This window comes from Girardinichthys multiradiatus, chromosome 19 (genome assembly GCF_021462225.1).
Source record: "Girardinichthys multiradiatus isolate DD_20200921_A chromosome 19, DD_fGirMul_XY1, whole genome shotgun sequence".
Taxonomy (NCBI): Eukaryota; Metazoa; Chordata; class Actinopteri; order Cyprinodontiformes; family Goodeidae; genus Girardinichthys; species Girardinichthys multiradiatus.
The window spans coordinates 11,973,810-12,091,031 of record NC_061811.1 but is presented as its reverse complement, the minus strand read 5'-3'; the positions used below and the strand labels follow the sequence as shown (position 1 = coordinate 12,091,031).

The 117,222-nt window shown below is 40.1% G+C and overlaps 1 protein-coding gene across 1 annotated transcript; it reads left to right on the top strand.

Annotated features, from left to right (window-relative positions):
* Nucleotides 1-4,113: 4,113 nt before the first annotated feature.
* kif26ab (kinesin family member 26Ab) lies at nt 4,114-104,015 on the top strand. The gene is made up of 16 exons (XM_047345374.1): nt 4,114-4,380; nt 5,815-6,033; nt 47,919-48,371; nt 58,827-59,038; nt 82,889-83,072; nt 87,489-87,701; nt 89,715-89,808; nt 91,006-91,268; nt 92,025-92,208; nt 93,385-93,544; nt 93,806-93,968; nt 95,309-98,561; nt 100,030-100,223; nt 101,609-101,632; nt 101,855-102,005; nt 102,116-104,015. The coding sequence occupies exons 1-16, from the start codon at nt 4,246-4,248 to the stop codon at nt 102,298-102,300; spliced, it is 6,087 nt and encodes a 2,028-aa protein (XP_047201330.1). The 5' UTR covers nt 4,114-4,245; the 3' UTR covers nt 102,301-104,015.
* The last annotated feature ends 13,207 nt before the right edge of the window (nt 104,016-117,222 follow it).

Sequence of the window (117,222 nt, the reverse complement as noted above, 5' to 3'; positions counted from 1 at the left end):
ACTTTGACTAACAGTAGCTGCTGATTTTTCCTTCACCAGTGGGATCCACAGTTTGAATGATGATCGTCGAAAGAAGAAACATAAAGTTATTCTGATCAAGTGGTTCTCAACAGTTCAACAGTTCTTTGAGAAAATTGTGAAATGTTTAGGACCACTTGAGCAGTCGGACAAATGCTGCCAACTCAGACATCAATAAGGGCCTGACTCTGGACATTTTTGGGAACGACTGCCTCGCTGTTACCATATTTTTCTGCCTAAGTGATGTCTTCCCTGTCATTTTTGCCTGACTGTGTTACAGCAGCACCTGCAGTTCTTGAGCAGTGGGGACTTGTAAAAATTATTAGGGTTCAGTAATTTCATTCTGCTGGCACAAATGCAACATTTTAACGGCTCTGTTGCTGCGTAGTGCTAATTTTTTTCACTGATTTTCTATTCCTAGTTTCCAGAGATACTGATTAAAACAAGTCAATAAAGAACCATTTGCCTCTGATGAGTCTATGGGGGGGGGGGGGATCTGATTACCCAAAACTCTGGAAATAGTTTTTGTGGTTAAATGGCAAATTCACTAACTTGACAAAATGATGCTTTTTTCTATTTGACTGCAAAAAGATAAATGTCATTATTTTATCTGCATATATGTGATTTAACCACTTATTTAGAATCTGAGCGTTGGAAAGACATTCACTAAAGGTTAAATTTTAAAGACACGTTTGCTTTCAGGTGCAAAAACTCTGACACAAGAAAATCCAAATCCTTTTGTCCTGAGCAATAACCCACCTTATACTGCATAAATCATTTATGAAAGCACTGTGCACCATTTATCTCCCCCTCTTTTTAGACTTCCCTCTTCTCTCTCCCTTTTGATCTCCTCCATGCACCAACTATCAATATTTGCTAAACGTTTCCCTCAAAGCCTGAACGCGCACCAGGGGAGCTGCAGTGGAGAAGGGATAAGACACCGGGAGAGGCATTAATGAGAAGCCCTCAGCACTTTAAGTGTACGTGCGCAGGGACAGGGCAGCAGATGTAGCAGTGCAGGCAGTCCCAGGGGGGTCCACTGAATTTCATCAGCGGCCAGGAGGGGAGACCCTGGTCCGCCCAGACCTCCTGCAGCGAGAGGGAGAAGGGGGACGAACATTGTGATTTACAATGTTCGTCTTTATGGGTTACATCCATGAATACAATACCAACTGAAGTCTTCCAAAAATTGTTGTTTTTTTGTTTTTTTTACCAAAAGTGATAACTCCATTAAATATTAATTATTTACCTCCCCACTACTCTGTTTACCTGTGTTTCTGTTGCACGAATACTGACTTCTTGTTTGGTGAAAATCAGAAAACCTGCAAACTTGAGTCCTCCCATGATCTTGTAACTTTCTTGAATTAAAAGTTAGAATAAAACTCTCCATTAAAAAAACAAAACAAAAAAAACAAAACAAGAGAGCCTTACTTCATGATCCCCTTGAGTTAAAGCATCCAGTTCAGCGCAGCCATACGTGGTGTGTTACGGTACAAGAGCCACCAAAGGCGATACAGACCAATTCAGATAAAAAGAAGAGTACCAACAAGGCGGGATTCAGGAGGGACAATTTACTGCCCACCGTAGCCACTTAGAGTTTAATTTATAAAATTTTAATGAATATGAATTTAAAATATACGGAGACAGGTTTTAATTGGTTTATGCCAGTTGTCTTCTCCCCAACCCCCGCCTACAAACCTGTATTCGGGCTATCTGATAAAACAGCTGAAATTTGGCTGTGATTTTGGTTTTAGTGTAACCTGGCAGGATCCCCTGGCTCCCCTCCAGCATGGCGTCTTCTGGCAGGCAGCGGCATGCTTCTGCCGGCCACAGCCACGAAAGGAGCTCGCCTCTGCTGTCCCAGCGTCGCCCCGCAGATAAAACTCCGCCCCCTTCATTTGAATAGAAGGACACGAAATAAAAAGAGCTTAAAATGAAAAACGGGGTTAAAAAGTAAGAGTCACTGAAATAAGTAAAGTAGCTTTACAAAATAAAAGTGTCACAAAATAAAAGTGCATTATGAAATAAATAAACAAAGAAAAAAATCTCTAAGTAAATTAAATAAATCTTGAAATAGATGAAATAAAGTAAGATAAAAATTTCTTTTAACGGAATTATTTAGTTTTATTTCATGGGGATATTTATTTATTTCATGAAATATTTCTTAATAATTTATCAATAGCAGTATTTATTTATTTAATTTTGAATAAAACGGCTCTCCATAGGAATTCACATTGTTTTACTCTGTTAGGATTGGGTATATTACTTTGGTCGTGTTGTTTTATTTTTCTTTCATATTCAAGATTTAACTGACCATTTAAGGATTAAAGTTCTATGCTTTATGAGTGCCCCCTGGTGGTTAAATATTTACAACCGTTGGGGCTTGTATTTCACGGTGACAGAGGCAGCTAGAGATTAGGGTGATGGCACAAAGACCTTCCAGACTTAAAGACTTGGAGCTCATCACTAAAGACAAATAGCCAAAATACCAGAGGAAACATACAAAAAGCTGTCCAGAAATTATACCAAAGGGTTGATTGCTGCATTGTCAATAAAGATTTTTCCATTGATTATAGAGAAAGGTACAACTAATTATTGACTCATCTGTCGCATTTTTAAGGACATCTGCCCTTCAGTACTTTAATCGATGTAAATAGTGGCAGCACTCCATAACCTAAAAACATTATGAATGAAAATTGCCATATTTGGAAGAAATCAGAGGTATTATCTTGTGTGTCAATGATAAATATTTTTGTGCTTTTGTTGACCTCTGACAAGCTGCTGCTTTAAGCAGTGAGCCATGTTGTCAAAAATGTACCCTTATTGCTTGCTTAGCTTATTATGGTTCCTATCAATCAAATGGAAACCACCTAATGATCTCAGTCTCAATCCATAGGACAACTAGCTTCAGCCTACTTTGAAGAATCGAGGAAATTGATTTAATATTGATTAGCCATCATGGAATTTTGCTGAATTTCAAACTTATGATGATATTTTTCCCAGCATTCTTACACCTCAGTTGTTGGTACCTTAGGCAGTGTGGGCAGGTACTAAGTCCTGCTGGAAAGTGAAATCAGCATCTTCATAGAGCATGTCAGCAGGTGGGAGCATGGATATTAGAATTGAGAATACACAGTGGACCAAACCTAGCAGATGACATGGCACCAGCTGCTGCTATCCCATTATTTACCTTTAATTACCTCACGTTTTCCTTCTCCTCAACTTTCCATTGATATGGTTGGATACAGCACCCTGAGCAGCCAGGCTCTTCTTGTAATCGCCTTTTATGGCTTCACCTCCTTGTGGAGGGTGCCACATACTGTATGCTGGACAACTGTTAAGCAGCAGTGTTCCAGCCATAACATAAAATGTGTGTATTAAAAATTATGTTTAATTATGACTCTATAATATTCGAAAAACAAAGAATTTGGGGTTTTCATTGCACGCCATGTTAACAAAAATTTACAAAAATAAATATCTGAGATTTAGGGCTTTGTGTGTAATCAACTTGTAGTTTATAATAGAATGCGAGTTTCACTTTTTTAATTTAATTACTGGATTAAATTAACTTGTTTATGATAGTCTTATAATTCGCTTAACTGCACCTATATGTGAGCAAGTTTCCTGAGAATGATATTAAAACAAGCCTTAAAGTTTCTAGGACATGAAAATTTAACTTTGAAGGGTTGTTAACTTCAAGAAGACAGAAAAAGACATTGTGTTTCAGTTACACTTTGTGACTTTGTATGTGGGGTTACAGCCAGGATTGTAACTGTGTTTTATATTGATGATAGAGCATGAGGGGGATGATAGAGCAGGACAGCAGCCTGACAGGGGGGAGCTTATGGAGAGAGAGGGGGTGGCTGAGAGAGAGAGGGAGAGTTGGGTGATGAGATGGAGAGAGGCAGGAGATCAGTGCGCAGCAGATGCACAAGATGCTCCTTGTTCGCTCTCAGATCTGCAGCAGCATCAGGATGGCTTTCAAAGTAGCCTAATACAGTGGATACAATCCCAGTGGATTGTACTTTCCTTTCTCTTGGACTACAGACCACTGGAAACCCACTAGGTTGTTTTTTTGTTTACTCACAACGTGCTCAACGCAATTCCCTGGATGTTGGGATTAAAAAACCTCTCGGATCTTTACTGGCGAAATAAGACTCGTGAATCCCATGGATCTAAAGACCAAAAAGGAGTAACATCTGTTTTCGGGCAGTGCTTGGAGCCGGCATGGCTTTACCAAACTCACCGGGCTCTCCCGAAGCAGGGACGTCCAGCCCCAACGTCATAGACCTGGGGACTATCTTTGTTGACTCGGACATCATATTTGGGTTTACAAGTCACCTGCTGAAGAGAAAAACAAAGGTAAGAGCGGCTATCTGGGATGAATAAATACTTTATTAAATATTATGCGGGAAAACAGGATCCAGACAAATGATGCGGTAGGAGCGCTCCTCTCTGGGATTCAGGCGCATCTTGCCCCATCCCTTTGATTAATTACAGATTAATTTCAACTCCTCGTTTATTTGTTTTGCGAAATTCGAACTAAATTGTAACATCTTTAATTCATTTTCAGAAATATAACCAAAAATGTACATAAATCCTAACACATACATTACTTTGTGCAAGACTGTAAGACGATAATGTTGTATGAAATTGTAGATTCAGTTTTCTATTCAGAAGCTACAATGGTCTAAAGATCTTGAGATGGTCTCTTTTTAACCTTAAACCCATTAGAAATTAGAATCCATCCAATGTTTTCTGGATTTATTTGCAGATTAACCTGCCAAATAATCTTTAATATAACTCGACATGTGCAAAACTGAAGGCAGATAGAAATTAGAAATCCCTTTCAGAGGTGGCCACCGTGGCTGACATCACCCGCATGAAAAATTCAAAGTTTACTAATTAATTATTAAATCCATAGTGCGCCCCTTCATTCAGTCTGAGAAATGCTGTTTCGCCATTTTCCCAGACGATGGCGCCAGAGTCCCATTAAAGACTCACAGGGAAGCGGCTGTTAATACTCCTGGACTCAAAGTAGAGGTATTTTGTTGAAAAAGGGAAAACTAAATATTGCGTACTCATTTTAAAATGAAAGCATTTGTTTTTGGTAAATCACCCAAAGTGAATCTACTCACATTACGGACTAATTTTTAGATGATAAAGTCGCTTTTTAATGTTCCATATTTCATTTTAATGCACAGAACAACATTTAAGTGAGAATAATTATATGAGACATTTTAAATAATTAAACAATTAGAAGTTTTAAACTTACAACCTTCGAATACTGAGACCCCACCCCAGTCGAGAAAGTTTAGTCAGACCCTCCCATTTGAGTAGGGTACACCGCCTCCTCCATTGATCTGCTAAAACTCCTGCGCAGCTTGCAAACCTGTGGAGACACTTACTTGTTACCTTCGCTGTGCTGCTCATGCCTGGGTGCAATGTGACAGATGACAGCGAGTCTAATCCTCAGAGTAGCCCATGGCTCTACCTCGCGTTTTTCGGCTTGACTTTGAAAGATTCTCCTGAGGGTGTAAACCTTGGATCTGGGAGAATGAGAACTTTAGAGGGCATTCTGGCTTCTGATGGAGAGGACACCCACGGCCGCGTTTTCACTGTAAGTGTGTCAGAATTGGGGTGAAAAGTCTGTGTATGTTTTCATTCACATTTAACCCACATCTTTCTCTTATGCGCACTCAAGCAGTACTCTTGTTCTCAGCTCTGCCAATGCCACCTATGCGCACCTGACGCATGAACTGTCCAACTGATAAACTTTTATATTTTGTGCGGAAGGTGGAGGGATGTCCCAGTGGAGAGTCTGCGGTTAGCCTCAGGAAAAGGCTTCACTCAGCGGAGGAAGCGCGATGCAGCAGCCGACCTCCACCCGAGGGCGCCGGGTCAGTTTCTATCACCGAGTCGGAGGAGAAAGGAGCCTTTTGCCAACAGTGCCAGAAGAAGGTGTCCGAACTAAAGAAGCAGGCGCAGGCTCTTGCTGACCAGAACTCCTTAAAGGTTAGTTTAAGCTCCATCTGTCTAATATCTGTTCACATCTTCCTAATTTTACCAGCACTTCTGAGTGAATATCCCATGACCGCCCTTTATGGATTTCTCTCAGGCTGGTTAGCGTTAGGTGGGTCTGGGCTCACAATAGACTGATTGTTCGGGACCCACTTGAGTTTAAAAACAACAACCTATATGGCAAAACCAATTGGGCACCTTAAACTGTTAAACACAATTAGGATCCATATAGAGTAGCTGAGATCCCAGACTATACGGGCCCATATTATTAGGGAATGGGCTGAAAAATGATTTCCACATGGGATGGTTCACAGGTTACAAAATGGCCCCAGGTAAATTGCTTGTAAAGTTTTAATGGAAGACAACTCTGGACAAAAAAGTGTAGCTACACACGCACGACCCATATTAGCCATACATGGGTAACCCAAAGAGGTTATTTCTAGCTATCTTAAAATACACTGTCAACATGTGTATATCGGCCCCATGTGGATTTTGCTCATCCTGGAAGGGTCCTAAGTGGACCTGGCCTTGCAACGAACTCCATATGTGGGACCCACTTGGTTGAATAAATGAAACCTAAAGTAGAAAAAACTATTTGGCACTATATATCTATTTACTATATGGGTCACAATTTTTGTAACCTAAAATTATACTGTATCAGACATACAGTATGTAACTAGTGGACCGTCCCAACTGGGATATGCTGCACAATTTAAACAAATGGTTTAAATTGTGGATTGGGCTGGGATCCAGCAAGCAACTACAGGTCCTTCTCAAAATATTAGCATATTGTGATAAAGTTCATTGTTTTCCATAATGTCATGATGAAAATGTAACATTAATATATTTTAGATTCATTGCACACTAACTGAAATATTTCAGGTCTTTTATTGTCTTAATACAGATGATTTTGGCATACAGCTCATGAAAACCCAAAATTCCTATCTCACAAAATTAGCATATTTCATCCAACCAATAAAAGAAAAGTGTTTTTAATACAAAAAACATCAACCTTCAAATAATCATGTACAGTTATGCACTCAATACTTGGTCGGGAATCCTTTGGCAGAAATGACTGCTTCAATGCGGCGTGGCATGGAGGCAATCAACCTGTGGCACTGCTGAGGTCTTATGGAGGCCCAGGATGCTTCGATAGCGGCCTTTAGCTCATCCAGAGTGTTGGGTCTTGAGTCTCTCAACGTTCTCTTCACAATATCCCACAGATTCTCTATGGGGTTCAGGTCAGGAGAGTTGGCAGGCCAATTGAGCACAGTGATACCATGGTCAGTAAACCATTTACCAGTGGTTGTGGCACTGTGAGCAGGTGCCAGGTCTTGCTGAAAATTGAAATCTTCATCTCCATAAAGCTTTTCAACAGATGGAAGCATGAAGTGCTCCAAAATCTCCTGATAGCTAGCTGCATTGACCCTGCCCTTGATAAAACACAGTGGACCAACACCAGCAGCTGACACGGCACCCCAGACCATCACTGACTGTGGGTACTTGACACTGGACTTCTGGCATTTTGGCATTTCCTTCTCCCCAGTCTTCCTCCAGACTCTGGCACCTTGATTTCCAAATGACATGCAGAATTTGCTTTCATCCGAAAAAAGTACTTTGGACCACTGAGCAACAGTCCAGTGCTGCTTCTCTGTAGCCCAGGTCTGGGGAATGCGGCACCTGTAGCCCATTTCCTGCACACGCCTGTGCACGGTGGCTCTGGATGTTTCTACTCCAGACTCAGTCCACTGCTTCCGCAGGTCCCCCAAGGTCTGGAATCGGCCCTTCTCCACAATCTTCCTCAGGGTCCGGTCACCTCTTCTCGTTGTGCAGTGTTTTCTGCCACACTTTTTCCTTCCCACAGACTTCCCACTGAGGTGCCTTGATACATCACTCTGGGAACAGCCTATTCGTTCAGAAATTTCTTTCTGTGTCTTACCCTCTTGCTTGAGGGTGTCAATAGTGGCCTTCTGGACAGCAGTCAGGTCGGCAGTCTTACCCATGATTGGGGTTTTGAGTGATGAACCAGGCTGGGAGTTTTAAAGGCCTCAGGAATCATTTGCAGGTGTTTAGAGTTAACTCGTTGATTCAGATGATTAGGTTCATAGCTCGTTTAGAGACCCTTTTAAAGATATGCTAATTTTGTGAGATAGGAATTTTGGGTTTTCATGAGCTGTATGCCAAAATCATCCGTATTAAGACAATAAAATACCTAAAATATTTCAGTTAGTCTGCAATGAATCTAAAATATATGAATGTTAAATTTTCATCATGACATTATGGAAAATAATGAACTTTATCACAATATGCTAATATTTTGAGAAGGACCTGTATATTGATAGGAAATGGATGGAAAATAATTCCCCTCATGGGAGTGTCCACAGGTTACATAATAGCCCGAAGTTAACAGCAGGTTATGGAGCTGGATAAAACTGGGCAAAATACAAGAACCCACATGATAGATGCAGCCAAAACCTACATAGGGTAACTGGTTTTGCCAATATCAGTTGTATTTAGGTACCCTGAGGGGGTCCCAAAAAAAATCCCATTATGAGCCTAACAAAGTTAGACTGTGCAACATCCACATGGGGCGCACATATACATGTGGATTAGGTTATTCACTGTTGGGTTGAAGGACAATGAAGCTTTACCTGCTATTTTCTTACTGAAACAAGAAGACTCATCATCCTCTTATGATATTATTTGTTGCTTTGCTGGACTTCAAATGCTGGCCTTGGATGTGAAACTGGATGCTTTTGAGACATTTAAAGTGGCCCCTTTGTTTGGCCAAACAATGCTTATCTTTTTTTATGTCGCTGTTGGGTGTGTGTTTGTGTGTGTGTGTGTGTGTGTGTGTGTGTGTGTGGTGGGGGGTCCACAGGACTGAAACGAGTGAGCCAATGTGAAGGAAGTTTAGTCCCAGTCGGCTTTCGATGTCCATTGAAAGTGTTCCTGTGCTGCTGGTCCCACAATTCACATCACTGTTAAATATAGGCCTTGCCCCCACTGTTGTTGTAGCGGGGTGGGTGTGGCCTCTGGTCCGTGCCCCTTTGTTGTAATTTTTTGTTGTTATAGAGGGGAAATCTTAACGTGAGATCGAGTTACGGCTCTTTAGGGTTCACCTGTAATCCTTCGGCACCTGTGGTTCACCCAGGAGCAGGTGTTCAAAGGGACAAGGGGACATTTCTCAAGCACCTAGGCTCTGTATGTGTGGTCTGTCCATTATGAGAACTTCAGAGCCTATCATATCTATATTCAGGTATCAGGTATATCCACTTCATATATCCATAAAGGCTTCACTTGAATCTTGTCATCGGTCATTGGAACTCACCTCTTGTGTTTAATGACAGACCCTCCGGCAGCACTTTGTGGCTCCCCAGGTGCTCCGTAAGGAAGAAAGAGACGAAGACCTCCCCTTTACCCACTATTTGCTCTCGTTGACGGCTAAATTGGGCCTTAATTCCAGGGTGGCAAACAGTGATGGCTGGTACTTTTATTGTATTGTTGCTGTGGTATGGACTCCTCTAGGCTAAAGGATAAAAAACCCATTGTCTTTTTGAGGTTTGAGCTGCTCATCTGTTGGGCCTCATAGGATGCATGATTGGTTCCAAATTACTTCCTCCATGGAGGGTATAAGGTCAGCAGGGTTATTCAGGTAGCCTGCTGGTGTTTCTGGGATCCTGCAACCTGCATGAGTTTGGACAGTGTTGTCCTGGGAAAAATCGAAACTGGAGACTGTTTCCCGAAATCACACTTCCCCACCCTCCCAATCTGCCTACAGACCCACGTTTTTCTAAAGAGGAAGTCACTCAGTTCCCAGACATCCCCTCTCCTCCCCTCCCTTGGTTACTGTATTGTTTGAATACAGTAGTAGTAGCAAGTGGACACAAATTCAAGGAAGAGTGAATGTGCTTTTTAACATCAAGCCTGCTGGAGGGAAAGTTGGCTTTTCACACACTCTGAAACCTCCCAGACAGTTTTTTTTTGTATTTTCCTGTTTGGGTCTGGAGGAACGTGCTTACACTACGTCCCAGAAAAAAGCTGTGGAAGCAAGGGGCTCTCCCTTCATGTTTGTTAACAAATATTACAGTAGCCTGCAAAAGTATGCATATTAAAGATCATGTCTTGAATGTTGCTATATTAAATCCACAAACGTCAGTGTATTTTATGGGTACATTATATGACTGCCAACAGAAAGTGGGGTATAATTGTAAAGGTGTCCCCTTTACAACATGTTTGCTGTCTCCCATATAAGGGATTTGAAAATGTATGATCAGTCATGCAGTATATCCAATCTGATTTAGCTTGAGCTATTTTGCAAAGAAAAATCGGAAATAGATGACTTGCTGCTGCAAATGCAGCAAATCATGGTTGTTTAAAGCAGCTGTCCTCACCTCTTTAAGTGAGAGCCCCTTTTCTGGCACTAAAAAAACGAATTTTTGGTGTGCGCCAAAATCCCCATGCCCCCAGATTTCATGTTATTCAGACATCAAGTGGTAAAATAATGTGAGGAGAAAACATGCCCTTTAGTCAAAAGACAACCTTCCTACTTTATTTAATCAAGGGAATTCACCTATATCATTTGCATAACTAAAAACTTTGATGATGATTGACTTCAGTCATTAGTGGTAGACCGTCTCAGATCATTAATTTTAATAATTTTAAAGTGCTTATTGTGGCTAAACATGGCAGCTAAGGGATGATTTAGAGAAAGCTTAGTGCTTAAAACACCACTTTAAAGAAACCACTAAGCTTCTTACTGTAATCAGAGGATCTGTCAACAATCGTTGCAAACAGACAGGAGTTGGACTGGAACCTCCGCCCACAAAGTCTAACTACTGAGCGAAAATCTCTGACATGAAATAATCTTCTTTTATGTTTCTGTCTCCATGCCCATTGCATTTGAAATAATCCCAAAGGAGTTTCTAATAAAGTTTCTTTTATAAATATCAAGCGGAGCAGTATAGCGTTAGCTGTAATGACAAGACTTAAACAAAAACAAAAAAAGAAAGAATCTCTGAGCTTGATTAATATGAAGTTCATGGCCTCAGGCAAGGTTGGAGCAAATCAGAGCAGGTAGCACACATAACATATATATCTTTTTAGTTTGAAAAGAATCACTTTAATTGCATTTGCTGAGCTCTGTGAGAGATAACATTCAAAGAGAAAGAAAGTCGGAAAGATTTTTTTATGGAACATTTTTGACCAAAGGGAAAGGGTAACTCCTCGGACATCTAAGCTCTCAAATGTTCTCTTTAAAACATTAGCTGGCTTGTTTAATTTGGCCATCCACCTTCCCATCAGTTCTACTTGACATTCCTCTACAGTTAAAGATGGGAATACCCACAGCATGATACTGCCACCACCGTATTTCACAATAAGAATGGTCACTATGGGGTGATGCCAGTATTACCTTTCTACCATGCATAATGTTATAATAAGCTAAATAGTTCACCTTCTTCTTTGATTTTGCTAATAATTCAGTTTTTTTTTTTACCTGAGATGTAGGTCTGTGCAGCTTCTCCAGAGTTGCCACAGGCCTTTTGACTGGTCTATCACCTAAAATCTAAGTAAAATATTTTAAAGTCTGTGGTTCTAATGTGACAAAATGTGAAAAATATTAAGGGGTATGAATACATTTGTAACACACTTTGTAGAACAGACATGAGTAATATTACTCCTCATCCATTTCATGAACGTTTTCACCTTGTAGCACCTTAATTGTCTTATGTCATGTTTATATTGTTTTCAGAAACTTTAAAGCAAGATGATTCATTGCTTTTCTATTTTCTGATCCACGGCTGCATTGGAGTTTGCTGCACTGCAGAAACTGCAGATTGCCTAAATCAATACTGTTCTTACACTCCTTATTAAATATTGAGATTTATGAATGCGGAAGCAACACTGGACCTTGTGAGCTTTATTAGAATGCAGACTGATTAAAAGATAATGTCCTTCAGGTCTATGAGGCGTTGAAGCTGTTGGAGGCTAAGGTCAACTGGTGCCAAAGCTCACCTTTCCTGGGACCTTTGCACTGTGGAGTCAGAAACCTTGACCATTAAGTGGGCCACTACAGACATCTAATATGTCTATAACCAAGTGGGATCCTGTACATAGAGAGAAAGCACACTCTTGTTAATCATGTCTAGTATGTATGCACAAAGCGTCTTCGGCTCTTACAGCTGGTGTATATCAGTGTGACTACAAATGCGGGTGCACAAATTCATTTACACACTCAGACGTTTTGCAGGTTTTCTCTTGCTGAATTAATAAAGTATGTGAGGAATTATTCTCATAAATGACTCATTTGGATTCCTGTTGGATGTATTTCATTTTTCATCCTCATTTGATCCTCTGTCCATTCAAATGAGAGTCATATTGGTGTGTTTGTGTACTGCAGGTGTCTCAGATCAGAGTTTGCTTCCTGAAGCTGAAGAGAAGCTTATGTTTGATGCATTTAGATTGTATGAACAACTTTGTTCAAGCTGCATGCTTTCCCTTTTGCCCAAGGCAAAAGGCTCAGTTGTAATAGAATTTATTTTATGGACATGAATAAATGTGAATGTACAAGAAAGTACAATAAACATGAAAAACAGTTTGCTCGATCTACCTCCATGATGTTTTTCACACAGTCCAGGAGATTGTTGTTTCTCCCTTGTTTGTGCTCTCTGTCCTTGTTATCAATTCTTTTAAAATGTTTGGTTGATTAGCGTTTGGATGTGTGTGTGCTGGAACAGGTGGTCTTTGCCAGTTTAGCAGCAGGAGGGCAGGCGGCAGGATGGAGTGATTGGCGGACAGATGCAAGGAAAGACTTTGAAAAGCCCCTTCGGTTGTGAAACCTGAGATGATGTAGAGATGAAACAGTGCATGGCCATATTGTTCTGTTCACCTTTAAGCACCTGAGCCCTGGAGGCTCTATGTCATATCTGTGTGTGTGTGTGTGTGTGTGCTTGTGTGTGCTCAACAGGCTGTTTCACTGCAGAGAGCCTGGGAGGGCGATGAGAAACGATACAGGAGAAGATAGGAGAGGAGTTGTTCTCCTGCTTCATCCCTGCATGCAATGTGAATTCTGCTTTATGGCATGTGGCTATATTAAACTGTAGAGCAATAATCTGGAGTCAAGCGGTGCAGAGACCACAGACATCAGTCATGGTGCTACTGTGCAGCACTGTATGTTTGAGGAGCAGCAGCATGCAGTGGTTTAGTGCCAATTTACAGCTCTCAGTAGATGTTTATACATTATCTTTCAAGCAAATGGATATATTTCAGTGTCAAAGAACCATTTTTCTGTTTAAACCGCTATGTCACGTTGTCAAACCTTCTTTTCAAACACTGAAATCTGATTTCTAGATGTGATGAAAGATCCTAAAAAACTACTGGTTTCCAAATTATGTTTATCCCTTTTATTTGTTTGATCCCATACAGGGAAAATAAATGTCAGCTTTTGCCTTACATTTGTTTTTGTTTGTGACTCTGAGGTGCTCAGCTTTTTGACAGTAAAACAAAATGAGCATTTTATAAGAAATTTGAATTTAAACTCATGTTACCTTCTTTTCATGTCACAACAAATAAAGTATCATTCTTTACACACAAGAATAAATTAATATCTAAAATGCATCAAGGCATGGCAACAACAAAACAACTGCGGTAAAGGTCACCCAGAAACAAGAGTAATACAGATCTACTGTTAAACATTTACACTCTGCCGTCGATGAGCTGCCTATATATCTGGCCCTATGATTTGTTTTCCCTTTTTAGTTTTCAGAACTTCATGTTTTACAAATAAACACACTCTCTAACTTGAATAGGTGTCTAATTATATGGTCGTTCAGTAGAAAATGACTCATTTAATAATACGTGTTTAATCCCTTGCGGGCTTAATTTATTAACTAATATTAAGAAATTATTTGTGTTTTTGCTGTTAAACACTTGCTACATTAAAGAAGATATTAATTTAAATGTAGTACATACAATGTGTCACTCCTGATGCCCTGTGGGGGGTGCTCCAGGAGTATGGAATCGGTGGCCCTTCATTAGGGGCCATCCTGTCCCTGTACAAGCGGAGCAGGAGTTTGGTCCGCTATCCGGCACTAAGTCGGACCTGTTCCTGGTGCATGTTGGACTCCAGCAGGGCTGCCCTTTGTCACCGGTCCTGTTCATAACTTTTATGGACAGGATTTCTAGACGCAGCCAAGGGCCGGAGGGGGTCTGGTTTGGGGACCAGTGGATTTCGTTTCTTCTTTTTGCAGATGACGTGGTCCTGCTGGCCCCCTCTAGCCAAGACCTACAGCATGCACTGGGGCGGTTCACAGTCGAGTGTGAAGTGGCTGGGATGAAGATCAGCTCCTCCAAGTCAGAGGCCATGGTTCTCGACCGGAAAAGGGTGGCTTGTCCTCTTCAGGTTGGCGGGAGTTCCTGCCTCAAGTGGAGGAGTTCAAGTATCTCGGGGTCTTGTTCACGAGTGAGGGAAGAATGGAGCGGGAGATCGACAGACGGATCGGTGCAGCTGCTGCAATAATGGGGACGCTGTGCTGGTCTGTTGTGGTGAAGAGAGAGCTGAGCTGAAAAGCGAAGCTCTCGATTTACCGGTCGGTCTACGTTCCTACCCTCACCTGTGGCCATGAACATTGGGTCATGACCGAAAGAACGAGATCCCGGATACAAGCGGCTGAAATGAGCTTCATCCGTAGGGTGGCCAGGCACTCCCGTAGAGATAGGGTGAGGAGCTCGGCCATCCGGGGCCCGGAGTAGAGCCGCTGCTCCTCCACATCAAGAGGAGCCAGTTGAGGTGGCTCGGGCATCTATACCGGATGCCTCCTGGACGCCTTCCTCGGGAGGTGTTCCAGGCACGTCCCACCGGGAGGAGGCCCAGGGGACGGCCCAGGGCACGCTGGAGGGACTATGTCTCTTGGCCGGCCTGGGAACGCCTTGGGCTCCCCCCGGAGGAGATGGAGGAGGTGTCTGGGGGGAGGGACGTCTGGGCGTCTCTGCTGAGTCTGCTGCCCCCGCGACCTGGTCCCAGATAAGCGGAAGACGACGAGTACGAGTACGAGTACATGCAATAGATGGAAATTTAGGTTTATTCCAAATGAGCAAAATTAGGCAAAGCAGCATTATACTAATTAAACAAATGTTGTTTAATTGATGCTATTTCTGAAACAGCACTTTGAAACACAGCATGTGTTTCTGACCAATCATTGCTTTTACATCTTCACAGTATTTCCAATACAGCTAAATTCTGCAAAACCGCAACCAGATGTAGTTCAAACTTTTTGTACGTGAAAAGTTTTGTACGTGTGGAATATGCGTTAACAGTCTTTTCAGCAACATTAAGACCAGAAGTGGTTTGAGGTGCATTTTTTACCTATGGTCTAAAAGGCGCTTTTTAACGTTTTTTCCTGGAACTTGTTATCCACAAGTGTTTCTGATTTAGCCTGGCTATTTCCTGTGTGCGGTTCTACTCTGGGTTCAAAAGAGGGTCTGAAATGTAAATTACACCCCAACATGGTAAGCGGTAACCCCTCCCGCTGCCAGACTGTTCCACCTTCCTCTCCAACCACCGAATGTAGGAGAGAACAAGTAAGTAATAAAAATTTATTTATATAGTGCTTCTCACAGAGAAGATTATTAAAGTGGTAAAATGCATGTGCATATACGTGATAAATATATATAAAAAAATACTGTAAACAAGTACAGTAATTGGAAGAAAGTCATTTTCAGCAACCAAACTGTAGCCAGTGATTGTGTCACAGGGATTACACTTGAAAAATTATATAGAGTTACCACAGTCCATGAAAAAGTGTAAGTGTATCAAAGTTTAAAAGGGTATTTCCCTGATGCAGACTTTGTGTTTCACTTTTGAAGACAGGAGATGGGAGAGAGATCAGGATTACAAAGTGGTGTTCTGCAGGTGTAATGTGATTATTTCACAACATTTACACTGTGGAACTGAGTTTTATTATCTTTAAAGTCAGAGAAACGTTTTAACAATTACATAGCTTAATAATAATGAAACCCTGAGAGATGTGTCCCAAAAGAGCATTCATCACACAACACATGCAGCAGCAGCGCCTCAGTTCTGTGTCAACTTAAACTCTTTTAATCTAGGTTCCTGGAAAGTGTTCTTGCCATTGAAACATGCCTTAAGTGTTTTTGTAAACAAAAAGTAGCATGGATTTCAAATAAAAGCTCCTCAGATATGATCCTAATATTCACTCTACATTTCATTCATTGGTCTACAATGACAGTGTCATTGAGGTCTAGCTAACTCACTCACCAATAATCATGTTCAGGATTTGTTTTGACAACGACAATTATATATTGCCCCAGAGTTTAACCTAAAACACACATAGCATTATCATTTATTCCCACAAGACTCATAGTTTTTAGGTATTGTGACAAAAGGTCTTCAGTAAATGTACATCTCTGAGTCTTACCCTGGATGTTTTCATAGGAAGATGTTTCATGAAGCACTAGACTAAGATTAGCCCCCGCTTTCTTTGTTTTTGTTGATACCTGTTGATTGTTCGGTTAAAAAACAAGTTTTTTTAGTGGTTTTATATTTATTTGTGCTAATTTGCTTTTAACATTCTTATTAAGTAATGTTACAACAGCATTCCGCCTTGATTTCGGGGCTCTCCTGGCTGTTGGTTGAGCCACAGGTGGGTGAGCACGTTAAACAGACAGGTAAGGAGCAGCAGTGATAAATACAGTCTCTCTTTTCTGTGCTCGCTCTAATGGGTACTCTCATCCTTTGTTTGTTTGAAAACCCCAGATTGGTCAGATCAAATCCACTTCCAATGATTTTATATTTAAATGTCTCTGATTCCCTCCACATTTTGCCATGTAAACAGAAATTTTTGTCTGTTAATAAATTTGAACCTGTCATTTTTCTTCTATTTTCCCAAGCAATCCAGTGGAAACATACCTTTTAAATTCTGAGTGGAACAACCGTGTCAGTTGTTATGAGAGTACAGCGAGTTTCTCATTCACTTTGTGCTTCCTGACTTTCACAGCTAGCCCTGCTTTCGAAGCATTTTATCAGCCACATTTCTTAACCTCCAGGCCACTATGGAGTGACGGCCAAATCTTTGCCATGTCTGCAGCAGCTTCGTTCTACATCTTTCATTTGGTGAACTGAGAAAGTGAATCAACCTCAATTGTTGCTGGCTAGTCTACTACTTATTGCAATTGCAAGAGGTAAATTGCCAAGTTAGTGCTGGTAATGGGTTCAGGCTGTGCAGTTGCAGGAGGTTGATGGGTTTTGGTTTAAAAGAGTGAGGCCGATGCTCATCTCCATTCATCAGGAATCGGTCGGAGGAGGTGGAGGAATGTAACACCTGGAATCACTGCCACTCTTTCCGCCTACGCTGCACTTCAAGCTGCTCAGATGACTGCATCCACAGGATGAAACAGAAGCTGACACACAAACACACAAAAAGCCCTACAGTCACAGGCATGCACAGGTATACCAGGATGCATCAACTCTGGGGCCATCTGGTTGTTGCTGCTGTGACTTTGCTCTTGTAATGTCTACAGAGAGTCGTCCAGATGTTCTCACAGTTACCTGTCAAGTGAGCAAAGCTATTTAGAGCGGTTAAACGTGGCTATTCAGTCTGCTGCCTTCAGACATTGAAAAGGTTGCAGTGGCTTATTTCTGGGAAATCTTTGGGGAATAACCAGAATACTTCAGAGCAGTAGCTTTCAAGACAGATAGATAGATTGTTTGCATAGTAGGTAAGTAATTTCTAAAGTTTTGTCTTGTCCTATATCATTTCCCAATGTTGGATACCTATAGAGGGACCTTTGATCAATCCTTTTGCACAATCTCTCTGGATCATCGTCTATGCTCTCTTCTCCTTAAATGGCACAACAGGTTTTCCATAGTAGTATTATGGGGACTGAGATAACCATTGGAGAAGGTCAATTTTGAATCTGGTTAACCTTTTCTTTATTCATTTAGGTTTAAGTTTTGGATTATCATCTAGCTGAAAGACCCAGTGACAAACAATGTTCCCAAACCTGTCGAAAGAAAAACAGGCCCACTGCATCACAGATTTTCCAATGCAGTTAATAATGGGTGTGATGCTGTTTGATATATTCATCCTTAAAGCCAAACCCACCTTGGGTGTTTGATACTGAAACTTTTGATCTTAGTCTCACCAGACTAATGGAAACAGTTCCAGTTAAAGTACCAACAGAGTTTAGAAAACTCCACATGTTTACATTTGTGATGGTAGGACAGAAATGGCTTTTATCTGGCATCTTTACCAGACATCCAGTTGGCATGTAGATGTTGTCCAATTGTTCTTATAGATACTTGGTGAATACAAGATTCAACTCTGAGCAGTGAGATTTCTGTACCTCTTTTACCATTTGCTCAAGATAACGTGGGTCTTTATCCATCCTAGTGTACAGTGGTTAAATGAGATGGGCTTTCTTGTCTTATCATATTTATATACCAGGGAAACAGAATGTAATGGCTCAGTTATTAGAAGTTCCTAGAAGAAAATTTAAAGAGAAAGTGCTTCTTAACATTTATTTTTAATGGATTGTTCTACACACCTGTTCTGGCACCAGTGATATTGCTAAAGAGAATTATTTTTTACATTTTTCTAAATTTCTAAAGGTGAGATTATGGTACTACAATGAAAGGTTGAGTTATTTAAGGCTTTTTAATCAACAAATATGTCCGTGTCTCTCCAGGAGAGTGGAGAGCAAGAATAAAGGAGAGATTAACTGTTTTTTTAAAACAGTGTTATCACCTAAGACTTTAAAATTCCCCATCTTTAGCTGCCTTAGCAACCATACACATTTTGCAGAGTTTATTCATCAACAGATTGTTGCTCAGCAGAGTAACTGAAAGGTTCACTTTTATAAGTTATTCAGAAAGCAAAAATTCCCTGTTTGTTATTGTGGGATATTCTGAATGAACGTTAAGCATACTGTTTGCTGGTGTGATATCATCATGTTATATTATGGTGTCGACTATGAATGAACAGTCATTACGGACATGTCACCTCTGAATTTTGTGCACTTTTGCCTAATGCTGTAAGACAATGTCGTTGGTTAGTAGGTTGCACAGCCTGCCTTGTGTGTATCTGTTTTTGTGGGTCCATGATGGACCCAAAATCTGTTCCGAGTTCTTTTACGCATCTACAGCTTTGATATGCTTCACTCCCCCTGCAATCCTGAATAGACTAAAGGAAGTAGAGAAAATAAAGGAATAGTTGGGTGGATAGATGGGTGGATGTGGTTAGTGTTTCATTCTTTTTGCACATGAACTTAAATTGTTGTCTGTCTGATTGCAAAATTTAGTTGTGACCAGTTACTCAATACTCGAGTAGCCTTTTTACCAAATACTTCTTTACTTTTAAGTAAGACTGAAATATTTGTCTATTCTTCTTGGATAAATATTTTTCAGACATTTCTTTCAAAATAATAAAAGCCTAAAATGGTGTGTAATACAAATGTATTTTGCCCATCTGAGGCAATACTTTGTAGAACCACACTTCACTGTAATACCAGCTGCAAGTCTTTTTTGGTTTGTTCCTAAAAATACATCTAGAGAGTAGGTTATTCCTTGGAAAATAGCTCAAACACAGTCAGGTTGGATGGAAAACAGCTCTGAATATCAAGTTCCAAGTCCTGCTACAGATTCTTAATTGGATTAAAATTAGGATTTTGGCTGGGACACTAACGCATGAATATGTTTTGTTCTAATTCATTTCATTCCAGCTTTGACTGTGAAGGTTCTGCCAGAAGGTGAACATTCTCCTCAGTATAAAGTCTTTTCCAGCCTCTGGTTTCTGCCAGGATTTCCCAATTTTAGGCTGAATCAATCTTTCCTTTAGCCCTGTTAGGCTTCCCTGTCCCTAGTGAGAAACAGATTGTAATTTGTTATGCTAGACATAGAATTTGTGTTTAAACCTTCTAAAAATGATCACATGATTTTTACTGGTCCAATAAGTTTTTTGATCATGTATGTGCTTTTATTTTACTTTACTTTACTTTCTCATTTGTTACTCAGCCTGTATCTCTCTGCTTTTATTCCTGATCATTCTTACATAACTCTGAATCAATGCTTCATTGTTCTGCTGATAGTCTGCAGCACCTCTGTTCTCTTACTTTTGTTCCACTCCTAGTGTATTTGAAGAATGATTACTGTACATAACAACCCTCGTCTGAAAGATTTTGCTGCTGTTTGGTAAAGGATTACGAATTACAGAGCCAGACTGAAATGAGCATTGAAGCTGAAGTGCAGGCTGACAGGGCACTGTGTTACAGCTCTACAGAGCATGAGAACAAAGCAGCAGAGGCAGAAATGTCAGTGAACAAAGAACACAAATGAAGCAGGATCTGTAACTATTGGAAATGCATTAGTCTGACTTTGTGTATCTAAATATGTAACAGTAAATGTCTACATGTTTGTTTGCTTCTTGCTCTCTTGGATCTCCCAGCACAGAGCAACATACGTCACACTGAAGCGAGACGTGCACAATCTGGGAAGTTTGTAGTCCATTATTGAGTCTTATTTAGGGTATTGGAGAGCCATTGCCGTTGAGATAGATTTTCAACATGTTGCAAAGACACCAATGGGCTCTGAGCTGGAGGTAATCTCTTTCTGGCTCCATAAAATGTGCTCAATTGACAGCAGGCCTTGTGCTAGCAGACAAATCGCCTGGCTTATAGTGATGTTCTGAAAGAGAATGCCAACGCTGTGTATCCTTGCCAAGATGGATATGCAGACAGCAAACTCAGAGCTGTCTGGGCGTGGCTCCCATGTTCAGGGCAAACAGTGGTTTAGTTGAGTGTGATTCCTGAGTTGGAGGTGAATTAGCCTTGTTTGTTTTACCCATTTGACAGCCTCTAATTAATTAATTACATATCACGTGTCACCTTAGAAGGTTACCAGCATTTGGCAACATCTACTTTCAGAAATAACTTCGATATTAGAGATCTGGAAGCGTTGCAGGCACCAGGAGACCCTGGGAAAGACCAAGAACTTGATGGAAGGACTATACAGGATTTCAAATTTAGCCTGCAAATGCCATGGGATACTCCAGAATGATCTAGAGAGTGTTGCTGAAGAGAGGGTTGTCTTGACCAGTTACCTCTGCGATATCAGATAAGCTCAAGATCAGGGATGGATGCATGCATGCAGTTTAATATTTTTATTTATTTCTTAAAGAACCTTTTAGAGACCAGAAATGGTAAAACTATGATTGCAGTTTGCGGCCACTGTATAAGTGCACCAGTTTGCTTTCATGTCATATTTCTCCATTTATGTCTTGGTGGAAGCACACAAGCATCTCCCAGTGATTCTATTGGTGTAATAGCAGATGGATTCTGTGTTGTGATTGGTAAACAATTTGCCTTAACTCATCTCCCTGGACTTCCTACCTAAGCTTTGGGCTATTTTTTACCATCAGCCGCTTCAGCCGCTTCATTCTGATACATATATATAGTGCCCCATAAATCCTGGTGAGGTGTGAAAATGCCAGTCAAAGTTCACACTGCTCATGTTCATTTCATGCTTGAGTGTCCAGCTCAGTGTGTGTATTGATGATGTGCGGATGTGCGTGTAAGCACAAGAGGGAAAAGAAAGATGAAGCTTGCTCAGAGTCCCTCCATCCTTTACACTTTGCCACAGAAGTCATCCATCTCTCTGATCGTAACTGCTACCAATTTATGATTGCATTTTTACAGTCAGGTTTTTGTCCTCATTCTGACATAAAGACACATATCTGGTTTGTGGCCTGGTTAGTGGGGAAGGTGGCTGGATGTTGCTTTTATGTTCACAATGCTCTGATGGTTTCGCTGCATTTCACTTTTTAAGCCTTTAAGAGGATGAAAGGTAATTAAACTTTCATCTTTTTTATCAAAATACCCTGCATTCCATATATGCCCCAAATCATTATAATAAATAGCTTTTGTTGGGCCCATCCATGGGAGAAGCCTTAAGACTGAACGGCACACGGCGAACAAAAGAGACTGATACAGACTCTGAATTCAAGAATGCCTACTGTTAACCCACTTTCATGACAGCTCCTGAGAAGGATGAGTTTCACAGCTGGAAGCCTTGGTCACTTCTCATTGTGCGAACTTGTCTGTACCTGCGTACTTGTGAAACGTCATCAACGGTGGTTGTACTGTTACAATCCTAAGTACGCATCAAAGCAAGTACGTTAAAAGTGCCCGGATATGTTCTTGCTCCGCCCATTTTATCAAGGATGCATCCTTCTGCAGACTTGGGTAAGCTAGGAATCCCACAATGCACTGCGTCACCAGCAGTGGTAAATGGAGAAGGTAAGTGCAGAAATGTATCATTTTTATACCATTATTAATTTGTCACAAAAAGTAGTTTTAAGATGTGTTAAACCGAGAAAGTATCCACCACATTGAAAGACTGTTGTGGCTGCAGGCTCAGCGGCCCGTTGGAGTGTGTTTTCGCCACTAACCGCAGCCTGATCTCAGCATATCACTCAGTCATTTTCCTCTACGTGTTATTTGTTTGTGGTGGCTTAAAGGGGATTTAAACTAAGCATCAACTAAGCGGTTTCTCCTTATTGCCTGAAGTAGACAACATTGAAACTGCAACTCCGCACGCCTATCGCTTGCGCCAATCCAAGCAGACGCTTACCCAGCTAAACCGAGAGTCTACGGCACTCAAATCATAGGCTCTTTTGTATGTCCACCTGTTCATCAAAATTGTTCATCCAAGAGGTTATGTCTGGGCAGAGAAAAATAATTCAGGATAACACAATTTAAGCATTGTTCATTTCATTAAGTTTGCCTGGTTTGTGGTGCTTAACGGCTTGAGTGCTAACAGGCACCTAATGCAACAAATTTTCTTGTGTAAAGTTGATTGACTGGTAAAAAGTCACTTCACTCCAGCAACGTGAGTGTAATCTGTTTTATCTGTGTTTTCCCTTCATCTCCTCTCACTAACCTACATAAAATATTGTCCCTATAAATGTACTAAATTGTGTCTGTCATCTTCAATGCTAAAGCTGCTAATGCTAAGACGGTAGCCACAATTAGTTCTGCTGTGTTTACAACACAGCTCTCTCTGATTGCGTTCTGATGGGCTGTAGCATGGCACAAGCACTCATACACACATTAATATTTGTGTTAATGGTACCTAAAAGTATGCACATGTGGGACTTCAGCCATGTCCACACGGAGCCAAAGACAGTGTTCGCACTGAAACGTTTGACTGTAAAGATGAAATACCAGAGGAGAAGTGATAGGCGTTGCAATACTTTTGCCATATTTGTGAGTGGCGCTGTAACACTGCCACAGAGGTAAAGAATTTCACATTGCGCGTGTGCGTGAAAGCGTTGTTGGAAGAAGAACATGGTAACGCAGGATTGAAAAACTAAGCTTTTGTGTGGAACTTAGCACCTGTAGTTTTCAAACTGCAGTTCATGCTTGCAGTCGCTTTAGAAGACCAAAAGATGGTGGTGTAAAATTCGCAGTAAAGCTTCTTAAACACAACCGCAACTCTGAAGTCCGCCATTCTTATTGTTAGCTGGTTAGCGCATGCGTGTTTTTTTTTTTGTTTCTTAGTTAGTTTTAAAACTATTTTGGGCTCATTTCAATTCCTCAAAACCAACATTGGTTCTTAAACATCCATATTCACATCAAACTGTGATGTCACTGCATCATTTTATTGGTTATTTGTTTTAGTTTTATTCTTTTTTGTTCCCATTTTTCCTTATTCATTTCATTTTTACCTAGTAGTTTAGTTGAATGTTCATAGTCTGACTGAAGCATTTTAACTATAAGTTTTCTGTTAATAAATTCTTTGGAGAGAAGTTTGTTTATTCTGTATAGGTGTGCAAGGCTTGCTGTCTGGCTTTTAATTCCTGACAATCAGGATTTAATTTGATAAAAATTACTAACTTTCTTAAGAATTGCCTTTGGTACTTAGTTATTCATAGCCAAACCAAACATATCGTTGCTCAACACTTTAGATAACAAAACTGTTTGTTCACTGAGCATTTTTCTTTCAGCCTTAAATGGCCTCACATAATAATTTGTCTGCTGACATTTGAAAGGAAATGGCATAGCCCTGCATTTTACAAAATGGCAACCAAGTTGTTTTTATTTACATAAAATATATGTTGTTGGGTTTTTCTCAACAGGCGGAGTACTGAAAAGGTCATCTGCAGCTGTATAGATTTTCAAAATGGATTTTCTTTTGAAGAAATACTCTATAAAGATACAGTAGGTGTTTGCTTTTCTGAGATCGGCACCTGAGGTTTTTTGAAGCAGATTACTAAACTTTTGTACTTTTAGGAGTGGCTAATTGCACTTTTTGATGCTTTTTCCTGTTAAAATGTTTCTTTTAATTAAACCACACAGCTGAGCAGGGAGAGAGATTGCTTAGCTTGCAAAATGTCAGAAAAAATAAGTATAATTTTAATGTTTAAGTTTTAAGTTAAATATTTTGTGAACTCCTGGCTGCATCCAAATGTAACCACTATTTTTTTTACTTTGAAACCTATGCCCCTATGTGCTAAGGATGAAAAGATGAGAGGGATGAAAAAACAAGCTTGAGAAGAAAAACATTTTCCAGTACAAATATGCTAATTGTTCTCTCAAAAAGATATAAAACTTAATTAAGTTAATGAAGTCCTTAATTAATTAAGCAACACCTACATTATTATGATTACAGATTACTTGAAAAAGGTTTCTCAGTGATTTCATCTTGGACTTAGTCTTCCTTGCAATATTAGTGTTTATGTGGAAAATAATGTATTTAGATGGAATATAAACATTAGTTAACTGGTTGACAAAATGGCTTTACAGTGTAGCCAAACAAAAATTCTAATAAATAGGATTTGCAGTTTAATTATGTTTTTATTTTTGTGTCTTTCCATTATTCTTTCAAAGAAACAACAAAGGGTGTTTTTAAGACCCACTGAAAGCATTCTGTTATCATGTCCAATTGAAGCTGCTTTCTTCACTTAGCAGTTTGTTGTCTGGCCTGCTCACTTGTATCAGGACTTAATGATGTTCCTAAAAGCAGCCAAACATGGATAATTTAGATTAGATTTATATTTAAATAGCAGAGTTTTACTGCCTTGAAAAATGTTGACATCTTGGGCTTGCCATGACTCTCATCTGATGCTTGTTGGAGTAAACCTTCCATCTCCTTTCTTTTATGATCCAACTCCCATTAATAGATATGTCTTTTATGCTTCTTTTATGCTTTTGGTGTCGCCGTTCTGTTTTATGATGTCACTCACTTTGGTGGAGAGCTCTGGGCTGCTTTATGTCCTTCACGTGTGTTGAGCACTTAAACTTAAACCTTTCTATTTACGAGTCCCAAACTGCCTCTTTCCATCTCTCTGCATTTTCTGCTCACCTCAGCATCGCCTGTAAAAGATGAGGCATCCTGCTTGTTCAGGGAACGTCGCTGTGCAGACCCCTAGTGAAGGGAACAGTTCCCCTGATGAGAGTGACATCAAGCTTGCAGAGCATCCTGGAAAGATTGTGGTTGAAATATGGGAAGGTTTATCCAAAGAAATGCCTGTTTGTGCATTTTAGTTAGGAAAGTCAAGATCAAGATTTTTTGTGTACATTTTGACTTGTGTAAGATTAGGCATCTGTTGATGGCAGGTAAAACTCTGACACCACAATAAAGTTAAAAAACAGTGACTATAAACTATATAGTTATAGTGCTATAGTGCTGCATGGTGGCGCAATTGGTGGCACTTGCCTTGCAGCAAGAAGTTCCTGTGTTCGACTCTTGGCCGGGGGTCTTTCTGCATGGAGTTTGCATGTTCTCCCCCTGTGCATGTATGGATTCTCACCGGGTACTCCGGCTTCCTCCCACAGTCCAAAAACATGACTGTTAGGTAAACTGGTCTCCCTAAATTTCCCTTAGGTGTGAATGAGTGTGTGCGTGGTTGTCCTGTATGTCTCTGTGTTGCCCTACGATGGACTGGTGACCTGTCCAAGGTGTACCCTGCCTCTCGTCCTTAGACTGCTGGAGATAGGCACCAGCTCCCCTGTGACCCACTATGGAATAAGCGGTATAACATACCAAAAAAGCAAAAGAACGGTGAATTGTTGGTTTAAAACGTTTTAGTGGTTCCCACAAACCTGATTCAGAACTTGAGGAGACTGATCATCCCAAGCTGTTGCACCCAGACTGTGGAATGCATTGTCTACCTACGGAGTTTGGACTCTGTGGATACTTTTACTTTTTTATTCCAAGAAGCTTTTAGTTAGACTTGAGCTTTTATGACATGCTTTTATGATATGCATTTATGATTGTGTTGTGTTTTGTTTTCTGTATTGTACATTGCTGTGTATTTTGTTGTGTTCTTGTGAAGCACTCTGTGACATTTGTCTGTGAAAATGTTCAATATAAATAAACTTTTACTTTACTCACTGATTTTACATAAAGAAGGCAGCTTTTTATTTTTGGAGAAACAAGGCCACCCTGTGTCAGTGATGGCATGCTGCTTCAACATGAGGTTAGCTACAATGAGAGACCTCAATCTAGCTAACTCAAAAGAAAGATAACATGCCTTCACCAATGTTTTCCACCAAAGATATTAGCTGAATTTCTAGCCAAACACTAGTTTGGATACTATGTGTTTTGTTTCAACCTAATTATTCAGTCTATAATGTGTTTCTGTGTGATTCTCGATCATTGTGCGAGTACAAAAAAGTTATCCTGCTTCATACCCTAATGCCCCAATCACACTATTGTGTAATAAACACTGCCTTAGGTAAGTAATGCTATAGAATTGCTTTCCTGCACATCTAATTGTGTAGCAATTTGGTTATAAGCAAAGTAAAAAAAAATCTATAGCATGATCATCATGACTCTGACATACCATACCTACTGCACATATACATCACTATTATAGTATTTATACAAGTGCTACTCAAGTGCTACTGGGTCAATACTTTGCAGCATTGACCCAGTAACAGCATAATCTCATTCTACGCCAAGAATATGCTCTGTCTGCATTGATGAAGATTCAGCTTGCAGAATGCTTGGGGCTCCTCCAACTGACAGTATCCCAAACATTCAGATTAATTCAGTTTATACTTATCTGACAACTTGGGGGTGCTCATAGAGCATCAAACTTTCATCCCTAGATGGTCTGTTAATGCTTGAAGATAAAAAAAAATAGACCTTGAGGCCACAGCAAAAGTAACGTACCACTTCCTGTCACTGGGTTTTACACCCTTCATGCCAATATACTCGCACTATACAAAATGGCAGCACCTAAAAACCTACACATACTTCAAGACATGATGTGATTAATTTCTTGACCCACATAACAAGCATTGTTTATATACCAGCATACATGGAAAGATAGAAATCAGCGTGAATCGCAACTTTAGTGCTTCAATTTAATGCAATGACTGATCTTTTAACTGCTCTTGCTATTTGTGCAGGGATTTAGAAAGGTCTGGTTTCACTGGTAGAAAAATAAAGCAAAACACACTGGCAAGGAAAAAAATTATTAGTCAAATGAAATAATTTGCAGAGTCTATATCACCGTTTTGCAAACAGTGGACATATTTATAGGCAGTGGTTTTTAAAAATTGGTAGCCCATAATGTAAATTTGAGGATCAGTCAAAGCCTTTGTTATCAATCATTTAAAAATGCCTTGAGAGGTACCCAAGGCATTAATAATACTTTTACTAATACTTTTAGTGAAAATCTTATGTTTAATGGATTAAACATGTAAAGTTAACTTTCATTTCAAGCTGGTTTTAGTTAGGGTTTCATTCCTGCATGTTGATCGGTTTGTCATCAATAAGGTTTTGCATTTTAGGTCCACAGTTATTCTTTGCCACAGGCTTTAGGTCTTCTAAATACTTCTTGTCTTGGTGACTTTTAAATCAAAATGACAGATCGTAAATGTTATTTACCGCTCTGAATTTATGCATCAAACAAAAACATCACTGGAATGCCTTTGAACATGTCTGTACAACACGGAAATGTTGTCCCTCAACAGATTCCTGGTACAAAAGGAGTGGAAGTTCCTGGGGAGCACACCTGGCCTTGTGAATTTGGTGAATTCCTGCTAAGTTTTAGTGGTGATAACAAGATTGGATGCTGTCTTCAGTCCTTTGATATTTTACTCTGTTAAAGTAGTCAAAATAAGATTTAGAAGTGTTTTAGTATCAAAATCTGTAGAAATATATATATATATATTTAATTAAATGTTTATCTCACTAGCTGCAACACAAATAAAACCAAGAATGGATCTTCACCTCCGCACAATGTTTTGAAACTTTCAATTTAAACTGGAGAATACATTTACATGCAGCCTTTAACACATTCTCTTATATAATCTCTAATATATGGTCAAACACACTTGTGGTTGTTTTACATTCACTGTTTTTAAAGCTATTTTATATTTAAGCAATATGCAGACTATAGTAAGAGCCTTGGTCAAACAAAGCAGTGCTGATGTTTTTCTTCTGAAATGATCCACCTGATCAAGTTCCTAAATGCAATTCTTGTCATACATAGGTGCATCTTAATAAATAATGATATCAAAAAGGTTTAGTAATTTAATTCCAAAGGTAAATTCAGATCATTTACACATAGTTATATATCTATTTGTATTACTTGTGATGATTATGACTTACAATATGATAATATTATGCAAGAACAATAATAAACGGATATTTAATACTGAAATTTCAGTCTACTGGAAGTATGTCCTTGTGCTGTACATTATGTGCACTTCGTACTTGGTTGGGTCTCCTTTCGCATGAATTTCTGGATCATTTCAACATGGCATGGAAGCGATGACCCTGTGGCTTTGCCGAGGTGTTCAGAAGGGTTCTGAAGGGTTCTGACTGTTGAAGCCACACTTTTTCCTTCCAGTCAAACTTTCGTGAACATTCTGCTTCTTTAGCAATGAGTTTTTGTGGCTTTCCGTCCTTATGAAGGGTGTCAGTTACGGTCTGCTGAACAGCTGTCAACGCGGTAGTTTTCTCCATGATTGTATTAGCCATAACATTCTTGTTTTTTAATTGATCCTAGTTAATTGTAAAGTGCCATAATCAGCAAAATTAACTGAAATATTTTGTAATGACTGTATGTTATGAGTTTCACTATTTGAATTAAAATGCTAAACTTTTCAGTGATATTGCAATTCACTGCGATGCACCTGTATCTCACTAGGTATCTGCTCAAATGTGTCCAACATTTCCGCTGGCCTTGTGAACCACAGTCACACGGTCATTACCATGTCCATGTTGCCCCTCTCCTTCCCCTTTGGTCCATTGCTGACCCTTTGGTCCTCCTTCGTCCCACGCTGGGTGTTTATGTCTTGATCTCTTTGTGAGAGCAGAGTTGTTTTGGCTGCACAGTCCAGCAGAGGGGTGAATGCAGGGCACACTTGAACTCCCACAGATGCAGACACCATAGACCAAGTTTGAACTGAATTTGACCTGTCTGACATCACTTGATGTTCTTGCCTGTGCATCTATCTCTTTTGTGCATTTAGTATGCAAACATTTGCACAACTTAGAAACTAATTGCACATTTTGGACAGACGTTGGTTCCCACACTAGATTGCAATACAGAATGTAACTCTCATTCGAATTGTTAAGCTAAGGGTGTCGTAAAAGCACTAAAGTAGCATTTAAAATTCCCACTATGGTGCTATTTGGATGGAGAGCTCAAGGCTCCTGGAGCCGTGGAACAATGCTTAATTAGCTCATAAACAAAGGCTAGTGGGGGATCAAAAAGGGCAATCAAAGTTTCTTGTTCCTTTGAGTTTCTCACACCCTCTACAAAGCCGTCTCTAATAGCCCTGTCACTCTGCTTGTTGTGTCTCACTGTGGTCTGCTTCCTGACAACATAAAGGGCAAATATTTCAAAAAGAGCTTCGAACAGGAGACACAAGTCCTGAACCACCCCCCTCTCCAGCCTTCCTCCCTCTACGAGAAGTTTATCCTTTTCTTACCTTAGCTGTTTGATGTTTGGGTTCCCTCACCGACCACTGCAACTAAAATCTTTCCTGTCTCAGTCTTGTGTCTGGGAATTTGGTGGTCTGTTTTGGACTGTAGACCGTGCAAGGCTTTGGAAAGTTTGTCTGGACGACAGGTGTGCATCAGGTGTGTTTGCATGCACCTCCGTCGTGTTTTTGGAGCACTTCATTGTGTTTCTGTTCTTAATGCTTGGACACGAGCTTCTTTAAAGAAAACACACATCCTCTGCCACACGAGGACAGCATGGCAGCAGGTCGGAGGCAATCTCAGCTTGTTTGTGCGACTATGTTATCATCTCCTGTTTCCTGTCAAAACAGGAAAGGACAGGGGCGAAAATGGAAGAGTAGGAAAGTGCCGCCTTGATGTGCGCTGGCTGGAGGTCCGGCTCTGCCTGACAGCGACGCTCCCAGCTGGGAAAAACAGACCTGTTCTGGGTGTAACCCACAGTGGGATACTTCATGGTGTTATTTTTATCACTTTCACAAAGCGCAGCAGGGGGATGCTTTTCCCAGCTGTTGACACAAGTCTGGGTAATTTTGTCTCCAAAACAGTGTAGGAGATCTGAGAGACATCCCATCTGGCTGTGTCCCGTTGGCTGGCAACCTCACATGTCTCTGTTTAGGAAAGGAAATCCCTTTTGGCGTGATGTTAATCATGAAAGCGAGACACTCCTTTTCTCTGGATGATCTCTAGACCTCAATCACAATACCTTTTCCGTCAGGCTGGAGGTGTCAAATGATTTTATCCATCCATCACATATATTTGTTAGGTCTTTACCACAGGATGGTGCAGGCACAGAGCAGAGCTGCAGAAAGCTTAGTTTTATTGTGCAGCTTTGAAGACATTCTGTTCAGTAGAGAGCTATGACTGGGATTAAAATCTTACATTTTTGACAGTGAAATATCAGGTAAGAAAAACAAGTATTTAAAAAAGGACAAGACATGTGCGATGCACATTAGGCATTATGCCTAATAACTAACATTTTATACCGGTTCCTATGGTTTAAAATTATTCGATGGAGATGCCAGAGAAAGTGCAAGCACTGCCCATCCCCCACAGCTTGCTGCATACTGCTAATGTCCAATTATGCATATACAACAGATACATGTTCAAGGATCACATTGGAATAATTTGCTGCCACATAGTGGTATGTAGTGAATTGAATAATTCATAATTTAGCTAATTTAATAATACAAAATGTTACATTTATATCTCCTGTATGTTCTATATTCAAATTACCAATTTCTACAAAGTTTTGAATCTGTTGGAAATAATATTTTGTATATTTGTAAAAAGATTCAGTTAGTAAGGGGTAGATTAGTGACTTGCTGCCTAGGTACACAGCAGACAGCCCAAATAATTAACCAAGAACAGAAAGGTAAAAAGGAATACATTTCTGCACAATAAGCTTAACTTTTCTTTTTCTGTGAATTTTGTGGCACTAGTTGCCTTTATTCACAGCAATCAGGCAAGAAGCGGGAGAAAACATGCAGAAACAGTCTAAGGTCAGGAATTAAATTAAATTAGGCATTGCGAGAGCTCTTGTTGGCCAGAGTGATTACAGGTGGTTTTTATGGGTAGGAAGGATTTTCTGCAGTGGTTTGTGTTGCAGCAGATCTGAAGAAAGTCCTGATTCAAGCCTGTTTGCACCAGCTTGGACAGTAATACAGTGTTCACAAACAGTTCATATTTTGACTTTTACTATGTCACTCCTCCATTTTTCTGCTGATTTTCAGAAATGCTGCCACACAACCAATTTAAAATTGGTTGACATTTTCTCAATGCTTTTGTACCAGATACCACATTACAACTGCATAACAACTCAATAACTACTTCCTGTTTTACTTTAATGTTAGTCTCAAACATAGCTACAGACTGTCAGCCTTGAAGCACTCCACTTCAAATTTAGTAATCAAAATAGCAGATAGGACTGAAAATGCAACTTGATAAGGCACTGTGTGAACATCTAACTTCGGAGATAAATGATCAGCTATTAAAACCGAGTTTTACTCATGTGGAAGTTTCTCTATACCTTTTATGGCATTTAAAAAGTACTTATTCCTCAAGATGGCTGTTGTTACAATGATCAGGTTGAACAAAGCAGGTTTTTCATTTTTGTTCAAAGGCCTCATCTAAATGTAAGACATACAATGTATCAAAGGAACATTAATCTGAAACATTAGTTTGTTTAACACAAATTAAGTCAACCTTATAAACTTTGAAACAAAAGGGCAGCTGCGTTCCTGTGGAGGAGAGCAGAGAAAGGTTGATTTGAAGTGAGGCTTAAAACTAAGGAAATTGCCAAGTCTAGAGCCGGTTCATATAACTAATCAGAAATAAGGTAAATGTCCAACCTATCAATCCCAGAGGCCTGAATGACCACAACAGTATCTTGGATAAGAAAAAAATAGACAGTTCCCTGTGCATCATAAAGCGTGATCCCAACTGACATTTTTTTTATAGTTTGTTTTATTTGATTAACTGATCGTGAGACCAGACGGGTTAACACCAGCAGCGGCTCCTTCAGCATGTAGTTTCCAGAATGACAGCAGGGGGCCTGATCTTCTCTCTGTGACCCAGATTAAGACGTGTGTGCTCTCCAACTGAGGTCAACATAATCAACATGGAGGTCGGAGTTCAATTGTCTTTCTTGACGGAGCTTTAGGTGGGGTTCTCGATCTCCGACAGAAGGCCACACCAGCACTGACCCCTGTCAGTTGTGCAATTAGTTGCCCTTTAACCTCTTCACTCAGCAATCAAACCCCGAGAACAGTCAGGGTGTGCTTCTACATCCTCAGATCTGCTTCACATCTTACTCTGTGATGTTGTGTACTACTGTAACATGTCATTCAGTCTTACATGAAGTAATTAGTTATAAAATCAACAAAAAACTTACAAGAGCCAGGCAGATGAACCTATACATCCTAGCTTGAGGCATCAAGGTTTGCACCCTGATCTTAGTCTCATGTGTCTCTATCTTACATGGTTAACTGCTTAAACCTGAGTTTCATTCTCCTACATGCAGTTAAATGTATCATTCACGCTTATGCAGTCCAGCTGTACACAAAGCAGCATTCTCAGGTTTTTTATCAGGTTGTTTTCCCATCAAGCTCAATTCCTCAACCCCAATACCAAAGAAGTTGAGAGGTTGTGTAAAACGGAAATAAAAACAGAATACAATGATATGCAAATCCTGTTCAAACTATTTGCCATTGAATACACTACAAAGCCACGATGTTTAATGTTCAAACTGAAAAACCTTATTGTTTTTTGCAAATATTCACTCATATTTAATATGAGGCTTGCAACACGGTCCATCAAAGCTGGGACAGAGGCACGTTTACCACTGTGTTACATCACCTTTCTTTTTAGCAACACTCAATAAGCATTTAGGAACTGAGGACACTTAACTGTTGAAGCTTGTTTGGTGGAATTCTTTCCCATTCTTGCTTGATTTACAACTTCAGTTGCTCAACAGTCTAAGTCTTTTAATTACCCTGTTCACCTGTGGAACGTATTGCAAGTATCAAATTCAAAATAAGTTAATGTTGCCAAAAACCAACGAAATGTTATCAGTTTGAACATTAAACATCTTGTCTTTGTAGTACATTCAATTGCATATAGGTTGGACATGATTTGCAAATCATTGTATTCTGTTTTTATTTATGTTTACACAGTGTCCCAACTTCATTGGAATTGAGGTTATATATAGAAGCTAAATTCTTCTTCGCAAAATAGCTTAGACTAATTCAGATTGGATGGAGAGCATTAAGTATTGCCACAGATTTTCAATTGGATTTATGTCAGAACTTTGAATAGACCATGACTGTGATCCAAACCACTGCTGGTCTGATTGTATGTTTAGGGAAGTTATCCTGCTAGAAGTTGAATATTCACCTCAGTCTAAAGTTTTTTGTAGCGTTTAATAGGTTGCCGGACCAGTTTTCCTGTTTCCACACAAGAGACACATCCCCACAGCATAATGCAGCCTCTGCCATGTTTCACCACCACATGTTGTTTTGCTTTACATGCACATTGCCACACTTAGTGCTTTGCATGTCGACCAAAAAGTTCAAGTTTGATCACCTTCTTGCACATTCTTGCTGATCTGCATGGCTTGTGGCAAACTACAAACAGGACTTTATGTGGCTTTATATGACAATAGCGTTCTGCTTGCCTCTCTTCCATAAAGACCAGATTTGTGAACAGATTTTCCATCCTGAGCTGTGGATCCTTGCAGCTCGTCTAAACTTACAGCTAGGGGAAATTTAGAGTGACCCATTGGCATGCATGCTTTGGCACCCAGAATTTCTTTGCTGGAATAACTGCTGCACCATGCAACCCTTTGAATGGGTTAGTAGCTACAGTGTATTAAAATACAAGATAAATTAAATGTTAATCATATGTTTTGAATATAGGTTATTGAGTAGATACGTAACTACAGAAAGCAATGCCAAAACATGTAAATTTGCTTATTTAAGTATTAGGTGAAAATGTTGGAGTAGCTTTGTGTTGTAGTCCACAACTCTGTTTGCAGGATGCTATTGTTCCACAGTCACAAAGTGATAAAATGTGCATGTGGGTAAATTTTGATAAGCTAAGCATTTTCAAGGATGCTGAATGAAAATATTGCAGACTTCATAAGTGGATTAGCCTGTGCTATTCTCCGTAGAGACAGTTCAGCTTACTTCCTTATCTCACCGAGATTCACAAAATGTGTCTAGACTTCCCAATTAGCAGGAAAAAACTAGATACTGGTTAGTGCTTATCTTTCTGTGTTTTGTTTTATCTCTGTCTTTTACTCTTGCCAGCCGTCAGTGTCGTTTTTTTTTTTTTATAAACACACAACAGTTTTCCATTAATACAATCATTCCTGGCTGAAAGCCCTGGCCTGATGTTTTGTGTTTCTATTATTAGAGGTAATTGTGCTCTCTGACAAGTTATTGGCATGGTAATGACATCTTTTATGATAAATTAGTACCCCCACTCTGTGGTGCACCTACACTATAATGTTTTACCAGACTGATTCTGCAGCTCCATTGTTCTGAGACACAATGTGTGCCACTCCATGCAACAACGCTCTGCAGACTGGATGTGGATGAGGCAGAAAAGCTCACCCCAGCTCAGGATTTTATATATGAGGAGCTAAAATGAATCTTCAGCATACCTATAACCCATACGCATTTATGATGTTAACCAGTTTACCCGTCGCTCATATCTTTGCTGGCGCAGGAGCTGATAGGTGAAAATTGAGACATTCAGCAAATAAAAATAGTGCCACACTCAACAATAAACACTTACTGCGCTTCATTATGTGCTCCTCTCCCCACACACTGAACCTACAGAGTCACCATGACTCCGTGTGGAGAGAGATAGTGGGATGGAGACTGAAACTCAGACACCCTCAGCAACAGAAAATATGAATATTTATCCCCAGTGGCAGTGTTCCAGGATAATCACCATACTGTCTATTGGAGGGAGAAGTGGACAGAATTAATAATGTAGGACACTCAGCATATCATTTTGTCCCCACTTCCCCAACAATCTGATCAGATCCAGGAGTATGTATTTATTTATTACAACATAAACATAAACTCAGGTTCATATTAGATATGAGCCAGTTTGAATTTCTCAGTGTATGATAAGCTTGAGTAAAAATACCAGAGTTTCATGCTATTTACACACAAATGATATGAAAAATAAATAATTTTCCATTCATCAGATGTGCAAAAGACATATCATTAACATTAATGGTCACACTTGTGCATCCACATTTTATTTATATATAATAAGTTGGGAAAAATAGAAGAAAACTTAAAGGATTAGGGATCATAAAATCACCAGAGGTCATCCTGTTGCAGCTCACTTTTATTATTGTCATCATTATATTTCCTCATTGGAAATATAATGATGACTGTGAGAAACAATGTGAGGCTTTTTGGATTTATGCACCTTAAAAGTTTCAAAAGGACTGAATGACTTATTTTAGAATGTGTGTCTTATGTTTAAATGATGCAGAGTTTATACATTAAATTGCTTGTTTATTGCCCTCACATGTATACATCAGACTTCTTGGTCCTTGTATGTTTTAATTTTATGTCTATTGACATTAGCGTTGTGATTGTTCAAATAGTCAGAACCACTTCGTTTTTTCTGTGACTCGTCCATGACTTCATTCAAAGTTTTTGTGTTTTTTAAACCATAACTTGTAAAAAGGCTGGTTTATCTTGACACCGTAAAAATGCCAATGCCAAGTGCTGATGAATAATCCTGATCCATGTGTTCTCTTAAAGTCTTGCTTGTGAGTTAAAAATACTATTAAAATGTTGATGTAAATGTGATGTGATGTATTTCTTTTACATTTATTGGTCCAGAGGATGCATGTGCTGTATGTAATTACTTCTGTTTAAGCATGAGTAACTCCCTTTTTTCGTTTGATAATTAACTACTGAAAATGCACCCTCTGCAGTCAGTGCAGCCACACTTTAACCATGGGTAGAGATTAGTCGCCATAAGCTCTGGGCAGCAGTTTGTTTTTGTTTTTCCATCTAAATAAACTGCAGGGAACTGGGAGCGCGGCAATTCCCAGTGAAAATGTTTTCCTGCTAAGCAAACTGCCATGGAAAAGCAGGCAGTTGTCAGCACTTCTTACAGCATGAGAACAGTTTTGACTAACAAGGACAGTTGTGCTGGTGGAATGGTGGTAAGAGGATCATGTGGTACAGAGTGGGCACTTAGACAAAGAAAATCTCCAATCAAGCTCAAGCGGATGGTATGGAATACAAACTACAATGTGAAGTGTGGAAAGAATGAATAATAGCTTTTCTACCCCTAATATTGTGTTTTTAAATGTACATCTGAAAAAGGGACATAAATATGGACTTGTTATAATATTCTTCCACAGATGAACATGTTCTGTGGAGAAAAAGAGGGATCTCTGCACCATTTCAGTTAGAAATGCAGCAAGCTTGATAACAACGGCTGTTCCCTCTGTGCAAGCATTGTTTAATCTCTCCAATCAGCCGCATATTGAACTCAACCAATGATCAGTCACCACCAGACGTCTAATTGAGACATCTTTTTTTTTGCATTTGTCTCCCTTCCTGTGGGTGGGGATTCTGTCTTGAAACCTCCAACACTCTGACCCCAGTCAAAGCTGATGAAAGCTTGATGGATTTTGGGCTGAGGCACCCAGAGCTTGAGCCACCTGCGGCCTTCTTGCCTTCAATGAGAGCGTGAGAAGCAGAGAAAGATATTGGAAAGGTGGGGGAGAGGAATGAAGTCTGTCCAAACAGTCTGAAAGAAGCTTGTTTTCTTTGAGTGCGTAAGTGAATAGGAAAAGGTAATTAAATGGCCATTGGTGAGAGGCTACAGTGATGGATGGGTGTGGTAGACGAGACGGCCACACAAACATACACAGGTACATATTTTCTGCATTTACAGTGAGAAGTATTCATACCCCTTGAACCTTTTCCTAATATCATGTCATGTATTTTATTTTGGTTTTACGTGATAGACCAACACAGAGTGGTGCATAACTGTAATGTGGCAGAAAAATTATCCATCCATCTGGAAAATGACACATCTTTTATATATTTATTTAGTATAAAATTGTCATTATATGATGTGCATTTGTATTCTGTCTCCCTTTACTCTAAAACCCAAAGTAAAATCAAGGCGATCCATGTACCCTCAAAAGTTACAAAGTTGTGTATTCTACTAATCTAACCTTTATGAAAGAGGGACAAAAAGAAAGCCATCATTAAAAGCATAAGTCACACTTAAAGTTTGCCACAAGCCATTTTGGAGACACAAAATACATTTAGAAGAAAGATTTGGTCAGATGAGACCAAAATTGAACAGTGGCCCACCTGCAATATGCCATGTGTGGTGGAAACCTCTGAAAAGTGTAGCATGCATTTAAATTTAGGCCCCTTTATTTGCATACCCCTAAATAATATACAATGCAACTGACTGCCTTACAATGTCACCTAGTTAATGCATGGAAAACAACAGGTGTGGTAGAAAATCACTGAACAACAGGCTGAATATACCATCTGCATGGTGGCTAGAAGCATTATGATATGGGGATGCTTTTCTTCAGCAGACATTGAAGCTAGTTGCAGTTGATGAGAAGAAACTTTCTGAAGGCAATCGTGCACTACTTTGTGTTAATCTAACATAAAATTCCAATAAAATACATTAAAGATTGAGGTTGTGCAGTGACGCAGTGTGGAAAACTTCAACAGGAATGCGGACGAAGCACCGTGTGTGATTGCACATTGCAAACAACTATGCAAGTAGTCAGTGAGAGGTAGTAGAAGCAGTAACTGTTAAATGGGTCGACCATCTAGAGTGATCGCACATCTGCATTTTAAAATATCCACCCTTTACTTTGATTACTGCTTTGTTCTCTTGGCATTCTCTCCATGATCTTAATGAGGTGGTCACCTGAAATGGTTTTCCAAATAGTCTTGAAACAACTTCCTAGAGGTTCATTAAGAGACGGCCAAAGGTCAATACTTCAGTCATCACAGCAAAGCACAGTTACTTTAGGGAATCAAAAAAAAACTTTTTTAAAGTTCTTTTACAATTTGTTGTTGCTCCATTACTACATATGTGTTCATTCACAGTTTTGATTCCTTCAGTGAGAATCTATGTTCAATGTAAATAGTCATAAACATAAAGAAAACCATTAAATGAGAAAGTGGTTCTAAAACCTTTGACTCGTAGTCTATATATTTGATGGACAGCAATGTCTATGGTAATGTACATCATGGGAAGCTGCAGACTGCAATGTGGGTTACTCAAGATGTATCACGGTGAAGAGGATTCCCAAAATAGAGCAACCTGTCAGCCAGGACCTTACAAAAAAGGACAAGAAGGTCACAGATTTTCTTTTTTGCTAAATATTCTGTGTGCTCATTCGGGTAGCTGGTTTGCTCCAACCTTTGTCACAGTGTAATGTTGTGGGCAGGTGGTGCCTTCATGTGTCAAAAGTGTAACAGAGGGTAAAGCCTATTTGCATTTTGTCAGCAATTCAGTGACAGTTTAAAAGGAAGGAAAGACTAAAATACATTATTTGATCGAGTTTTAAGGTAAAATCCTCAGCAGCAAACAAAGTAAAATCAAGCAGGTGGCATTCTTGCTCACATCCACCTCAGATGAATGAAGTCATGGTTGCAGTTGTCCGCTCTGTCTCTCCAAAGCGTCAGGTAAGTAATGATAGTGTTCCTGTGTTTCCTGAGTTGCTTTGTTTTGGGGAAAGTCTTATTACAGGTTTGTTTAATCTTGTCAAGTCAGCAGACCGTGGGCAAACATCTGTTTGATGTGATTTGTTGAACCGTCCCTTTTTGTGTTCTACCAAAGGCGTTCCCATAGTTAAATAGCATGCTAGTGTGACATCCTGAGTCATTGTCTGTTTCTTCCTCCGAGCAGGCAGTGGTTAAATTTAATGGTCTGCGTCCCCAATCTGCTGTGGCTCTAAAAGCTCTACCTGATTTCTAATGAGAGCCACAGGCGAATCTGAGTGGAGTTGGTGGGCATGGGGAAGAGCTACGATGGAACAGGGGTCTGAGAGGGATTACACCTCTGGATGTGTTGCTTTTATCTTGGGAAAGTAATCTGCCTTAATTCCCTGTGTTCACCTGGGGCAAGGCTAGCAGCTGTGCTCATTTTTCTCCAACATGACTGTCAGAGTAAGCCAAGCTACCTGTGGGAAAACAAGTCAGCTTCATGCTCTTGCCCTCACCCTGGGTCCTGGATGTGGGGCTCCTGTGGTTTATTGGAGGGCCAATCTATTTAGGGTCTGTGCGTTTTAGGTCAACGTGTCTCAGGTCAAGTAAACAGATAATGTTCTTCCATTCAGCAGGAAGGGAAGGGAAAATCTGAAGCTGAAAGGGTACTATGCTTGGGAGTTTCTGTGTGGTCTTGATTTTACAAGACATGCAGTCAGTAGGAAGTACTTAGGAACTGTGATGTGTAAACAGGACTGGCACTAGTGAGAGAAAAAGATATAAAGCAACGTGGTGTTGTACTTACTCATTTTCAGGAATGTTTCCGTACCGGTAGAACAATAAAAAGGAATCCTGAGAGGAAGAGGAAGGGGGCTATGAGTGACTGAGCAATTAGATCTAAAATGGGAGCTAAAAAGGGTTCTTCTTCAACTGAATGAGTGCCTTCAATTAACATAGAATGAACCAAACAGCAGAGAATGCCTTATTTTCAACTCAGAACACATATAGGTCCTTGCTAAAGTATTCACACCCCTTAAACATTTTTACATTTTGTCATTTTATTGGCATTGAATGGATGGATGGAGATTATAGGACAGACCAGCGCAAGGTAGTGCAATTATGAAGTAGAAGGAAAAAACATACAGGTTTCACCCACAAAATACCAGAAATTTAATATTGGACTTGTATTGCAATAATATGGTTTGCCATTGTTGTTATTTTCCATAAATGATCTAAAGATCCCATAGCTGTTGATTTACAAATCCCAAGTAAATCCCAAGTAACTTAGAGAGTTGTTGATGTATGGGACAACACAAACATTGAAAAGAAGATGCTCTGGTCATAGGAGAACAAAATTAAATGTTTTAGCTTCCCTGCAAAACTCTGTATTGCAGTATGCTAACACTGAACAAACTATGGTAAAACATAGTGGTGGCAGCATCATGCTGTGAGAATGCTCTTCAGCAGGTACTGGGAAGCTGGTCAGAGTTTCAGGAATATGAATGGAGCTAAATACAGGAAGATCTTGGAAGAAAACCAATTAGAGGCTGTGAAAGACATGGACAGAGGTTCACCTTCCAGCAGGTCAGCAACCTCAGGCATCCAGCCTTAACCACAATGGCATGGTTTTGATCAAACATGTCCCTTTGTTAGAATAGCCAAGTCAAAATTCAGACCTAAATCCAAATGACAATCTGTTACAAGACTTGAAATTTAAAATTCACAGATTCTCTCCATCCACACTGGTGGAGCTTGATCAGTTTTACTGAAGAATGGGTAAACATTTCCATCTCTAGATGCGCAAAGTGCTTAGAGACATACCCCGAAGACTTGCAGATATTAAAAGCTGGTTCTACAAGGTATTTTGTCAGGGGGGCTGAATACAAATACATGTAACACTTTTCAGGTTTTCTAAACAAATCTTGAAATCCAAGTATCATTTTAATATTATTTTTTACTACTTTGTGTTGCTGTAACACCAAAAATCATTGTTTCAGTTATTACCTTGAGGTTTGTGGTTGTAATGTGACAAAATGTGACATGTATGAAGGGGTATGAATGCTTTTGGAGGGCACCATAAATCACAGAAACCCATTGACCAGATAAATCTCAAAATTTTCTAAAATTCCTTCCCACTGTCTGCAGATTGAAACAATTTTATTTCATTTCTCTTTCTTCCATTGCTGCAAAGGGTCACAGGGAGCTTTCATGCTAGGAAAATATCTGTCGAGCTCAACTGGAATAGATAATATGGTATCCCACAGTGTTTTACTTTCAATCGAGCGTGCCTAAAAGTGTCCCGGTATTCGAGGAGCCTCATGCATTTCAAATCGCTGTGACCTTCCCTTGATTTAGATCAGCTGGTTGTATCTGGCCAGGCGCTCCACATCAGTGCTACAGCAAACTCTGAATGTAGAAACAGTTTGATGGTGAGTCTTTGCCTTGCCTGTTTAGGGAAATGGTGCAGTGATGAGATGAGGTAAATGCGGTGTGATTTTAGTTCTGTTTGCCCACCAAGGACACACGGAAGAGAAATCACGCACATCTTTCTCCCTGTGCTCTCTTCCATAAGTGGTTACGGCCGAACTTGTTTCCATTAGCCTCCGGGCATGGCCTGTCTGTGATGACACTCTCCATCAACCCACAGAGACAGTCTGCTCGGTGGGTCGTTTCTCTTACTGCTGCCGCCACCCTGGTCTTCATCACAGTTAGTGTTAGGGACGAAGACAAACTCCAGTCTCCAAGGGCCGTGAAGGGTTCACTCCACTGGCTGGGTTTCTCTCTCCACAGTGCTCAGTGCAGCTCGTTTCCATAATAAGGCCTCAGCATCTGACTGCATTTGTCCCCAGAGTTTAATAAAGATCAGCACTGACAGGCAGTAAACCAACACAACCCTCCACAAGCCTCCAGGCAAGGGCCACAACCCAAGCCTGCCTCCTCTGGCCTCTCCCTACCCTCCTAAGCTGCAGTTTAACACTCTCCATGCTTAGAGACCACAAGTTGGAAAACCAAAACCAGTTCCCACATTAACAATGACCGGGGAGACCTGCAGTGGTTCCATGCCTTTCACGGAGAATGCTTTGAACCTTTGGACTGCCGAACTGTGCATTACATACTTCTCTGAAGCTATACTACCCTTCACACCCACTTGCACCTGTCAGTAATATATCAAACCGATAATAAAAGAAACAATATAGCTTCGGGGCTTGTGCACTCATGCATCATATGCTTCATGCTTCTACTTTACTCTTGTGCATAAGCTCTCAAGCATTTAGCTGGAGTAGGACAGAAACAACATATGAATAAAGTGTTTATGATTCTGGCTAAGGTAGAAGCATTTTATTATCCTACAAAAAGAACCTGAGAAAAACATTTTCTGATTTAATTAATTAAAGTTTAAGAGCCATCCATATCAACCTACATCTATGTGAAAAAGTAAACACCCCCTGTTAAACCATGAAAAATGTTTGAGTTTTAATAGCCACAACCCGGCCTGATTACTACAAGACCTTTAAAATCCGCAAACTATTTAAACAGAACCAGTCTGATAACATGAAATAGGCAACATCTCATGCCCAAATCCAAAGAAAGTCAAGAACAACTGAGAAATAAAGTTACTGACATCTATCAATCTGAAAAGGGTCTCTAAGCAATTTCATATGACTCCGGTGAAAAACAGTTAGCCGTTATCCACAAATGGGGAAAAAATGGAACCCTGGTGAACATTCCCAGGAGTGGCTGCTCTACCAAAATTACTCCAAGAGCACTTTGATGACTCATCCAAGAGGTCACAAATGACCCCAGAACAATATCTAAAACCCTGGACACCTAACTTTGCCTCATTTAAGTTCAGTATTCATGATTTAACAAGTAGAAAGAGACTGGGCAAAAATGAAATCTATGTGAGCTCTTCAAAACAGCTCACATAGATGTGAAAAATACTGCTGACCAAAAAGGAGAAAAAGCCAGTTTCAAATTTGCCAAAAAATGTCTTGATGACAAGACTTTTCTTAAAATCTTCTGTGGACTGACGACACATAACTTTTTGAAATTTGCTCAGCCTGTTACATTTGGCACAAAACTAACACAGAGTTGTTGAAATTGATTGAATTCTGTTTCAGAAAATCTGTAGGAAAATGATCCAAAGCACACCAGCAAGCCCAGCTTTGAATGGGTCACAACAAACAAACAAACAAACAAACAAACAAACAAACAAACAAACAAACAAACAAACAAACAAACAAACAAACAAACAAACAAACAAACACACAAACACACAAACAAACACACAAACAAACAAACAAACAAACAAACAATAATTAAGGTTTCAAAGTGGCTTAGTCAAAGTTTGAACTTAAATCACTTTAAATAGGCCTTTCATGCCCAAAACCCATCCACTGTGGCTGAATTAAAACAATTCAAGAAGGGTGGACCAAAATTCCTCCACAGCAATTTAAAAGACTGATCAACATAAACACTTGATGGGAGTTGTTGACACCAAGTGTCCACGGCCAGCAATTACCGTTATAGGTAGGTCCAAGTTGGTTTGGATACCATTTTTTTCTTTTGTCTGGAATTAATATTTGTTTGATCTGAAACATATAAGTGTGACAAAAAGGCAAAAACAGGAAGAATTTTTGAAGGGAGAAATACGTTTTCACAGCACTTTGGCACTTGAGATATTTCTATAACCAGACCAGCATTTCCTGGTCCCTAGTACTGCTGTGTGAAATATGTACCAATCTTGATGTCCTATATCACTTTTCTTCACCTCTTCTCCCCTGTGGCCTTCAGTTAAATCACATCATTCGACTCAACATCATCGTCATCCTCATAATCTGTGCCACCTATCCTGCCTTGCGGCCGTGACCCTTTTTTCACACCACTGGGCATAAAGCTTATGGACAGCTTTACTGGAGAAGGCCTGCTCTCTAACCTCCAGGAGCCAAACTGAATAACAGATGGGCTCAGATTTGTGTTTTTACTGCTCCCCTAAATCAATGCCTAACAAAGCATGAAGAGGAAGACGGGCATTAATTTTATCTACCAGTCCCCTGAGTGGGTAAAGGAGTGGAGGGTAAAGGGTGAAGGGGTGGTGCTTATTAGTTGTGACTTTCCTTTAATTTCCTGCATAAGGAAACCTGCACATGAAGCGAGGCCAAACTGCAAAAATAGCTCCCAGTGGTGTTTTCTATGAGTCAGTATCACATTGCATTCTGTTTTGTAATAAATTGTTTCATCTTCTGTTAGTGGACCTGTCCTGTTTGTGTTTAGATACCCTGTCTGAGTTAAAAATACAGTGCTTTACATACACTTCATAGGTATGAATGTCAATTTATTTTGGGCTCTTGAAGATGCATTTGGTTTCCCGACACATGCAGCTTCTAAGCATAGTACGACAATTTAGGTGAGAGCTAAATGTTGGGCAGTTATACCCATTCAAAAGCCAACTCTGATGTGTGTTTGGGATTCTTGTCCTGTCGGAAAACCCAAATTTGTCCAAATTTCAACAATCGAACTGTTGATTTGAGGTTAAAAAAATCCGTTATTCCATCAACTTGGTATGAACACGGCGAAACAAATCCTCAGCATAATGGTACCACGACCATGCTTGACAGTTCCCACTGAGCAATGAAGCTGAGGCTGCATGAAGCTGTGACCTTAAGTTCACTTAAAAATTCCATGCAATCATTTAAAAACCACAAAGAAAATCTAGAAACCACACAAATGCCAGAAAGAACAAACACTGAACTAATTAGATCTTGTTTATTATTGCAATAATAATATCAATGTCTGGAAAAATATTGCATTTTTGGATTGTTTCTGGGTTGTTCTTGAACATTATAACCAGTTTTCTTTCCCCTGAAGGGGAGTTTAGCCTAGATAAAAGAAACTTAGATTTTCATATCAATAGTGATCCAAGCTGGTTCAGGGATGAAAAAGGAGGCTGGCATGAAACCTATCCTATAAAAATCCTTAAGGACTATGTTTAAAAGCTCGGTCAGTGGCTGGAAACTAAATAATTTTAATGATTAACTATATGGCCAGAATTGTGAGAAAAGCTTTCCTTTCTGATGGCTGCAAAGACTGCTCTGTTTCCCTGCTACTTGTTGTAGGAAATGTATATAAATAAATGTGTGGTTTTAAGTATATATTAATCTGTAGGTGTCTTTTTGGCATTGTGTGGGATAAAGAAATTCCTCAGTAAATTTAAACGTAAAAAGAACAGGCTTTAGAAGCCACAAATGAATATAATATTCATGGTCATAATGCATTTAAACTTCTAAGCAACGGTGTGGATTTAGGACCAACTTATTAAGCTCCTTTTCCTGTTTCAAGCTTAACTTTTAGCTTCTTACATTTAAATTCCTCAACAAGACTGTAATACTGAAGCATTAATGTCCGTTTGAGACTAGACTGCTCTTGCTAATCCCATGGACAGTTGCTAAGCCATTCATAGTGAGAATAAATGGAACATTTCTTTGTTGTTTTCACCCTGTCCACGATTGTTCACATGTAAAGTAGGCAACTTAGTAAATAATTAACTTGAGCCACTTAGTTAACATTAGGCCTGACTAGTCAGGACTTCATGCACGATTATTCTTTGCAGTGGCTACCCTTTAAAGATCAATTAAGCAGGAGCGAAAAGCATAGCTGATATGTGTCCATTATGTCTCATAAGGCTGGTGTTTGCAGGACTGTCTGCGTATTGAGCTGCCTTCACTCGGAGCTGATTTAGAGTCCCTCGGCAAGCCTCTTTGCTCCCTGCAACTGTTGTGTTAGCTGTATTAAGTGGCACTGCATTAGAGCAGTAGATTGTTGTTTTTCCCCACTGCTTCTCTCCTCCTGATCACCACAGAGCTTCTGCGGAGCAAAGGTCTCATAAACATTTATGTGTGGGCTGTGAGCTCCTCTCTTAGGCCATGACTTCTCAGGGCAGCAGCCTATAGTGCCACTTTATGCCTCTTAAGAGACCATTCATGTCTGATGGTGTGTATGTGTGCTTATTTCCCTAAAGTAGACTCAAAGTTATATTCCCTCCTTACCTATGTTTTGAATAATTCAATGATCACTCTGTATGTCTCCTGCTTACTTGTGGAGTTAGTTATTTTTAGTTATTTTGAGGCTTTTCATATGTTTTTATGCTGGGAGACCCATAATATGTAAATTATATAGCTTTGGGCACTGCAGTCCCCTCAGCTGTCATTTTCTTTTATCACTCCTTCAAGCAGAGATGGATACCCTGGGGAGCCTTCTTAGAGACAAAGGACCCCATCTCTGAAAGCAGTACTAAGTCTTCCTGACTTCTTCTTTGTAAAACTTCACAAAGTATTTGAAAGTATATTTTACTGTCTTCATGATGAATTTGGTCTTCCCTAAAACTTTCCATCCGATTTACCTTGTGCAGATTTCCAGTCTTCGGGTTTTGTAAAGCATGGACAAAAGTGATAACAAATTGTTTTTAGCATCTTACATCAGGCACGGTTAGCAAGGTTAGCATTTCTCAAACAGAAGTGTACAAGTTTATTACCTGAAGAATGCAGACCCCTCCTCTAAGATTTCAAAAATAACTTCCAACATTGTCATAAAAAATGACAGGTTGAAAGCTAAAAAGGATAAAACGGGGGAAACTTGGCTGCACTATGTTCAGCCTTCCTGTTACCTGCTGAAAGTCTCTGACTTAATTTTGAAAGACATGAGAATAGTTGAGATTAAGTCTTTTTCCCTTCAACTCTCACAAGAAAGAGTATCGTTGACTGTGACCTGGTAGGGCTTGGGTGTGGTGTGTTCACGGTACACTTTGACAAAGCATGCACCTTGTTGAATGTAACAGCCACTCTGCCATGACAGAGGTTGATGAATCAAAGGATAAAACAGAGCAACTTTGATGCACTCTGTTTAGCCTTCCTGTTATTTGCTGAAAGACTCTCTCTCACGGTCTGAGCTGAGCCACAGACCCGTCTCACCATAACTTCTTACATACCTGTGCTTTGTTTGACCTAATTTTTGAACCAACTGAATTGACTGAAAATAGATAACTTTGAGTCTTTTTTACCCAGTGACATCTGCTCCAAAAAGGGTTGTTGTACCTGAACAATGTAGCGCTTAGGTATTGCATGTTGACTGTGTATTTGCTCTTTTGTTCTAAGTTGACAAAATATGTAACTTAGTCTATTCCAAAGCTGCTGTCTCTTTTTCAATTTTATATCCTCTTAACTGCTGCTTAGGTGATTTCAGGCCATCTATTTGTGCCCTATTTGTTACTGTTATTTTTATTATTTACTGTTTTTTATGTGTATATTAAAAGCCATTAATATTATTCAGTTTATTCAGATTTACATGTGACAAGCACATTGAGTTTAGACCAAACACAATTTCATACAACTACATGCTTTGTATGGGGAAGAATGACAATAAAGCTGAATTAGTTGATTGGAAAAAAATTAGATTTTTGTGTAAACCGCCCTCTCGTGGGTCATCGCCAATCAAGCTGAAAATTGGCTGATTCCAGTCTCCAGATGATTTCGTTGTGCATTCCTAATCTTCAACAAACACTGTTACATGAACCCTGCTTTGTGAAACATATGAGCAGCTTTAAGTTGGATGCAGACCTTCTTCATCTGCTTTATTTGTAAATGTTTTTTTTGCTGCAGGACCCTGGATATGCAACCTTCCTGTTTGATCAGCTCCAAAAACCTGGGAATCATGAGCCTGACTGTTGCCAGGTGTGCTCCACGCCTCTTCACCAGCTGAGAAAGGAGGCTTTGCAGGCGCTCCACTCTCCTATCCTCCCCTTTAGCTCAGACATGTCAGCATTGCCCACTACATCCGTTCAGCAAAAGCCTTCCCCCAGTGTTCATGCCAAGCAGTCAGTGAAAGGCCAGCCTGTGGCCCGCTCTGTCCTGTCTTTGGGGGAACGGCACAAAGCACCAGGATGGGCCCAGAGCCCGTCTGCCTCTTCGGGGTCCAAGACCAGTGTGCAGGTGACAGTGGCAGGAGGGCAGCTTACTGGATCCCTGAGCACGGTCACCATCCAGGCACAGCAGTACCTCGATGGGATGTGGAGCATCTCTAGAGTCAATAACTTTCTGCCTCAGCCAAAGCAGGTACGTATCTTCAGATTCACCTTCAGGTAATGCGGAAAATAATAAAAGTAGTTTATATTTAAAGCATAGTTTATCTGCAGTTCATGATGTCTGATACAAAACACCTCAATACAGACTTTTGAAGAACACGCCACTTTAACATTAGCATACATTTGCATCCATTTTGAAATCTCCTAAATGGCTAGTTTTCATTTTCAAACCAACTACAACTGATAGTTTAACTGATGGAAAAAGATTAGTGAAATGAATAACTGGGGGTGAAAAGTTGATGTTATGGCCTTTGTATTCAGAGCACCTTAGTCAATTATAGTGAACCATCTTTCATTGCAAATAGTTAATTCTCTTTCCCTACAAAGGAACAACATCCCCACAACATGATGCTGCCCACACTATGATTCTTGGAGTTGATGAAGCCTTAAAGAGAGTCCATGACTCAGAGCTCTGCAGGAGTGCTGACCTCTCATTGCTTGGTTTTCAAGGAGCCTGACTGATCTGAGGTCAGAGGTCATCTCAGCAGTAAGCTACTGACCTCTTCCTCAAGGGCAAATTCCAATGACCACACCCTGACTGTAACTCTTCATTTGTCTGTTTCATTGGAGGATGCGATCCTCAGCAACTTATCTGCCTAGTGATAGGAAGGTGTGTTGGTTTACTGAAGAGCCAGTTCCTGTAAACATGGTGACATCTGTGGTCAGACTTAACTGACAAACAAAGATGACATTCTACAGCTGCCAGGCTGTCCACAGATTAAACAACATATGCTAAGGATGTCTCATGTTGTAGTTCAAACAGTGTTTTGAAAATGGGAACGTATCCACAGTTTGCAACGTTTCAACCACAAACCAACACAAAGTAAAGCACAACAGTGAAGTGGAAGAAAAATAAAACAAACTTTAGGTTTTTTTTACAAATAAAAACCTGAAAAGTGGTGTGCTGAAAAGAATGTAATGCAACCAATTGCCTTCATAGGTCACCTAATTTTTCTGTTGTTTCTCTGCTGTTCTGTGAAGGCCTCAGAGGTTCGGAGACCTCAGAGGTGTTTTAGAGAACATTGCTGAACAATGTAGACCAAGAAAAAGCAGACAGATCAGGGATAAAGTTGTAGAGAGCTTTTAAGCAGGGTTGGGTTATGAAACAATATTTAAAGGTTTGACGATTTCATGGAGTACTGTTGTATTCATTATACGAACATGGAAAGAGAATGGCACAAGAAAATCTACCAAAGCATGGCTGTCCTGTTAAACTGACAGACGGGGCAAGGAGAGCACTTATCAGAGAGGCAGCCAAAGTAAGTCCGGAAGAGCTGCAGATATCCACAGCACGTGCAGAAGAATCTGTTAGATTTAAAGAAGCCAAAAGAAGTCCCAGCTGCTACAAGCCATGTATGAGACTCAGTAAGCTTTTGGTAAAAGTGGCTCTAACTAACTCTGCCCGTTACTCTGAACACAACACACCTACTGTAAAGCATGGTAGTGGCAGCATCATGTTGTGGTGATGCTTTTCTTCAGCAGCGTCAAAGAATCTGGTCAGAGCTGATGGAAAGGTGGGTGGAGCTACAGGACGTTATGGGAAGAAAGGCTTTTACAGGCTGCCAAAAAGCTTGAGATTGGATTGGAAGTTCACCTACCAGCAGGACAACAACTCTATACATGCAGGTTGACTATAATAGAAAAGTTTAGATCAAAGCATGTGAAAAAAATGGGCCTGTCAAAGACCAAACTTGAATCCAATTTAAATTCTGTTCAATGACTTGAAAATTGATGTTCAGATATGCTATTTTTTTGTCTGATTGAGTTGGAGGTATTTATTTTTGGTTCACGGTTAAGGCTGGTAGAGACATACCCCAAAAGCCTTGCAGCTGTAAGTACAGCTGAAAAGCACTGGCTGAACACCAATGCTTGCCAGATTTCTATTTGTAAAATTTATTTGTAAAACAATCTGAAAAAACATTTTTTATTTTCCTTTCACTCCTATTATGTGCTAAATTGTGTTGATCTATCACATAAAACCCTAAATAAATCAAACTAAGTTTGTGGTTGTAACATGACATAATGTGAAAAGTAAGTTCAGGGGTGTAAATACAAGGCATCATAAGTTGTAAATCTCATCATCTCTGTTTTCAGTATAAATAAATGGAGTCTCTGGGGGTTCATTTCTTCTTTGTGCTTGAAAAGCTGAAGACAGATTTTCTTTTCCCACCAGTGATGTCAACAAGTGCCTGTAGAGATGGTTTATGGAAGACCATCAAAAGCTTTTAGCAGCTCGTACACAGTCTAGTTCAAACCAAATGGCCTGGCAAAGACAGGAGAGACTGACTTGTGTTCTCCATCTTTGTGTCTAAAAGCAATTAGCGGCTCTCGGAACCTGGGTGAGTTGTTTAAAGCCTCCAGGCGAGGCTGAGGCCTTCCTCGCACTGGGAGAAACGTCCCCTCAGGACGTCAGGCTACAAACGGTGCAGATTTTTTTTATCAAGTCGGTTTCTTTCATTAAAATCAGATCCTTCAGAATGACAAAAGCCCACACACTCTCTTGAGAACTGGAAGTTACATAGTGCTCAAAGGCACAAGATTCCCTCTTGTGTTCCTTGTGGAGAGAGTTTGCTGTGCTGCTCTGGCAGCAGAGGCAAACATATACTGTGTGTGTTTTATACAGATATTCTTCAGGGAATGTCAAACATAGGATCTGGAGTTCATTACAGAGCACCCAGACTGTCTCACGTGGGCTCTTTTTAACATGTTAAGTTTTGTTGTGTATGTTGAGATGAAACAGAAGGGTACATTTAATAACTGGAGGTTTGGTAGTTAAAGACCTCAAGTATTTCCTGTCTTGAATCTCTGCTGTAGGTTTTGTGTCTGGAGTTAGGATCTTCTCTCTCTCTCTGTTCCTGCATTAACTTTACCTTGGTATTGCTTTCATAACAGCTTTAGAACACCATCTTGATGTTGTAAAGTTAATTTGCCCTCTAAGTGTTCATGTTCTTAGTTTTCTATCTCTTTGTGTTGGCCTTGTGTAGTGTGACAGCCTGTCTGGAGTGAACCCCAAGATAAGCTTCAGTCCTCACAACCCTGAGGAGAGTAGGTCTAGTAACTTAAAGAGATGTGTGCAGTCTACATTGAAGCATGTAAAATTTACTACCCTAACCATGGTTTTGGTTAAAATCTGGTCAGAAGTTTACAAATGGAAATTAGAAAGATGCATTTTGCGTCTTCATAAATGAGAAATCATCAAAAAGTTCATTTGTGTCAGTTATTCCATTCAAAAAGTTGAAACTCATTATATAGGTTCATTACAAACGGTGAAATAATTCGTATGTTTAATACACCTTAAGAAAATATTAGTATATACATTTAAAAAAAATGTAACAACCATGTTGTGGCCTGCACAATCCTGGGGACCACTGTTGACTTTCCAGTTGCCCAACAGACATTCACTGACCCCCTTCTCAAAGAAGGAAAGTTACAAAAGGTCATTGCAAAGAAGTTGGCTATTGCATGAGTGTCATACCCAAAAATTAATGAAAGGTTGAGTGTAATGAAAACATGTGGTATACAAAAATGCTCAACCAACAGGGATAACCATAGATTACCAAACATTGTGAAGCAAAGCCCATTCCAGAGTTTGCAGAAAAAAATAGACGAGCTAAGGGGCGCTGTTAAAGCAACCCAGACTTTTCTAAAACGACTTTACCCCACAGGCCGATTACCTCCATGCCACTCTGAATTGATGCAATGATTAAGATAAACCGCAACTGGAAGTTGAGTGCATATACTGTACAGTACATGAGCATACATTTCAGTATGTTGACATTTATTTATTCAATATCCATTTTTCTCATGTAAAATTCTAACTTGCTGTTACACTGAATGTTGGGTCTTCATTATCTGTGAGCCATAACCATCAAAATGAGCTGAAATACAAGCTTGAAAATTATCACTATGTGTGTAAGTTTAACTGATGGAAAAAGATTAGTGAAATGAATAACTTAATTTTATTCTTATATTTTAATTTAGGTGTTATTTTAAATTTTTTCTTTGCTAGGTCAGAACAATTCAACATTTGTCATGGCAAAGCTGTCTTGCTCCAGCTTTGCCATGATGAGAGCTTTTAACAGTTACTATAATTTTAGGAAATTGTACTATGAACAGGACTGTTCAGACGGTTCAGCATTTCATCCTTTGCTTTAAAAATTCCAAAACCTCATGCAGACTAATCTACATGCACTCAACTTTTGAGGATTTCCGCTCTTCACTCAGTGCTTGGCTGCCTCCATAGCTAGCTCCGCTGCCACCAATTTTCCAGCCAGCAGATGATCTTGGCTGCTGCTGCCTTGGTGCAGCTGTGCTCAAATGGCAAAAAGCCACACATGGCAGCGATGACAAGAGAAGGAAGGAAAAAAGGTTGAAAAATCCCGCCTTTCTTTCTCCACTTGGGATGCGGTTGATAATTTGTATTGGCATATTCTGTCAAGGCAGCTAGAATAGTATTTTTTCCTCACCAAGAAAGGACCCGGTATTATTAGCAGTCAATTCTCAACTCAGCTGGATTTTGCTGGTTATGGAGGCCAGTTGAGAATGAAAACAAGATTAACACAAGGCCTATTTCACCTCAGCTGTAATCATCTGTTGACTGCAGGGATCGAAGTTCACAGTGGATTCCTGGTAGTCTGAGGGAACGATGGTGTGATAGAATGTTGACCTGCACCACTTACATTTGGACATCAGAGTGCCCCCTCCCCCAACCTTTTCTAATTTTTTTTTCAGTTCTTTACTTTTTCCATTATGTTCAGATCTTTCTTGCTTTCTCTCTTTTTCTCTTCCCTCCTCTGTCAGTTTTATTCCAGTGAAAGAACCAAGGATAAATGTTCGGAGGGTGAGAGGGTGGGGGGCTGGCTCATTACTGACTCTTGGTTCAAACAGCTGAGCGCACATGGCTCCACTGACACAGCCTAATTACCTGACCGAGGGATAGATTGTTTTTCTCAGCCACAATCAGGGTCAGCCTTGGTCCAAGGCTGCAGGGAGCAGCTCGGGTGCACAGCTTAAGTCTCCTGTATTAATACCAAAGGGAAAACCCTGTCAGGCACTGGGCTCAAGCTCAAATGTATATGTGTTGAGTCTGCATTTCATCCACTTGGAGCCCTCTCCACAGTTCCACCTGTGCCTGGCTGTCTGTGTGTCCTCCTTAAATTTGCTGCCACTCTATTTAAAAACAGACACTCCAGCGACTCAATCAGCAGCAGATGTGATGAGCTGCACACCAACTTCCTGTACGGCTGTGTGTGAAATGCTTTCCTCTTTCATGCCAGAGTGTAATGGGTCCACTTCCCTGGTATGTGCTGAATTCCTAACTTGTCACCAACTCCAGCTTTGGTGTGAGGGCTTTCTAGCGGCAGTCCAGGTATTTTCATTTGGTTCATTTGTTGTTGCATGCAGTGTTTTATATGCATATTTCAGGAGTCATAACTTCACCCACTGAAGCTTTATCCAACTTAGCCTCCATGATTATCTCTCATGGGAGAAAAAGCTGATGTATATATCTTTTAACAACGCTGGCATTCTGAACTCTAACAAGCTCAAAGGGTCACTATTTGACAATTGCTCAGCAAAGCTCTTAAGAGCAACACTACAGTACAAGGAGCAATAGACAAGTGTCACATTTGGATGTTATAACAAAAGTATGTCCTCAACATCTGATGTCAGCATTAATTGCGTTTAAATAGTACAGCTGTCAGTTATTGCTGATGAATAGCAGGTAGGTAGGCCACAAACTTTATAATAAGGATTTTGGAGGAAGTTATCTTTGTCAACAAGGAAGAATCCTGTTTAAACCGTGAGTTGGTAAATCTTAGTAGACCTGCAGCATTGGTTAATTCAAGGTTGTTGTTGAGCACCCAGCGTTCATGTGTCAAAATTAAAAATGTATTAAGGAAAAGCTGAAAAACTATTGTTGTACAGGTCCTTCTCAAAAAATTAGCATATTGTGATAAGGTTCATTATTTTCCATAATGTCATGATGAAAATTTAACATTCATATATTTTAAATTCATTGCACACTAACTGAAATATTTCAGGTCTTTTATTGTCTTAATACGGATGATTTTGGCATACAGCTCATGAAAACCCAAAATTCCTATCTCACAAAATTAGCATATCATTAAAAGGGTCTCTAAACGAGCTATGAACCTAATCATCTGAATCAACGAGTTAACTCTAAACACCTGCAAAAGATTCCTGAGGCCTTTAAAACTCCCAGCCTGGTTCATCACTCAAAACCCCAATCATGGGTAAGACTGCCGACCTGACTGCTGTCCAGAAGGCCACTATTGACACCCTCAAGCAAGAGGGTAAGACACAGAAAGAAATTTCTGAACGAATAGGCTGTTCCCAGAGTGCTGTATCAAGGCACCTCAGTGGGAAGTCTGTGGGAAGGAAAAAGTGTGGCAGAAAACGCTGCACAACGAGAAGAGGTGACCGGACCCTGAGGAAGATTGTGGAGAAGGGCCGATTCCAGACCTTGGGGGACCTGCGGAAGCAGTGGACTGAGTCTGGAGTAGAAACATCCAGAGCCACCGTCCACAGGCGTGTGCAGGAAATGGACTACAGGTGCCGCATTCCCCAGACCTGGGCTACAGAGAAGCAGCACTGGACTGTTGCTCAGTGGTCCAAAGTACTTTTTTCGGATGAAAGCAAATTCTGCATGTCATTCGGAAATCAAGGTGCCAGAGTCTGGAGGAAGACTGGGGAGAAGGAAATGCCAAAATGCCAGAAGTCCAGTGTCAAGTACCCACAGTCAGTGATGGTCTGGGGTGCCGTGTCAGCTGCTGGTGTTGGTCCACTGTGTTTTATCAAGAGCAGGGTCAATGCAGCTAGCTATCAGGAGATTTTGGAGCACTTCATGCTTCCATCTGCTGAAAAGCTTTATGGAGATGAAGATTTCATTTTTCAGCACGACCTGGCACCTGCTCACAGTGCCAAAACCACTGGTAAATGGTTTACTGACCATGGTATCACTGTGCTCAATTGGCCTGCCAACTCTCCTGACCTGAACCCCATAGAGAATCTGTGGGATATTGTGAAGAGAACGTTGAGAGACTCAAGACCCAACACTCTGGATGAGCTAAAGGCCGCTATCGAAGCATCCTGGGCCTCCATAAGACCTCAGCAGTGCCACAGGTTGATTGCCTCCATGCCGCGCCGCATTGAAGCAGTCATTTCTGCAAAAGGATTCCCGACCAAGTATTGAGTGCATAACTGTACATGATTATTTGAAGGTTGACGTTTTTTGTATTAAAAACACTTTTCTTTTATGGGTCGGATGAAATATGCTAATTTTGTGAGATAGGAATTTTGGGTTTTCATGAGCTGTATGCCAAAATCATCCGTATTAAGACAATAAAAGACCTGAAATATTTCAGTTAATGTGCAATGAATCTAAAATATATGAATGTTAAATTTTCATCATTACATTATAGAAAATAATGAACTTTATCACAATATGCTAATTTTTTGAGAAGGACCTGTAGTACTTCTTTGGTAGTATTGCAGGGCTCTGGTGGGTATTAACCTGTTGTATATATATTGACGCCAGCTTGCGGTCACAGAACCAGTGTTTGGCACACTTACACACTAAGGAACAGTTTGGACATGTATATTTTTTTATAAAGAAAATAAATAAAGAATTGCACGTTGCGGTTGTGCAAATGTGCTCATTTTGAATATCATACAGCGTGAGTAGTCAGCTAGTCTGATATGATACAAAAAAGGCATATTTGCACGACCGCAACCTGTCTTTTTGTCTGCTTTTCTTTATATATAAAAATGGCTGGTTGATAAGATTTGACAGGCCCAACAACTGTTCGAAAATGGGCAGAGATTTTCAGCATTTTTAATGTCGATCTCAATAACTTATCAAAAAACGTTACTAGTAAGAGAAATAAGATGATACTAAATTAAGTACATACGTATGATATGGTTTGTTTGCAGCTACAAAAGACTGGAAGTACAGGTCCTTCTCAAAAAATTAGCATATTGTGATAAAGTTCATTATTTTCCATAATGTCATGATGAAAATTTAACATTCATATATTTTAAATTCATTGCACACTAACTGAAATATTTCAGGTCTTTTATTGTCTTAATACGGATGATTTTGGCATACAGCTCATGAAAACCCAAAATTCCTATCTCACAAAATTAGCATATCATTAAAAGGGTCTCTAAATGAGCTATGAACCTAATCATCTGAATCAACGAGTTAACTCTAAACACCTGCAAAAGATTCCTGAGGCCTTTAAAACTCCCAGCCTGGTTCATCACTCAAATCCCCAATCATGGGTAAGACTGCCAACCTGACTGTTGTCCAGAAGGCCACTATTGACACCCTCAAGCAAGAGGGTAAGACACAGAAAGAAATTTCTGAACGAATAGGCTGTTCCCAGAGTGCTGTATCAAGGCACCTCAGTGGGAAGTCTGTGGGAAGGAAAAAGTGTGGCAGAAAACGCTGCACAACGAGAAGAGGTGACTGGACCCTGAGGAAGATTGTGGAGAAGGGCCGATTCCAGACCTTGGGGGACCTGCGGAAGCAGTGGACTGAGTCTGGAGTAGAAACATCCAGAGCCACCGTGCACAGGCGTGTGCAGGAAATGGACTACAGGTGCCGCATTCCCCAGACCTGGGCTACAGAGAAGCAGCACTGGACTGTTGCTCAGTCGTCCAAAGTACTTTTTTCGGATGAAAGCAAATTCTGCATGTCATTCGGAAATCAAGGTGCCAGAGTCTGGAGGAAGACTGGGGAGAAGGAAATGCCAAAATGCCAGAAGTCCAGTGTCAAGTACCCACAGTCAGTGATGGTCTGGGGTGCCGTGTCAGCTGCTGGTGTTGGTCCACTGTGTTTTATCAAGGGCAGGGTCAATGCAGCTAGCTATCAGGAGATTTTGGAGCACTTCATGCTTCCATCTGCTGAAAAGCTTTATGGAGATGAAGATTTAATTTTTCAGCACGACCTGGCACCTGCTCACAGTGCCAAAACCACTGGTAAATGGTTTACTGACCATGGTATCACTGTGCTCAATTGGCCTGCCAACTCTCCTGACCTGAACCCCATAGAGAATCTGTGGGATATTGTGAAGAGAACGTTGAGAGACTCAAGACCCAACACTCTGGATGAGCTAAAGGCCGCTATCGAAGCATCCTGGGCCTCCATAAGACCTCAGCAGTGCCACAGGCTGATTTCCTCCATGCCACGCTGCAATGAAGCAGTCATTTCTGCAAAAGGATTCCCGACCAAGTATTGAGTGCATAACTGTACATGATTATTTGAAGGTTGACGTTTTTTGTATTAAAAACACTTTTCTTTTATTGGTCGGATGAAATATGCTAATTTTGTGAGATAGGAATTTTGGGTTTTCATGAGCTGTATGCCAAAATCATCCGTATTAAGACAATAAAGGACCTGAAATATTTCAGTTAATGTGCAATGAATCTAAAATATATGAATATTGAATTTTCATCATTACATTATAGAAAATAATGAACTTTATCACAATATGCTAATATTTTGAGAAGGACCTGTAGGTTGAGATGAAAATGGGATATTAAATGATGAAGAGTTGAATTGACCCAAGGAAAGTATATAGAATTCAGCTGAAAACAAAACATGTTTTTGTGTATTTTTGGCTGCAGTCAAAGCCTCGCAGTGTTTGTGCCAGCCCAAAATAGAACAAGCAAATAAATGTTTAACTTAAAAAAAAAATTGTGAAACTTATTTGACTGCCCTAAACGTATGCTGTAAATGTCTCTTGGGTGTTTGCTTTAGGATATTTGCATCAAATATGTAAATGGACAGCTGTGGCATACCGAGCATTGTTGGCTTTACAGTGAGTGAACTATAGGTTCAGCATGGACAACCACTGCTTGAGGGCCAAATCAGGTGTGGCACACCTCAGCTTATTCCTGTTCTGTTACCTGCTTTCCGAGCAGGGTGCGCCATGTTCAGTATGCACAGCTCAGACACCACCTAGTTATTTAAGCTGCTCACAAATGACAGGTAGTTTTTTACCCGCTTTAAAACACCCTCTCAGGCATTCTGACTCAACCTGCTTGGGTGCCAAATTAGCCATGGAGGTATAGATATAATCAGGACTGCAGAGTGAGCTAAGTCACTAGTGATTTAATTGCTAATTAAATGCAGGTTATTGCTTAATTACAGTATGTTACATCCAGAGCAACCTTGTGAGTGTTGCCTGAATCAATGAATGGTGCAGCATCCCTGTTGTTCTGTAGGGAGCTCTCTGCTCTGGATACTGCTGACTGCCACTAACCCGTTCAGTTTACAGCAGCTGCCCATCCATCTGTGGCAAAGGAGGGCAGAGGTAGGAGCAAATGGAGTGGAATCGAGATGAGCAGGACCAGCATGAGTTCGGGTGGTGGTCTTATCTCTGTATTCATTTGTTAACAGGTTCATAGTTTGATGGGGGATACAGAAAGTGATGTAACAACCTTGGAGGCCGCCGTCACCACCATGACAAGCACCACTAGCAGCTGCAGCACCACCACCACCTCATTGACGCCCTGCAAGCTGAGGGGCCCCAGCCAAGCAGGACTCCCAGTACCAGTAACCAGTGCATCAGCCTCTCCTTCCTCATCTGCAGCTGCCTCCTTCTTCATCAGGTGAGCACCTCCCCCTGTAACATCATATCACAAATCCGCGGTCAAACTTAGGGCCGATACAATTGTGCTGTATGTCTGTCTTGTCAGTGAAAAATGCATTTGCAGACACTTTTATGCATTCAAGATTTAGTTTCTCCTGCATGCAGAATAGCGAGAAGAAGTTTTGCTCAGACTTGTCCTTTTCTGCCCACTGAAGATGATGGTTCAGGTTGTTAGCCTCAGTGTAGGGTACCTATTCAGTAGAGATGTTGTTCTTGTCATGCTTCACTTCTAGTATTCCTTAGGATGCGCATCATGGAACCAAATGAACCTTCAGTGACAGGCACCAGTGAACTCAAATGGATAACAGAGTTACATAATTTTATAGAAACAGCGAGTGTGTCACGAAGGAGGCTTAGGGTAAAGCTCAATATTGTTCCGAGGTATTTTATTATGCTTAGTCATTTTTTCTGTGTTTACTCAGACAGCTAAGGATCAGATGCTCTTACTTAGTTGTTCAGTGAAATCATTTGGAGCTCAGGGATATTTTTAGTTCTACTTTGTACTGAAAAAATGGAAAAAAAACAGAGTACTGAAAAAATCCATCCATCCATCCATCCATCCATCCATCCATCCATCCATCCATCCATCCATCCATCCATCCATCCTCCCTCCTTCTTTGTGGTGTGCTGTCATTGATAGATGGTTTTGCAGTCTGCTCAGGGCATACATTGCCTTCCTCTTCTCTACAAAGAGAGCTATGCTGTGATGAATACTGATGAAAGGAGAAAGCTGACCCAAGAGCTTTGCGTAGTAGCATTGAAACCCTGCTCCACAGGAGGTGTAAGGAAGCAGCGAGGGGACCTGTTGTGTGTGACAGGAAGCCCACGGGGGATCAGTCTGGAGCTAAGCTTTTCTTTGAGTGATCCAAATGGGGCTTATCTTGCCAGTTTCCACTGTGCCAGAGTATATCAGTGCAACCAAAAGACCTTTTCTTTTACTGAGGGAACCGAGGCCCTTCACTGAACATGCATCCTCTTACTTGAAATGATGGGCAGCTGCAGGGTTTATTTCTGATTTGTCTTATTAATAATTGTCATGTTTTCTGTGGACATGAGCTCAAAACTAGCTTTCTAGTTTGAAGGCATGTTTTTTCCCTTGTAGCTGGTGCTGATCGGACAGAGGCGTCCACCTTTCATCTCATCCCAAAGAAAACCTGTTGCCAACAGTTCTGTGTTTAAAATGGCCCACACAAATACAATCATAAGGGTCAGACTTAAACAACATCACAATCTGCAGATAATGAAAAGGTAGAAGAGATGTTTTTCGCTTGATTTGAAGCACACCCACTTCCTGAACCTCTGCAGCTGTTCTCTCTGTGTAATTGCTGATTGAAACGTAAGGCGCAAAAAGTAAAAAAGAAACGCATCAACCAACAGTGGAGGATAAAAAATTTGATTCAATTATTGTCCATCATATTTTGGAGCTGATTGAAAATTTATATCTGATTAGTATTCATCTTTTGTTTTCCGTAGATTCAATTAGTAGCATGCATGTGCAAAAGCTGAAAGCTCGGGATGTGGGAGCAGAATAAGCAAAGAGCGGTTTTTACCCCAGCTGAGTACAGTGTCTTTTGACACTTGTCTAACATTCAGGAACACTTCCTCTTCTCAAAAATCAAATTTTAATTAGATCACAATTAGTCCAGGCCTATATCCTCTAGTTTAACCTCTGCTGAAAGAGAAATGTGAATTTTATGACTTTTATGAATCTAATATTCAACATTTCAGCGAGATTTCAGCCATGCACCTCGTTTAACACCTAGTTGTTTCATTTAAGATTTCTACTGGGTTGAAAAATTATTTAAGAAACAAAATGTGCGAAATTTAGCAACAGGTCAGATTCATGTTGGGAAGCAGGATTTTTTTTTTACCTTGAGTTCATCCTTTGTGCTTCTGGGTGACTTGAGTGGACAAATTAGTCAATTATTTTTAAATAAAAGGCTTTAATCAAACAAAAAAAAAATTCGGGAAGTAAACTATGCTAAATATAGTACTTTGCAAAAATAACAATCTCATTGAACTTTCCACATTGTGTCAAGTTAAAACCGCAAACATCAATGTATTTCATTGACATTGACATTTATAGACAAATACAACGAGAGTAAATGTGAAGCGGAGGGAAAATTATGTTTTTTTTTCTTACAAATAAAAATCGACTCTTCCTAATAAAGATCAGAAAAATATAAGCAATTGCAATGTGACAAAATTTTCATTGTATTATTTAGGCCAAAGTTGTTGCCTATTCAGCATCCATTTAGAAAAAAGACAGTTGGACTTCTGTATAGCAAGACATTAGAGATTGTAATGGAAATGCTAATATCCTTTATGGAAATATGCAGCTTGCATCTTTTAGCAAGTCTCCAATAAACGGTTGATCATAACAACAGATATAAACAGGTGATGGACTAGTGAGTGCTCAGTGAGAGATCCAAAGCTCAAATATTGTTTTATAAGCTAACCCTGGTTTAAACGTCCACACAGTTTTTTCCCTGACCTCTGTGGTGTGTTCCTTGGTCTTCATGCTTCATACATTTGGTGATTATTTAAAGTTATTTGTAAAATCTTAGATTTGAAGGCAGTCTTTTGTCTTCCTTTTTTCCATAAATGTAAAAAATACACTCTGAAACGAGGATGACCTCTGGGTCAGTAATGACCAATTGGCAATTATACTAACTATAACGCTGCAGGAAGACGAGACGAATCAGGGGTCAAGCTCTGACTGGGTGGAGTGTGTATCTGCATCTCATTATGTGTGTTACAGGGGTTGGGAAGGGGTAATGAATTTAGAGCCATGTGTTCAGCTGACTTGCACGTTAAGCACTGATTGCCTTGTGACGGCGCATATGATTAGTGTATTGACACAGTGTTGTGTAATGAAAACAGAGGGAGCTCTCAGCAGGGGCGAGATGGTGGAGCTAACTGCTGCTTTGCAGGTTCCTCCACTCATCTCTCTGTCCCATCAACACCTGCTGATTGTGACGCTGGGTTTATTAGGAGATGGGCTCATGGGATGTTTGGGTGAGCACCGCCTAGGGGGGTCCACTGCTCAGTTTGCAACCCAGTTATATCAGTAGGCTCAGTTCTGCACAGCAGCATCAGACAATTTTCATGGTTTATTGATAGTCCCTTATCTAAAAGTGTTTGGAAGACGTGGCAAGTCAATTTGTCACTTTGTTTTCTTGCACTAATTTTACCCTGGAGATGGTTGATTTATTTACTCTGATAATATAAGGAGGTGAGGAATAAAATAGTTTAGAGGGCCACTGAGATTAAGGTGGCACACTAAAGGCAGGTGGGCTGTTGCAGACGCAGTGCGGACAGCTGTTTGCTGGAATGTGGCCCTGGGGGCAGCGTCAGGAGGAAGCAGGAAGAAGTGGTTTTATGGTCACCAATCTCTGCTTTGCAGCTGCTGCCCAGGTGAGTGTTTGTGCAGTAATGACTGTGATTGTATAGGAATCCTCCTGTAATTGTAGCAGCAGGTCCATTTAGCCTCACACACAAAAGACACTACCTTTGTGACAGCAACACACTTTGCCCTTCATCCCCAGGGCTGCTTGGAGTAACCATGGAAACGTGATTAGCGCGTGGGAGTAAAATGTGACAAATTTTTCTTTCAAAAGTAGAGTGGGAATTAGGATGTTGCAATAACCCACTCACGCCCAGTGAACTGTAATTTTGTCAGGGGGAGGGAAGTGCATCTCTTCAATAATGAGTCTTGCACATTGGAAAGTAGAGGCACTACAGGATAAAACACATGTTTGATTACTTACTAAAGTCTATTGTCCATTCATCTGAGCTTAGAGATTGTAAATGAAGACAACTGAGTTCATCCTGTTTGCTTGTAAAGGAGGCAATGATGCAAACATGTGGGGGGTATGGGGGGAGGGGTGTGTGTGTGTGTGTGTGTGTGTGTGTGGGGGGGGGGGTGATAGGATGTAGTCCCACAACCCAAAGTGATGCCTTATCATGGCAAACAAACCTCAGAGAGAGGTCAGAATAAATGCAAATCAAGGACTACGCTGGCGTAGACATGTGAACATCATCTGGAATAACGAGAGTGGGTCACCCTCAACTGAATAATGACCTTTGACTTTTGGCTCAGCTCTTTTTTCACCACGACAGACCAGAACAGTACATCTCCTGCTCCCTTTTATCATCCCTCGTGAGTAAGAAACTTAAACTCCTCCACTTGAGGTAGAGACTGACCTTCGCCAGGTACTGCATGGCAGTTGAGCTGTGGCTGCTATGCAGGAACAGAACCTGGGAGACAGGCAAACAGGTGGAACTGAAGGAAATGCAGTGGGTTTCATTCTTTAACAGCAGGGGGATCCATGCAGCGACTCTAGGGACAGACAAAGCAGGGCAGTACTGTGTTTGGATTGCTGTGTTGTGACTGACAGCAAGGATCTCAGGCGGTGACAAACAGACAGCCTAGATTACAGGGAGCACAGGGGTCTACTGAGCGTCGGTCTGGCCCACATAGCCAGGGGCATATAGACTCAGAGCAGACCAGTAGCTGCCCAGGATGAATCTGCTTATAAATGCTGTCATTCAGAAGTCGAGCTTAGACTGATGCTCCTCTCTGAAAGCGTCAGGAAAAGGAGGTCTGTGTCTGTGGAGAAGAATATTGGATTCACTGCCATGGGAGTCAAGTAAGTTATGTTGTACATAGTGAAGATTGAGCTCAGCTGGATGTGTGAGAGTCTTCTTGTGTGTGTTTGTGGGCTTGAAACTGCCCTGTGAGCTGTTTTCTCTCTTTTTTACCTTTCCCCCAATCTATCTTTCTTTGTGTGTCGCTCATTCTCTTTTTTCGCTCTGTGGAATGTGGAGTTTTGTGCTGCTGGAGTTGGACTGTGTGCTCCCTCGAGGTGAGGGGCTAATAGTTTTGTTGTCAGGCTGCAGCGAGATGGATTCCTCCACCAAGCGGGAGTGTGAGCAGACTGTATGGTATGTAGCTGTATAACATATTGCAGAAATCTGGGCTCTATTTTTGAGGAAATGGACAAAATGGGGGAGAATATGTTAATACCGCGTGTATCTCTGGAGACTGACAAATGAGAATTGATTCATATCAATCTGTTGAATCTGAGCAACACATGCCCAGGGCAGCGAATAGCTCATCAGAAGTATTGAGTGGGTGTTAGCTGGGATGGTTGAGCTGCTCTGGGGTATTTGTCTTTGTTTGATGGTGGATAAAACACCAGCTGTTTTTTTTTTTTCTTGTCATAATCAGGCTGATGGGACTAATGGCTCCTTCTTCGCAGCAGCTAACATTGGCAGCACCAGCTGAGGCAACAAAAAGGCTGGAGCCTGCAGAAAAACCCAGGTGTGAATTCATCCAGACCCATCGGGTTTTATCAAGACTGAGTTGCTGATGAAGGTTCAGCTTGTCCTTGCAGCCTAAGGGATCTACACCATGCAGATGTATCCCACCACCCACATACAATTCATTCATCTGCATGCAGCAAAAAATTATACTGATAAATTCTGATATGTATTCTGTGTTCAGTTTATGGGAAAGCCAACAAGAACTCTCAGTATTTGTGCTGATAGTGTTCGATGTACAATTTAAAGGATTTATAAAAGATATGTCCTGGAACATGATGGGCCCCATGCAGAGCCTGGGTTCAATTGTTACTGGTTGTTCCAGAATCACTTGTCCCTGATGTTATAAACAGCTACATAAACTGGAAAGGAAAAATGGCAGAAGTTTTATCACACTGATAATGGATGGATATTCATGTCCCCTTTCCCTTGTTCCCCTAAATAAATCCCCTGAGTCAGGAAGTGTGTCTGGCCCACTCACATTGCCTGAAGGGGGTCAGTGGATGTGGGGATGACAAACAAAGAGCTGAAGTGCTGACACAAGCCTGTGCACTCACCCTGGTCCACATGTGTCGTGCCCCACGGGGAGTGGGAAAAGCACTGCAATCCAGACCTGAGAGATTCTTCTCACACAGCAAGGATTTTTTTCTGTTGGCATTAAAGATGCACTGATCTGAATTTTGTTTCTGATATTTAGTTTCTAATTTCATTATGCTTCAACCCATTTTGCAGATTCTGATTTAGCATATGAAATAAGGAGATTAAAAAAACAGCACCAAACTATTGCCTTCTTGCAGTCAGTGGCTATTTGTTTGTCAGCGGCAGCGTCTAAGACTGACTGTCCGTGACACTGTCTTTGTAAAATAAGCTTTTACTAATATTTTAAAGCAAAAACAATGTGATTTTGAGTTCAGTATCTTATATTAGCAAGCAGTGAAGTTAGCAGAGCTAGCATTACTAAAACAGTAGTCTATGTGTATATTCCCCAGAGAATGTAAAACTTACCTTAACTCTAAGAGCTTTTAAAATATGACAGTATTTGCAAATACAGCATGCTCCACAACCAACTGAGACCTTAAAAGGATAAAACAAAGCAACTTTACTACACTCCTTTCAGTCTTCCTGTTATCTCCTCAAAGTGTTGCTCTCACTAACAACCTTTTTTTTATGGCTTCTTACATCTCTGTGCTTCCTCTGAGTTTATTTTTAAGTGCTTCACTAATACTAAAAATAGTTAGACTTTGACTGCTCCTCGCTAAGCAACAGTCTCCAGACCAAAGAATGTAGTTGTCAGCACAATGTGGCAGCATTTAGGTATAGTGCATCATCTGATCGTAAGAAGATCTGATAAAATTCTTTTCAGTTTTCAATTGAGTTTTTGTCCATTTCCAGGCTCCATCATAATTCTCAATGCATCTATAGCAGGTATATCACATGACACAAAGTTGCCTTTGTCACTCAGGACTGTGGTGGCAACAGGAAAAAAAGCCAAATTGTGTGCGATTAGTTGCATGTGGGCAGGAAAGGCCGTGGCCTGAGCATCAATCCCTTTCCGGCTCAGTTTGCCTGCCCACGTCAAACATTCCCTGTCTAACTGGATAAAAGCTTTGATGGCTGCCCACGGGGCTTCATGATCAGTACATTAGTGTTAAGTTATCATGGATATTTCTCTTACTCCCATCTTGTGGAATGGATATTATGTATCATGACTGTGGGGGCTCAAGGATTCCATCTAAACCTCTTTAGTGCCCCTCAGTGAAAGGTGTCATGCAAATGGAGTCTATTATGTTTGTCATTAGGAGTAGTGACTTTCACATTGTGGCTCAGACAGAATGTAAGAGTGAAATAAGAAAGACTGGCAGATAAAATGTGCTGTGGAGGTTTATGACCTTATTGTGGGCAGTTGTGGAAAAGAAGCTCATAATCTCCTGTGAGCTTCTTTTATGTGCTACAATCTGGATAAACAAAGGTGGCCCCTGCTGGGGCTTCGCAGGCATCGCTGCTCCTCAATGTTTAGCTGTGTCATGTCCTTTCTTTCAGTATGAACAAGTAATAGCTGTCTAATCACCAGTCGCAAGTTGATTTCCCCAAACACTTTTTTGAGAAATGCACAAGTGCAGGACCTCATTCAGTTGAATGTCAACTGGTTGCACTGGTCTTTTGATAGTCAGGCAGCTTGATTACCACTGAGAGTTGGTGATTGTCAGGACAGGTGATTTAGCTTTTGTCTCATGATCCTCCGAAGCTGGAACTATTAATTGCGATTACTATTTTTAATCTCCATCTATTGGTAGCTTTGCTGGAGAAGGGTTGAAACAGGCAAATGTGGGGTCTCAAAATAAGAAATCTAAGACTGATGGGGCTGCTGCTAAATACATTGTGGTGTTGACATATATTAGTATTTGCAAATGTACTAATTAGCCTTTGACCTTTCTCTGAACTGATGTAATTAATACCCATTGAGATACAGACACAAACGGAAACATTGTGGCTGTTGCACATTGCAATGCATAAACGCAACAAATTGCACATCTTAGAGGGGAAAATGCAAGACTTTTTCTGCTGCGTTTTTCATGTCTTGCCATGTTTGGACACCTCTCCATGAAAATAAAAGCTATGAAAAGGATTTATTGCTGCTGTTTGTGTCTCCACATGCATTGTCTTGAACAGAAAGGATTACTGCCTGTAATCGGTTCATGACCCTTTGCATGGGAACCAGCTGCAGTGTTTTATAAAATCTCTATATCCACATACACTAGTTGTGACTCAGTGCCTGTACTTGTTGACTTTACAAGTATATGATAGAGGATAAACTACTTCATTTGAATGAGACACCTGCAAACACATTTCTTCAAGATCAGAGTTCCATTAGGCATGGGCTGCCTACCAGTACCAGAGTATACCAAGGTTTTAAAACTTACAGCTTTAGGTGTAAATGAAGTCCAGGTTTCTTTATTAGTGGCCTTCAGTTCATTTGCATTGTTGATTATGGTGTCTCTTAGTTTCCTGTTAATAATACTTCATGTATTTGCTTTGGGGTTTAGGTCAGGCCAGTTTACTGCTAATCAATTAGTGATACCATGGTGATTAAAGCAGAGATGAGAGTGGGCAGGTACCAAGTACAGTTGAAAAACATCTCATTAAAGCTTGTCAGCAAGGGTGAGCATAAAGTTATCTAAGTTTATATAAAACGTCTGACTATAGAAACTTCACACTGCAGGTTTTTTTACTGCACTTTTTTCCTTCCACTAAACTTTCCATTGACATACAGTACTTTGAGCAGGCAGCTTCTTTAGCAATGACCTTTTGCTGCACTCTCCTTGTAAAGAGTGGGCTGTAAAGTCATCCCTGTGATTGTGTAGACCATAATCTTTAACGTTTCTGCTTTACATAATATTCTAATTTTGTGAGAAACTGAATTTTGGGGTTTCATTAGCTTTCAACCACGATCATCAAAATTAGCACAAATATATGCTTGAAAAGTATCTCTGTGTTATGACTTTGAGGTATTTTTATTGTTGGTATCAAGGTTATCACACCATGAGACTCTCATACCAGCCCATGCCTCAATTCCATGTTGCATTTATTGATCCCTGCCGCCCAAATAGGTATTACTGTATTTCATCTAAACCCATCTTATTTCATGCAACACTCTTACATCTACTATCAAAGGCATCAACACAACTGTACAGCTCGTTTCATGCGAACCTCTGTCTAGTTTTTATTGGGTTGCCTGTTGGCTGGAATATAGATAAAAGATTAAGAAACGTGTTAAAATCCCCTCCCCCATCGTGTTCTGTCTGTCCCGACAGTGTGCTGATTAATCACCCCCAAATGTTCTTAGCTGGCTGCAGACCTGTTTGTTGTGATAGCCTCTGTGCGGAGAAGTGCAAATAAATAATCGCTATGTGTCTTACGCTGACAGAAAGTGATTAATGTAGCAGGGAAGTGGAGCAGAAGTAAGCTGACTTTTAACCCTCTGCCTGTCCATCCTGTGCTCATCAAGGTCTGAAGTTGTCTTATGAATTAAATTAAGAGGACAATATATTTGATTGAACATCTGCTTCACGTGATTCATACTCTAGTGTTTTGTGTGCAATATCCTGCTTCCAGTATGTGTTGTATCAAGACAGGAAATGTCATTTAAGTTGTGATGACTTGAGGTGAGTGCCAAGACGTTTTTTGAGTGCCCTGAGTAAACCCGCCTGAGGTTCTAAGGAGGTGTCTAAGGGAAAATGTGGGTGGGATGGGGGGTAAACTAGAGTTCAAGATGTGTGTGAAGGATGTGGAGCTGTTCCAGCCTCCCTGCAACCAGAGAGATGAGTGTACAGCAGAACACCTGAAGCGACGTCTGAGGAGCGCGGAAAAAATGCTAAAAAAGGGAGAGATAAAAGCAGCTGTTGATCTTCGTCAGCAGAGCCAGAGGTGGGGAGACTGCAGTCTGTGAAGATGGGGGAAACATGTCTTCATCATAATCTGTCACCCATCAGCTGAAAGCGATATGTACCACCAAGATTTTTATATTTAACTCCCTGAAAAATATTTGAAGCAACAGCTGAGCATTCACACTTTTGTCTCCTGTTGCAGATATCTTTGGTTCTTTTCTCCATAGACCCTAAATTTGCAAGCTTATCTCATTGACTGGCAAAAGTCCTGCAGAGCCAAAGCCCAGTGCTTTGTTCAGTTCTTCATGGCCAGTTAAGGCCACATTAGCAAGATGTGATCCTGAATGCTGGAAAGAACAATGAAGTGAACAGTGAATGGCATTATACCCACAAATTTACTTCCTGTGCTTGTCTTAAGCCATCCTTAAACCCCCTCTTGGCAAGGGGTCTTAATGGCTTTTCAGTGTGGGAATAGTACAGATAAATGGGTGTGTGACTGAGTTGATGGGTTCAGGGTGTGTGGAGATGCAATCAGTTTTGGGATGGAAGTTTAAAAACATTTTCTTGTTTCTATGTGATTATGTGCCAGAATATTTTCTTATCCGTCTCAAAGGAGTCAACCTTCCTGGCACAGACACAGATCTCTGGTTTTGAAATCAGATGTCTGTTCACAGTTCAAGATCCACATACAGAGCCCTGCAATAGTATTATTTCACCTTGTGACACAGTAGAACAACAATCCTCTATGTAATTTGCTGAGATTTTATATGATAGACCAACATAAAGTAGTGTACAATTGTAAGTTGGAAGGAAAATGATGCATAAAACCGCTGTATAATTCATTCAAGATTGTGATTTTAACATGGCAAAATGTGCAAGCGTTAAAGTGGTGTAAATACTTTTCTAGGCATCACACGTAACATGTTGTAAGGGTTCTGTCCAAATAGGTACAAAATGCACTCAGCTGTTGCTACTCGCCAGTGCTTGCATTTCTGTTTACACTGATATATTGTAACACCAAACCAGACTTTCTTGAATATTGATGAGTTTTTTCACTTTTTGTCACCAACTGTTCCATTTATTCTTGGCCGAGTGGGGATTCCCATCTCTGGGAATAAAGCAATTCCAAGCTGGTTGTGGCATAGCACCAGCAATCTTTTTTTTTCTCCCCAGTATCCTTCTCAGGCAGAAAATGATTTACCTCCTCGTAGACAGCGCTTCATTGGCACAGAGCCAGACTCACTGATCGAAGAGAGGACTTGGCTTTACACCCTGCTGCTCCCTTTCATGCTGTCTTATTCTGTTTCCGCTGCATCTTTTTCTTAATGTCCGTTGCCCATAATTCATTTCTTAATCCCAGCCTTACCTTTGCAGTTGCTTCTTCAACGTTTATCAGTGGCAGCCCTTCCTTCCAATTTGTTTGTAATGATCCCCTGTTATTCAAGCTATTCTCCAGAGGATGCCCTAATGTCCTGTTTTCCACCTCAGCCCACAGACCCCTTTGAAGAGCAAACTGTGACAGAACAGGTTTACAACCTGCTGGCAGAAATAGGAATTTTATTTGCAGAGTTTTGCTGTTTTATTCTGATAGCAGCACTCCTTGATGACACAGTGATTCAGATATGACAAGTCAGTTGCAGAAGGCACTGCCAGTCTTTGTTGGGAATCTTTTCTTATGTGACAACACATTGTATTCACAGATGTTACATGAATGCATTTGGCCTTACCTAATTGGCTGGGGATTGGTGCAGCAAAGATGCGTGTGTAGCCTTGGGCTGTCAGCAGTCGGCACACAAATAATGTACCATTTGATGCTTCGTGTGCAAGGTCAGACACTGTGCAAGGACAAAAGGCTTGCTGAACACCTTGTTGAAACAAAGAGCCTTTCCAGACGGCTTGGTCCAACATGCTTGGAACACACCAGGCCAGATATTGCTCAGCTAAATGGACATCCCATTTATCGGTGTCTAGTTTTGTTGGGATTCGTTTATCTATTTCTACAGATTTATTGAAAGTCCATAAATCTTAGCCTGGAGCTGTTTGTCTATTTCCTGTAAAAGGCTCCTGACACAGGAGAGAAGAGCCTTCAAACTGCCGCGACAACTGCCAAACAGGAGAAAGCCAGCTTGCAGTCATTTGAAGGCTACAGATCTCTGGACTGATAAGACTCAACAGGCAGCCAGAGAAGCACGTTAGTTCTCTCTTCCAATTTAATGCATCTTTGCCCGCCAAAAAAAAAAAGGAAACATTTCAAAAACGTCTGAAAAGATTTCGGATTTGGCTGATGCTAATCTTTATCTGAATGTTAAGATAACGCCAGTGAACAGGGGGAGAATATCTGCTCTTAAGGTGGAATTACACATTTCTTTTTCCTTAATTTATCTTTTTTAGCCACATTCCAAGATGAATCTAAGTTTTCACCTTTCCGAAGCACCAGCCAGTTGGTTTGAGCATTTTAGGATAAAGAAGAGGACGTGAGAAAAAAAATAAATGAATGTTTACACCAAGAGTCCCTTGATTGCAGGGAGATTTTAGAAAAGAGATGGGCTCATTACCAGACTAAGTGTCTGAGCCACACAAGAGGACAGGATTAGCTTTGTCATGCACTAGACAGCTTGTCCCTTTGGTGTCACCGCTTTATGACCAAAAAATTATGTTACCTAAATGTGCGTATTTAATTAGTTATTTTTAATTTTTAGTTTATTATAATGAATAATGACCTAAGATGCCCTCCGACACAAGAACCCAAAGAAGTTAGAGAATTTTTCACGTCACTATATACAGTTCCAGTCAAAGTTTCACATACACTTATCTGCATGAATGTTACATTAATGCCTTTTAATTTCTAATGATGCACTCACATTACCCTATTTTAAGGTGATCTACAACAAAGAAAATATAAATACGTTTTACAAACATTAATTTGATAAACAAGACCTAATTTATTGTAGATTTTCTCTAATCCAGCCAGATTTAACATTATACATACAGACTCAAATATATACACCCCTCTAATATTTGGTAAAATGTCCTTTAGCTAGTGGCAGAGAAACCACTGTTTTTGTGTAGCTTCTACCATGATTGGCACTGGTATTTATTGGTTTCTTGACACAGATCTTGCTTTTAAGCATAAACTATACATTTTCAATAGGGTGGAGGTTAGTGGTTAGCCTTCTGATTGCCTATAATACCAGTTTTAAATCTTGTTTAGGATCAGTGACAGTTTGGAAACCTGAATCATCTTATTTGACTCAAACTCAAACAAAATCACCCTCTGAAAGAAAATTGTTTAGGATGTTCAAGAAAAACTCAGGGACTATAAAGGCTGAAGCTTATCATAAGATGCTGGAACACCAGTGTCACTGTCCACAGTGATGTCAGTTTAACATTAACACTTTAACATGAAGTGCGAGGCTGCCTGTTCCAAAACGGACACTTTTAGTATGATTAATTGACAAATGCCAACAAGCCAAATGTCTTTTAGAGGTTTTGTTGTGAGATGAGACAAAGATTGAGCTGTTTTGGCCCCAGTGACAAGAAAGACAAAATAAAGTTAGAATTTCTAACCTAGGAACATTGTACCAGATGTCAAGCATGGTGGTGGCAGCATCATGATAAGAGTCTGATTCAATTTCAAAAGTCGTTATTATCCCCTAAGGACAGTTGATTTCACAGCAACAGTTGAAAAACAAAAAACAAAAATGAAACGTTACCACCATTCCCTAAAACTGTAAGAGCTGCAGGAACAAATTCGATTTTCAGTCGGTTAGTCCTACATTTTGGCAGCAAATATCTGTGCTCGGATGGAAGTTAAAGTTAATACAGGGTCAATAATAATAATGATAAAAGAATAAAACATTTGCATAAGAATAAAACATTTGCATGAAAATAGATTTCACATTAAGAGCTCATTTACACTGCTAGTCTGGTTCAGGGATCGGTAAAAGTGAGAAAATTCTGTTGGCCCAGATTTTTTAGGCCAGACCAAACAAAGTAATTTAGTTGCAACATATTGTTTTGGGGCCAGTACTGCGTTGATCTAGAAGAAAAAAGGACAAAGAAGAAAGTCCCTCTCATTGGGGTTTCTGTTGCTACTTTGGTGTTTGAATGTAGTTGTGTGCCTGCACCTCATTACAACTCCACATTGCCTCATGAGACATTTTCAAACTCTTTCGTCTTGGAATTTGCGCTCCTACTGTATTGTACCTCTACATTTTTTCTACTCAAATGTGCCGCTCTTAAGTTACATCCTCTCTTCCTGCTTTTGGTACGCTGACCCTTCATTTCTTCACACTGCAAGCAAATCGGCTTGCAGTGTCCGGATAAACCATGCTGAGACCAGCAGTTGTAATCGTGCCAGGGTATAGTTCTCTGGTCCGTTTCAGAGTCTGGGATGGGTTTACACTGACGTGATCTGCTCCGGAAACTAGACTTTGACATGGTACAAAGGATTCCAAAGGTTTGGTATGAAAGCGCTGTTAAACCACGAAGCTTCCAATAAAAATATATTCGCTGATGAGCCTTCTTACAGAGTGAGTCCACATGGACTTCAAAGGTCAGTCTGTCATCAAAAATAGATCCCAGGTAACTGTGTTCATTCCCTGTGGTGCTGTTGCATCTCACAAAGTATATGGCCTAATGAAGTAGGACTTCTTCCAAATTCGAAAACTAATCAATTTAAATAAGCAGGTTTCTGATAGGAAGAGTGGTCAAACCTCCAGCCAGAATTATGAAAACCCCTTATTGATGGATACACAAAATATGTGCTTTCTTTGCAACCTTTGCAATTCTTCTTTTAACCTAAGGTTCCCATTGAGATTTAACCTGACCCTAAGAAGGTGTATGTTTATATTTATGTGTAATTTTGAGGAATTCTACAATAACTTCTGACTATTTTCATTTTTCACAAAAGATTGATGCTGTATAATTAGACCACCCAGGAAAAAGAATGGCCCAAATTAATTATCAAAAGCCCAAAATAAAATGCCATTGATGCAAATCTTGAGTATTAAAGCTCTTTCCAGCACTTTATTTATATGTAAATTGCCATCTAACTAGCAGATTTCTCCATCCCAGTGAAAAGCAACTATTATGGATGGAAAACTGTTTATCTCAAGTAGAACAACTGGCATCCTGGTCTTACAAGTAAATCCTCTCTAGATGGGCTTTTTATTCTGCCAGGGCTAGCTGTTAAGAGTATGACATCATCTCGTCTTGTCTGAATTTCTGTGCTCACAGGCTGATGTCATGGCAGCTAAGACTCAGTGATAGCTGGATCAGGCTGTAGGGGAAGGAGTGGTGGGGTGATGTGGATCATGGCCAACAAGTGCAATGCAGTTTTCCAGATTTGCCTTAATCCTCTCCAAATTTGGTAAAGCATAAAACCGTGCAGCGGTGTCTAGCTTTAACTGTAGTTTGTGTTTCACTCACAGTTACGATTAATGTTGTCGCCCCTGGGGCAGAGAGCTGTTTGATCGCGTTGAGGGCAGCCCATCAACAAGACAGTGTGCACCGATTTTAGCTCTTGGGAGGTTTGGTAATGATTATCTTTCCACTCAAAAACATAGCACCCCACCTGATAAAGCAACACAAATCCAGCTCAATCAGTCATGACCAACTGCTGATATGGCATTTTGGGCTTGGCATGGAGCAACGCTTTGTGATGTGCTGGGTTTTCAACAAAAGAGATCTTACAAATGCCAGTACTACTGAGTCCAGGATACATGTTTTGTGTTTCAGAGAACAAATGTGCCTGACTCTTTGTGCTGTGGTCATCATTCATGTATCTCCATTCATGAACAGCAATGCAGGACTGCTAATCAGCAACAGTGGGAGACTTGCGGATTGTGGAGCGGGAGGGGCAGTTGAGGATGAAACAGTATGATATCATATCCAGAGATCTGATCCCTGCTTGAATAGCCACAGCAGCCTTATCGTGTGTGTGGAGAGAGAATAAAAGCTGGGAATCACAGAAACAAAATGTCAAAAATAGGCAAATGCCTCCAACATGTTAATTAGCTATAGAAAGAACCTACCTAAGAAGCTGTATAGCTGGCCAAGGGAACAGAGATAAATTTGCACAATGAAGCTGATGGGTGTGCCAGCAAATGATTCTCTGGGACTGGGAAATTTCTCCAGCCAGTTTGACAAAGCTTAAAGAAAAAGGATGGTGTGATTATTGACAGCAAGCCAACATGAAGCCTTTAAAGCTGGAGGCGAACACAGCCCCTCTACGCTTTTTACTCTGCAGTCATTGACCTCCCACTCCTCCTCCTTCCTCCCTCTATAGGTGAGGACAAAATCTGCTTTTCCTTTCTCGAACAAAAGGCACCAGTAGACCTATTCTTTTAAAAAGGTGACTAATTCTACATCTGTCTTGCTCTGGCTCATTTATATATTGCAGTCATTATGTGTCCCCGAGGTCTGTTCATAAGGAGACAGTGATTGAGCTAAAAGGCTATCAGGACAGTTCTGGCTGTGACTGTTCCTTCTTTTAATGCTGTTGTGATGTATAACATGTGAGAGCACACTAAGGGGGGTGGCAGTGGGCATGAGACTAATTAGGCAGCTCTGTCAGAGTGACCAATACCAACGTGGGCTGCACAGTTAATCAAATTTCCAAACAACCACTAAGCCACCTTCTAAGCTAGGTTGCCACAGATGTTTATATATACAAACAAACACTGCTACAGAATTTACATAATGTCTACTGGAATACTGTAGAAATGACCCATTAAGAAGGTCACTAATTCTTAGGGAACACTATGCACTGTGCAGAGGAAGATTTATTCACCTTAGGACTGCTGAAGCTGAAAGTGAAACTGAAGGCATGACCCAGTTGAAAAATAATAATTTATGATTTAATTATAATTATCTGACCATTTTGGGACACTCATAGAGCTTTTAAATTCCATTTCCAGACCATCAGTTATGGGAAAAATAAATATGAGAAGGTCACGTCATGGCGAAGGTAACAAAGCAACAACATTCAACAATATGAATTTCACACCCTTTATCACAATACACACACTGTGTTCCAACTGGGAACACATCCAAAGCAACGCATATTCTTCATTGACATGACAGTGCTTGATGGTCCACAAAATCTGATTCATTTCCTCACATTTAGACCTACATGCATAGATGCATACATATATGGCAAGCTAGGAAATCATGTGACAGCACCCTTGTTTGAATGTGACCCAACAAATATGTAACATACTTGACAAACGTTTCAGTTTGTGTGATGTGTGGAAGAGACCTGATAAATGATGATAAAGCTACACGTTAGGTTAGTTATTGTTAAAGTTTTGTTGCAGCTTTCTGAAATCCCCTGAAACCTTATTTTATTAAATAAAAGTATATGAAATGACAAATTTACTGAAAAGTAAAAAACAAATTATGTTTTTAAATGCATTGTCATTGTAATTGCTGGAACAATATGATTTGTTTTATTGAAATGTATTAAATATGAGATCTTTTACAGTTGAATTCTTGAAATGCTACACAGTCATCTGGTGCTCTGCTGGATTGAGATCTAGTAACAGTGAACATATTGTGATCTTCAAGAAACCAGTTTTAGATCATTTGGGTTTTGTGACATGGTACATTGTCTGGCTAGACGTATCCATCAGAATATAGGCACACTGTGGTCAATAACCTCTGGACATGGTCAACAACAATACTTAGGTAGGCTGTGGTGTTTAAATATTTATACAGTTGGTAGTAAATGTCCCAAGGTTTGTCAAGAGTATAAGGCCCACACCATTACACCACCTACCCAATGATATTCTGCATACCTTTCTTATAATGAGTGTTTCTTTGAGCTATTAACCATTTTCCTTGGTCATCAAGAAGTCAATTTCAATCTCATAAATGATACTGGATATTTCTCTCTTTTGGCCCATTCTTTGCAAACTCAAAAGATGGTTGCGTGGTGCCTGAAAATCCCAGTAGATCAGCAGTTTCTGAAATACTCAGAGCAGCTTATCTGGCACAAATAACCATCCTTCATTCAAAGTCACTTAAATTCCCTTTCCTTTTCATTCGGATCCTCCGTTTGAACTTCAGCAATTCATCTTTCACAAAATATAGATGCCAAATGCATTGAGTTGCTATATGATTAGCTGAGTTGCTGTTTGTGTTAACAAGCAAAATTAACTGAAGAGTATAAGCCATGTCGTTAGATTTGTTTCAGGTGAGAAAAATGGTAAAACATGGAATTCAGAAAAATATAAATAAAAACTAAAATAATAGTTCTTTAAGTGCAATAAACAGTGTTTTTCCAAACTCAAATGTAAAATCATGACAATTAATCATGTTTTTTTTATATATATAATTGAGCAGCTTTAACATCAGCTGATGTAGTGTCTTTAAAGTATGCAGAAAACCTTGCACTTTTTGAACAAGAACTCCTTTGCCGTGTATTTAAGACATTCTGCAGAACAGCAGTGGTAAGCATGTTGTTGCAGAGAACACTGTAAAGGTTACATGATATCAAACAGCTATATTATTTAATAAGGACCCCTTACATTTGTACGCAGTTCTAGTTTAATTTTTTTTCCTTTAATGTTTAATCCTGTGGAGTTCATATTAGGGGCACTGTGTCAGAAGAGGAGAGTCAGAGAGAGCTTTGTGCTGAATGTACTTTCATCTGGCAAGTCTCACACCCACTCTGTTTGCCGATGTGTTGTAGTGGGCTCTCTGCAGCCAACGCGGCAGCCTTTCAAACAACACCGGCTGTAGTTCGGGGGGTTGGGGGGTTGAGAGGGCTTACTGGTAAATTGGCTGCCCAGGGAATACAGGGTACTCTAACACTGACGCTTGCCCACTCGCATGCTTTCAGTCCCCTTTTTACCCTTGACCATTGACTGTCTGCACCCCTTCTCATCGGCCAGCATAAATCTGCTTTTCTTGCATGCCATTTACTCATTGTTTCTCATCTTCTTCCTATTCCTCTGCTTGACATTTATTCTTACCTTCTCAGAGCTTACCAATTGAGTCTGAGCATCACTCATTCAAGCAATCCATCTCTCTTAAGTATATTCTCGCTTATCTGTGTGTCTCTACTTTTGATTAATAAGGCTCACTCTCTTCTGGCTAATTACATCCTTCAATAATGACAGCGAAACACAAAAGTGCTAAAAAAAATAAGCACATGTGCACACCCGGGTTCGTGCATGCATGCACTGTAGGCATACTAACCAAATCTGTTTGAAGTGTGGGACCCTAAAAGAAGAGAGGGCTCCTGTATGCATTAAGTATTCATGTGACGTGTTTTGAGGTGCATGCATGTGTGTGTGTGTGTGTGTGTGTGTGTGTGTGTGTGTGTGCGTGCGTGCGTGCATGCATCTATGTCTGTATATGTGTGGGTATAGGGAGAAAGAGAGTACTGGCAAATCGCGCCGCAAGCACCCAGCAATCGAGCGCTGACACCTCATCTGGCAGTCGGAGGGAGAAGGGGCTGGGCTGAGGGAAAAAAGGGAGAGGAAGGAGGAGGGATTGTATGTGTGTATGTGAGATAGAGAGAGAGGGAGGGAAAGAGAGACGCGGCAGGACAGCTGCCAGAATTTCTCCGATAGCAGGAGAAGGACCAAGAGGTGGAACAGAAGCAGGAATTTCCCTTCTTCTCACAAAGCCAAGCCAGGGGTGGAGAATCCCTTCCAACCCTTTTGCTTGTGGGAAAGACCGTTGAGATGTACAGCCGCTCACAGCAGACAGAGCGTGTAGGATTAACTACATGACAGAAATCTGTGTAGCATGTGGCCTGAGAGAAGACTTGGATGAAGAAACGGAGAGGAGAACTGAACGGTTGCAAGCTGTTTTTTAAGCCTGTGAACTGACGCAGAACTTTTCCTGTGGAGGTAGTTGGAGATGTTTTAAAAAAGGGTGCTTCATCTCTTGCTTCCTCTTTGAAAACTCTCTGGATTTCACCCACCTCATCCGCCGTTGCACCTATCCTACTTTTTCCTGCAGAGTGGTCGTCCCTCCTACCCATCTCATCTCTGCCCCACCTGCCACTTGTTCCATTTAGTTACTATGACGCCTACACCTCACCCCAATGGTCTTCCCTCCACCCCCTTGGCGTTGTACAAACCTCTGTGAAATCAAGCGGAACCTCAATGATTGCGATCAAAGCAGGAAGGAGCCCTGTGCCCTGACTAGTGAGCAACCCCCTCTTCCTCGCCGTGTTCTTGGCGACTGCACTGGTGTAGCAAATGTGCAAATAATGGAGAACAGTGACAGCACAGACACGGACCTCAAAGTTGATCTTTATCAGTTGTCTGATTTTTGACTAGATAATGGACTGGAAAGAGCTGTAAGTACATGACTGCAGCACATTCTCACTGGTGCATGCTAAAGCAAATGTAAATAAATATACACTTGAAAGATCTTAGACATTGGTTTACTTAGTGTGAAACTCTGCTTTGAGAAGTTGGAGCAAGTTGTATGAGGAAAAAGCTTTACTTGCGTGTAGATTGAGAGTGAACAGGTGGACAAGCTGTTATGGGCTGATGAAATCTGAGCCTCTTCTCACCACCGTTTTCCTGTTCACAGTTGGGTGAGGCATAGAGAGGCAATTATAGGAAGAAGAGAGAAGCAGGGAGAGAAAGAAGTGGCTAACTGATCTGAAAATATGGACGTGAATCTGACTGCTTTCATTCAAGAGCACACCTGCGCAAAGGCTGTCATTGTGCAGCATCAATTAAACTTCAAGGTTACCATCTCTGCTTTGGGATGGAACCACTCTGTGGTCTGGACAGTTACAACTCAAATTTTTCCTGTGCAGTGTCTTAGGCTGACATTTGATTTATGCTGTGGCTGGAAGGGAAATGACAGAATGAGGTGAGAGAGACAGACGGGAAGAGGATAGCTTCTCTTGAATGAATGTGTTGCAGAAACCTCCCAAATGTATACACGCTCACGCTGCAGCATGTACCCACGTGGACTCTGGTGTAGTTTCGCCTTCCTTTTTCTCTGGCTCACATCTATCTGTTCCATCTAGTTTTTATTCTTTTTTCCCCATCACATTATCTGTCTCGCATGCTATCGCACACCGGCAGTTCCCCAGGGAGATGCTTCTCCTGTAAGCCTTCTTGGATGCAATAATTATTCCATCAGCCAGCAGTGTGTCCCATGATTGTGCTCTTGGGCTGTCGCTGTAGGGGGTGTTACAGTAAAGAGGGGAGTGGTTGAGATTAGGGGGGGGGGTTAGATTGTCACTACAGGCAGATAGGAATGGGAACATGGTGAGGTTTTTGGCAGCAGACCACCCAGTCCTGTCCAGAGGCAACCAGAAGGGGACTAATGGACTGAGAATGGATGCTGAGGAACTCCTGCTGACCTGGAGACACATGGTTTTGTTCCATTTTGATCTCTACCTTTCTCTTTATTTCTAAGTATACCACCTGCCATCTGACCTGCTAATGACTACAACTGATAAATGGGAAAACAAAATGTTCTGCAAGTTTTTTTTAAAGAAGAAAGATTTGAATCCTACAGAAAATAGAGGAATTATAAGATGCTAAAATAACATAAAATAGATTTTTGATGTTATAATGGTATGTGCGTATGATGTGCTATTTTGATTTTTTGATTTTGAGTACAGCAAAAAGTTAAAATAAATAGGCAGTAAATTTAGTCTAAAAAGATGCTATTAGCTAGATTAGCTCAGATTATATTTGCTGGTTATTAGGTCTGGCTCAAGAAAAGTGTGATGGGTTAGTTTCCAAATCACAATGCTCCTTCTTTCTTGTGACCAGAAATATTTCCAAGCAGACAATTTTGTCTTTTTTGTAAGCAAGTTAAAGGTGAAGCTAATATCTTTCTTTCTGATGGGCTGTGTGCAGCAATAGGTGGAGGAGAGAAAACACTGCATTACCATGTGCTCCATACATTTGAAAAAAACTTTACACTTAATGTAGTGTCTCAGTGAAATGACTTTAACAATGTAGGAACGATGTGATGGAAACTTTTGTGGTTTTGAAAATTTTACTTTTTTTAAACCACAGTGTACCTTGACACCGATAACCAGCCTAAGCTTAGTCCTTAAGCTTTATCTGATTTTTATTAAATTCAAACAGGAACATTAAAGTACAAGCTGTTGTTTGTTGCATTTATAGACCCAAAATGGTAAGAATTCCTTGCTTGGATGCATTTAATCAACAGGAAAAAGAAAATATAATTGAGATTGAACTACTTGTTCCTTCAGGTTAAACAATCACCTCTTTGTCCTCCAAGACTTTCTCTAAAATCTGTCTGCCAGACCGTTTGAGTTCATTGAATTTCCTTGGGAGGCATACTTTATATGCCAACATTGAATTGTTGGCAGATGAGCTTTAGTTGATGAGGGGCAATGCTACAAATCTGTTCTAAATAAGTTCTTTTCTATAAGCTGCAGGGCAGAAAATTATTTGATCACCTTTTACCAAGTGTTTAGTGCTGAGAACAGTGAAAAGGGCCAGGAAGATGGTAGGCTTTGGTGAAAATACTGTGAAACTGCACAAGTCTATTAAAAACAATAGGCTGTGGCTGGAGCCAACAGCAGATTTAAACAGTGTCCATTTAAGTATATTGTTTACCTACCAGAGGTACACCAATCAGAGGTGTTGTGGCCATTTTCAGAACACCAATTTTGTAAAGCTCTGACCTCCTGTTATCAACTTTAGCTAATTCTGTTTTTTCTTTAACAACTATATACTGTGGAATAGAAGGATCTTTAAATAAAAGCTCACAAAAAAGAATTACAGCATCATATGTTTACCACCCTCAAGACATATTATAGCTCAAGTAGAGAAAATTCAAGAAGCTTCTCTGTTACAATCAATCAATAATAACTTTTTAGGGCCGGAGGCAACATCACACTGTGTGTGTGAGAGCTGTTGCTGTTACACAGCTCTGCAGTAAAACAGGACATACCAATTAATACAAAACAAAGACAAAATGACTCAGACAACATTGTAAACTATCTTTAGCATCTTAATTAGCCTTTAGCATGCTGTGGTCAGTGGATTAGCAAAATCAATGGCACAAACTACTTACATATAATATCTGTAGAGTGATTAGGCCCCTATCTTAACTGTGAGATATCAAAAACACTGTCCACATTTCCTAATCCAGCATGTTCTATGAAGGACAACACTTGACTCTTTAAAAGGATAAAATGGAGTGACTTTGTTGTAATAGGTCGAGTTTACTCTTATCTGCTTATGTTTAACTACCTATTGTGGTAGCCTAAATGAAACGTGAATCTAACTCACTAAAAACACGCTCCTCTCTAGAAGCTCCTAGAAACTTCATCTGACTTTATTTCTAAACACCTCAAAGATAATGAAAATAGCAAACTTGGAGTTTTCTTCCTGCAGTAACCAGTCCTGCACTAAACAGTGGAGTATTGTCAGTTCAGCCTGGTAGATCTGATGAGTGGGACTTTCCCTAATCGGAAGAAGATGGCATTAGTTTTGGACCCAAGCAGTCTATCACAGATCAAGGCCAATTGAGCGTCATTAACCGATTTCCTGGGGAATCTCTAATTCTTTCTGTATTGTATGATTTCTTGTAAAGGTCAGCTTCTTTAGCATAATTAAAGCTTTCAAAGGAAAACTTAGGCTTCGGCTTTGACTTTAATGATAAATGAACATGTTTAGTCAGAAGGCGGCCCATATGGTTGTCTTTTGATAGAGCTCACCTGGCATGTCCATCGCAGCTCAGTTGTTTCTGATTAAGATAAGTGGTTATGTTTACTTTGTCTTCGAGCTATGGCAGACAGTTAACTGCTGATTATTTATATTGTATTGGTATAGTTTAAACAATAAATTCCAGCTAACCTTTAATGCTGATTCCATATGGTGTAGGAGTACGAGCTAGGAGAAGGAGATAAGTGTTTCTTAAGTTGTGAAAGGAAGGGAGCGGTTGCTTAGAATGGCTATTTTAGTGGCTTTGTGTATGTTGGCAAACTAAAAAGGAAACTGTTCACCTTTATGTAGGTGTTATATTTTAAGTACTTGGCATGGCACCACACAGAAACAAAGGTTTAAGTATGACCTTTTTGGCTTGCTGGATTTAAGCATATCTTCATTTCCTATTTTTCTCTCTTTTAGGGCAGCTCAGAAGCTGAACCTCTCCTCCAAGCGGAAGAAACACCAACCCTCCCTGCTCCACCCACAGGAGCCCTCCATCTACCCAACCAATTTCAGTGGCATCCTGCAGGTCTCTCCACCCCCTACCCCACCATGTCTCCTCCGAGCCGTGTCCAAAGTGAAAGAGAACCCAGGGATGGGAAAGGTGAGAGCATGCACACAGAAACACATTTTTCTACTCATAATGCACTCTGATGTCTCCCTGCCTTTATCAACATCACGCACACACATGCACAGATATACAGATAAACAGAGAGATCCCTGTTTGAAGGGGTGAAATGCACAATGGCGACAGACTGGTGTACAGGCAGCGTGCCGTCTGGTCCAGTCCATGCAGATTCAGTCAGATAAGCCTGCTGGAATGCCATGAATTCACTCAGTTTGTGGGACCAGCATTCCTCTCTCAGCACCAAAAGCCGGTAAAAGCCATAATTCACATATCTGTGGTCATAACAACTGCAGGATTCCTGAATCCATTCTACATGCGGTGATGAAAGTCAGTCTGGCAGCTATAGGACAGTCATTAAACAAAGCTGTGCAAACAAGTCGCTCTTCCTTTGAGGTTTATTGAGTATTGTTTGTCTGAGCTGGCGTCCTGTATTTATAAAGCAGAAGTCCCCTGAACAAGATTAGATCCCACCTGGAAAGGAAACCCTTGCCTCTGCTGCCAGGTATCCAGACGGTTGAAATTTTGCCACATGTTGTAAAGCTCCTTTCAACATGCGGACTTCATAAAAAAAATGTGTTATTAACAATCCTCTTCAAGCCCAAACATGATCAGTGGTGTACATCTGTTCTGCTAAAGGGACAGTTGACTTTTTATGAGATTTTATGATCTATCCAGGCCTATCAGAGTTACAGCTCTATCTTATTAGTGAGCAAATACACCAAGGCACTGTCTCTGTTTCTTCATTGCCATCTATAAAGACTGTTTAAATAACTTTTTCACTTGCCCACTCTAGCTTGACTTTGCCTGCATCTGGTTTATATCAGTACAACACTGACACTTGAGTGAATGGCTAGTTTCCATCAGGCATATGTAGGTCACTTCCACTTCTCTGCTTCTTACCTGCAGACATTTCTATATGGGGTTGTGCCAAAGCAACACTAATGGATTTCAGAGAGAGATCAAGGTGCAGGGAAACAAAGACTAGCAGTGTGTTAAAATACTGCAGTCTTCAATATCTGATCATTACCAACATAAATAAAGCTGAGACATAAGCTTTTTTTTGACCTCAGTAGTCATACGAAAAACTCAGTTTAAATGCCAAAGCACGTCATTTATTCATTGTATGACTATATCCGTAACAAAGCATTCAGTTTGAAGTAGGCATTTAGAATTCAAGATAAATGGCTTTGCAAAAGTCTTCGTACCCATTGAACATTTTCCAAATTAACACGCAACAATGCATGGATTTTAACATTTTTAGTTAAACTAAAGTTGAAAATGTGGTGTGCATTTTTGTCAGCCCCCTTTATTCTCATATTCCTAAATAAAATGAGATATCAGCCAACCCATTGCGCTCAGAATTACTTAACAGAGTCTATTCGTGTGCAGACAGGTCAGAAATAAATTGTGGAGAAATTTAAATCAGGGTTGGATTATAAATCAGCATCTAAAGCTTTAAGCATTTCATGGAGCAATGGAAATGGAAAGAGGGTGGCACAACTGCAGACCTGTCAAGACATGGTCATCCATCTCAGCTTGCCAGACAATGAGGGCATCAATTACAGAACCAGCCAATAAGCCCATGGTAACTCTGGAGGAGATGCAGAGATTCACAGATCAGGTGGTAGAATATTTTGACAGGACAATAATTAATTGTGCAGCCCAAACTTAGTTACACTGCCAGAGTGGCAGGAAGAAAGCTATTTTCGAAAGAATGCAAAGTTGACAAATAGATGTGTTGGAGACATAGCTAACATAAAAGTAAACTGGTTAAATAAGACCAAAACTTTTAGGACTACAAGCAAAACGCAATGTTTGTTGAAAAACCAACACTGAACATCACCCTGAACACACCATCCCTATGAGGAAATACTGTGTAGGAAATACTGTAATACTAGTGGCAGTATTATGCTATGGGGAGGCTTTTCTTTAGCAGGAACATGAAAGCTGATTGGAGCTGATAGTAACATAGATGGGGCTGACTACATTAGAGGCTGCAAAAGACTTTAGACTGGGGTGGAGGTTCACCTTCCAGTAGGACAACTCTAAACATACCAGAGCTGCAATGGAATGGTTTTGATCAAACAATAGTTATGTGCTACAGTCGCCCAGTCAAAGTTCAAACCTAAATCCAATGGGAATCTGTCAACACTAGTGAACTGGTTTTTACAGATGCTCTCTGTCCAAATCTGACTGAGCTCGAGCTATTTTCCTAATGGGCATAAAAATTACTTTCTAAAGTTGTAATTGCAGCAAATGTACTCAAGGGGAACTAAATGCATATAAATGGTAAATGGACTGAATTTGTATAATGCATTTCTAGTCATACCAACCACTAGAAACGATTTACACAGTAGCCACTTTCACCCAATCTCACTCTCAAATTCATACACCGATTCGTGGATCGGTTGGAACCTGGGGAAGTGCCTTGCCCTGTAGAAACAGAATCAAACCCAGAACATTCGTATTACAAGACGACTACTTGTCCCATTAAGGCACAGTCTGATATGCATGTATGCATGTAAACAATTTAGACAACCATGTGAAATTTTACTGCCACATAACAATCATACACTACTTTGTGTTTATCACATAAGATCCAAATAAATACCCTGTCGTTCTAATTGAGCAAATGCTGTGAATACTAGCAAAGCTCTGTAAATTCCTCCAGTAACAACACCTTGCAGTCTAGTATCTGACATTGTAAGAACATTTATACATAAGTCCTTGAGAAAGATAACTTTTTATGTAGGCATGAGGAGTTTGGAGAGTCCCCAGGCTGAGTCACTTTTAAGTGACTTAGGACTGATGTACATCTCACATAAACTGCAGCATATAGAGCACTCAGGTAATGTAATACTTGAATTAACACTAAGTACTCTAAAAGAGAAAAGGACATATCCCCAGAGCTGCCTCTGTCACCTGTCAGTCACATATATGTTTTAACAATGCCTTTTAAAAAATACAACAGAGAAATATCTGACCATTAGATTGTAAAACAATATGAAGTTGTCAGGATTTCTAAAGAATGATGTGTTGTATAGCCTTACATGCCTTACATGTATAGCCTTACATGCTTAAACACAGCCACACAAACCACACACGGTGCTTCTCTATGGCAGGAAATTGTAAAATGAATCTGCTATTGTCTGGAGGAGGTTGAACTGTGCACAAACATCAGATTGGCTCCACTACTGTGACATGAGCTGTCTCGCCAAAGCTGTGCTCAGTCAACGCTTTACTGCATGGGCTGTCATTGTTTTCAGTTTTCCACGCGGGGATGATGAACCATACGCTGACCTGTGGAATGTGTTAAGACCGTAAAGCTCACTTGATGAATGCGAAGCCGCAATATGCAGCTGGGTGGGTTTCAGGCTTCTTAACGGTGAACTGGTTTTTTCCGTGCAACTGAGGGGAAGGGCACCAGATAGAGGAGAGTGAGTAGGTGGAATAATAGAGGAAATATTGGAGGGTAGGGGGTATATGCTGGTTCTCTTCCATGCTGTTGAACTGCCTGTGGTCCAGAAAAACAATCTGGATTCGGATAACCCCACAGCAGGATGTTTCATGCACATCAATTTCCACCGTTTTCTGCTATGACTTTCAATACTAACCCTGCTGCCTTTTACTAACACCATTAAGCAATGTGTTGACCCATTGAGTTTCCCAGTCAATGCAAGACTGAAAGTTTCCATGGTAACTGGATATGTAGTTCAGCTCTGAAATACATGATGTTGAAGGACTCATGATGCAAAATACAAAGCAGTAGGACTGCTGCAACTATAGCTTTCCATTAACATATATATTTTCAATCACTTTTTTACTACATTTACTGTTTTCCTCCAAACTGCTTATGAAAACAACAACAGTGGTATTTTTGTGTGTATGTGTGTGTGTGCACTGAGCTACAGTTTTAAAACAAACATAGATAAAAATATAAAGCTTTTAATTCAGTGTTCAAAGAGTTAAAAGTTTCAAGGTTTAAGTGCTCTGAGGTCTGGAAGCACTTCAGACAGAGGGGCAGGCCTCAGGGCACCATTAATGCATAAAAAGCACCACTGGTTATGACAGAATTGAAGCCACTAAATGTTTATTTTTATTCTTCCTGTCACCCCTTTGATTTCGCCTTGGAAGGAAATTAATTGCTCAGAGTAATTCATTAATAAAAAATTAGTTGATAGATTGATAAAAACAACAGCGGCACCCTTACAATACATTCAGAATGCCGACTGTTCATTTTTTCTTCTTTTTTAGAGAAATAAAGGTTATTAGACTAAGTCTGTTTTCTTTCTCCTTCAACAAGAGAAAGACATCTGCTGACTTTTATGCATTCCGTACTTTTCCACTTTCTAATCCACCTTATTTACTCCCTGTTTTTCCTTATCCTTCCAGGTGAAAGTGATGATGCGAATCTGTCCATCCCTGGAAGCTGCAGACTCTTCCGAGTCTCAGTCCTTCCTGAAAGTTGACAGCAGGAAAAAACAGCTGACCCTCTACAACCCTGCGTCCAGCCCACACTCCAGCTCAGGCCACAGGAGATCCGCTACTGTGGCCGTCCCAAAGATATTTGCCTTCGATGCTGTTTTTACTCAGGATGCCTCACAAGTAAGGAGCTGTAGGAGTGTTACGTGTGTCTGTGTGTGTGTTTTATTTAAGGTGTTGGATGGGAATTTAGCCTCTCAAGGACAAAGGGACAATCTTTATGTTCGTAGGGTGTGACCAGGGGCTTAGAGAAATATGCCTGTCTTGGGTCAGGGGGCATTCTTGCCGGCGTGGGCCTAACAGCTGGGGCTTTTAAGCCATCTGAGGAATGATTTGAATCCACTCCGTTTATATCCAATCTCTATATCTATCCACACAACACCCGCTGAGACACAGACAAAGGTCAGCTTTATATTTACTAAATCGTAAGAGAGAAGGAGACCAGCTTTCCTCTTGGCACGGATTTGTAATTTACCATTAAGATTTATATAAAACCTTTTTCATTTTATTAATTTCCAAATGGCACAATAAACTCAAGCAAAAGAGATTGTGACCATTGTATTTCCATAGTAGAGAGAGCCCTGGATCTTCTCTTATACCAACTACATGGAGCAATTATTTTTCTAAGTATGGTGCTGATAGCTAAAGTCTAAATATTTCTGCTGCAGAGCTGAAGCCAAGTTGGTGGATTGTGCCTCTGGGACCACTCTGCTGGTGGCTAAGAGTTACAGGAAGCTGTTCAGCTGTTACAGGTCTTGTTTGCTGTGTGATGTATGTAAGGGCCCACTGCTCCCAAAGGGCCCATGCTGCAACAGAAATACGCACTGCAACCATCAGAAACACACCCCTGAGTGATGGAAATTCCTCAAATGGCATATATCGTAATTTTCACAACTCGTCTTTTTCAGTCCTGATCAGGCTTTTAGCTAATGAGAGTAATATTTCTTTTTGTGACTGAAATGAAGAAATCTGTAAAAAAACAAAAGTGCGTAAAAACAAAATGTGAAAGAAAAAAAACAAGAACTGGGGAGCGAAAAAGGTTGCCGGATGTTGCAGAAGGATGAAAACGTTTTGCTTAGAATGCCAGACTCAAGAATCAATGCAAACAAAATGTCCACCAAACAAAAATGTAGCTTTAGCTGAGTCTCAACCTTAGTGTGGTTCATAAAGACTTATATGGTGGTTGATGAGATCAGGAGAGCTGCAACTTGGAGACCTAACAAACCAGCACCATATGGAGGCATTTAAAAGCACTCTGTTATGAGCCTCAATCTGCCATGGTGGCAAATCATCGTTTGCAAAAAAGCTCCAAGTCAAAAACACTAAACCTCTGGCAGCATTCAGATGGATGCTGTGATTTCTGTTTTAATTCTGACCTTCATTTTTACTCTGATGTACACAGGCATATGTAAGTACATTACTCTCAACCAAGATGGAAAGTTAAAATATTGATGTGCAATCAGAATGTAGCTGCAGGTAAAACTCTTTCATTAGACCCACACACTGAGGAAAAAAATGTACCCTGAGTGGTGAACTGTATCACTGCTGAAGCTAATTATCATTGGTAATCATGCAGAAGAATTATTTGGAAAGAACAGTTATTAAGTTCAAGCAATCTGTGAACATTCACTGACATTTCGTACTAACAGAGGACATGTAAAAAGTAAAAACGGTGCAAAATAAAGCTATTTATTACCTGATAAATTATATGCTTGCAAATAGCACCAACAGTTGGTACTCCCTACTGTTTAAAAAAGTGTTTGCTAGAGAGATGATGACAATAACGTTTCCTACAAAAATGATACTAGGCAAAAATATTTTTTTTTCTTAAGCAGGAAAACATTCTGTGTACAACAATGAGACTTGACAGATTTGGGTGAGATGTCATCATCCATATATGACATTCACTTTGTGTTTTAAAAGAGGTGTTGCCACAAAACCTTTTTTGTTGTTGAGAAAAATTGCTATAAAAATGACCTACTTTTAAAAACAGGCTGGTTGTGGTTCATTTACAGGTTTTATGTCTCTAAAATATATTTGCCCTGTTTTGATTTTAATTACTTATTGTATTGTTTCAGATCTGTCTGAACTTTAGTTTGACTTTGACAGGCAATTGTTTAACTCTATTTCTCACAGGCTGAGGTGTGCTCAGGGACAGTAGCTGAGGTCATCCAGTCTGTGGTGAACGGTGCAGACGGCTGCATCTTCTGCTTTGGTCAAGTCAAGCTCGGTAAGCTCCTCCACCGACGACAGATTAGACAAGAGCCTTTGTTAGTCTCGGAAAAAACTCATTGCTAGCTCTGCTTGATGTCCACAATTGGCTTAACAGTGCACTGGGGTGAGTCGAGGAATGAGGAGATTGGAGGGAAGAAAGAATGGGTTTGAGGTGGGGTGTGGGGGCTGAGGGCTTAAGTGCCGTGTGCAAGCATTGGGGCTCACTTTCTAATTAAAATCTTAGTAATTGGTCCAGCCAATGCGAGAGTGAAGAGTGTGCTTCTCTCTTGCTGCTGTTAGCTATAATTCTCCACAAAATGACTGCTTCTGGAATAAATCCTTGGATTAGCATTTGATTTTACTTTAACTTTATGTTACCTCTGCTGCGCCACATAATTGTTAAAACACATTAACCTTCGCACATTTCCAATGTGGTTTGAAACCCCAGTCCATTCAAGATAGCCAGGGTAATCTTTTTGGCTTCACTACAAAGTGCCTAAAAATACTAACTATACCCCTTAAACACTTCCACCTTTTGTAAGGTTACAGCCACAAACCCTAATTCATTGTGGTGGGATTGAATGGGACCAACACAAAGCAGTGCATAATTGGGAAGTTTAAAGAAATTGATATATTGTTTAAGTGTGCATTTGAGTTCAATTTGTTCTGATCATCCAAAAAAATTCCAGTCCAATAAGTTGCCTTTGGATCTTTCTTCTGTCAGGGACAAGTTGGTGAGAGATGGTGATTGATGTTAAGATGGATGAAGCTACCTACAATCCTGGAAGAAAACCTGTTAGAGGTTGTAAAAGACTGGAGACTAGGGAAGGAGGTTCACCTTCCAGTCACATCAAACTCCCAATGTAGATCTAGCTTAAAATCTGTAAAAATACTTAAAAAATCCTGTTCACAGATGTTCTTTCATCGAGTTGGGGCTATTGTGCAAAGAAGGTACAGAAAAAAACTTCAGTCCAAGCTGGTAGATAGTCTTTAACATATAGCAGCAGAAAAGGGTGTTAGATTTTTATTATTTCAAACAATATTTGAAAAAATTATCTATCATTTTCCTTTAATTTCACCATTAGGTGCTAATTTGTGTTGGTGTATCAATAGAAATCCCAATACAAAACAAAAACATTTGTCATTGTAGTGTGACAAAATAAAAAGAAGGCAATGTATATATGAGGATAAACGTTCTCTTTCAACTCACCAGGCAAGACATACACCATGATTGGCAAAGACAGCTCCACTCAGAGCTTGGGCATTGTGCCCTGTGCTATTTCCTGGCTCTTCAAGCTCATCAACGAGCGTAAGGAGAAGACGGGCACTCGTTTCTCGGTCCGTGTGTCTGCTGTGGAAATCTTTGGGAAAGAAGAAGAGCTGAAGGACCTGCTGTCTGAGGTGTCAACAGGCAGCCTGCAGGAGGGCCAGTCCCCAGGAATCCATCTGAGAGAGGATCCTATCTGTGGGACTCAGGTGAGTATTGCTACAGCTCTTCAATTTTTCTTTGTTCACTAATCCTTTCATTCTCTCTGTGGGTTCTAGTATTATCTGGGTATTGATCTTTTTGTCTATGATCTACTTCTCCCTTTTCCTCCAAAGACGTTTAAACTTTATTGTTAGAGCATGTGTGTGAGTTTCTCTTTTTTTCTACATCTCCCATGACTTCCCAGTTATGTCTTGATCCTGCTTCTTGAATCCATGTTTAATATATAAACCAAACTCATCTACTGATAGCGTTCTTCTCTCATACTGACTCTCCTGTCAGCATCTATTATGGATGAATTAGAATCAGCCCTCTGTAGCAAAATAGAAATAATATTGGGGGATGGTAAAAACTGGATGTTTGAAGGTGTTCACAGGTGTTGCTGACAGATGTTGTTTTTGGGGGCAACTGTGGACTCTGACTTCAAAGGATGTGTAGTCCTGTGAAGCTTGTCTTCCTCTCGGCAACCGCGCGTGGGCTTCTTTATGATCTCTTCCACCTTCATTCCCTTCTACCCGCTACTTTATTTTTGCATCCTACCACTACCTTTTCCAAAATTACCTCTCCTAATCCCACTCCCTATGTGTGGATATCTGCTTTTTTAATTGCCCCGGAGACACACTCTAATATATGCTGGGTTCCAATTAACTAGCTGCCATGCTTTTACTCTGCTTCCATTTTCCCCTTCTTTCTAAGCTCTGTTTGGTCTCTTTTGCTTACCCTGCCGCTGCTCTCCAACCCTGTAGCTCCAGAACCAGAGCGAGCTTCGTGCCCCGACCGCTGACAAAGCCGCCTTCTTCCTGGACGCAGCCCTCGCGGCTCGCAGCATCAGCAGGCCAGATGCAGATGAGGATGAAAGGCGCAACTCGCACATGCTGTTCACGCTACACATCTACCAATATCGCATGGAGAAAAGCGGCAAAGGCGGAAGTTAGTATTATAGCAAATCTTATGTAGGATCTTTGAGTTTACAACTGACATTTAAGGCATTCAAGTTAAAGTGAAATTTTCTCCACCACAACCATACAATAACATCCCTTTATTACTCTTCAATATAAATATATATTATTTAATAAATGTTTATAAAGATAATTATGCTTAATTTAGAAAAGGATTGGCATCATTTATTAAATGTAAATATTTATTCATCAGATTTAATATTTGATTCAAATTGTGGTTGATTTGTTATTTTACATAACATAAACAACAAAACCAGAGTTACACATGTTTTAGGAGTCCAACCATTTGAGTAAAGATTACAGTGGTGTGCAGAAGTGTTCCCATTTTGTTATGTAACAATCTCAAATCTATTTTAATTCACAAACATTTACCAGACCAACACAAAGTGGTGCGTAGTTGTGTGAGTAAAATGATACATGGTTTTCCATCATTTTTGAAATAACAATATAAAAAGTGTGGCTTGCATATGTTTTCATACGCCCGGAAAAAATTATTGTAGAACCACTTCCTTTGTTTCTATCAGCTTTGTATATCTAAAACCTGAAGTATTTGTTCAGTGTTCATTGCACAGTGGTTTTCAAGTGTCGTCACAGATTTTCAACTAGATTTAGATCTGATTTGATCAACATCAACGCTACAGTGATGTAGCCAGTTTAGATGGATGGCCACATGTTGTTAGGTTTGCAAGTGAGCCATACTCTTACCATTTTCAGATGATGGATTTATAACAGTACTTACTCAGATGTTCAGAGCTTGAAATATTGCTTTTTAAAATCTGAGATGTTCTGAAGCCAATTGGGAGCACTGGATTTTATTCATGGATATCAATGTAGAGGCCCGATCACAAATTTGTGACACTTTTTTAGTTCTTTCATAATTTTACATCCACTTCAAAATTATTTACTACTTTGTGTTTTGCATAAAATCAAGATAAAATGCATTCATGTTGCAGTAATGTGACAAAATATTAAAACTTGCAGTGGTATGAATACTTTTGCAAGGCCCTCTAAATCACATCAGTGACAGCCTCTCATAAATAAACCAGACAGTTCAGACATCGCTGTGTTACTCTTGTGTCGCTGCAACTTCAAAAGTGAAGGTTCTTTGAGAGCTGCTCACCTGGTTCCCTTTCCTCTATCGCTACAGTGTCAGGTGGACGGAGTCGACTGCACCTTATTGATTTGGGGAGCTGTGAGAAAGTCCTGAGCAAAAGCAGAGACGGAGGGGGAGGCTTGTGTCTTTCCTTGAATGCGCTGGGAAACGTCATAATGGCTTTGACAAATGGAGCAAAACATGTACCTTATCGGTAAGAAAACCTTCATTGGTTCTGTTTTGTTTTCAGTGGATGGGTTGACTATGTATTCCCCTCTAGATAGCAGCTTTCACTGGTGTGGCGCAAGATCTTAATATTGTTTCAAGTATGAAAAGATTAACAACTTGTCACCTGGGAGTGTTTTTCACTTTGCGTATTAAGGACGCTTCCCCAGACGAAACATCAGCTACTTTTATCATTGCTTTAAAACATGACAAGGCTGTTTGCTAATAACAACTTTAACACGCTCTCTAGGGATAGCAAGCTAACAATGCTGCTGAGGGAGTCCCTCGGCAACATCAATTGCAGAACCACCATGATTGCCCACATCTCAGATTCCCCGGCCCACTACGCCGATTCACTCAACACAATCCAGCTGGCCTCTCGCATTCACCGCATGAGGAAGAAGAAATCAAAGGTACACTGATGATCTTTTACACGACAAATGTATCCTGTCTCATCTGATAAAGAAAAAAAGAACGCTGGAGCAATTGTACATTTTACTTAGATTTATTCAGTTTAGACATTTTCATCTTATTATTGCAACCAAATTATTATTTATTGTGTAAATAATATTATTTATAATATGAGCTAAATTAAAGCTAATATACAGAATTTTATATGTAACATTGAATTCATTTCTACCTTTTTGTTGCTATGATGTAAACAGTAAAGCAACTCATCAGACTTAAGGTTCTTAATATGCAGTTTGTCACCTGAAAAACCTAGAAAAACATGTCATAGTCAGTTTTGTTGCCCAATTTAGTTGTATGTTTTTTTATTTTTATTTTATTTACCTGTCCAAAAACTAGCTTCATATAATGCTTGAAATGTAATACTATTTCTGTAACACACATTAAGTTTTTATCAGCTCCTTTGTATATCTGTATGTAATCAATAGCACTGCCTAAGAAAATGTGATTAGGGAAGGTTATTGAAGGTTATGTTCAGATACAGTAATTTGTATTACTGACATTAATTTCCGTGTCTATTGATGTGTACTTTTAACCTTGTGATAAATATTGAGATGAAATGTAAAATACGTTTAAATATAAAAAACTCATCTGCAGTAAATCATAACAAGTAAAAAGGTTTTGTAAAACAGAAGAGTAATCAACCAATAAAAACTCACTGCTGTACTTACTAACACAAAACATACACTGAGTAATTACAGGGTATTAATGCCTCTGTCAGGGTGAAGAATCTACAACTCTGTACACAAACCATCTATAGCTTCAGGTGACTAAACTGGAAGACCTGAAACTGGATCTGTGACACAGCTCGCTCTATCAGGAAGAACCCAGAGTTAGTGGTTGTAGCTGGGTACAATGAATAGTTTTTTTTATGTAGCAGCTATTGCTCTTTAAAAATAGACTGACTCAACTAATGAACAAATACTAGTGACCTGTTCTTGCAACAGTACTAGAGAGACTCATTTATTGGCCTGCAAAATTAAGGAAGCAGTTAAGTTGGGAGTTGGGACTAGACTTGTTTGTTAAGCTGCTGCGTAGAGCTTCTTCCACCAGTTTTCTGTTTTATGGTCACTAGTAGCTATAAATTACCAAACTCCTTTCCCTTACTTGCTGACCTTAGATATTGACAAGAAAGGTGTAATTGCAGGCCACTTTGTTAATAACAAACCCCGGTATTCAGAAAATAATTTTAAAGGCACGAGTTTAAGGAAAGACATTGGTTTGGTATAGTATTTTTTTAAATGTAGCAATCTTTCATGTGCTTTGAATTTGTTCTTCTTTGAAGTATGCATCCAGTTCATCTGGAGGGGAGAGTTCCTGTGAGGAAGGCAGGGTTCGGCGGCCACCACACCTAAGACCCTTCCACCCACGCACAGTAGCCCTGGACCCAGACCTGCCAGCCCTGCTTAGCGACCCGGAGTACTCTTCAAGTAGTGAACAATCTTGTGATACTGTCATTTATGTGGGCCCTGGAGGAACTGCAATTTCAGATAGAGAGCTTAGTGACAATGAAGGCCCACCTGCCTTTGTCCCTATAATCCCCTCCCTAAACAAAAAGAGATCTGCAAAAGAGGGCCCTCCGGATAGAGACCAGTTCTTCAAATGCAACACATTTGCTGAGCTGCAAGAGAGGTTGGAGTGTATAGATGGTAGTGAAGAACCCACTGCCTTTGTCGGAGAAGGCAAGAGAAACCAGGCTAGCCCTAAAACAGACAAATCCAAGGAAAGCCAAGTTTCTAATTCACCAAAGTCTGCAGTAAGTATTTACAACAACCAAGAAGGAATCTTAACTAAACAGTCTATCCCAATCCAAATGACTTGCAGTCCCAATGTTAAATCTAAACTTGACACTAACAAGAGACAATGCATAACCACAGAAAAGGTGCCAGCTGAGACAGTCCAAAATTCATGCAGAACCAGTGCAGATGGTGAAAAAGTATTGATGTCTGAAAGCCAGGTCACAACAAACAAACTGACAGCTCCCAGAGACCTAAACTTGGAGCCTGTAGTGAGGGAGAAAGTTTACCCCAACAAGAAAGCTTTGCCAAAGCCAGCTCCACCTCCCTCACAGCAGAGGGAAAATCCAGAAAAAGGAGAAAGATCTGGCACCAGGATGCCACCAGTGGGAATGAGCCACCAAGTTGTTAAAAGAAGGGACCTATGCACATCGCCTTTGATCAGAGCACCTGTAGAGGTGTGCCAAGTGCACTCAACTTTGAGGGAAAGGTGTTTGGATCGAGACATCCTTAGGGCTACTGTCACCCTGCAACAACCCGTGGAGCTAAACGGTGAGGACGAGTTAGTGTTCACTGTTGTGGAAGAGCTCTCTATTGGCAGTATTGTGGATAAGGGTCGGCCATCAAGCATTATTAGCTTCAACAGTGACTGTTCACTTCAGGCCCTGGCCTCTGGTTCCAGACCTGTCAGCATCATCAGCAGCATCAATGATGAATTTGATGCCTACACATCAACTGTGGGAGGATCTGAGGTCAACATTGCCATGGTTACACCCACTCAGGAGGGCACAGTGGAGTGTATGGACAGCAGGGTTTCATCTATCAGTTCTTGGCTAAGTGAGGTCAGTGTCTGTACCTTGGAAAGTGAAGGGGCCCATTCCACAGATGTTTTTCTACCACAGGCCCAACACATAGGGCCAGAGTCAACCTTTTACTTCGACTCCCTTGACATGTTTCATTGTGTGTCATCTACAAGAGATGCCAAGAACTCCTTAAACGATAGTGGATTCAGTTTTTCTGAACAAGACAGCGACAGTGCTGCATCGAGTAAACTGTCATTGACAAAGTGCCCCCACTCCCCAGAATCAGCCAAAGGGTCCCTTCGATTTACATCTAAATTGTCCAAAGCTCACTCAGTGAGCTCCTCTCCACTTCCACAGGGCTCCTCAATTGTCCACTCCAGTCTTCCCAGGAAGATTAAACCTACCTCATCCATCTCTCATAGCAGTAGCAGTAGCAGCAGCAGCAGTAGAGATCCAGCGAGGCAAGAAGCTAAACAGGAGGATCCTTGGCAGCATGTCAACAACCACACAGAGCCTCAGACTTTTGACTCTAGCAGCACCAGCAGATTTCTCCGAAATCCACCCAGTGGTGTTTTTTCCAACAAAGCATCCAACAACAGCAACAGTGTACCTCACCTTCCCAAGGTGCAGGTGTCTACCTCATCCCAGAGAGTGGTTGATGGCTGTGAGAAGTCAGCTACCAAGAATCCACCCAGCAGAATGCCTCAGCTGAGGCGAGGTGCCACCACCCTGGGAACGGTGCCTGTTATCCATTCCTCCACCGATCACAAGGGAAGCCAAGATATTGTTTCATCTTCTTTAAGCCTTAAATTCTCCTCTTTGGGGAAAAACAATAAGGCTAACTCACAGAAAGTGGTGAGTAATATTACCAAGCCTGGTTGCACCTCGCCACCTCCTCCTCCAGTTAGAAAGTCGAGCCTTGATCAAAAGACTAAGATTTTGTTGCCCCAAAGTGCCTTAAAGTCAGCATATGGGGAGGCAGGGAGGACCTATGGGACAAGGGCAGCTGTATCAGAAGATGAACTTGACGTACATTGTAAAGCAAACTCCACCTATTTCAAAACCTCTAGCCTCAACACAGCCAAAGTTACCTCTAGCCTAAAGGCCAAAGGTTCTAAAGGAGAGGTTGGGCTGCATTACGGCAGTCAAATGTCACTTGAAAGGTGTGAAAGCCTGTCTCTCTCAGACTCCAGAGCTGCGCTTAGCAGGGAAAACAGTGGGGCAAGTCTGGGTAGCAAATCCAACAAGTCAATTCCAAGATTTGGTATACCTAATTCATCCAGCTCTCCAATAGCTACCTTCCAATCTACTCCAAGTGGAGGAAACATTGCTAAACCCAGTCAGGTTAAAGCCTCTGTAAATACCAGAGCATTAGGAGCAGTTAATGGGAATAAAGTACGCTCACTGTCAGCCAACAGCTCCAAGAGCCTGAGCTCCTCTACCAAATCTTTGGCCTCTCCTGTTCCCCGGAATACTAATGCCAACCTCCCACCATCAGGTCGAACATCAGGCTCTCGGACTACTGCTCCAGTCACCAATAAGCCTGGAAGAGGGACTATCATGGGCACAAAGCAGGCCATTAGGGCTGCAAACAGTCGTGTGAGTGAACTTGCAACAGGCAATGTATCAGGAAAGCATGGTAGAGGTTCGGGAGATTCAGACAGCGGGAATGACAGCGGGGTAAATGTGGCTGATGACAAGTCCCCCACAGCCATGCTACCCTCTCCGTACAGTAAAATCACTGCACCCAGGCGGCCTCAGCGCTACAGCAGTGGCCATGGCAGTGACAACAGCAGCGTGCTCAGCGGTGAGCTGCCGCCAGCCATGGGTCGCACAGCTCTGTTCTACCACAGTGGAGGCAGCAGCGGATATGAGAGCATGATGAGGGACAGTGAAGCCACAGGTAGTGCTTCATCTGCCCTTGACTCCATGAGCGAAAGTGGGATGTCATCTTCAGGCAGAGCAAGGAGCTCCAAGTATCCCAAGAAGAGAGCTAATGGTAAGACAATAACTTAGATATGCACAGACACTAATGCAAGATTGTGATTTTCACTTATAAATAAATACACAGAGCTGTGCCCTTCTTGTAGCATAATTTAGTTTTGTTTGAATGCAAGCATACTTTAGTATTCACTTATTCACTTACAGAACAAAGACCATTTCACATGTCTACTGTATGTTTGATTTTAAATGTTTGCATGGTAACCTGTTCAATCTTTTATTCCACTGTGTTTATAAAAAAATAAACCATTAATAAATCACAAAGCCCGAATGCAATTAAAATATAGTGTCTATCTTGAATCTCGTTATATCTCAACAATAAACTGATCTATATGTACGTTTTTAGCTCTCAAAACACTGCAAAGCTTTCTGTCATTTGACAACTATAAATCTGAACAAAAGATAATGTGGTGTTCCCCAAGTCTATTTAACGAGGCCCCTTTATTCAATATGCAAATGGTCCCCCTATTTCAGAATTTGGAGTACTACGTCATATCTTAAACAACTGTATGCTGATGACACACAACTTTATATTTCCTTGTAACCCCGTGACCACTTTCCATGACAGAGACTGTTGTAATGATATCAATAGGTTCGTGGGATCAGAATATCCTCCATCTTCATAAAGAAAAAAACATAGGTCATTGTTTTCAGGCCCCAAGCTAGAAATCAGTGAACAGCTGGACTCAGAGGCTGAGGACCACAGAGCATACAGAAAACCTCAATTTTTGACTCAAAAACCTAAATTCTAACAACCATGTAAAGTATATTGCTATCAGCCTTTGACCATCTTAAAAACATTGCCAGAATATATTGATTCCTGACAAAACAAGTGCCAGAAAAATATGTGCTCTGTTTTATTTTTAGTAGGTTGGAATATTGTAATGGTGTCTATAAAAATATAAGAATACTGATCACATCACAACACTCCTTAAACACTGCCCTGACTCCCTGTTTGTAAAAGGATTTTAAAATCTTGCTAACAGCCTACAAAGCACTGAATGGTCTTGGGCCTAAATACATTTCAGTTACTTGTCAGCTACATACTATGCAGACCCTTCAAGGCATTGGATACCTATTCACTAAGTTTTCGTAAGTCCAGAACAACACAAGCCTAGTCGCCATTTAGTTTTTATTTTCCTCAGCTCTAGAACATACTCCCTGAAAACCTTAGATGTCCAGAAACTGTTGGCCCCTTTAAATCAGTGCTGCAAACATAATTGTTTACAGCAGTTTTCCCTTAAAGGTCAAATACTGCTTTATCTGTTCATTTTTGCCTTTGCTATCCATTTGTTTTTATTAGCATTTTAAGATTTCTTCTTTAATGATACTTAAATTTTATTCTTTTAATGACCTTTGAATTTTACCTGTAAAGCACTTTGGGTTACGTTGTTTGTGAATTGTGCAACACAAATAAATATGCTTCACTGTTATCCAAAACATAAATACTGTATACATGTTTTAAGGCTTTCAGAGAAGGCGACTTATTCCTGCACCGCTGCCAGACACATCGTCCCTGGGGAAAAAGGTGGCTCCTGCAGGCCAGTGGGTGGACTTGCCTCCTATGTCTGGACAGTTGAAAGAGCCCTTTGAGATCAAAGTATATGAGATTGATGATGTGGAACGGCTCCAAAGACGGCGTCAGGAGGAAACCACAGAGGTGAGCAGAGGGTCAATCCAGACTGTTTCTAGTTCATGTTGCTAAACCTTCGTCATGTCTTAGTGGAGGTCTTGTGACCCCTGCTTGCTAAGCCTATGTGATGTTTCCCAAATGCAACATTAATGCCATACATGCTCTAGATTTGCCACAAGGACTCACAGTACATTTTGGGAATATACTGAATCTCTTGTTACCAATTTTTCTTTAACAAGCAGGACAGAAATAATTTGTCCCAGACGTTTGACCTTCAGTCAGCTCAGCAGCAAATCGTGGAGTTAAAATGTCTGTGTCCAGACTCTTAGGGCTAGGTATTTTGACAGCATTCCCTATGAATGTCAGAGGTCCAGTGCACTGATAAGGGTTACCTGATTTGAATGTAAGGGACGATGTGGACTGCTGACAAGGAGGCATGTAAATATGAAAACAGAAATCGTGATAAAATGAGGGACTATGATGAGGACAGCCAACGCATCCTCACCTTACCAAAATCCCTCCTAACTGGATTACCCTGTCTTTTGATGCTTTCTCTTGTTCTGTGAAAATGCACCCATAATTTCAGCTGTCACAGAAGAACTTGATGGAAAAATATCAGATAGAAACTGTGTTTGATTAACAAGCAATGAAAAAATGTGCACACTGCCTTGCACAAGATTTCATACACCAAAAAGCATTTTGCCATGCTACCACCACAAACTTACACAGGGTATTTTATTGGGATTTTATGTGTTAGACCAACACAAAAGAAAATGAACATGGTCTTAAAATGTAAATTTGTATTTAGTCCTGATTTATTATAATACTCTTCAATGAAATCCAGAACAACCAACTGCCTGTTTAAAGGCCTTTTTGCAGTTTTGTCCATAAAGGGGACCCAGCAAATATGTGGGAAAAGGTGCTGTGGTCAGATACCCAAGATTGAACTTGTTGCCTTACACACAATATACTATATGAGGAGGAAAACTGACCCTGCACATCACCTTAAACACACCATTCCCACAATGAAATATGGTGGTGGCAGCATCATGCTGTGGACATTTGTTTCTTCAGCAATACAGACAATCTAATCCCTTAGAATTGAAGAGAGGAAGAATGTAGCTAAATATAGAGCAATTCAGGAAGAAACCATCTTAAACTTTGTGTTGTTCTATCACATTAAACAGTTTGTTGTTGTGTCATGGCAAAAATGTGAAAAAGTTCAAGTCATGTGAATACTTCTCAAGTCACTATATATATTAAATATTTATTGATACTTTCCTGGCTGCTTTTCTCTTTTTGGCTGGGAAAATTTTACTGCAAAACACGATTAACATGTTTACACAGTTTACGTGTAACATGGTACACTGATATAATAAGGCATGCTGACTTTTTGTCTCAATTTCTTCCAGCAACCATACCAAGAAGTTGAAAAGGTACGATTATTTTAATTATCAACTGAGATTCTGTTTTGCATGAATCTAAATTGCTACTTCATTTAAAATGTAACATTTTTCAATAAAGTTTGTGTTCTAGGTAGAACGTTCAAGTGAATAAATGTGTTTTTTTTCTTTACTCCTTTACTTTTCATCATGTGAAACTGAGTTTATTTTCTGAATTTTGCAAAATCAGTTGGTCACTACATGGTCCTCTTTTAGGGTCTGGTATATTTTAACAACAAGTGGAGGTTGCTGGAGAGAAGGCAACAGCAGGTGAGGGAGTTGAGAGCAAAGCATCAATTGTTGTTGGAGGAACTGGAGGACACAAAGGTTCGATTGATGATGGATCCCAGCAAGTGGATTGGAGAGTGTAAGTTATTGTCACTCTTATTTCACTGACATTTCACTCCTTAGTCTAACAAAATATCTAAAGAAATACATTGGTTTCGAACCACCTGATAAAATCTCTTGTCTCAACAGTTGACGTGGACCAGAATTTGGATAAGGAGTCTCCAGAGTACCTGGAGGCCTTGGCGCAGGCCACGGAGGAGTTAGAGTTTTGTGTCAACCTTTGCAAGTCCCATGTCATGATGGTGACTTGTTTCGACATCAGCATGCCGTTGACACCCCACACTCAAGAGGGACTGCGTGAAGTCGAAGTCTGAGGACAAAAGCAAGTAGGATTCAAAAAGAAAGTGGAAGTGGGAAGAAAAAGGTAGAAGAGATGTAGCAGTCAGTTTATAGATATCACTGGAATGAAGAACAAAAGACGGATGGTGGACGAAAGCGGAGCTTTACTGAAAAACAGAGGAAATCTCGACCATCTCAGCTGCAGTGCCTCGTTGTCTGGGACAGAGCAGAGAAATAAAGCGTGAGCACAAATGCTGTTGTCTTCATGGCAAAGCAGTGGCTATCACTTACTGAAAAGTCAACAAACAACACCCTGAAGTGCCTTTTTTAATGTTCTTTTTGAGTTATTTTTCATACAGCGTAGGTATTTTCGTCATACCTAAGCATAACCCTGAACATGTTGCTTTTAAGAAAAATATTTTATACTGCATTGTATAGTGTATTTAAAAGAATGTGTTGTGTGTACAGTTATCCTTTTTTAGGTGGGATAAATACAGAAAAAAAACAAGCAATAAGCTAATGTTATTGCGGTCCCAGACTTTGCCTTTTCTCTTGTTTCTAACCTCAAGTCAGCATTTTCCCCATGCTCATTCAGCCTCTTGCGCCTTAAGTTAAATTTTGTATTTCTGTAGTTTTCTAGACTTTTAAACTGGACTGTGTTATTTCATCAAGGACCATGTTTCCTCCTGTCAGCTGGCCTGTAAAAGCTCACAGGGTGAAATTATTTGTTTTTCCTACAGTTGCCTTTATCAAAATGGGTCTCTGTTGATCAGCTGTGGTGTTTGATGGCAAACCAAGTTTATTTGAGTTGTGCTAACATTTATCTCCCTGGAAATGAGAAAATAAAGCCAAAACAATCATAAGGGCGCTGTGATGGACAGTGAGAGATTTCTTCACCTTCAGTTGTGACAGTAGGTCTATGGATGCTCATCATTGAGCCTTATTTCTTCGCAGATGGTTCGCATGTAATGTAAAACACAAATGAGACAGCACCAACGTGCCAGCCTCTTCCTGTACAGTATTTTTCCTAAACAGTACGTTTCCCAAGTGCTACCAAGCCTCAGTTCTATGCATTCCAGCACACCAACTACTTTAAGGAACTCAGCAACAACTTTAATCTGTATCTGCAATTAGACTGTTTAGAAACAAAATAGCAAGATTTATTAAGTAGCTCCCAAAAACACTCTAAATTTGCTTTCTCTCATGAAAGGATGCATAAAGCTGGACAGTGATTGTAACGGTGTCCAGCAAAAATCAATCATATCGGCTCTTTGAAGCCAATGCATTTATGAATCAAACGGCTGACACGGAAAGAAGAAAGATGATCTTTGAGGATCGTTGTTCCAAAAAAGCACAACATGAATAAACAGACTGGCTATGATTTCTCTTGGTGTGTTTGTCTTGTTTCTTTTTACCAAGATGTACTCTCTCAGGCCCTCACAGAAGATGCTGCATGAGATTTTTTAACCATTTTTACAGATGATTTCTACTCTCCATTTTTACCATTCTAATTTTTTACAGTAGTTTCATTTTTCACTGATGTAGAGGGTGGGCTCATGAATTAAATAAAAAATACCTAACAGACCTTCTTTTTCAAGATGTAATATGTAACGTCACGTTTCATATCAAAACCCATATTTTCTAATATCTTTGTTTTTGTATAGGATTTTCAAACCATGTGTATAAATGTATATTATGGCAGCTTGTGTTTTCTTTTCCAGTACCTGTGAATAAAATGTTTCTTCTTATAGATGTGAAAACGTTTGATCATTTCCCCTAATTTACATACTATGTATATCTGCAACATTGCTTAGAATTAAGGGTTTTGCTCAGAAAATAAAAATTCAAGCAAGTGGGAACTTTTCTGACTGGATGACAATTATTTGACTGCATTCACAGTCTGACTGGAAATCTACTTGAAAAGATCTTATGAAGGTTTAAAGTAAAGTTCTGACAACACATTACAAATGTTTACTATCCTTCCCTCAGTAGATAATTCTCATAGAGTCTTTGTTTAGTATATAATACTACGAGAAAGTATCCACACAACTTCACTTTTTCCACGTTATGTCACAGACTTACTCTAAAATCAATTTGAGCTTTTCAGTTTATAAATAATGTAAACATAAGAGGAACTGCTCAATATGATACACTTTCTCTCTCTTTATACACTTGAGGTGTTGGTGTTTGAGAAGAAGTTAAGAGAATATAGATTTTTGCATGTTAAATTAGCCCATCAACCAAGGAGAATATTGTTTCTGTGGGAAAACGAAGCCAATGAGGTGCCTACTAGAGAAGGGGTTCTCAAAGTGAGGGTTGCAATATGATTTTCAGAATCATGTGTGGAAGGCCAAAAGGGACAAAATTAAACAGATAAATATGAAATAAATAAATGAATGTACCATGAAGTGTCCTATTTAAAAATATCTTTATTTAAGGTGAAATTAAATAATTCAATGTCGTTTAAAAAAAATAAAATAAAAAAAATAATATCATTATTTCACTCTATATTTATAAAATATAGAGTGTTAAAATTGTATGTATTTTTAGGGGGTTATTTTATGGGTAATTTGTCATCCAGCGTTATTTGCTGGAGGTATGATTTAAAAGATTACATCCTTTTAACCTGAATTATAAAATCCCCAAGTATTCCACTAAATTCATTGGTAAATAAATGAGCATCTGTTTTTATGACTCCTCTAGTTTATTACAAATCCTGTTTTTATTTTAATATGTTAATTATATGCAGAGAAAGAAGCTGTCAATTTATGACACCATAGATATTAGGAAGCGGAAATACATTACAAATTGACACATAATTATTACAAAAACCTAAGAAAAAGTTCACAGAAACCTTTCTGGAAAAGGAATAATACTGCTATAATATTTTTATAGCTATTCTCCCTTAAATATCTTAAACGTTTCAACAAGTCTTGATTAATTATGTTACTTCAACATATTCTAATTTCTTGGGTTCAATGTGCCACAGGAGGTGAAATTGGTGGCATTTTCTGTACTTTGTTCTGTTAACTTGATTCAGAACAGGCCAAATGCTGAACTTATAAAAAGGTTGAATTTGACAAGTGGGAAATGAGATTAGAGGAGAAGGTGCAGGTCTGGGAATAATAACTCCCTGTATCGAAGCGTCCTGCTGCACAATATGATACATGAAGTCCCGTTGATTAATATACTGTAAATCTGTGGATAAATTCAGCTAGAAGCTTAATCCTGCTGTGCAATAACATCTTGCTTCCCCCATTTTAATTTCGTTTTGATCAAAACCCTGAGAGGTTAATTTGGTTGACTGGCAAGACCAGCTGGTCACCATGTTTTAAATGTGGGGGGTGACATTTTCTTTCTGGTTTGGTGAGTTTGGCACTATTCCTGTCATTGTGAAGATTGACTCGTTGTGTTGACAAACCTTATCAAACTGTGCGCAGTGAAACACATAATTTGCACAAATTGTTATTTTATTTAAAACAAATAATTCTTTTTGTCCACATGCTGGTCTGTTCTGTACCTTGTTGCCCTGAAATGGCAGGGTGTCTTGCAAAAGTGCTGATACTTCTCAAGCTTTTGCACATTTGGTCATGTTAAATCCATAAACATCAGTGTATTTCTTTACAGGATTATTTTTTGGCATAGATCAGCACAGAGTAATAAATAATTGGGGCATGCAATTGTATTTTGCCGCCTTCACTCTGATACACCTAAAATAAAATCCATTGCAACCAATTTCCTTTCAAAGTAGCCTAATTGGTAGACCCCACTTCTGTCTGATTCAATCTTAGCATAAAGCTAAGCTATTTGAGAACATATGTGAACAGTCAACGAAAGACCAAGGAACACAGCAAGTCAGGTCAGGGATAAAGTTGTAGAAAAATGTCAAGCAGGGTGCAATATCCCAAGCATTTAAAATCTCATGGAGTCCTGTTCAAGTCATCAGCTAAAAATGGAAAGAGTATAAAACAACTGCAAACCTAAAATGAAAGATGAGGAATACAGAAGCAGCAAAAAAGATTGCTGTAACTTTGGAAGAGCTACAGAGATCCACAGCTCAAGTGGGACCATCTGTTGACAAAATAACTTTAAGTTGTGCACTCCAGAGATCTGCTTTTTAAAAAGGGTACATTTTGCCAATAATGTTTAATTTTTGAAGGAACCCTTATGAAGCTCCATCTTTGCAGTTTGTCCCAAGCAATGCTGGAGACACAGCAAATGTGGAAGATGGTGCTCTGGTCAGATAAGACCAAAATGGAACATTATGGTCTACATGCAAAACCTGACATCCTGAACACATCATCTTCAAGATGAAACATGATGGTGGCAGCATCATGCTGTGGGGATGCTTAAATTCAGAAGGACATAGAAGCTGATCAGTTGATGGGAGTATGGATGAAGCTAAATACATCACAATGAACAAACCGTGTTAAAAGCTACAAAAGGCTTGAAACTGAACCAAAGGTTAATCTTCAAACTGCATTCAAAACTAAAGCTAATCAAGAATGTGTGGCATTATTCGAAAATCGAGATTCGAATAAGTTCTCCAACCTATCTGACTCAGCTTGATCTACTTAGTAAACAAAAATGAGCAAGACGATGAGGTTCTGGCACAGTGGTAGAATGCATGGCCCTCCACGCAGCTGTCAGCTGGTTTGAGTCTCGGTCACGACAACCTGTGCTGTATGTCTTCCTCCCTCTTCACCCCATTTCCTGTCTGCCTACTTTCAAAGAAATATGACAAAATAAAGGCAACTAGTGCTGCAAAACAAATCTTTGAAAAGAAAGACACACAAAGAAAGTGTTCTAGAAAGTGTTCATTCGGGGGGCGGGGTTGAATACATTTTCTAATTTTTCATTGTAAATACTTGTGATCTTCATGCATTGTTTGCTTTCCACTTCACAATTATGTTTTTTCCTTAAGGTCACCAGAAAACAAAATTAAATTTGAAAAGGTTACATGGCAGGATGTAAAAAATGGGTGCAAATACTTTTCCAAGGCACTGTATGTGCCAGAGTTGAAACAGTTGGCTGAGGCTGTTGCAGATGTCTGACGGCCTCTGTCTGAGCACAGCCAGTCCCATATGACCTGACTTGCCTCAGGGCTCTGATCATTAGTGGGGCAGCCGGGGTGTTTGTGAGAATAAAAATGAGTTCACTGAAAAATAAAGACACCCCCCCCCCCCCCCCCCACCTTTACACCAACTAGGCTCGAAACAAACAATAATGCTCTGATTTATCTTACAAGTTTTTCTTTTATCCATACAGTTGCAATAAATTGAACATCTGGATCTTTTTAATACCTCTATTTGCTAACTGTGATGTCTTTATTCCATTTATTGTTGTTACAGCTTTGAGTCTGTTTTATTATTTATTTCATTTCTGCTGTCAGATATTTTATAAAGGAGTTCTCATCTGACACTTCATAGTAAATAACCTTACCAGCTCCGCTCTCTCTAATTTTTCATGTATTGCTTAATTATACAATAAACTGCCTCTTGTTTGGAGACAAATCAGCATCACGGCTTCAGATGCATTTTTACGAGGAAAGCGGGCTTTTTGAACTCTCACTTCACCACACTCACTTTTAGTGGCAGTGGCTGGCTCAGATTGGGATTTACAGCTCTGCAGTCACACTGATTGGTCTGAGCAAACCAGGCTTGCTCTTTGAAGAAGACTCATAAACCTGACCACATGCTGTCACTTTTTCCCAGTAATTATAACAGGCTGGCGTGGAGGAGAGTCCTTAAATGATCAGAAGCTGGGCAAAACGTTAACCTCACACAGTCTCGAGTTGTGCTTCAGGGGGGTCGTAACTATTGACATTTCCATCCACAAAACAGACTGCATGTGTGAGGAGTTTTGCAGAAACCACGACTAAAAGCTTTTCTCTGTCTCTGCTGTAAATACTTTTAGGATGACTGGTCATTCAAATCTAATAAAATGCCACTGAGCTAGGATAAGACCACGGAGAGTAAATTAAAACAATCTATTAATTAAAAATTTTTTATCAGATTTTTCAAAAATGTTTAAACATGTTTAGTGTGTTTAATCCAACAAAGCATCAAGATAAGGAAGGAAAAGCAGTCAGAAAACACTGCAGTCAGAATATTTAACACTGTAGATAATATAGAGCTCATAATTTAATATATTAGTATAAATGATGAGAATTAGTTCCCTTGTTTCCCAGTGTGTGGACTTCCTGGGCCGTCATCCGGTCTATCTGGTTTGCACAATAATGAGAAGCAGGATGTGGGTCATGAGTTCAAATATCCTGTAAGCTGCCAAGTTAATGAGTGTTTAGGTAATAAAGATGCTCACTCAGTGACACCCACACAAACCGCCACTGATGCTGTATGACTGTGAGCAGGCAGGCTAACCTCTTTATATTGTTTATTTAAAACTACTAGGAAATTAATCACAGGCAAATGGGTTTGCATAAAATATTTTTAAGCATTTCTAGATGGAGACAGGCCTAAATTATTATAGTTTGCGATGCCAGCTGTCTTTCTGTTGCATTATCATTTTGGTCAGTGCACCATGCACTGACCTTGTCGAAGAAAGCACTAACCTTGTTTTTTAATCTGTGCTCTGTGGCCCCCTGGTCCAGATCGCTTGTAGATAACCACTGATTTACATAAAGGCTTTGTTTTGAAACATTACTTTGAAATGCTTTCAGAATGCTGATGTTAAACCTTATGTGCAATGAATATTCATTGTAGGAAAGGTTCTTAGCAAGTAAACACAAAGAATAAAGTCATTTGTTTTGTCTGGTGTTTACGGGGATTCAGTGCCTTGCTGTCAGGTTAATAGGTTGATGTTCAACTTACCTTTTAAAAGATCTGCAAATTACCCTCAGGAGGAAGCTCCCATAGAAATAAACTCATTGCTTGGAATGGAGCTGGTCTGTTATGGGGTAAGAACGCGGTCAAAAACAATGTTTATGTAAAGACAGAAATGTGTGCATATTAGTCAATAGTTGTACATAAGTAAAATCCAAAAGAGGTATTGTATATTTTCTCTGTAAGAATACAAAATAAAATGTTACAGGTTCAAGAAATTACAAAGTTCAAGATTACAGTTGTGGTTTATTCTTTATCAATACAATATGCTATAACAGTTTGTGAATACGATTTATTTTCTTTGACAATACGAATTTACATCAGCGACTTGGTGTCACGTGATCTCAGGCTGGTTAGTGGAGCATAGTTAGTCGATTCGTGGTTGCGCATGCGCTGTCACACTCCTCACCGCCAGTAAACGTAGTGCCGGAATGGGAGGTAATTCAGTCTAAAAGGAATATTAGTAGCAGAGGGGAAATCAAGAGTATTATAAATAAAGCGTTGTTCTTATTTTTATGAAATACAAAACTAAAACATAGAAAATAGTGGGTGGAGTTATACAATGATGTACAGTAGGTGGCGGTATGCACCTCTGAATTTGTTGTGCACCGCCAGCAGAAGAAGAAGAAGCAGCAGCAGCACTAGCACCACAAGAACGAACCAAGAAACTACGGTACAAAGCCAGGTAATGTTAAAAAGTTTATATATGTCTTAATGTTGTTAATATATGCTCTTGGTGCTAGTGCTGCTGCTTCTTCTTCTTCTTCTCTTCTTCTGCTGACTGTTCACAACAAATTCAGAGGTGCATACCGCCACCTACTGTACATAATTGTATAACTCCACCCACTATATTCTATGTTTTAGTTTTGTATTTCATAAAAATAAGAACAATGCTTTATTTATAATACTCTTGATTTCCCCCCCTATCTCCCCTCTGTTCCTAATATTCCTTTTAGACTGAATTACCTCCCATTCCGGCACGACGTTTAATGGCGGTGAGGAGTGTGACAGCGCATGCGCAACGCCAATCGACTAACTATGCTCCACTAACCAGCCTGAGATCACGTGACACCAAGTCGCTGATGTAAATTCGTATTGTCAAAGAAAATAAATCGTATTCACAAACTGTTATAGCATATTGTATTGATAAAGAATAAACCACAACTGTAAACTTGAACTTTGTAATTTCTTGAAGCTGTAACATTTTATTTTGTATTCTTATAGAGAACATATACAATACCTCTTTTGGATTTTACTTATGCACAACTATTGACTAATATGCACACATTTCCGTCTTTACATAAACATTGTTTTTGACAGCGTTCTTACCCCATAGTCTGTATGCTACCTTGGAAAGATCTGGTTTTGGTTTAATGTTTAATTCATGACTTAAGTAATATATCGATCAACTGGTTGTGGGCAGGAAGGATCTCCTGTAGTGGTCTGTCTTGCAGTAGATCTGATGAAGCCTCTGACTGAAGACACTCTGTTGTTGTATGACAGTCTCATGAAGAGGATGCTCGGGGTTCTCCATAATGTTATTCATTTAATGAAGAATCCTTCTTTGCACAATTATCTCCAGAGCCAGCCTTCTTTATTAGCTTGTTGAGCTTTTGTAGCTCCCTGGCTCTGATGCTGTTACCCCAGCAGATGATGGCAGAAGAGATCACACTCTCCACAACAGACTTATAGAAGATATGCAGCATCTTGCTGGAAACACTGAAGGACATAAGCTTCCTCAAGAAGTACAGTCTGCTCTGTCCCTTCTTGTAGACGGCTTCGCAGTTGCATCTTCACTCCAGTCTGTTATCCAGGTGAACAACGAGGTATTTTTACTCCTCCACCACCTCCACATCTTCTCCAATGATGGAAATAGTTTTTGATCTATTCCTGTTTCTCTTAAATTGTACAATCGCCTCCTTTGTTTTATTTACGTTTAAGATGAGATGATTTTTTCCACACCATGCCACAAAGCGGTCCACCAGCTCCCTGTACTCAGCTTCTTGTCCATCTCTGATTCATCCCACGACTGCAGAATCATTCGAGTATTTCTGCAGTCTATCTTGTACTGGAAGTCTGAGGTGTACAAAGTGAAAAGAAATGGTGGTGCTCCTGTGCTGCTGACCACCTGGTTAGACACACAACCCTTCAGTCTCACAAACTGTGCTCTGTTTGTCTGGTAGTTTTTGATCCAGGAGATTGTTGAGGCATCCACCTGAGTCTTCTGGAGTCTTCAACAATCTACAATAATGAGGAACATGACAGGTTTGTCCCCTTAGTTTGCCGTAACTTTAATTATCAAGCACTAGGCGATCTCTCTCATGCTGTGTGCACATTTAAACCATTTGGAGATGTCCCACTGAACATAAGGTTTCCCTTAATGCTGATATAATGATTTATTGCTTTTATTTCTAACTCCCATATGTTTTTACGGTGTGTGCTGTCATTACCTAAATTATAAATTGACGAATGTTCAAATGAAAACGGTTTTTAAACAGTTTCACATCTTAAGCTGTTTCAGAATTTATTTCCTTTGTTTAATTTCTGTAAATTGGTTTAGACAGAGACAGTTCAGGATTACTATAAGCCAGGTTTACTTGTTGTAGCTGTTTTGGGCCCATTTCATTGAAATATATACAATTATTTCAGTAGCACATTAATTTTAATAGTGTAGATCCTTCCTCCAAGTGATATTAAAAAGATTCGATCAGTCAAGATCCTGTTTAAGACATGGTAGTAGCTTGGAAATCCAAAATCATATTTCTCCAAGTTAAACAATAAATTATCCTTAAGCTAAATTCCAATTAACATTTGAGTTAAATTGGGGGATTCTCAGAAGAGAAGCACTTTGTTGCTGACTGTTGAATGCAGAGCAAAGTCACAGGATCTCATTAAAGATGCATTGCAATCTGTTCACATATTGGCCATAAAATACTTAATACATGTAAACTGCCGTATTTCCTTACATATGGTACGTTTTAAACAAAACACCTTGTCGGCATGTCCTCTGAAGTCTGTCATTGAGACTTTTTTAGTAAAACCATTTACTTAATGTTGATGGCTTATGGAGAAAGCCACCTGTGAATGTTTTAAAAGTAGGTGTGAGATACTTTAATCAGAAGATTTTGAGACACATTTTACATGATGATCGTCCAGTTTTTGGTAGGATAATTTCAGCTTTTCAACATCCAGCTCCTCCTTTGATACTTATGTTTTCACTCCAGGTGGATCTTGATGAACTAAGACTTAAATTAAGGCATACGTTTTGCTATAAATAAGATAATTGGGATACATGTCTATAATAGAAGGCATCTTTTTATCTGTAACATTGTTTATGAAAACATATCTGATTTTTTGTTTCCCCTGAGCTTTGATTGCTTTGTGAAAAACCCTTATGCATTGAATAAACCTGTGTGCCAAGATGAATGGCTTCATACATGCTGTTGACATGTAAGTGTGATAAATTTTCTCTAAGCATTTTCCCTTTGATTTGTTTTCTCACTTGGAAATTGAAAGGTAAATTGTAATGCTGTGTCCAGGCTTTAAAAACAGCAGCAGATGTCTGTGAGAAACTGCCAGATAACAAAATGCAAACAAGGCAATCATTAAGTCTATATAACGGATGGGAAATGGTTTTGTGAAATTGTTTACCAAAGTTCCAACTTTTAGTTTATCAGCTTCAAAATGCTAGTGCCTTTCTACAGTGCATGTGTAGTTCTGTTTCTCCAATGAAGAGAGTCATTTTTAGGACAAGTATTCATACCCACTGAACTTTTCTTTATTTTTGATATTCTTTATGTTAAAAATAAGAGCATCAGTGTTTTTTTTTATCTGGATTTTGCAGACAGATCAAAAAAGGTAGTGCTTGATTGTGAATATGGTTTATGCTCAAATGCTTTAAAAGTAAAGAAATCTAAAGAGTATGCTGTGCTTTAGTTTTTAGCACCATCTGATACCCTTAAATAAGAAACTATGCAACCAACTGCATTCAGAAGAAAACTAATTTCTCACTAGAGTCCACCTGTGTTAACCTGGGTGTTAGTTACTGTAGTACAAACTCACCTGTTCTGTGGAGGCTCCAGAGGTTTGTTAGAAGTAAACAAACACCATCACGAAGACCAAGGAACATACCAGACAGTTCAGGGATAAAGCTGGAGAAGCTTGAAGCAGGCTAAGGTTATAAAACAACCTCCCACGTTGTGAACATCTCACAGAGCACTGTTCAATCCATCATCTAAACATGGTCAGTAGGGCACAAATGCACATCCATCAAGACATGTCCAGCAGTGTCCAAGTCCAGTCCTCGAGAACTACAATTCTGCAGTTTTCAGATGTACCCCTCCTCCAGCAAACCTGAAACAAATGAAAAGCTCGTTACGAGGTCTCTGTGGAACTGAATGACATGCAGATGAGGGAACTCAGCCATTTGATTAAGGTGTGTTGGAGCAGGGATGAATCCAAAAGTTGCAGGAAAGTAGCTTTCCAGAAATGGACCTGGGCACCCCTGGCCTTAACTAACAGGTCAGGCATGCAGAGGAATAATCAGAAATGCAGCCAAGAGACCCATGGTAATGCTCTAGAAGCTCCAGTGATCCACAGCTCAGATGGCAGAATCTGTCGACAGGACAACTACTAGAAATACAATAATACACACAAACATGGGATTTATGTAAGATTGACAAGAAGAAAGCCATTGTAAAAGGAGTTCTGTTTGTCATTTGGTACAAGCCATGAAGGGGACACATTAAAAACATGTGGAAGAAGGTGCTCTGGTCAGATGTGACCAAAATAGAACTTTTTGGCCTAAACCCAAACTGTACATCACCCTGATTATACATCCCCACAGTGAAACATGGAAGGTGCAGTGTCATGTTGTGGGTATACTTTTCTTCAGCTAGGACAGCGAAGCTGGTCACAGTCGATGGGAAGATGGATGGAGCTAAATGCAGGGTAATCCCTGGAAGAAAACCAGGTGGAGGCTGCAACAAACTTGAGGCTGGGAGAAGGTGCACCTGCTTGCAGGACTCTATGTTAGACATACAGCCAGAGCTACAATCCCTGTTTCCCATGGTATCCTCCTATTGGGATGTGCCCAGAAAGTCCAAGGAGTAGTCCTAATCAGATGCCCAAACCATCTCAGCTCACTGATTTTGATGCGAACAGCAGCTCTACTTCCAGATGACAGAACTCCTCACCCTCTCTAAGAGTAAGTCCAGCTACCCAACAAAAGAAGCTAATTTCAGCCATTTGGATCTGGGATCTTGTTCTTTTGGTCAGAACGTAGACGGACTGCTAAATCAAGAGTATTTTGGCAAAACTATTTCTTCACCAAAATACACTGGAGCAGCGCTTGCATTACTTTCCATTCTACCATCATTCGTTAACAAGGCATCTAGATATTAAAAATCATGCACCTTTTTCAAGCTGAAAATCATCTAAAACTAGGAGGAACTGACTCCCATCCTAGCTTCTTCACACTCTGTTGAAAAGCGAGTGTTGAAAATGCAGGTCATGACCGTTGAAACTCATTACCTGAAGAAACCAGCAGAAACACCTAATCCGCAAATAGCAAAGATGAAAATCTGAGGTTTCCAAACTATTTTCCTTTCACTTTACAACAATGCACTACTTTGTCTGTGTCTATCAACTATTATGAGTTGTGTTCATCTATCACTTTCTGTGATGGCTACAGTTGTAGGGCCCTCTCTCTTTGGGCATTTCCATTACAGCATTACGTGTCCCCTTCATTTGGTTTGCTAAAATAAAGTGCATTGTGTCCGCAGACAGTTTCTGAAGCACTCCACTGGTGACAGCGCGAACACTGTCTTTGTGTTCATTCTCTGCCTCTCACATTATTAGGAGTAGGAATGGTGCTGGTTGTTGACAGGAGCCTGTCAGGACTTGTAATTTATCAAGTGGAATACATGCAAGTGAAAGAGTTAATTACTCACAATTCACGCTGCAGTCAATGACGTCCAAGACACGTACAAATCAAATGTCTGATGGCAGCTCTGCAGCGTGGTGACAGTTGCTCTGATGGCGGCTTGTCTGGCAGGATGTGCACGTCCTGCTGTTTGTCTCTTTGAGCTGGTTGGCAGCCCTGTGCATTCCCCCCTTTCTCTTTTACTGCTGTTCATTCATAGCCAGAGGATAATAAATGTGTTCTTTGAATTACCAACAGACTGCATCAGTCTTGCTTGTGTTTGGGCTTCATTAAAGCTTGGAGTTGTAAAAATGGAAGCCGTTTGTCTGTTGTTCAAACACTAACAAGTAGGTTAATATTTAATCCTAGTGATTAGATGGAAAAACACTGTATAAAGTTGGGTGAATATTGTTTAGAATTGTAAGAAACATTTGAATACAGATTTTTATTGAGGCTCAGAGGGCTGAACAATCTGTCCAGGGAGTACCCCTCCTCTTGATTATTCACCGCTGGAGAAGGAAACAAACACCCCACAATGCCGAAAGAATAATGGGAGACATAGAAAATGGATGGATGAGTTTTAATTCAATATTATTTATAAAATGAGTCCAAATGATGGGCAGTGTGAAGGGAACCAAATATGTAGTAAGTGGTGAACTAGAAAATTTGTGAAGAAATTTTGATCGCAACTTGGTGCCTGCTTCTCAGATCAGAGCCAAAGGGCCTGTGGCTGAGATAGTCTCAGTGTGTCACTGAAAGGTTTGTGGGTAGAACCTTAAGGAGCTTAAAAGAGCAGTACATTTGTGTAGGTGTCTGTTTCAGTTTTATGAATATCACCTAGTAGATATTCTTGTGTCATGTAGGCTTTTTATGAAAGTCCTTGTGTGTGTTAGAGCATCTTGTGTGGGTCAGAGGTCACCTGTATATAAACATCTGTGTTTGTGTTCATCTGATTTAGCTGTCTGTTAATATGTGGCATATATTAAATCCAACATCCAATTCTGCAATTATGTGCTATGTAAAATTTTAAGGCTTTTTCAAGAGTATTTTTAGGTTTTATTTTAAAAGTCAAGCATTGTTGTCTTTTAAGGACTGGTTTAACTTTGTTAGTACTGTACTGTGTAAATCTTTGAGGCTTTTAGTTTTTTAGTGTCTCTAAACTTTATTTTCAAAGTCCTAATGAATGAAACTGTGAAGCTCTTTTGTAGAGCCACTTGGAATACCTCATATATTCATTATAACAAGTATATGACTATGGCTCTGATTTTAAATGGCACCTGGTACACGTAGGTTAAAAGCATGAATCATAAATATTGTTTTCCACTGCTGGTTTGAGCTCCTTGTAAATGTAGGATCAATGTGAAACCTCCTTTTGCGCTAACGTGGCCTAAAACTGTAGGAGTGTTATTCTGTACAGTATCTGTCACTTTGACCTTGCAGGGCTAAGCCTTGGCCTTCTCCTCTCAGCAGAGGCAGAGTTATATTGCTATGGTGATGAGCTCCTCCACTGACAGCAAGTGCGTGTGTCTGTGTGAGTGAACAGTTCATAGTCTCCCACCGAGTGTGCTTATTTTACAGTCCCAGAACGGGTCTGAACAATTGAGTTCTGCACGAAAACCATATATGGTTTTTGAAAAATATTTGAACCGTGGGTGACAGCCATGCCTTGTCCCCAATTGTGGAGATTTCTACAGCTCTTCTTTATTTACAGTTAAAGATAGATTGATGGAAAGTTGAAAATATGTAAGAAAGTGATTCAGAATTCTTTGACTTCTGTCAATCAGGATGGGTTTGACAAACAACTATTAGACCCAGAACAATTACAAAGACATTGTGGGAACGTAGAGGCCTGATCTTACAAATTGAAAGAAAATGGTGCCTGTAGAAGGAAATTTGTGGCCATGAGGTCGAGTTAAAAACCAGCTTTCCTGAACAAAAGAATACCTTCCTCCACTCTGGCAGTTGATTTTTGCCGCAGAGCTTGTGGCGCTTCAGAGCTAAACGTGGTAAAGTCATATCAGGTATGAACATACCTGATGGACTTCTCTACAAACAGAAAGTTATACTGTGTTTTTAGGTGAAAGTATGATGACATTGCAAAGCCTCAAAAATAGTGAATTTTGGTGTTTGCTTCCTCTTCAGACTCCAGTTATTCCTATCGGATTTTTGTGTGTGGTTTGTGGCAAATTACG

Excerpts from the sequence above, each read along its gene's own strand:
- kif26ab (XM_047345374.1), top strand. The coding sequence starts at position 4,246 with ATGGCTTTACCAAACTCACCGGGCTCTCCCGAAGCAGGGACGTCCAGC. Across the intron at positions 59,039-82,888 it reads GCTGCCTCCTTCTTCATCAG|GGCAGCTCAGAAGCTGAACC; the intron begins GTGAGCACCTCC and ends TCTCTCTTTTAG. Across the intron at positions 102,006-102,115 it reads CAGCAAGTGGATTGGAGAGT|TTGACGTGGACCAGAATTTG; the intron begins GTAAGTTATTGT and ends TTGTCTCAACAG.